The sequence below is a fragment of the Bufo bufo genome, chromosome 5 (assembly GCF_905171765.1).
Source record: "Bufo bufo chromosome 5, aBufBuf1.1, whole genome shotgun sequence".
Taxonomy (NCBI): domain Eukaryota; kingdom Metazoa; phylum Chordata; class Amphibia; order Anura; family Bufonidae; genus Bufo; species Bufo bufo.
This window is the reverse complement of record NC_053393.1, coordinates 325,945,075-326,089,253: the sequence shown is the minus strand read 5'-3', so window position 1 is coordinate 326,089,253 and position 144,179 is coordinate 325,945,075. Positions and strand designations below refer to the sequence as shown.

At 43.2% G+C, this 144,179-nt stretch overlaps 1 protein-coding gene across 1 annotated transcript; it reads right to left on the bottom strand.

Moving 5' to 3' along the window:
- Positions 1–89,481: 89,481 nt before the first annotated feature.
- LOC121000739 (centromere protein L-like) lies at positions 89,482–89,949 on the bottom strand (the record flags this gene model as incomplete). The annotated part of the gene is made up of 1 exon (XM_040431360.1): positions 89,482–89,949. A coding segment is annotated over exon 1 (468 nt), but the record flags the coding sequence as incomplete, so codon positions are not given.
- Between the last annotated feature and the right edge of the window lie 54,230 nt (positions 89,950–144,179).

Genomic DNA, 144,179 nt, shown 5'->3' with positions numbered 1-144,179 from the left:
ATTCCTGGGTTATATACTGCTGCCATATTGAGTTATTAAACAAACACCCATTTGGGCAAAAAAAGTTTATTTGGCAGCCTTTGCTGCATATGTCATTGTGAGATACCCCCTTAATACATTTGGTTTAGATTCAGAGATTTGAAATACCGCCATTTGGTGCACCAATATTTAATTCAGGCCTACAGTGGTTCAGGCCGTGTGAGATACACCCTTTACATACAGAGGTTTGAATCAGGCATTTGAAATACAGCCATTTTGGGCAAAGAAATCTTTAATTCAGGCCTACAGTGGTTCAGGCCGTGTGAGATACACCCTTTACATACAGGGGTTTGATTAAGGCATTTAAAATACAGCCATTTTGGGCAAATAAATCTTTAATTCAGGCCTACAGTGGGTCAGGCCGTGTTAGATACACCCTTTACATACAGGGGTTTAATTCAGGCATTTGAAATACTGCCATTTTGGGCAAATAAAACTATAATTGAGGCCTACAGTGGGTCAGGCCGTGTGAGATACAACCTTTACATACAGGGGTTTGATTCAGGCATTTGAAATACTCCATTTTGGGCAAAAAAAATCTTTAATTGAGGCCTACAGTGGGTCAGGCCATGTGAGATACACCCTTTACATACAGGGGTTTGATTCAGGTATTTGAAATACTGCCATTTTGGGCAAAAAAATCTTTAATTGAGGCCTAGTCTGGTTCAGGCCGTGTGAGATACACCCTTTACATACTGTCATCCTATTCTACAATTAATTAAACACCCATTTATGGCAAGATCCTAAATTCAAAAAATATGAGGAGAGCGTCAAATAAAGGACGTGGCCCAGATCGTGGTGCTGCTGGTGGAGCTCCTGTTGCAGGGAGAGGACGTGGTCGATCTGTGCCAGCTACACGCACAAGTGAAACCCCTTCCTCAGGTGCGAGTAGGCGACAGAACATGCAGCGGTATTTGGTCGGGCCTAATGCGGCTCCTTGAATGGTGAGGCCTGAACAAGTACAGGCGATAGTAGATTGGGTTGCTGACAGTGGATCTATTTACTTCACATTGTCTCCCACCCAGTCTCCTGTTGAAAGACCACAGTTGGCATCTGCAGCCGATGTCCATCAGTCTTTCACCTCACCCCCTTGCAAATCAGCCAAGCAGTCTGAGCCCCAAGTCATGCAGCAGTCTCTTCTGCTTTTTGATTACTCTGTTAGCAGGGTTTCCCAGGGCCATCCACCTAGCCCTGCCCCAGAAGTGGAAGAGATTAAGTGCACCGATGCCCAACCACTTATTTTTTAAGATGAGTACATGGGAGGACTATCGCAGCACGTCTCGGATGATGATGAAACACAGGTGCCAACTGCTGGAGCTTTCGAAAGTGTGCAGACCGACAAGGAAGGCAGGGGTGAAGACTGGTTGGAAGATGATATAGAGGATGATGAGGTCCTCGACCCCACATGGAATCAAGGTCAAGCGAGTGACCGATGTAGTTCGGAGGAAGAGGTGGTGGTCGCACAGAGCCACCAGCACAGCAGAAGAGGGAGCAGGGTGCAAAAGCGGAGCGGCCGTCCTCTAGACAGTACGCCTGCTACTGCCCACCGCAGCAAGGGGCCGAGCACACCAAACCCAGCTCCAAGGAGTTCCCTGGCGTGGCAGTTCTTCAGACAATGTGCTGATGACAAGACACGAGTGGTTTGCACGCTGTGCAATCAAAGCCTGAAGCGAGGCATAAATGTTCTCAACCTGAGCACAACCTGCATGACCAGGCATTTAAATGCTAAGCACGAGCTGCAGTGGAGTAGACACCTCAAAAACCAAGAAAGGTCTCTGGCTCCATCTGATTCCTCTTCTGCTGCAGTCTCGGCCTCTTCATCCACCTCTGGAGTGACAGTGCCACCTGCCACCCCGCAAACAGAGGATCTGCCAGCAACACCAACACCTGGGTCACCAAGCATCTCCCCAATGTCCGACGGAAGCGTTCAGCTCTCCATCTCCCAAATGCTAAAGAGGAAGAGGAAGTACCCCCCTACCCACCCGCGATCCCCTGCCCTGAATGCCAGCATTTCTAAATTACTGGCCTTTGAAATGCTGTCATTCCGTCTGGTGGAGACGGATAGTTTTAAAGGCCTTATGGCGGTGGCTGTCCCACAGTGCAACGTGCCCAGCCCCCACTACTTTTCCAGGCGAGCCATCCCTTCCCTGCACAACCAAGTAGGGGACAAAATCAGGTGTACACTGCGCAAAGCCATCTGTGGCAAGGTACACCTGACTACTGATACGTGAACCAGTAAGCACGGTCAGGGCCGTTATATCTCCTTAACAGCACACTGGGTAAATGCAGTGGTGGCTGGGCCTGAGGCGGATAGCAGTTTGGTGCATGTCCTTCCACCACCGAGGATTGCAGGGCGCTTCAGTTTGCCTGCTGTTGCTTTCTCATCCTACTCTGCTTCCTCATCCTCTACCAGCTCCTCATCCGGTCAGCGTAACACCTTCACCACTTTTTAGCACAGCCAGGGGTAAACGACAGCAGGCAGTTTTAAAACTTATCTGTTTGGGGGACAAACCCCACACCGCGCAGGAGCTGTGGACGGGCCTTGAACAACAGAGCGATGAGTGGTTTGTGCCAGTCAGCCTTAAGCCCGGCCTGGTGGTGTGCGATAATGGGCGAAATCTCGTAGCAGCTCTGGGACTAGCCGGTTTGACGCACATCCCTTGCCTGGCGCATGTGCTGAATTTGGTGGTGCAGAGATTCCTTAAAAATTACCCCGATATGTCACAGCTGCTGCATAAAGTGCGGGCCGTCTGTACTTGCTTTTGGCGTTCTCACCCTGCTGCTGCTCGCCTGTCAACGATGCAGCGTAACTTCGGCCTTCCCGCTCACCGCCTCATATGCGACTTGTCCACAAGGTGGAACTCCACCTTGCACATGCTGGCCAGACTGTGCGAGCAGCAGCAGGCGATAGTGGAGTTTCAGCTGCAGCACGCACGGGTGAGTCGCTCGGCAGAACAGCACCACTTCACCACCAATGACTGGGCCTCCATGCGAGACCTGTGTTCCTTGTTGCGCTGTTTCGAGTACTCCACCAACATGGCCAGTGCCGATAACGCCGTTCTCAGCGTTACTATCCCACTTCTATGACTCCTTGAAAAAATGCCCCTGGCGATGATGGAAGAGGATGTGGCACAGGAGGAGGAGGAGGAAGAGGGATCATTTCGTAGGGTTTCCAGCCAGTCATTCCCAAGTGGCTCCAAGGGTGGGTTCCTGCACCCACAAACCCAAGGTACACAATTGTCCAGCCAGGGCACAGTTCTGGAGGATGACGAGGTGGAGGATGTGGAGGAGGAGGAGATGGAGGAGGAGGAATCATGTTCACAGCAGGGTGGCACCCAGACCAGCTCATGGCCATCACTGGTGCGTGGATGGGGGGATACAGAGGACATAGACGATACACCTTCCACAGAGGACAGCTTTTCGTTGCCTCTGGGCAGCCTGGCACACATGAGCGATTACATGCTGCAGTGTCTCCGCAATGACCGCCGAGTTGCCCACATTCTAACTTGTGCTGATTATTGGGTGGCCACACTGCTGTATCCACGTTACAAGGACAACGTACCGTCCTTAATTCCGTCACTGGAGCGTGATCGTAAGATGCGGGAGTACAAGCGCACGCTGGTAGACGCGCTGCTGGTGGCATTCCCACCTGACAGCGGGGGCACAGTGGAAGCACAAGGCAAAGGCAGAGGATGAGGAAGAGGTCCCAACGCAGCTGGGGCACCGCCAGCACCTCAGAAAGCAGGGTTAGCATGGCCGAAATGTGGAAAAGCTTTGTCAGCACGCCACAACAACCAGCACCACCAGCTGATATGGAACGTCTTAGCAGGAGGCAGCATTTCACCAACATGGTGGAGCAGTATCTGTGCACACGCCTACACGTACTGAATGATGGGTCTGCCCCCTTCAACTTCTGGGTCTCCAAATTGGGCACATGGCCTGAGCTTGCCCTTCCTTTACGCTTTGGAGGTGCTGGCCTGCCCTGCAGCCAGTGTATTATCTGAACGAGTGTTTAGCACGGCAGGGGGCGTCATCACAAACAAGTGCAGCCGTCTGTCCACAGCCAATGTGGACAAGCTCACATTCATTAAAATGAACCAGGCATGGATCCCTCAGGAGTTGTCCGTACCTTGTGCAGAATAAACATGTATACCGGCACTAACCAATCATTGTTATACTGCAGCTCAATTGCTCATTCTTGTATTTTGGATATTTCACACTCTTTTAGAGTGTACCCTAATTTAAAAAAAAATAACATTAAAACCAAAAATCTGTGTTGGCTACCTTGTCCTCCTCCACCGCCGCTTCCACTTACACCGCTACGTCCATCGCCTCTTTAAACTCCTACTCCATATGGAACTCCACCTCCTAAATAAAAATCTTTTTTTTTTATTTGTACGTATTTTATGTCACTTCACTACTTTGTCATTTACATTTTCTGATGAAATTCACCAATTTTTGGGTGTATAGTACCACTGCTATACCTAGTAGACCGGTAAAAAAATAAAAATAAATATTCAGTTACATTTTCCGGTGAAATTCACCAATTTTTGGGTGTAAAGTACCACTGCTATACCTAGTAGACAGGTTTAAAAATAAATATAATTGTCAGTTACATTTTCTGGTGAAATTCACCGATTTTTGGGTGAGATGTACCACTGCTATACCTAGTAGACAGGTTTAAAAAAATATAATTTGTCAGTTACATTTTCTGATTAAATTCACTTATTTTTGGGTGTGATGTACAACTGCTATAACCAAGTAGACAGGTAAAAAAAAAAAAAATTGTCTGTTACATTTTTGGGTGAAATTCACAAATTTTTGGGTGTAATATACTCCTCCTGTACCTAGTTGACAGATTAATAAATTTCAATAATTTTTCTGTTACATTCTTAGGTTGACATTATACAATTTTACATATGAATAAACACCTGCTATGCATAGGTGACAGGGAATAAAATTTAAAAAATTATTCAGTAATTAATGCGCGCCACATCCTTTCATTCAATGCTTAAACTGAAAAGTTGTCACACTTTTATGCTTTAATAATTTCTCCCATATTTCAACTCTATAATTTTAAGGTGAACAGCTGGTCGGATCCGTCCTGCCGCTAGTTCACCTATGCCCCCAGACAGTGGCATAGCTAGAAATGACTGGGCCCCACAGCAAATTTTTGAATGAGGCCACCCTACCCCAGTAATTTTTTCACAACCGATTCCTTTCATGCCACCCCCATTCCTGTGGCTAGTAAAGATAGCTCTCTCAGATCAGGCCCAGCAGCTGTTTCATCCGTTTTCTACACTGTCTATACTGTGACTGTGTATAATTTTATTGTGTAATACTGTTGAGGGGGCCCTGACAAAATCTTTTAGTCCTCCTCCTCTTCGAAGGGCCCATTTTGGGTCAGGGCCCCAAAGCAGCCGCTTCCCGTGCATCCCCTGTAACTACGCCCCTGCCACCACAATGACGATCTGTCCATATTTACTATAATGGTGGCGGGGGCAAAGTTCCGGCAGCAGCAAGGCAGCACACGGTGAGAGGCAGTCTAACTAAAAGCTCTGCATGTTGTAGTTTAAGTCCGGGGAACCGCTCGCCGTGCGCTGCCTTGATGCCACCGTAACTAACCCATAGCCACCACTATGTCATCATCATCTCAACCACCAAACCAAAAATTATTATTGTTTGAAAGTGAAATATTAGATTTAAAGGTAGCGTTAACTTATAACATCTGATTGTATTGAAATTGTATGTGTGTGAGGTATAAGCTATTGGATATTGGCCATCTGAGGAGAGGTGTACCTGTCTAGTGACGAGACGGAATAGTATGGGGTGTAAAGCTGGCTCGCTTCCCCGTGGTGCACCATGGGTAACACTAAATGAACCAGCAAATACTGAATGTCAAAAATTACTTCTCCTGACCAACAGGACACTAATTAGAATCTTTAGACTAGGCATCCTCACACTGTGGCCCTCCAGCAAACTGCGGCCCTCTAGCTGTGGCAAAAATAAAATTCCCATCATTCCATGACAGCCTACAGCTATCATCCTATAGAAGGGCATCATGGGAGTTGTAGTTTGACAACAGCTGGAGGGCCGCAGTTTGAGGATGCCTCCTATAGACTGTGTGTGTGTGTGTGTGTGTGTGTGTGTGTTGGGGGTGGCGGGTGGTCGGAGGGGGTGTGGGTTTGACAGGGGGTTTGGTGGTATGCAGTGTGGGTATATTGTGTGAGGCAGGAAATTAGATGTGCAATGTGCATCTGATATATATTTGTCTGCTATCCATACATATTGACATGTCGGCCACATATATGTATGGATAGCATATAAATATATAGCAGATGCCAGTCAGATAGTGCTTTGATGACAGACCACCCGTTTATTGTCATATCGAAAATGCTTAACTATTTATTTTAGTAATACAAATAAAATCACATTTTATCTTGTATGAGTAGATGTTAATGATTATGTGAAATAAATATTGTTTTAGAATGTCAACAATACTTGTTTCAACAAATCATTTATATCTAATCATAGTATGTGCAATGCAAATTTAAATGTCATGCAAAAATAGTTTTCACATATAAGGATATTTCCGAAAACTTTAATTCCATAAACCTACATAAGAATATTAGGAAGATAACAGTAAACAAGCGTGTGAGTTGTAATGTTCATTTACTTACTGTGAGAATTTGCTTGCCACCATCTTTCGATTCGCATCCACAAGTCAACTCAATAATACACTTTTTTCAAGATGAAACCGGTTCCTTCCTACCAGGAGTGACTCACGACCATATGTGTGCATTCGCATATGAACATTTCATTGCTGTTTCTGCAATGTGTATGTTACGAATATTCTCTATATTGCTATAACTTCATTTTTTAGAATATTCGTAATATTCTAAAACAAGAATATATAGACTGCAATTTAGCTAATATAGTGCTATAGTTTTTTTTTTTTTTTATAATGTAAATTTTTTCCAAATCTGGAGTTCAGGAGAGACAAAAATTAGACTATAATTTTTTTTTTTTTTACCACTATATTACTTAAATTGCAGTCTATATGTGTATTTTACAAATATTTGCTATATTGCTATAACTTTGTTTTTTAGAATATTCGTCATATTCTAAAACAAGAATATATAGCAATATAGCGAATATTCGTAAAATACAAATACCATTAGCAAACCAATAGGAAAGTTGCCTTATACAGTTAAAAATCGCAATACGCGAATAATTAAATCGCATATTTTATGCTGATTTTTACCTTTGAATTGCTCATACTTTTATGGAATTTGTGAGTATAATAAATACTTGTTTTATACAGATTGGAGACGGTGCTTCACTATTATAGCAAACTCCTTATAGGACTACCATCGGGAAGGAGGACCTTGATGTACTCGCTTCTATAGTGCTTGTTTGAAGTGCCTGCATACTACTGTGCACCTGTGAGTATAATATCAGGTGTGCTTCACTATCAGTGTGATTTTGGTATTCCATAGGAATCAGTGGAGGAAGAAAGATTCCTGTGTAGACTAATATTCTAAATATACGTGCAGAAGTGGATACTCTGATACTCTGATACTCCTGCAAGTGGTTGACTCACATGTGCTGGGTGAGGGCAGTGGTACCCAGCCGAGCCACAGACCTCCCTCTCCTCACCCTGGCATGGCACAGCTTACAAATGCCAATTGTGAAATCATCTGCTGCCAGGGTGAAGTAAGCCCAAACAGGCGACTTACGCATCGACCTCCTGTCAGATGGGGTGGTGCTGTGTTCGGGCTCGGTGCGCACAGGTGAAGCTGGCTGCTGCTGCCTCCTCCTGCTGCCATTACCCGTGGAGCCCCTGACGTTGGGCTCCCTGGCAACCTGTCGCACCGTTTGCCTTGGGTGCCTACCTTCCTCCTCATCAGTGCTGCTGATGCCTGACAAGGGAAGTGGCACCCATTCTCGGTCACCCTCCTCTTCGTCCCCCGATATGTCAGACCCAGGGCCAATCAGTGGTGGACTGAGGAGAAGAGTAGACGTGGAGCCCCTGACCTGGCTCCTCTGTCCCCTCGCTGACGCCTGGGTCTGACTAGGTGTGGGGTTTCGCTGGCTGAAACCACCCGCACCTGTTGGAAGGGATGTCATTGGGGCACATACAGGCGGTACCCCCTCCACCTCCTCCTCCATCCCTTCCAAAAGGTCATGACCATGAGGACTGAACTGCAGTTCAGCCTACTGCATTACCTTCCCCAAGATGTCCCTCTCACTGTCGCTTTCAAACAGTAGCAGGGAAGATTTTTGGGGGCTGGGGGTTGGTCCTACAGGAGACTAACTGCTGCTGCTGCCAGGAGCCGGGGGAGAGGACTCCGTGGCACTGGCTTGTGCCACGAGAGACACTACTTCCTCGGTATCCTGAAAGGAAATGAGCCGGCTGCCACGGACAAAAAATCACGAATGAGGCGGACGCCCCTGACACCTGCATCCGCCCCTCGGTGGGTAGAGGAGCGGCCCCATGCTGGCAGCGGTCCAGCACAGGAACCAACTACTCCCCTACCCCTGCTGCTTGAACGCCCACGAGAAGACCATATATTTTGATATATAAAAAAAAATTATAATAAGGGAATTAGGGAAAAACTTTATTGGGATGGGGACTGTGGTGCAATAATTAAAACAAAAATTATATAGAAGCAATAACAGTAAAACCTTTTTTTTTTTCTTTTGTGTTTTTTGAAACTACCTAAAGATGCAGACACTGACGCGGACACTACACCAACTAAACAGTAAAAAACTAACACTAAAACTAATAAACTTTTTTTTTGCTTTTTGTTTTTTTATTTAGCTAACAGAAGATGCAGACAATAACGCAAATACTATATCAACTAAACAGTAAGAGACTAACACTAATAAAAATGTTTTTGTTTTTGTTTTGTTTTTTGAATAACAGAAGATGTAGACAATAACACAGACACTACACCAACTAAACAGTAAGAAACTAACACTAATAAACTTTTTTTAAAAAATTTTTATTAAGCAAGACATTAAACTAAAACACTAAAACACACCTAAAGCCTACACTATACTATACCTAACCTACAACCTGCACTTGAACCTATCTGCTACACTATTCACTATTAACCTATACTATCTCACACTAAATAAATGAATATATTTCAGCTAACTATACCTTACACAGCTACACTGTTCCCTAACCTATACTATTTCACACTAACTAAACGGATTATATCTTTCACCTAACTAACACTACACCCTAAACTAGAACCTATCTGCTACGCTTACCTACCCTGTCCAACACTATCAGTTCAGTATCAATTAGATTTTTGATTTGCTTTTAAAAAAGCACAGCACAGGACAGTATTCAGCTCCTCTCACAACCAACACCAAATGAAACTGCACTAAATGGCTGCTGTGAAGAAATCTTATATAGTAAGGGGTGGGCAACTTTCTTATTGGTTGCTAGGGATGTTGCTAAACTCTTTGACTCCTTCTCATTGGCCCACAAGCTAAAAGAAGGGAGGGATTAGTGTCCTCTAAAAGTGCCGATATTCGCATCGCAAATATATTCGCGTTACAAATATTCACGCTTCAATCACTTACTCGTCAAGGTAAGTAAGTTTGGAGCCTTAGGACTTTTGGGACACAATCAAGAAACGGAGGGATGATGACATTACTTTACACAGTTCAGATCATTGTAATGTGTACTGTGAAAAAAAAATTATAATTGAATATTTGTGAATACGATTATTTCGATATTCTACATATTCGCAAAAATGGTGCTATAAATGCTAAGCTCTTTGCCTCATTCTTCTGGTATAAGTGCCGATATTCGCATGGCAAATATATTCGCGTTATGAAGATTCGCGCTTCAATCACTTACTCGTCAATGTAAGTAAAATTGGAGCCTTATGACTTTTGGGACACAATGAAGAAACAGGGAGAGATGATGACATTACTTTACAAAGTACAGATCATTGTAATGTGTACTGTGGGAAAAAAAAATCGAATATTCGTAAATACGAATATTTCGATATTCTACATATTCACGAAAATGGTGCTATAAATGCTAAGCTCTTTGCTCTTTTTCTTCCGGTATGTGCCGATATTCGCATTGCAAATATATTTGCGTTTCGAAGATTCACGCTTCAATCACTTACTCGTCAATGTAAGTAAGATTGGAGCTTTAGGACTTTTGGAACACAATCAAGAATATGTAATAAATGTGTACTGTGAATTTGTGTATTAAAAAAAAAAACTAAGAAAAAACGAATATTAGTTTTTACAAATATATATCACAAATTTTCAAAATATTTGCGAAATTGCGAAGTGCCGATATTCACGATAAAAATTTGCTTTTCGAATATTCGTGCTTAACACTAGGTGTTATGTGCTCTGAGACAATTTGTCAGAGGTTTTAGGGCTCTTCTCTCAATCAGTGTGGATTGGGAAAGGTCCTTGAACACCAACATCTCGTATCCCTCCCATTTTATTACACGAGCTTCTCTTGCTTTGGTGAGGATGGCCTCTTTTACTGGGGAACTTAGAAATTTCCAGATAATGTCCCTTGGTGGGGTTGTGGGTGCAGGTTTGGGCCTAGGAGCTCTGTGGGCCCTCTCCAATAGCATCTCATGCGCTGAGTCTGGACCCAGTAAGGATGAGCAAATTTGAACCACTGTGTTTGGGATATCTCCCACGGCAACTGACTCTGGAATGCCGCAGAAGCACAGATTATTGCGTCTCCCCCGATTCTCCTGGTCTTCCAGGGCACAGTAAAGGAGGTTCATGTTGGTTTGGACCAAGTGTAAGCTTTATGAGACTGCCACTTGATGTAATATGGCGGTTTGAGAGTCCTCCAGGGTTTCTACTCTCCTTGCTATATGTCGGACGTCTTGCTTAATGGCCGATATATCTGAGCTTAGTGGCTCAAGAGCAGTGACTAAAAATGAGGACATGGCTTCTCTCAAGTATGAGCGAGATATGGGGGGACTATCCCGATCGTCCTCACCTTCGTGCACGGGATCTGGCAGCCCTGTCTGCTTGCTGCACGGTACTCGCGGGGAGGTTGGCGCCATCTTGGTTTCTCGGGTCACGTACGTGGAGGCAGATTTCTTAATGAATTTCTCCATTTCCTCTCCACTTACAGATAAATTTGGATTGACCAACTGATTCTCCGGTTTTGGATCCCCCGATTTTCACAATGATTTGGCGCGAATAATGAAACTGTCCGCAGCGGACACCATCTACAGAAAAGTGCACTGGATGTCACTGATATTTTAGGAATGTGCACACTTTAAACAGGAGATGTGGGGCGGATAATTTAAAAGTCCACAGAGGACACTGTCTACTGAAAAACTGCACTGGATGTCACTGATATTTTAGGGATGTGCACACTTTAAACAGGAGATGTGGTGCAGATAATTTAAATGTCCACAGCGGCCTATTACACGGAATTTAGTGCAGGATGCGCTAAAAATATATATTGCTGCTGTCACACACAATAGTCCTTAAAAGGATTCTCTCACTTCTTTTTACCCTGTAGTGATGTGGACATGCACGGCAAGATCGCCGCTAGCATGTCCGCAATATACCTGTCCCATAGCTCTGAGTGGTTTTATTGAGTGTAAAAAATGATTTTTTTATATATGTAAATCAGCCAGGTAAGGATCCCAAGGGGCTGCACTAATCATTCTGGAGCCCAGCCACGCCCCCCTGTGAAGGATCCCAGCACCGCCTGTAACCAGGAATCTCCTCCTTGCTCATGAAGTCAGATCGCGATATTATGGCGATCTAACTTAGTGAGCAAGGAGGAGATTCCTGGTTTCAGGCGGTGCTGGGATCCTTCACAGGGGGGCGTGGCTGGGCTCCAGAAAGGTTAGTGCAGCCCCTTGGGCTCCTTACCAGGGTCATTTAAATATATATAAAATCATTTTTTACACTCAATAAAACCATTTAGAGATATGGGATAGGTATATTGCGGTCATGCTAGCGGCGATCTAGCCGTGCATGCCTGCATCTCTATAGGGTAAAAAGTGTTTTTGTATAAAAATCTTCCTATTACACTACCTACACTGTCTGTCCCTTCCTATGCACAGCTCTCCCTAACACTGAGCAATTTAGCGCAGGTTGTGCTACAAACATATATTACTGCTGTCACACACAATAGTCCTTACAAGGACTTTTAGGTCTCTGAAACATTTTTGTACACTTACAGTAAAATATTCGATTACACTCCCTACACTCTGTCCTTTCCTATCCTCAGCTCTCCCTGACTTAGAATGAGCCAAACACGCATCATTGGGTGCTATATACCACCCGATGAAGTGTTCCAGCCAGCCAATCACTCTAATGGCAGTAGCCAACAGCAGCAAAACGTGCAGGGAGGAGACTCGAGCGTTGCTGGCATTCGGCCAAGCTGGCTCGCTCAGCATTAATGGTTATTTAGACTATGAGTTGGCTTCTGTATGTATCATTTCCCATTACTCCTGAGGAAGCCAGGTCTCTGGCGAAATATATCGGGGGGCTGTGTTGTTTCTTTTTAATCGCAACCATGTGCTGTTGCAGTATGTTATTCCAGTAGCGTGAGCTGCAAACAAACTGACAATACATATACAGTCTATCTCCAGCCAGAGCTGAATGTCCAGCCCATGTCTCAGATGTTGCTTTAGCAGTGACAACAGATGAGGATGTGTTGAAAGAATGGGTAACAAATGGTCTTACAGACAAAGTATCAGGACTCAATTAGAAAATCACACATTACACTAACTAATACAATGCTCCTCTCTGCATCTTTATCAAGGCCTATTTAGAGGACAATCGACCTGTTATACTCTGATCCCAATTCGACACCTACTATTATGAGGATTACCATGCAGATATTTTTCACTCCCAACAGCAGTAAACTGATAATGAATTTCCTATCTATATAGAAGTGTTATGTGTGCTAACTCATAAGGAAGACAATATTTTGCATTCCAGTTTCAGTGGTATAATGCTGCCAAACTAAAAAAAAAAAGGCCAAACATTTTAAAAAATATGTTTTTTTATAAATAATTTTAAAAATACCTCTTTCTTATGGGTGTCCCTTTAAAGCCAACAAATCTGAAATTTGGCTTGAATAGATTTTAATCAAACTACTGTACAGACCAAAAGTTTGGACACACCTTCTCATTCAAAGAGTTTTCTTTATTTTCATGACTATGAAGGCATCAAAACTATGAATTAACACATGTGGAATTATATACATAACAAACAAGTGTGAAACAACTGAAAATATGTCATATTCTAGGTTCTTCAAAGTAGCCACCTTTTGCTTTGATTACTGCTTTGCACACTCTTGGCATTCTCTTGATGAGCTTCAAGAGGTAGTCCCCTGAAATGGTCTTCCAACAGTCTTGAAGGAGATCCCAGAGATGCTTAGCACTTGTTGGCCCTTTTGCCTTCACTCTGCGGTCCAGCTCACCCCAAACCATCTCGATTGGGTTTAGGTCCGGTGACTGTGGAGGCCAGGTCACCTGGTGCAGCACCCCATCACTCTCCTTCATGGTCAAATAGCCCTTACTTTCAAAGTTTTCCCAATTTTTCGGCTGACTGACTGACCTTCATTTCTTAAAGTAATGATGGCCACTCGTTTATCTTTGCTTAGCTGCTTTTTTCTTGCCATAATACAAATTCTAACAGTCTATTCAGTAGGACTATCAGCTGTGTATCCACCTGACTTCTCCTCAACGCTACTGATGGTCCCAACCCCATTTATAAGGCAAGAAATCCCACTTATTAAGCCTGACAGGGCACACCTGTGAAGTGAAAACCATTTCAGGGGACTACCTCTTGAAGCTCATCAAGAAAATGTCAAGAGTGTGCAAAGCAGTAATCAAAGCAAAAGGTGGCTACTTTGAAGAACCTAGAATATGACATATTTTCAGTTGTTTCACACTTGTTTTTTATGTTTATAATTCCACATGTGTTAATTCATAGTTTTGATGCCTTCAATGTGAATCGACAATTTTCATAGTCATGAAAATAAAGAAAACTCTTTGAATGAGAAGGTGTGTCCAAACTTTTGGTCTGTACTGTATATAAATTTAAAAAGGCTAATGCTGGTTCTGCTGGCTCATGTAGTCCAAACTGTTTTGCTATTGTTAAAATATTGAAAAAGAAATACACATAATTTGTGAATTTATGTATTTTTCTCAGAAAAGAAATAATTTACTGCCCTGCATATTTAAGCATGTGCATATGTAAGGACAAAAACTGTTTATAACCACTGCTTGCCAAATTATAATTTTAAATAGACTGAAATGAGGTAGGCTGTTATAATTTTGTGTCAAGACTTATAGAAATTATGTAGACATCCATAATTTCTATTGCCCTTTCTTGTTAATTCTTGAGTTGTAATCTTATTCTTGGCATAATAAACTTGAAGCTGCAATAATATATTTTTAGAATTCTTTGTGTGAACTGAACTTCCTTCTGTAAAGTCAATTTATCTTTAGTTTTTTTAAGCTGTTCTTTTTTTCATCAAAGCTCTAGTGGGCAATAAAACGCCTTTGCAGCGGCTTTGCTGTCATTAATTATTAAATGTTTAGAAAAGTTGGGTGGATGCCCAGGTTCCCTTTTGTACTCTCTTAAATGTGAAATAATTTCTTACTATAGATTAGGTCTCTGTAGAGGCTTTTCTAGGCAAGTTACTAGAGTTTCAATGGCTAGAGGCTTTATATAATGCAACATGTGCTAGCTTACCACATGAATTTAACTCTTTGCATTGTAGGATTTAATTGAAGAATTTGCCTCAGTGTGTACAGTCGTGGCCAAAAGTTTTGAGAATTACATAAATATTGGAAATTGGAAAAGTTGCTGCTTAAGTTTTTATAATAGCAATTTGCATATACTCCAGAATGTTATGAAGAGTGATCAGATGAATTGCATAGTCCTTCTTTGCCATGAAAATTAACTTAATCCCCAAAAAAAACTTTCCACTGCATTTCATTGCTGTCATTAAAGGACCTGCTGAGATCATTTCAGTAATCGTCTTGTTAACTCAGGTGAGAATGTTGACGAGTACAAGGCCTGGGGATCATTATGTCAGGCTGATTGGGTTAAAATGGCAGACTTGACATGTTAAAAGGAGGGTGATGCTTGAAATTATTGTTCTTCCATTGTTAACCATAGTGACCTGCAAAGAAACGCGTGCAGCCATCATTGCGTTGCATAAAAATGGCTTCACAGGCAAGGATATTGTGGTTACTAAGATTGCACCTCAATCAACAATTTATAGGATCATTAAGAACTTCAAGGAAAGAGGTTTAATTCTTGTTAAGAAGGCTTCAGGGCATCCAAGAAAGTCCAGCAAGCGCCAGGATTGTCTCCTAAAGAGGATTCAGCTGCGGGATCGGAGTGCCACCAGTGCAGAGCTTGCTCAGGAATGGCAGCAGGCAGGTGTGAGCACATCTGCACGCACAGTGAGGCGAAGACTTTTGGAAGATGGCCTGGTGTCAAGAAGGCCAGCAAAGAAGCCACTTCTCTCCAGAAATAAACATCAGGGACAGATTGATCTTCTGCAGAAAGTATGGTGAATGGACTGATAAGGACTGGGGCAAAGTCATATTCTCCGATGAAGCCTCTTTCCAATTGTTTGGGGCATCTGGAAAAAGGCTTGTCCGGGGAAGAAAAGGTGAGCGCTACCATCAGTCCTGTGTCATGCCAACAGTAAAGCATCCTGAGACCATTCATGTGTGGGGTTGCTTCTCATCCAAGGGAGTGGGCTCACTCACAATTTTGCCCAAAAACACAGCCATGAATAAAGAATGGTACCAAAACACCCTCCAACAGCAACTTCTTCCAACAATCCAACAACAGTTTGGTGAAGAACAATGCATTTTCCAGCACGATGGAGTACCGTGCCATAAGGCAAAAGTGATAACTAAGTGGCTCGGGGACCAAAACGTTGAAATTTTGGGTCCATGGCCTGGAAACTCCCCAGATCTTAATCCCATTGAGAACTTGTGGTCAATCCTCAAGAGGCGGGTGGACAAACAAAAACCCACTAATTCTGACAAACTCCAAGAAGTGATTATGAAAGAATGGGTTGCTATCAGTCAGGAATTGGCCCAGAAGTTGATTGGGAGCACGCCCAGTCGAATTGCAGAGGTCCTGAAAAAGAAGGGCCAACACTGCAAATACTGATTCTTTGCATAAATGTCATGTAATTGTCGATAAAAGCCTTTGAAACGTATGAAGCGCGTGTAATTATATCTCAGTACATCACAGAAACAACTGAAACAAAGATCTAAAAGCAGTTTAGCAGCAAACTTTGTGAAAACTAATATTTGTGTCATTCTCAAAACTTTTGGCCACAACTGTACTATAAAGCAAAAATTCATGTTTTCAGAAATTTGTAAAATATATCAGAAGTAGAGTTGAGCAAACACCTGGATGTTCAGGTTCGAGAAGTTCGGCCGAACTTCCCAGAAATGTTCGGGTTCAAACTTTTCGGCACTAAAAAGGCTGTAAAACAGCCCAGGAAAGGGCTAGAGGGCTGCAAAAGGCAGCAAAATGTAGTTAAATCCCCTGCAAACAAATGTGGATAGGGAAATGAATTCAAATAAAAATAAAATAAATAAAAATTAACCAATATCAATTGGAGAGAGGTCCCATAGCAGAGAATCTGGCTTCATGTCAGCAGAGAATCAGTCTTCATGTCATAGCAGAGAATCATGCTTCACGTCACCCACCACTGGAACAGTCCATTGTCAGATATCTAGGCTCAGGCACCCAGGCAGAGGAGAGAGGTCCCATAGCAGAGAATCTGGCTTCATGTCAGCAGAGAATCAGTCTTCATGTTATAGCAGAGAATCAGGCTTCACGTCACCCACCACTGGAACAGTCCATTGTCAGATATTTAGGCCCCGGCACCCAGCCAGAGGAGAGAGGTCCCATAGCAGAGAATCTGGCTTCATGTCAGCAGAGAATCAATGTTCATGTCATAGCAGAGAATCAGGCTTCACGTCACCCACCACTGGAACAGTCCATTGTCAGATATTTAGGCCCAGGCACCCAGGCAGAGGAGAGAGGTCCCATAGCAGAGAATCTAGCTTCATGTCAGCAGAGAATCAGTCTTCATGTCATAGCAGAGAATCATGCTTCACGTCACCCAACATTGGAACAGTCCATTGTTATATCATTTAGGCCCCGGCACCCAGACAGAGGAGAGAGGTCCCATAACATAGAATCTGGATTCATGTCAGCGACTCAGCAGAGAATCAGGCTTCATGTCATAGCAGAGAATCAGGCTTCATGTCACCCACCACTGAAACAGGCCACTGTCAGATATTTTTAGGCCCCGGCACCCAGACAGAGGAGAGGTTCATTCAACTTTGGGTTGCCCCGCAATATAATGGTAAAATGAAAATAAAAATAGGATTGAATGAGGAAGTGCCCTGGAGTACAATAATATATGGTTAAAGGGAGGTAGTTAATGTCTAATCTGCACAAGGGATGGACAGGTCCTGTGGGATCCATGCCTGGTTCATTTTTATGAACGTCAGCTTGTCCACATTGGCTGTAGACAGGTGGCTGCGTTTGTCTGTAATGACGCCCCCTGCCGTGCTGAATACACGTTCAGACAAAACGCTGGCTGCCGGGCAGGCCAGCACCTCCAAGGCATAAAAGGCTAGCTCTGGCCACGTGGACAATTTGGAGACCCAGAAGTTGAATGGGGCCGAACCATCAGTCAGTACGTGGGGGGGTGTGCACAGGTACTGTTCCACCATGTTAGTGAAATGTTGCCTCCTGCTAACACGTTCCGTATCAGGTGGTGGTGCAGTTAGCTGTGGCGTGGTGACAAAACTTTTCCACATCTCTGCCATGCTAACCCTGCCCTCAGAGGAGCTGGTTGTGACACAGCTGCGTTGGCGACCTCTTGCTCCTCCTCTGCCTTCGCCTTGGGCTTTCACTTGTTCTCCTGTGACATTTGGGAATGCTCTCAGTAGCGCGTCTACCAACGTGCGCTTGTACTCGATCATCTTCCTATCACGCTCCAGTGTAGGAAGTAAGGTGGGCACATTGTCTTTGTACCGGGGATCCAGCAGGGTGGCAACCCAGTAGTCCGCACACTTTAAAATGTGGGCAACTCTGCTGTCGTTGCGCAGGCACTGCAGCATGTAGTCGCTCATGTGTGCCAGGCTGCCCAGAGGTAAGGACAAGCTGTCCTCTGTGGGAGGCGTATCGTCATCGTCCTGCGTTTCCCCCCAGCCACGCACCAGTGATGGGCCCGAGCTGCGTTGGGTGCCACCCCGCTGTGAACATGCTTCATCCTCATCCTCCTCCACCTCCTCCTCATCCTCGTCCTCCTCGTCCTCCAGTAGTGGGCCCTGTCTGGCCACATTTGTACCTGGCCTCTGCTGTTGCAAAAAACCTCCCTCTGAGTCACTTGGAAGAGACTGGCCTGAAAGTGCTAAAAATGACCCCTCTTCCTCCTCCTCCTCCTGGGCCACCTCCTCTTCCATCATCGCCCTAAGTGTTTTCTCAAGGAGACATAGAAGTGGTATTGTAACGCTGATAACGGCGTCATCGCCACTGGCCATGTTGGTGGAGTACTCTAAACAGCGCAACAGGGCACACAGGTCTCGCATGGAGGCCCAGTCATTGGTGGTGAAGTGGTGCTGTTCCGCAGTGCGACTGACCCGTGCGTGCTGCAGCTGAAACTCCACTATGGCCTGCTGCTGCTCGCACAGTCTGTCCAGCATGTGCAAGGTGGGGTTCCACCTGGTGGGCACGTCGCATATGAGGCGGTGAGCGGGACGGCCAAAGTTACGCTGTAGCGCAGGCAGGCGAGCAGCGGCAGGATGTGAACGCCGGAAGCGCGAACAGACGGCCCGCACTTTATGCAGCAGCTCTGACATGTCGGGGTAGTTGTGAATGAACTTCTGCACCACCAAATTCAGCACATGCGCCAGGCAAGGGATGTGCGTCAAACCGGCTAGTCCCAGAGCTGCAACGAGATTTCGCCCATTATCGCACACCACCAGCTTGAGGCTCACCGGCAGCAACCACTTGTCGGTCTGTTGTACTATACCCCGCCACAAATCCTGTGCGGTGTGGGGCCTGTCCTCCAAACATATGAGTTACAGAATAGCCTGCTGACGTTTACCCCGGGCTGTGCTGAAATTGGTGGTGAAGGTGTGTGGCTGACTGGATGAGCAGGTGGAAGAAGAGGAGGAGGAAGCTGAGTAGGAGGAGGAGGAGACAGGAGGCAAAGAATGTTGCCCTGCGATCCTTGGCGGCGGAAGGACGTGCGCCAAACAGCTCTCCGCCTGGGGCCCAGCCGCCACTACATTTACCCAGTGTGCAGTTAGGGAGATATAGCGTCCCTGGCCGTGCTTACTGGTCCACGTATCTGTGGTTAGGTGGACCTTGCCACAGATGGCGTTGCGCAGTGCACACTTGATTTTATCGGATACTTGGTTGTGCAGGGAAGGCACGGCTCTCTTGGAGAAGTAGTGCTGGCTGGGAACAACATACTGTGGGACAGCAAGCGACATGAGCTGTTTGAAGCTGTCTGTGTCCACCAGCCTAAATGACAGCATTTCATAGGCCAGTAGTTTAGAAATGCTGGCATTCAGGGCCAGGGATCGAGGGTGGCTAGGTGGGAATTTACGCTTTCTCTCAAATGTTTGTGAGATGGAGAGCTGAACGCTGCCGTGTGACATGGTTGAGATTCTTGGTGACGCAGGTGGTGGTGTTGGTGGTACATCCCATGTTTGCTGGGTGGCAGGTGCCAACGTTCTTCCAGAGGCGGAGGAAGAGGCCGAGGCGGCAGCAGCAGAAGAGGCCGAGGCGGCAGCAGCAGAAGAGGTAGCAGGGTGAGCCTGAATGACTTCCTTGTTTTTAAGGTGTTTACTCCACTGCAGTTCATGCTTTGCATGCAGGTGCCTGGTCATGCAGGTTGTGCTAAGGTTCAGAACGTTAATGCCTCGCTTCAGGCTCTGATGGCACAGCGTGCAAACCACTCGGGTCTTGTTGTCAGCACATTGTTTGAAGAAGTGCCATGCCAGGGAACTCCTTGAAGCTGCCTTTGGGTTGCTCGGTCCCAGATGGCGGCGGTCAGTAGCAGGCGGAGTCTCTTGGCAGCGGGTGTTCTGCTTTTGCCCACTGCTCCCTCTTTTGCTACGCTATTGGCTCGGTCTCACCACTGCCTTTTCCTCCAAACTGTGAAAGTCAGTGGCACGACCTTCATTCCATGTGGGGTCTAGGACCTCATCGTCCCCTGCATCGTCTTCATCCCTGACCTCCTGTTCAGTCTGCACACTGCAGAAAGACGCAGCAGTTGGCACCTGTGTTCCGTCATCATCAGAGACGTGCTGAGGTGGTATTCCCATGTCCTCATCATCAGGAAACATAAGTGGTTGTGCGTTAGTGCATTCTATGTCTTCCACCGCTGGGGAAGGGCTAGGTGAATGCCCTTGGGAAACCCTGCCAACAGAGTCTTCAAACAGCATAAGAGACTGCTGCATAACTTGAGGCTCAGACAGTTTCCCTGGTATGCATGGGGGTGATGTGACAGACTGATGGGCTTGGTTTTCAGGCGCCATCTGTGCGCTTTCTGCAGAAGACTGGGTGGGAGATAATGTGAACGTGCTGGATCCACTGTCGGCCATCCAATTGACTAACGCCTGTACCTGCTCAGGCCTTACCATCCTTAGAACGGCATTGGGCCCCACCAAATATCCTGTAAATTCTGGCGGCTACTGGGACCTGAGGTAGTTGGTACACTAGGACGTGTGGCTGTGGCAGAACGACCATGTCCACTCCCAGCACCAGAGGGTCCACTAACACCACCACGACCATGTCCGCGTCCGCGTCCTTTACTAGATGTTTTTCTTATTGTTACCGTTCACCACAATAAGAAAAATATTATTTGGCTCAATGTATTGAATTCAAATTCAGGCCTTTTTTTACAGACACCTAACTCTATCTGGCTATCTATTTAGGTACCATATTACACTAATACAGGCACAGCAGTAATGACAGATTTAGCTGAATATAAATTTTAGGCCTATTATTTAGGCGCTGGGTGACAGGTATACGTTTACGGACAGAATTAGACTTGGATATGCACAGTAGCGTGTGTGTGCAGTTATTGAGAATGACCCTATCAGCACCTTGAATCTAATATACCCTTTTAGGGATAGATTCAAAGTAGGCCTGATACAGCAGAAACCACTAATTTAGGAAATTGCTAGGTTGGGAATTGTATTTCAACCCAGAACAAAAACTGTGGTTTGACGGACACAAAATAACTTGACCAGCTACAGCAATAACCACAGATTTAGCTGAATATAAATTTGAGGCCTATTATTTAGGCGCTGGGTGACAGGTATATGTTTACGGACAGAATTAGACTTAGAAATGCACAGTAGCGTGTGTGTGAAGTTATTGACACAGGCAGCTCTGTAATAAGTAGCACCAAGTACCACACTGCACTACACCCCCTGTCACTTATTAACCCCTTATTAACCCCTGATCACCCCATATAGACTCCCTGATCACCCCCCTGTCATTGATCACCCCCCTGTCATTGATCACCCCCCTGTCATTGATCACCCCCCTGTAAGGCTCCATTCAGACGTCCGTATGTGTTTTACGGATCCACGGATCCATGATGTCCAAACCTTTAGATGAAGTTCAAACGATGCTTTACTTGAAATAAATTGCATCCAAACAGTATACAGCTTTGGTCTCTTGGTCCCAGCAGGTTTTGGCAATGATTGGCAGGAATGAGTACTTCTGCTTTAAATGTTACTTCTGCTTTAAATGTAACTTCTGCTGTGTGGGGACAGACTAACTGGGGAGGAATAGACTTCTCCTAGGACTCTGGACTTATCTCACAGATGGATTCTCAGGGGATGCTTTCTTCCTGGAACTCTGGAGTTTGTCTGTAGTTTCTGCTTTCTTCATCCAGCAGAGCTGAGGGTGCTTTAGCTGGAATAGATGGCCAAGTCTCAGCCGAGACTAGGTCCTTGCTGTCTTCCCTATGCAGGGGAACTCCACACACACCATACCCCTAGCAGGGGTTGGGCTACACTCTTCTCTAACTCCCTTCTCCACCCATGCTGCAGGATGTGGGACCAGCCCACCTCTCCCCAGAGGGGGCTAAGCTGGAATAATCCATTCCAGCTCAGATACACTAAACTGTAGCTTGTACCTGCCAATGAGTTGCTGCCACCTACTGGTAACCAGGCAAATTACATTAACAATTGCATTTAACATAGCTTTGTATGCACATTTGTGGAATACATGATCAAAATCATATCTGATGACAGTATAAAGGCTTCTAGGAAATAGTAGCGGGGTAGAGGCATGTAGTAACACAACTCTGGGGTGTTTCACTCTCACAAAGGCAGGATGTACACAGGACAGGAACAGAAGCAGTAAGGAAATGCCAGACAAGACATGGAACAGACTGGATCAGAAGCAGTTGAGCACTGCCAGGCTTTACTAGGTGACACCACACAGAAGGTCAGATGGCAAAACCCCCTGGGTCAGCAGCAAGGAGCTACCCCCAGCAAGGGACAAGACAGAACAGACCCCAAGCCCCACAGCTCACAGACTGAAATAGCTGCATAACGAGGGCACCTGATAAACCATATTTAGGCACAAACCAAGGAATGTTAACCACACCAGAACCAGGAGTAACAAGAAGCACAGAACAAACTATACAAGTGTCAGTTCACACCAGACAGAGAATGCTGCAGCAAGCATGCCCCAAGCAACAACCAGTATACACAGGATAAACCGTAGACAGTACGAGGTTACAGGCAGCCAGCCTTTATAACATCGAGTTAGGCCTCTTTCACACAGGCGTCACATTTTGACTCAGGATGCGTCCCGGGTGCATTGCGGCAAACCCGCGCTAGTAGGTACGCAATTGCAGTCAGTTTTGACTGCGATTGCATTCCATTGTTCAGTTTTTATCACGCAGGTGCAATGCGTTTTGCACGCACGTGATAAAAAACTGAATGTGGTACCCAGACCCGAACTTCTTCACTGAAGTTAAGGTTTGGGTTCAAGGTTGTGTAGATGTAATTATTTTCCCTTATAACATGGTTATAAGGGAAAATAATAGCATTCTTATTAACCCCTGATCACCCCATATAGACTCCCCGATCACCCCCCTGTCATTGATCACCCCCCTGTCATTGATCACCCCCCTGTAAGGCTCCATTCAGACGTCCGTATGTGTTTTACGGATCCACGGATCCATGATGTCCAGACCTTTAGATGAAGTTCAAACGATGCTTTACTTGAAATAAATTGCATCCAAACAGTATACAGCTTTGGTCTCTTGGTCCCAGCATGTTTTGGCAATGATTGGCAGGAATGAGTACTTCTGCTTTAAATGTTACTTCTGCTTTAAATTTAACTTCTGCTACGTGGGGACAGAGTAACTGGGGAGGTATAGACTTCTCCTAGGACTCTGAACTTATCTCACAGATGGATTCTAAGGGGATGCTTTCTTCCTGGAACTCTGGAGTTTGTCTGTAGTTTCTGCTTTCTTCATCCAGCAGAGCTGATGGTGCTTTAGCTGGGATAGATGGCCAAGTCTCAGCCGAGACTAGGTCCTTGCTGTCTTCCCTATGCAGGGGAACTCCACACACACCATACCCCTAGCAGGGGTTGGGCTACACTCTTCTCTAACTCTCTTCTCCACCCATGCTGCAGGATGTGGGACCAGCCCACCTCTCCACAGAGGGGGCTAAGCTGGAATAATCCATTCCAGCTCAGATACACTAAACTGTAGCTTGTACCTGCCTATGAGTTGCTGCCACCTACTGTTAACCAGGCAAATTACATTAACAATTGCATTTAACATGGCTTTGTATGCACATTTGTGGAATACATGAGCAAAATCATATCTGATGACAGTATAAAGGCTCCTAGGAGATAGTAGCGGGGTAGAGGCATGTAGTAACACAACTCTGGGGTGTTGCACTCTCACAAAAGCAGGAAGTACACAGGACAGGAACAGAAGCAGTAAGGAAATGCCAGACAAGACATGGAACAGACTGGATCAGAAGCAGTTGAGCACTGCCAGGCTTTACTAGGTGACACCACACAGAAGGTCAGATGGCAAAAAACCCTGGGTCAGCAGCAAGGAGCTACCCCCAGCAAGGGACAAGACAGAACTGACCCCAAGCCCCACAGCTCACAGACAGAAATAGCTGCATAACGAGGGCACCTGATAAACCATATTTAGGCACAAACCAAGGAATGTTAACCTCACCAGAACCAGGAGTAACAAGAAGCACAGAACAAACTATACAAGTGTCAGTTCACACCAGACAGAGAATGCTGCAGCAAGCATGCCCCAAGCAGCAACCAGTATACACAGGATAAACCGTAGCCAGTACGAGGTTACAGGCAGCCAGCCTTCCTAACATCGAGTTAGGCCTCTTTCACACGGGCGTCACATTTTCACTCAGGATGCGACCCGGGTGCATTGCGGCAAACCCGCGCTAATAGGTACGCAATTGCAGTCAGTTTTGACTGCGATTGCATTCCGTTGTTCAGTTTTTATCACGCAGGTGCAATGCGTTTTGCACGTGCGTGATAAAAAACTGAATGTGGTACCCAGACCCGAACTTCTTCACTGAAGTTAAGGTTTGGGTTCAAGGTTGTGTAGATGTAATTATTTTCCCTTATAACATGGTTATAAGGGAAAATAATAGCATTCTTAAAACAGAATGCGTAGTAAAATAGGGCTGGATGGGTTAAAAAATATTAAAAAAAACTTTAACTCACCTTAATCCACCTGTTTGTGCCGCCCGGCTTCTCTTCTGCCTTCATCTGTGAGGAAAAGGATCATGTGATGGACCATGTGATGAGCGCAGTGACATCACCACAGGTCCTTTTCCTCACAGATGAAGGCAGAAGAGAGGCCAGGCTGCGCGAACAAGTGGATTAAGGTGAGTTAAATTTTTTATTTTATTTTTTTAACCCCTCTAGCCCTATTTTACTAAGCATTTTGTTTTAAGAATGCTATTATTTTCCCTTATAACCATTTTATAAGGGAAAATAATAATGATCGGGTCCCCATCCCGATCGTCTCCTAGCAACCGTGTGTGAAAATCGCACCGCATCCGTACTTGCTTCGGATGCTTGTGATTTTCACGCAGCCCCATTCACTTCTATGGGGCCTGCGTTGAGTGAAAAACCCACAAAATAGAGCATGCTGCAATTTTCACGCAACGCACAAGTGATGTGTGAAAATCACCGCTCATGTGCACAGCCCCATAGAAATGAATGGGTCCTGATTCAGTGCGGGTGCAATGCGTTCACCTCATGCATTGCACCCGCGCAGAAATCTCACCCGTGTGAAAGAGGCCTAACAGAAGTGCACACTACATCCATATTCAGACCATGTTCACACTCAAGGCTGCAGCCAGCACACATCACAGAACCAGCATACATGGGAACACTTACAACAAGTACACAAAGTGCATGCAGACCGCCTGCATGGCACCTGTAACAAGAACCACAAATATATGGATGTGGGGAGACACACACAGGCAACAGTTAACACACAACACCACAGCCAGCATGCAGCCCCAAGCAACCAGCATCTACAAGAATCAGCCTGCAGCCAGTACACGAGAGAGCATGCAACCAGCTTAAACAGCCACAACTGTCAGAGTGAAAAGCACTATGACACGTATCATTGTATATGCAACCAAAAGTTCTAGCTAAGCCAAAAGAAAAGCATACAGCAGCCTTCAGTAAAGCAAAAACAAAAAATGCTGCTTGCCCCTGCAGAAGCTGTGTCCCAATGACTCTTTAATGGAACAAAATAAGGAAATGGAGGCAGCACCAATAAAGTAGTGGGATCATAGGATCTCAATAGCGGATGAAAACACTTCAGTTTTGTCCCCATTCATTGTCAATGGGTACAAAACTGAACTGAACGAAATGGAATGCACCAAAATGCATTCCGTTTGGTTGCGCTCCCATTGTGGACAGAATAATGCTGCAAGCTGTGTTTTTCTGTTCGCGATGTGGTGCAGAGCAAGACAGATCCATCCTAAAACAAAATGTAAGTCAATGGGGACTGATCCGTTTTCTCTAACACAATAAAAAACTGATCCGTCCCCCATTGACTTTCAATGGTGTTCCAGACAGATCCGTCTTGACTATATAAGACATAATACAATCGGATCCATTCATGACGGATGCATGCGGTTGTATTATTGTAACAGAAGCTTTTTGCAGATCCATGTCGGATCCGCAAAAAAACTCTAGTGTGAAAGTAGCCTTAGCTGTACAATGACTGTGTTGGACTCTTAGGCTTAGTTCACACTTCAGTTATTTGCTCAATTATTCTCATTAGTTATTTTTAGAGATGGCCTTGTGGTTCGCCTGGCGGTCGTTTTGTGGCGAACTTTGCATGTTCGTGATTCGCCAAACATGCGAACATATAGAGATATTCGCGCCCGCCTTATTCTTTTACATTGTGAAGAACTTTGACCCATGACACATCCATCAGGTGGTACAGGACAGCCAATTGAGATGTTTTAGCACATGGACATACCCCCTACCTTATAAATAAACCTGATCTGGCTTCCATTTTACATTCAGTGTTTTGCCAGTGTATAATTTCTACTGGTGTGATATACCAGTCGCCCCCCAAAAAAACTGATTGAAGCGGGGTGTTATATACCAATATACTTTCTTTATAGTGCATTTGGGTACTGTATAGTGCATTTGTGCATGCGCGTACGCAAAAATTATATTGCTGATATTTTGCATTGAAAAATTAATGAATGGAGATCGCAAATTTGAATAATACATCTGGTATGTCACTGTCCATGTTGTGGGACTATTTGTGCCCTTCTAGTAATTATTTATTGGCTGAAAATATGAGCTGAAGGTTTTTCATGTTCGACTGCCATTAAAATTAAAGGGACCCGCCGCAAACTTGCAGTTGGCAAACATTTGATTGCGTTCGCGAACCGTCCCGGCAGATGTTCGTCCATCACTAGTTACTATCAGCCCAAAGCAGGTGTGGGTCAAAACCATAGAACAGGTGCAGATCTATTCATGATACCTAATCTGAGAATAGGCTTGGCTTTTTAATTTGGTTCACAATAAGTGATGGAAATAACTGATGAAATAACTGAAGTGTGAACTCAGCCTTACATGTCAATTTTAGTGTCAGATCAAATTTATCAGCGTGGACTTAACCATGCAATGGCCCAAGATTCAAGTAGTGGCCCCATGACAAAAGGAAAGGGAAGGTGTCAGTAGTAAGGCTGTGTTCATATCACTGTTTATTTCTCCATTTTTCTGATCCATTGGATCCTGTATTTTGAGCATCTGCCTTCAAACTACTAGTATTTGGTAAGCATTTGATCAGTATTTGTAAGGCAAAAGCAGGAGAGGGTCCAAAACAGCCACTTGTGGCTGAAATTGGTTTTAATCACATGGAAAAGAAGTCCTGCATGCTGGACTTTAATGGCCTCTATCACACTGTCAGTGTTTGGTCAGTTTTTTGCATTAGTATTTGATCAATATTGGTAAGCATTGGTAACAGAGATAATATATGATGGAAATATTTGCATGTCTTTTGTGTTTTGGACCCACACATACTTTTGGCTTCCAAATCATGATGTAAAATACTTACTATGTGATATAGGCCTTATGGACGCTCAAACGACAGGACCTTTTTTTTGTTATTTTTCTGCTCTTCTAATAGATCAGAAGAATGGGAAAATAATCAGTGATGGCAACACAGCTAAACAGGGACACTAGTGTGTGTGTGTGTGGTGGGGGGGAGGGGGGGAGGGGGCAACAGCAGTGGTAGTAACATCACAAGATGGTGGCAGATCACAGTAGGAGCAGATGGCAGTAGAGGCAGCAGGCATGTGGCATCAGGCGGGTGACAGCAGGCCTGATTCATCTTTCTAAATGTTAGTTTATCAACATTTTGTGTTGAAAGGTGAGTTCTCTTTTTGGCAACTATGCCACCCACCGCCCTGAACACCTGCTCTAATACCACACTACTGGCCAGTCAGGAAAGCTTGCCCAGGGTTAACTCGGCGAGTTGAAGCCACAATTCAAGTTTGGTTGCCCAGTAGTCCAGGAGATCTTGGATCTGGGGTGACAGATTTCTGTCCAAAGTATGTCACCACCTGTTGGTTCAGTTTCTGCTCCATGTCTTGCTGCTGCTGGGTGGTTTCTTTAGTAAGCAGCTGAAGAAAACTGCTCATCAGAGACTCAAAGCTTAAGTTGCTGCATATGGAGCAGGAGCTGCTTCTATCCCCCCTCCAGCAGTCATGGTAGTCTATGTATAACAGAATAGATGAAGTATGAATGGTTCAGCAGGTGAACTAGATAAACACATCTATATACAGTATTAGACCGCCTGTTGACGCTGAGTCTAATTCACAGTAAGTCTATGTACAGTCGTGGCCAAAAGTTTTGAGAATTACATAAATATTGGAAATTGGAAAAGTTGCTGCTTAAGTTTTTATAACAGCAATTTGCATATACTCCAGAATGTTATGAAGAGTGATCAGATGAATTGCCTAGTCCTTCTTTGCCTAGAAAATTAACTTAATCCCCAAAAAAACTTTCCACTGCATTTCATTGCTGTCATTAAAGGACCTGCTGAGATCATTTCAGTAATCGTCTTGTTAACTCAGGTGAGAATGTTGACTAGCACAAGGCTGGAGATCATTATGTCAGGCTGATTGGGTTAAAATGGCAGACTTGACATGTTAAAAGGAGGGTGATGCTTAAAATCATTGTTCTTCCATTGTTAACCATGGTAACCTGCAAAGAAACGCGTGCAGCCATCATTGCGTTGCATAAAAATGGCTTCACAGGCAAGGATATTGTGGCTACTAAGATTGCACCTCAATCAACAATTTATAGGATCATCAAGAACTTCAAGGAAAGAGGTTCAATTCTTGTTAAGAAGGCTTCAGGGCGTCCGAAAAAGTCCAGCAAGCGCCAGGATCGTCTCCTAAAGAGGATTCAGCTGCGGGATCGGAGTGCCACCAGTGCAGAGCTTGCTCAGGAATGGCAGCAGGCAGGTGTGAGCGCATCTGCATGCACAGTGAGGCGAAGAGTTTTAGAAGATGGCCTGGTGTCAAGAAGGGCAGCAAAGAAGCCACTTCTCTCCAAAAAAAACATCAGGGACAGATTGATCTTCTGCAGAAAGTATGGTGAATGGACTGCTGAGGACTGGGGCAAAGTCATATTCTCTGATGAAGCCTCTTTCCGATTGTTTGGGGCATCTGGAAAAAGGCTTGTCCGGAGAAGAAAAGGTGAGCGCTACCATCAGTCCTGTGTCATGCCAACAGTAAAGCATCCTGAGACCATTCATGTGTGGGGTTGCTTCTCATCCAAGGGAGTGGGCTCACTCACAATTTTGCCCAAAAACACAGCCATGAATAAAGAATGGTACCAAAACACCCTCCAACAGCAACTTCTTCCAACAATCCAACAACAGTTTGGTGAAGAACAATGCATTTTCCAGCACGATGGAGCACCGTGCCATTAGGCAAAAGTGATAACTAAGTGGCTCGGGGACCAAAACGTTGACATTTTGGGTCCATGGCCTGGAAATTCCCCAGATCTTAATCCCATTGAGAAGTTGTGGTCAATCCTCAAGAGGCGGGTGGACAATCAAAAACCCACTAATTCTGACAAACTCCAAGAAGTGATTATGAAAGAATGGGTTGCTATCAGTCAGGAATTGGCCCAGAAGTTGATTGAGAGCATGCCCAGTCGAATTGCAGAGGTCCTGAAAAAGAAGGGCCAACACTGCAAATACTGACTCTTTGCATAAATGTCATGTAATTGTCGATAAAAGCCTTTGAAACGTATGAAGTGCGTGTAATTATATTTCACTACATCACAGAAACAACTGAAACAAAGATCTAAAAGCAGTTTAGCAGCAAACTTTGTGAAAACTAATATTTGTGTCATTCTCAAAACTTTTGGCCACGACTGTATAACAAGACATATTAACTTTGAATTGAACAGCAGAGAACTAGATAAACGGCCTATATATTAGACCATCTGTTGACACTAAGGTAGAGATTTATCAAACTGGTGTAAAGTAGAACTGGCTTAGTTGCCCACAGCAACCAATCAGATTCCTCATTTCATTTTCCAAAAGAAGCTGCGAAAAATAAAAGGTGGAATCTGATTGGTTGCTATGGACAACTAAGCCAGTTCTACTTTACACCATAAATCTCCCCCTATGTCTGATGCACAGTAAGTCTATGTATAACAAAACAGATTAAGTATTAATGGCGTCGCAAGTGTGCTAGATAAACACGCCGATATATTAGACCGCCTCTTGGCGCTGAGTCTGATGCACAGTAAGTCTATGTATAGCAGAACAGTTTAAGTATAAATGGCACAGTAGGTGAACTAAATAATTGTGCCAACATATTAAACTGCTTGTTGACAATGAGTCTGACACACAGTAAGTCTATGTATAACAGAACATATTAAGTATAAATGGCACGGCAGGTGGTCTAGACAAACATGCCTATATATTAGACAGAATGCTGATGCTGAGAATGATGCACAGTAAGTCTATGTAAAACAGAACAGATTAAGTGTGAATGGCACAGCAGGTGTACTAAATAAACGCGCCTATATTTTAGACCGCCTGTTGACTATGAGTCTGATGCACAGTAAGTTTAGGTATAACAGAACAGATTAAGTATTAATTGCAGAGAAAGAGTACTAGATAAATGCACCTTTATATTAGACTACTTGTTCACAATGAGTCTGATGCACAGTAAGTCTATGTATAACAGAACAGATTAAGTATGAATGACACAGAAGGTGAACTAGATAAACGCACCTATATATTAGTCCGCCTGTTGATGCTGAGTCTGATGCACTGTAAGTCTAGGGCAGTAATGGCTAACTTCCGGCACTCCAGCTGTGGTCAAACGACTGTACGACTCCCAGCATGCTCCATTAATTTCTATGGAGTTCTGAGAACAGCCAAGCAAGTGTACATCTTGGGAGTCACAGTTTTTCCACAGATGAAGTGCCGGAGGTAATCCACAACAGGTCTAGGGTATGTATAACAGAACAGATTAAGAATGAATGGTGCAGCAGTTGAACAAGATGCACAGGGCTATTACACTGGGCCTGAACCGTCCCTGAAGTCTTCCTATGCTCTCCCTATACTGTCAATATAATCTCTAAAAACTCTCCCTACTATCTCCCTACACTGTCCCTGCACTGTCCCTATCCAATATTCCTCAATTAAATGCTGTCTGAAACACTGTCCCTTAATTCACAGTGAAATAGCAGCGACCGCGCGGGATGAAGCTTTCATAGGGCAGTGTCATCACAGGGGATGGTTATCTGTGGATTGCACAGCATTGTGGGCCATATTGTGTTCCTGGACTTCTTAATTTCGCTTAGTAACATGTGTAGCCGCCACTTGAGGGAAAAAAACTATTTGTTCCTACAAAGCGTGAGGAAATTCGGATTCATGGAGAATCAAATTTTTCCTGAAATTAGGATCAAATTCTTTGTTAACTTCGAATCCGCTCAGCACTAATGTGAGCAAACTCTGTGACCTGTTGTTTATGATAGTCGAAAGGTGGACAAACTGAAGACCATGCAAACTATGAAGACTTTTTAATATGAATTTTTTAAAAACACAATATAGCAATAAAGGTGCACCATTCTTTCTTAAAAGACACAGTATATCAGAAGACTTACCCACTGCTCTTTATCCCGGCAGCTTCACTATTAACTGCAAACTCATAGTGACAAGTCATATTGAGTTGAAAAATGAAAACAAATGCTTTTCTGTGTTTTTCTCAGCATTTCTGTTCATTCAATAGGAAGCCTCGTTAGTTCTAATATATTGCAGCTTTGTCACAAATGGCTGTGCTAACTTCTCTATAATACAAAATGAGAGGAAATCAATGATTTATTATGCCAGCTCAGTGCATGAGTCTGCTGTCTTGTTTTGCACCTATTTCACATTATCATTCTATTGTTTCAAATGAAATCTTCAATTAGAAATTAAATGAAAATGATAGCATTTGATTTAAAAATATTATAGGAAGTGTCCTCATTGAAGGGCTTACTAAAAGGAAAAAACAACTATGCATACACTATATAGAGAGGCAATTGGGCCACACAAGTGTTTCAGAAAAATTAGAATTTACTAGATTTACCAAACACAGACAATCAGATAGTGTAAATTAATTATCATTGTTGATATAAACCTAATATGTATATACTGTATATATCACTGACAACTAAAGAGGTTGTAGGAAAAGATGTTCTCCTGTTTCTAAATTATATCACTGCAATATGGAAAGGAATTAAAACATATTTTTTATTGGTTGCTTTTAACACCTTGGTGACTTTCACAGTACATATATGGTGGAAGTCGTCAATTTAAGGATGGTGCCGGCTCACTCGTGCAGCAGGCGCCATAGCCGTCGGGTTTCTGGTGTTTCAAACCAGAAACTGATCGCATAAATTTAACCCCTCAGATGCCATGGTCAAATATAAACATGGCATCCAGACAGAGCTTTCCCTGACTGAGATGTTGGAACCTGTTATATACCAGTATTAGCTCAGAGCCTCAAGAAGGTTCCGATAGCAAATACTGGAAAAGACCAATACAGACTAGCAGGTGGCAGCACTGTATTGGTATATTGTAAATGAAGTGTTCTATGCTGGCAATATAGCCATCACAGAAAACAATGGGCAATCTAATGATTGCCAGTTACAGTCACCCTGGGTGACTTAAAAAAAGTTATTCTTAGTTTTTTTGAATATAAAAAATAAAAAAGTTCAAATCAGCACCTTTTCCCCCAAATCTAAATATGTAAGCAATAAAAAATGCACATTATGTGCATCACCACTGCTATTAAAAAAAATTTCCATTTCCGTTCCATTTTTTTGTGTTCCGTTTGCGGTTCGTATGCGGAACCAATCACTTCAATGGGTCCGCAAGAACAACGGAAGGTACTCCGTATGCATTCCATTTCCGTATTTACGTTCTGTTCAAAGATAGAACATGTCCTATTATTGCCCGCAAATCAAGTTCCGGGGTTCCATTCAAGTCAATGGTTCAGCAAAAACAAATAATAATAATGCATACGGAATACATCCGTATGTCTTCCGTATCCGTTCCGTTTTTGTCAAACCATCTATTGAAAATGTTGTGCCCAGCCCAATTTTTTCATGTACTTACTGTTTAAACATTATTGTATGCTTCCGTTTGCGATCCGCAAAAAACGGATCACAAACGGAAACCAAACAGAAAAAACGGAACGGCAAAATGGAACAGAAATGGAAACACTACTAAAACAAAAACCAGGAAAAGCTGATCCATTAAAAATGGACCGCAAAATACTGAAAAAGTCATACGGTCGTGTGCAAGAGGCCTAACATAAAAAAAATTCTAACTTGCCAATACGCCATTTTATGTCATTTCACCTCCCCTAAGAAAAGTAATAAAAAGTGATAAAAAAGTCACACTTCAAAATGTTATCACTGAAAAGTGCAGATTGCACAACAAAAGATGAGCCCTCATATAGCTCCATACACATGCTGTAACTACAAAAAAGTTATAGGGTTCAGAATATGTTAATGAAAAGAAATAATAATTTTTCTTTCAGTATTAAAACACAAGAAAAATTGTACAAGTGTGGTATAGTTGTAATTGTACTGACATAGAAAGTAAAAACCAAAAAAAAGAAACATAACTGTGGCAGAATTGCCCTTTTTTCTAATTTCACCCCATTTGGATTTTCCTTCCAGCTCCCCACTACATTATTTGCAAAATTAAACAGTGCTATTAGAAAGTATAACTTGTATCTCCAAAAATAAGCCCTAATTAGGCTATGTAAACGGAAAAAAACGCTATGGCTTTGGGAATAGAAGGGAGTAAAAAAATGAAAATGCAAATTGCAAGGTCCTCTCAGGCCTCCTGGACATGGCTTTTTCATTGTTTTGCGGTCCGTTTTTCATGGATCCGTTGTTCCGTTCTGTTTTTCCATATGGCATATACAGTATACAGTAATTACATAGAAAAAATTGGGCTGGGCATAACATTTCCAATAGATGGTTCCGCAAAAACGCAATGGCTACAGAAGACATAAGGAATACATTCCATATGTGTTCCGTATTTTTGCGGACCCATTCACTTAAATGGCGTCACGGAACGTGATTTGCGGGCAATACACTGCGTGCAGAATTATTAGGCAAATGAGTATTTTGACCACATCATCCTCTTTATGCATGTTGTCTTACTCCAAGCTGTATAGGCTCGAAAGCCTACTACCAATTAAGCATATTAGGTGGTGTGCATCTCTGTAATGAGAAGGGGTGTGGTCTAATGACATCAACACCCTATATTAGGTGTGCATAATTATTAGGCAGCTTTCTTTCCTTTGGCAAAATGGGTCAAAAGAAGGACTTGACAGGCTCAGAAAAGTCAAAAATAGTGAGATATCTTGCAGAGGGATGCAGCACTCTTAAAATTGCAAAGCTTCTGAAGCGTGATCATCGAACAATCAAGCGTTTCATTCAAAATAGTCAACAGGGTCGCAAGAAGCGTGTGGAAAAACCAAGGCGCAAAATAACTGCCCATGAACTGAGAAAAGTCAAGCGTGCAGCTGCCAAGATGCCACTTGCCACCAGTTTGGCCATATTTCAGAGCTGCAACATCACTGGAGTGCCCAAAAGCACAAGGTGTGCAATACTCAGAGACATGGCCAAGGTAAGAAAGGCTGAAAGACGACCACCACTGAACAAGACACACAAGCTGAAACGTCAAGACTGGGCCAAGAAATATCTCAAGACTGATTTTTCTAAGGTTTTATGGACTGATGAAATGAGAGTGAGTCTTGTTGGGCCAGATGGATGGGCCCGTGGCTGGATTGGTAAAGGGCAGAGAGCTCCAGTCCGACTCAGACGCCAGCAAGGTGGAGGTGGAGTACTGGTTTGGGCTGGCATCATCAAAGATGAGCTTGTGGGGCCTTTTCGGGTTGAGGATGGAGTCAAGCTCAACTCCCAGTCCTACTGCCAGTTTCTGGAAGACACCTTCTTCAAGCAGTGGTATAGGAAGAAGTCTGCATCCTTCAAGAAAAACATGATTTTCATGCAGGACAATGCTCCATCACACGCGTCCAAGTACTCCACAGCGTGGCTGGCAAGAAAGGGTATAAAAGAAGAAAATCTAATGACATGGCCTCCTTGTTCACCTGATCTGAACCCCATTGAGAACCTGTGGTCCATCATCAAATGTGAGATTTAGAAGGAGGGAAAACAGTACACCTCTCTGAACAGTGTCTGGGAGGCTGTGGTTGCTGCTGCACGCAATGTTGATGGTGAACAGATCAAAACACTGACAGAATCCATGGATGGCAGGCTTTTGAGTGTCCTTGCAAAGAAAGGTGGCTATATTGGTCACTGATTTGTTTTTGTTTTGTTTTTGAATGTCAGAAATGTATATTTGTGAATGTTGAGATGTTATATTGGTTTCACTGGTAAAAATAAATAATTGAAATGGGTATATATTTGTTTTTTGCTAATTTGCCTAATAATTATGCACAGTAATAGTCACCTGCACACACAGATATCCCCCTAAAATAGCTAAAACTAAAAACAAACTAAAAACTACTTCCAAAAATATTCAGCTTTGATATTAATGAGTTTTTTGGGTTCATTGAGAACATGGTTGTTGTTCAATAATAAAATTAATCCTCAAAAATACAACTTGCCTAATAATTCTGCACTCCCTGTTATAGGACATGTTCTATCTTTCAGCGGAACGGAAAAACAGAAATACGGAAATGGAATGCATACGGAGTACATTCCGTTTTTTTTGCGGAACCATTGAAATGAATGGTTCCGTATACGGACTGTATACAGAACGCAAACAACCGTAAACAAAAAAAAACGGTCGTGTTAAGGAGGCCTAAGGGTTAAAAGGGTGCACATGTGGTTGAAATATCTGATAAAGCCAGAATAATCAGTTTTATTTATTCTGTCTTATAAACTCTTATTGGCTGTGCATCCTATAACCATACAAAATTAGGGCTCATGCACACGACTGTATGAATTCTGTGGTCTGCAAAAAACGGATCTGCAAAAAATACGGATGACATCCATGTGCAATGTCTGTAATTTTTTGCGGAACAGAAATATGGACATACGGAAACGGAATGCACACTTTTTTTTGCAGACCCATTGAAGTGCATGGTTCCGCATACGGTCCTCAAAAAAAATGGAACGGACACGGAAAGAAAGTACGTTCGTGTGCATGAGCCCTTATTTATATTTCTCAGAGATACCGTTATTGTAGAAGTACGTAGCTATATTGATAATTGTTCAATAAGAATTGTATTGCTGGAGTAAATAACTACTGCTGTTAGAATTAAAGACGGTCTGTCACATCTCCTGATATGTCTGTTTTTGTAAAAATTTGTATTCCCCATATAAAAGTATTTCTGGAGCATATTTGCTTATCCTTCTATGTTGTACCATTCCTCTAGCATTCCTTCTAGAACTTTATAAATAAATTGCCAACTGGGTGTTACCAGTTGGGGGTATGGCCCTGCCCAGTCTGACTGGAAGCACTGATTGGACAGTGTCAGACTGTACAGGGACACAACGCCAACTAGTTACACTCAGTTGGCAATTCAGTCATAAACTTCTATATGTATAATAGAGAAATGGCTCAGCATACAGTAAAAAAAATTGATGTTCTAGGATTTTTATTCCACATGGAATACACTTATTTACTTAAAAAGACAAGCCAGGGGTGGTGGCAAGTCCTTTTTTAAGTTACAGTATGCAATAGAGTAATGCAATGCTGATTGAAAGATTGAAAGAGTAAGATAGCTGATAGTGTTGAGCGAATCAAAGCATCCGAAATGGAATTTGATCTGAAATTTAGGAACAATTTAATTCATAATGAATTTGAATTTCCTCGCTCTTCCATTTTTATATATACAGTCCTGATCAAAAGTTTAAGACCACTTGAAAAATGGCAAAAAATCATATTTAGCATGGCTGGATCTTAACAAGTTTCCAAGTAGAGCTTCAGCATGCAACAAGAAGAAATGGGAGTGAGACAAAACATTTTTTGAGCATTAAATTTAATGAAAAGTTTAGGACCACACCTCCGAAATCCAACTTCCAAACATGAACTCAGTAATGAGTAGCTCCGCCGTTATTGTTTATCACTTCAAAAATCAGTTTCGGCATGCTTGATGCAAGCGTTTCTATGAGGTGAGTGGGAACATTTCTCCAAGTGGTGAAGATGACCGCACGAAGGCCATCTACTGTCTGGAACTGTTGTCCATTTTTGTAAACTTCCCTTGCCATCCATCCCTAAAGGTTCTCAATTGGATTTAGATCAGGGGAACACGCAGGATGGGCCAAAAGAGTGATGTTATTCTCCTGGAAGAAGTCCCTTGTCCTGCGGGCATTGTGTACTGTAGCATTGTCCTGTTGAAAAACCCAGTCGTTACCACACAGACGAGGGCCCTCAGTAGAGAGGAATGCTCTCTGCAAAATCTGGACATAGCCAGCGGCCGTTTGACGCCCCTGCACTTCCTGAAGCTCCATTGTTCCACTGAAGGAAAAATCACCCTAAACCATTATGGCGCCCCCTCTACTGTGGTGCGTAGAAAACATCTCAGGTGGGATCTGATTGTCATGCCAATAACGTTGGAAACCATCAGGACCATCAAGGTAAAAAAAATTCTCATCAGAGAATAAAACTTTCTTCCACCTTTGAATGTCTCTTGCAAAGTCCAAACGAGCAGTTCTGTGGCGTTCAAGGAGACGAGGTCTTTGAAGACGTTTTTTGTTTTTGAAGCCCTTCAGTCTTAGATGCCGTCTGATGGTTATGGGGCTGCAGTCAGCACCAGTAAGGGCCTTAATTTGGGTTGAGGATCATCCAGTGTCTTGACGGACAGCCAATTGGATCCTCCAGCTCAGTGCTGATGAAATTTTTTTGGGTCTTCCACTTGACTTTTTTGTTCCATAACCCTCAGGATCATTTAAGAAATTCCAAATGACTGTCTTACTGCGTCCCACCTCAGCAGCGATGGTGCGCTGTGAGAGACCCTGCTTATGAAGTTCAACAACCCGATCATGTTCAAAAAGGGAGAATTTTTTTGCCTTTGCCATCACAACGTGTGACTACCTGACAGAAAATGACAATGAATCCACATCTTTGCACAGATTTGGCCTTTTAAAGGCATGTGGTCCTAAAATTTGGATCAGCTGAAAAACAGCCTATTTCAGTTTAATCGTTATTTTCAATTAATTGAATGCTCAAAAAACGTTTTGTCTCACTCTCATTTCTTCTTGTTGCATGTTGAAGCTCTACTTAGAACCTTGTTAACATCCAACAATGTAAAATATGATTTTTTGCCATTTTTCAAGTGGTCTTAAACTTTTGATCAGGACTGTGTGTATATATATATATATATATATATATAAAATGTCGGCTACACGTGTTACTAAGTGAACCTAAGAAGCCCGGGAACACAATATGACCCATACTGTTATGCAGCCAACCAATAAGGAGATGGCATCACCTATGATTTCACAACCCTTTAAAAGCCTCATACTGCGCAGTCTCCACCATTTTACTGTGATTTGAGCAAAGGCAAACATCTGGAAAGCGCTAGGGACAGTGTTCAAGAACCCTTTATTTGTGGAATATTGTATAGGGAGACTGCAGGGACAGTGCAGGGACAATGTAGGGAGAGTTTTTACACACTATAGAGTGAGCATAGGGAGAGCATAGGGAGACTACAGGGACTGTGCAGGGACACTACAGGCTCTGTAATCTGAACCTAAAAAAATTCCATAGGAGATAGCCCACTTTGAATCAATCCCTGTATAGGGCACAGAACTATCTAATTGAACAGTGTTTACTTTGTTTATTACATAAGGAATTCTATTAGGCTGTGATTCTCAAATTGATGTGAATAAGCTGTGTAATTAAACTGTTATTGGGGTGCCCACCATGCTTCATATATAAGCAATTCTATTACACCTTCATTCTCAAATTAGGGTGAATAAGCTGTCTATTTTTTATAATTATTGGCGTGCTCACATTGTTTAATAGGTAAGCAATTCCATTAGGCCTTGATTCTCAAATTGGGGTGAATATGCTTTCTCATTTAAAGTGTAACTTCCATTCTATTTTTATTTGTGTAATGTGTAGGGGCAATTTAATTCTGGAGATCATACATTTCTATTAGAAAAATTGCTCTAAAGTGTCTCATATTATTTTTTTTACTTATATGTTAATTTATTTTTGGCACATAATATGTCCTCCAGGAAGTCAATAAAATACCTTTGGAGGAAACTGCCTTTTTTTTCACTCTCTCCACTGTAACTAGGGTGTCCATAGGAGCCCCAGTTATAGGGGAAAACAGCCCCGCTACGGGGGCATTACACATAGGCAAAGCTGATCAGGGTCTACTTAGACCCTGCAGCTCTGCTCTTTCCCTGAGACACCCAGCGGTCCCGTGACCGCCAGGACTAACAGAGGAAGCAGCTTAGTTGCTTCCTGTTCTCCCGCCTGCATTCCTTTATGATCTCCTGCTGGCATAGGAGAAGGCAAGAGTGGTAATAAACCACTCCTGTTTTCTCTTCAGGGTCTCCGCTGTGTCTCATAGTCAGGACGGACCTGATCAGCACTGGTATTTAAGCGCTTCCTGACAATATATATACATGCTATCTGCACGGGGTGTGTGCAGATAGGACGTATATAGTCAGTGTGCAGTTGGGAAGGGGTTAATAGATAAGCAATTCCATTAGGCCTCGACTCTCAAAGCTATTTTTACTGCTATTGGGGTGCACACCTTGATTAATAGATAAGCATTTCTATTACGCCTTGATTCTTAAATTGGGATAAATAAGCTTTCTAATTTTAGTTGTTGGGGTGTCCACCTGCATGTCACAGTAACTTTTTTCACTACCAGAAAGGACTACTTATGCATGTTGCTGAAATCATATAGTGATATACATTCTCCCTGCAGTCTGGGATATAGCTGATTTAACGAGCTTCGTTACAAATTAATTTGGTTTAAAACAAATTTTTGGGGAAAAATTTGGAGGAGCATTCAAATCAAATTTCTAATAGCTAACTCTACAGCAACAGCATCTTGGTGAAATTTCATGAATTATTCAAGGATATAAGATGCAGAAGTAACATGGCTGTATCATGCACAACTGAATAGGGGCAAATAAGTAGGGCAGCTAGAAAAGAGGTTAAAGCATTTTGTGTTCTGTTGATAATAACAAATTTTTATAAGAATCCTGAGAAATTATTCTGATTAAAGAATTGGGGTAAGGGCAACATTTCATAGCATAGATTTGGATCAGCTAGTGTCACATAATAAGGGCTCATGCACATAAATGTATTTTCTTTCCGTGTCCATTCTGGGTTTTTTTGCGGACCGTATATGGAACCATTCATTTCAATGGGTCCACAAAAAAACGGAAGGTACTCTGTGTGCATTCTGTTTCCATATGTCCGTATTTCCGATCAGCAAAAAAATAGAACATGTCCTATTATTGTCCGCATTACGGACAAGGATAGTACTGTTCTATTAGGGGCCAGCTGTTTCATTCCTCAAAATACGGAATGCACACGGATGTCATCCGTATTTTTGGTGGATCCGTTTTTTGCAGACTGTAAAACACATACGGTCGTGTGCATGTAGCCTAATACTGAGGAAAAATTTGAGATCCTTAAATTCACATTGGGTAATTACTAGAGGTGGGACGAATCCAATTTTTTTCGAATCCGAATCCGAATCCGAAAAGGTTCTCGAATATATTGAATCTTTCGAATCTCGAATCCTACGAATCCTGTACATAATTGTGTGAACGCACGGTGTAAGAAACAAAGTCAGACCGCGTCAGTTTGTCTGAACCTCCACCTCCCAGTCACGGTCGCACCCTATATGACCGCGATGACCCCTGCTCCTATCACTACAGAACATACAGGGTAATACAGCCACATACCTCTTACATCCAGTGACGTCTCTTGTAGATGTTCTCTTTCCTCATCTTCTCCTTTCAGACCTTCAGACCAGACCACCAGTTTTCAGCCATTTTTCGTCTCTGCAGCTTGTCAAAAAAAATAATCTTAGTTTACTACTTTTCCATCATCCTCCCATCTTCTGGACAAATCATCCTAACACCCCCAATACTGTTCCGCTGTGCTCCCCAATGCTATACTGCAGAAACAGATAATACCCCTGATAATACTAGTACCACACAGAGCCCCCCATATAAAATACCCCTTCTTTGTGGCCTCAGTAGATGCCCCCATAGTGCCCCCCAATAATTTGTCAATAAGAAGTGGCCCCACAGTGCCACCCAATAATGTGCCAGTAAGTGTCCCCATAAATGCCCCCCTAATCATGTGCCAGTATCAAGTGCGGAGTGCCTCTCTCCTCCCCCCATGTGCCGGTATCATAGTGCCATCTCCCCCCCAATGTGCCCGTATCATAGTGCCACCTCCCCCCATAATGTGCCCGTATCATAGTGCCATCTCCCCCCATAATGTGCCCGTATCATAGTGCCTCCCCCCAATGTGCCAGTAGTATCATAGTGCCTCTCACCTCTCCCCCTGGCATTCACAGATCCCCCACCCCATAACAGTGCCATCCACAGACACCCCCACCCCATAACAGTGCCATCCACAGACCCCCCCCACCCCATAACAGTGCCATCCACAGACCCCCCCACCCCATAACAGTGCCATCCACAGACCCCCCCACCCCATAACAGTGCCATCCACAGACCCCCCATCCTATAACAGTGCCATCCACAGACCCCCCCCCATAACAGTGCCATCCACAGACCCCCCCACCCCATAACAGTGCCATCCACAGACCCCCCCATCCTATAACAGTGCCATCCACAGACCCCCCCGCCCCATAACAGTGCCATCCACAGACCCCCCAATCCTATAACAGTGCCATCCACAGAACCCCCCCCCACCCTATAACAGTGCCATCCACAGACCCCCCCCACCCCATAACAGTGCCATCCACAGACCCCCCCCACCCTATAACAGTGCCATCCACAGACCCACCCCCCACCCCTTAACAGTGTCATCCACAGACCCCCCCCATTGCCGCTCCAGTAGTTATAAAATGTGTAATTGTGATTAATATTCATGCTGCCCCCTCTGTCTGTAGTATTACATTCAATAAATATTACTTACAGGGCTACTGCTATCGTAACAGGCCGGCCGGGCAGACAAGCAGCAGCGTCACTGACTGACGTCACCTGCTTGCGCCTCCTGCTTTATGAATGAAGCAGGCGGCGCAAGCAGGTGACGTCAGTCAGTGACGCTGCCGCTCGTCTGCCCGGCCGGCCTGTTACGATAGCAGTAGCCCTGTAAGTAAGATTTATTGAATGTAATACTACAGACAGAGCGGGGCAGCATGACTACAGACAGAGGGGGCAGCATCATTATTAATCACAATTACACATTTTATAACTAATGGAGCGGAGGGGCCGGAGCACAGTCCCTCCCACCGGATTCGTCGGATTCGTTTCAGGCAAATTACGTCGGGATTCGAGTCCACGAATCCCACGAATCCAGCAAGATTCGAGGGATTCGTGGATTCGACGAATCCCCCGTCCCATCTCTAGTAATTACACTGCATAAGTTATTCCTGTGGGTAACAAGTATAAATGACTAAAATTAACCCCCCACATTGCTTATATCTACTGTAAAAGGGCAAATAATGGGGAATAAATGACATAAGGGGCATTTTAAAATGCAAATCTGAGGGGTCAGCTGTAATAGTTGAAATTTGCAAAGGGCTTAATAAAATCTGTAAAAAAAAAAAAAAGATAAAAAATCTGCAAAGATTTAAAATGAACAGCAGGTGGCAAAAGAGATTTAAAAAAATTCCCCGACAATTCTTTAAATATATAACTGCTAAAAATCCCTAAAGTCACCTAAATAATGGTAAAAGGGGGTGGTCAGTGAAGATAAAGAAAATACAGTTACTTTATAGGATTTGTAGCTCTGCATGTAGAAAATAAGAAGAAAGGAGATGACATTATAGGTGCCAGGGCTTTAAATACATATAGTAATATATTCAATTGGCTAACTGTAGATATAGTCCAAGCTAAGTTAAATAAGGTAAATGTGAACAAGGCTCCAGGTCCAGATGGACTACACCCAAGAATTATTAAAGAACTCAGTTCAGTTATTGCTGTGCCCCAGTTTAAGTTTTTTTGGAGATTCTCTAGGGACCGATACAGTGCCAACTGACTGAGACTGATGTAATGAGGTGCCCATATTCAAAAAGGGCTCTAGCTCTTCCACATGGATTTATAGACCAGTATACTTAACTTCTGTTGTGGGAAAAATGTTTGAAGGACTCCTAAGGGACTTTATACAGGAGTATTAATAACTATTAATAACATCATAAGTAATAACCAGAATAGGTTTACCTGGGACAGAAATTGTCAGAATAACCTGATTTGTTTTTATAAGGGGTGAGTAGAAGCCTAGACATTCTTGGATCTTGTAAAGGCATTTGATACTGTCCCTCATAGAAGTTTTTTAAAGGCCTAGAAAATATATTCTGTAATTGGATTGAAAACTGACTGAAGGACTGTGTCCAGAGAGTTTTGGCCCATGATTGCTATTCTAAATGGTCTGGGGTTATAAGTAGTGTACCCCAAGGTTCAGTGCTGGGTCCCCTAATATTTAACTTATTTATTAATGATATTGAGGATGGGGTTAATAGCACTGTTTCTATTTTTGCAGATGACACTAAGCTATGTAGTATGGTGCATTCAATGGAAGATGTCCATAGCCTACTGGCTGTACACACCGAGTGTTTGGGTATCAACTTGGCAAATGATGTTTAATGTGGATAAATGTAAAGTTATGTATCTGGGTAGTAATAATGTACATGCATCATATGTCCTGTCATCATGGTATCAGACAAAAACGAATTCTGTATATTGAAATAGACCGGCACTGAGACATATGGGTTTACGTAAGCGACTAGGCAGGTATGTTGAATAAAATATAGTGCATTTATTACAACTATGACATAAAAACATATATTGACATAAACAGGGATATGCAAATTCCTATGTGGGGTTGTGGATAGAATCCGCAATGATGCAGATTTGTATATGCGTTGCAGCTGGTGGAATGGTATCGAGTAATGTAGTAATAACGTCCCAGCTATATAGGTAATTCCTATTATGCTGGTGGGTCCGATTCGTAGCAATCAATCTCATAATTTAACTTGTTTAGTACTCACTGTTTGGTAGTGCGCATACTTGTGGCATCCCACGTGTCAAAGCGCTTACCTCAGTGCAGATGAAGTCAGATACAAACGGCAGGGATAGTTGCTTACTGATAGCATAGATCGGAGCTCTGATGGATCGCTCCAGTTCTCGCGAGATGAGCTGTTACCTTTCTTTCATATAATATGTAATCCAGACTCAAAGTCGCAGGCTGAAAGTCGCAATGAATCTTCGATCTCTTTATCACTGAAATCGAAGTTTGCTTTACTTTCGTAAATTTTAATGGATAGTTTGCCATTGGTAAATTTGATCACCAGTGAGTCTTTATTCGTGCTCTCGAAAATATATTTTCATCGGTATCTTTCAGCAGTGCATGGCCATGCTTGAAGTTTCAGACTCTTTATGAATAAACCATAGATCCCAGACGCGTTTCGAAATAGATCCCTATTTCTTCCTCAGTGGGTTTATTCATATTGAAGAGTCCAAGTCCTTATATACCTGTATGTTGATTGCTAGGGCGGATCCCATCAAATTAAGGAAGGGCGTAAAACATGGGTAAGGAGTGGAATGGTAGATCCTACATAGCTCTTTTCTCTATAATGCGGTATTGCGGCAATGATGCTTCTTTGCTGCGTTTTTTTGGGTACACATGCGTTTTTTGGTAAATAATTGCTAAATATAGTGGCAATGACAGCCTCTGTTTTCAAATCACTTTCCCACTTTTAAATAAAAAAATACAGTTATATATATGTAAAAAAAAAATACAATTATATATAGTACACATAAGATATGATAAAATATATGAATAAAATATATTAAATAAGTTGCTAATTGCACAATATAAAAAAAAAGCTGTAAACTATTAGATCTAAGATGAGATTCCAGATGAATTCCAAAATAAAATATCAGATAGAATATCAGATGGAATATCAGATGAGATATATGGGGGGTTTGCCCATCACCAAGGGGACATCCCAGTGCTGATAAACAGCCAAACATGGGATATCCCATCAGTAAGGGGCACTCCCCCCAATTAATACTTTTTTTTCCAGAAAGCCAAAAATCTCCAGTTCAGCATTTAACCCTGCAGGTGAAAGGCTGCCAAAGTCAAAAATTGGTCTTGACTCCCTCCTTGACATTTTTGCAATGTGATTGCCGCCCCTCCAGTGTCTATCCACCTTCTCCAGTGCCGCAAATGCCAAACCTCTATAATCCTGATTATGAAAATCTTTGAAGTGTTTAGATAGAGGATGATTTCTCATTCCTTTTTTTATATTGTTGATATGTTTGGCTAAGCGTACCCGAAAGAGTCGCTTTGTTCTGCTGATGTATTGTTTTCTGCATGGACACTGGATGATGTAGATGACACTGGAGGAGTTGCAAGTGAGGCATTCCTTGATATCAAAGACAAATTGATTCTGTGTAGACTCAAACCTCTCGATCTTCTTTGTGGGGGTAATATTCCTACAACCCACACACCTACCACATCTGTAGAAACCCTTCATTTGTACCCAATTTTGTAATGAAACAGTTTTTTTCTAATAATTTTTTACTGTAGGTGCTAGTTTTAGACCTAAATTGGGTGCTTTTGTAAATGTTATGAGGGGAGATGTGTTTAGTAGGGGTCCTATAGTCTTGTCTTTCAAAACAAAATGCCAATGTCGATTAATAATACGTCATATTTGTTTTGACTGTGTACTGTACGGCAAAATCATTCTTAATTCTACCTCTGTTGATTTCATTTCACTAGATGTGGGTGCTGGTGTGAAAACAGATTGCCTTTCCATATTTCTCACTCTCTCCAATGCACTAAAAATATTATCCGGGTAGCTTTTACATTTGATTTGGTCTTTCATCCTTATGGTTTCCTCTTCAAAGGTGGTGTTATCGGTACAATTACGATTAATCCGGCGGAATTGTCCAACAGGGATATTTAACAACCATCTTGGAAGATGACAGCCCTCCATTTTAATCTGTATGTCCAGGAATTCGGTATACTCTTTATTGGTATTTGACGTGAAAATTAATCCATCTGAGTTATCATTGATGTTGTTTAAAAAAGTTTTCAGCTGGGACTCTCCATTGTTCCAAATGAACAGGACGTCATCTATATAACATCTCCATAGGACCCTATGTCCTAGGGGAAGTATCACTGGGATAGTCACTTGTAGAGAAGGATTTGGGTGTCCTTGTAGATCATAGATTAAATAACAGTATACAATGTCAATCAGCTGCTTCTACGGCTAGCAGGATATTGTCATGTATTATTTTTTTCCACTTATACACAACACAAAAGGCTTTAGAACATATAACTGCATCGCTAAACGGCAAATATATTTTTCTTTTTTACACCTATACACTCCACAAAAGAGCTTTAGAGCATATAACTACACTCCTGAACAGAAAATATATTTTTCTTTTTTCCACTTATACACTCCACAAAAAGGCTTTAGAACATATAACTGCACTGCTGAACGGCATATAGGCCCTTATTTTTTTCTACTTATACACTCCACAAAAGGCTTTAGAACATATAACTGCACCGCTGAACGGCAAATATATTTTTCTTTTTCCACTAATACACGACAAAAAGGGCTTTAGAACATATAACTGCACCGCTGAACGGCAAATATATATTTTCTTTTGCCACTAATACACAACAAAAAGGGCTGTAATTTTCACACTTCACCACACAACGGCTAATAATCAATTTTTTCCACTAATACAAGCCAAAAAATGCTTTAAAACATAGAACTGCACTGCACAAGGAAAAATAAGACGTAGAAATATTTTGTTGTAATAAACCATGTTAATGGCTGTATCAAACAGCACTTGCACCCCAATAATAAGAACGGTTTGCTGAAATTACAGAGCTGTATAATGGCAATCTGTATCCCCAGTCAGTGCAGCAAGGTGTAATAGGATTGTTCATATTACCCAGGCTGTAACCTCCCCTACTGAACCCTGTTTTACATAAATGCTATGGAATGATTCCTCCCTATCCTTTCCCTACACCTTGAATAATCTTTCCTTTTTTAGCACAATGTAGTCTTTCCTAGCACTGCCCCTAGCGCCTGCTGACGTCTCTCCCTGCACTAAGTACACTGGAAAATGGCAGAATCCAAGATGGCTGAGGCTATTTATAGGGCCGTGACATCACAGGGCTGGCTGGCTGCTGATTGGCTGCATACATGACATTATGGGTGATCCCACGTTCCCAGAGTTCTTTGCTCCATGTCCTCACATGTGCAGCAGCCATTTTAGTTAAAAATGTGATTCGTTACCATGAAGTGTAAGGAAATTCGGATTTGGTGCGAATCAAATTTTTCCTGAAATTCTGAATTCCTGAATTCCACTTCTTCAACTTCTATTCGCTCATCTCTACTTACAAAGGATGCTTAGAAATGTCCTTGCAGTTACATGTGGACCCACTAGATATTTATAGTTATCCAGTTATCCACAAATGGTTTAGGAATCCTCAAAGTAGAGTAATGAATTCTTCCATTTTTAATATATTACTTGACAGTAATAAAATAAAACTAAGTTTATCTTAACCCTTTCATGACCAAGGGTCATTGATGCTCCAGTGTCCAGGTCAAAATTTACTAATCTGACATGCGTCACTTTATGTGGTAATTGCTTTGGAACACTTTTATTTATCCAAGCCATTCTGAGATTGTTTTCTCGTGACATATTGTACTTCATGATAGTCATAAATTTGAGTCAATATATTTCACCTTTATTTATAAAAAAAATACCAAATTTATAAAAAAAAAATTGAAAAATTCACAATTTTCAAAATTTCAATTTCTCTGCTTCTAAAACAGAAAGTCATACCTAATAAAATATTTATTACTTAACATTTCCCATATGTCTACTTTATGTTGGCATCATTTTGGAAATGTCATTTTATTTTTTTAGGAAGTTAGAAGGCTTAGAAGTTTAGAAGCAATTCTTTAAATTTTTAAGAAAATTTCCAAAACCCACTTTTTAAGGACCAGTTCAGGTTTGAAGTCACTTTGTGGGGCTTACATAGTGGAAACCCACCATAAATGGCCCCATTGTAGAAACTACACCCCTCAATTTACTCAAAACTGATTTTACAAACTTTGTTAACCCTTTAGGTGTTCCACAAGAATTAAAGGGAAATGGAGATGAAATTTCTAAATTTCACTTTTTTGGCAGATTTTCCATTTTATTACATTTTTTTCTTTAACACATTGAGGGTTAACAGCCAAACAAAACTCAACATTTATTACTCTGATTCTGCGGTTTACAGAAACACCCCACATGTGCTCGTAAACTTATGTAAGTGCGCACGGCAGGGCGCAGAAGGAAAGGAACGTGTATGGTTTTTGGAAGGCAGATTTTGCTAAACTGGTTTTAGATGCCATGTCCCATTTAAAGCCCCCCTGATGCACCCTTACAGTAGAAACTCCCAAAAATATGATTTTTAATTGCTCTATATTAAGTTTTTTGTGAGGCAAGGTAACTGAAAAATGGCACAGTGTTTTTTTTTTTTTTTACAAGATTCATCTGACAGGGTAGATCATATGCTATTTTTATAGAGCAGGTTGTTACGGACGCAATGATATCAAATATGTCTACTTTCTTTGTTTTTTTGTTTCAGTTTTACATAATAAAGCAATTTTGAAAAAGAAATTATGTTTTTGTGTGTCCATTTTCTGAACACCATATGTTTTTTATTTTTCTGCTGATCGTCTTGTGCAGGGGCTCATTTTTTGCAGAAAGAGTTGAGGTTTTTATTGGTACCATTTTTAGGTACATAGGATTTTTTATCATTTATTATTACACTTTATGGGACAAGGTGACTAAAAAATTAGCTGTTTTGGAACAGTTTTTATTTATTTATTTTTACAGCGTTTATCTGAGGGGTTAGGTCATGTGACAGTTTTATAGAGCAGATCATTACGGACGTGGCAATACCTAATATGTATACTTTTTCTTATTTATTTAAGTTTTACACAATAATAGCATTTCTGAAACCAAAAAAATGATGTTTTAGTGTCTCCATAGTCTGAGAACCATAGCTTTTTTATTTTTTGGGCGATTGTCTTAAATAGGGTATCATTTTTTGCAGGATGAGGTGACGGTGTGATTGGTACTATGGGGTCATAAACCTTTTTGATCGCTTGCTGTTGAACTTTTTGTGATGTAAGGTGACAAAAAATTTTTTTTTTACACAGTTTTTTTTATTTATTTTTTTATGGTATTTATCGGACGGGGTCTATCATGTGATATATTTATAGAGACGGTCGTTACGGACGCGTTGATACCTAATATGTGTAATTTTTTTTCCATTTTTTATAGGAAAAGGCAATTTATTTTTTTAATTTTATATTTTTATTTATTTATTTTTACTTTTATTATTTTCATTTATTTTTTTTATCAAGTCCCTCTTGGATCTTGAAGATCCAGTGGGGCTGATGGCTGTACTATACTTTGCAATGCTCTTGCATTACAAAGTATAATACTATCAGATGCCCTGTAGGTGGCAACAGCGGAACAGCAGCGTGGCAGCCCCGATGGTAGAGAGAGGGAGCCCCCTCCCTCTATTAACCCCATGGATGCCGCTGCCGCGGCATCTATGGGGTTACAGCAGAGTGTCAGCATAGAGCTGACACTCTCTGCTGATGGCTGCGGCTCAGGAATGGAGCCGCCGCCATCACACACAGCAGGGGGACCGCACGGCATGGGGGCAGCCTTGAAAAGGGGGCCAGGGGAGTTGGGGAGTATGGCCAGCATTGAGGGGCAGCGCAAATGGGGGCAGGAGGCAGACCGCATCACGGCACTGGGCAGGCTGCAGGAATGTGGATAGAAGCGGGGGGGACTTCATAAGGGGCAGGCGGGGACAAGGGGGGGCTTGGCGCACAGATCGGGGGACACAGATCGGGTGGGGGCACGAGGACACTATCTGATTTCAGGCTCTGATCTGCAGAGCGCAGATCAGAGCCTGAAACCGGCATTTTTTCACTGCCGCGATCCGATTGGTTAGTCTGCACAGACTAACCAATCTGATCAATTGCCAGCAAGGGGCCACTCTGATTGGTCCCTTGCCGGCATTACTGAACTGTATGCTGTCCACTTTGCAGCGCTTGGATTAAAGAGCTGCCATGACGTCTATACACGTGGTAGCTGCATGGGGTATGTGCAGCTATCACGTATATATACGGATTGCGGTCGTGAAGGGGTTAAGATAGGCAGATTAATTGGGGAGACATTTGTCAGTGGATGATTAGTACATCATTTGTGACAAATTAAAGTGTAGTAGCAGGCCTTAATCTCTGAAAATGTTTTAATTTACTAGTCCGAAGATTTGAAAAAGATGGATGGAGATAAGTGATGAAAGTGCTTCTGGGATGTGGGGAAGAGGGTAGTTTAGCTCATATTTGGTAGAATTGTCAGTTTGTGCCAATTTCAAGTAATCTTTAAAAACAACAATTGAATTCCATCTCTGTTGAATCTTTAGTAATAAATGTGTTGGGTTGCCAAAAGTTCAACAGGGTAAGCATCGGCAAGGTGGCTGGAAACAACCAAGAGGGTGGTATCAGGCTTTAGCAGAGTAAGTACATGCAGGAGAGCTTGCTCTGATGTGGTATGCAGGCTATTTGCAGAGCTGAGTGGAGCAAGCACAGGGGGGAGCTCACATAAGACATTGCTCTCCTTCTTGTGTCCACTTCTAAAGCGGAGCAGCGCTGGTACAAACAGAGCAGCGATACTCCAGCCTATACAGCGCTTAGTACAGCCACAGGGGAATCTATACTCCCAGACAAAGCAATGTATGGGATACAAATTCTAAAGTGCGCTAGGCACCCGAATTTCAGGTGCGCATTTAGCATGGAAAAGTAGAAAAAAAAATTATATATATATATATATATATATATTTATATATATATTGGTACCATAGGTCTTGAAAGCTGTTAAAAGTGTCATCATGGTATCAGACAAAAACTAATTCTGTTTGGTGTAATCTTGGAGTCTTGTGCTTTTTCTCCCTTGTCTCCTACTTTGTGCAAGCATACATTTGGTATTGTACGCTAGCCAAATTAGAGGACAAATAGAAGGGAATATAACTGCAAGTTCAAACAATAAAAAGTGTTCATAGATTTTTGCAGCTTCCTTTAAAGGAACAAATGAACCTGAGATGAGTCCTGTTTGTGACTCATATCAGGGACAGGACTCATCTCAGGTTAATTTGCATATGTATCAAATCGTTTTTTTTTACACAATAAAAGCACACAGAGCTATGGGGACTGGGTATTGCGGATGTGCTAGCGACCATATAGCAACCCATGTCCTCAGCTCTATACCTAAAATCCAGGTGACAGGTGCCCTTTAAGATCAATAGAAGCTGTGTAAATCCAGACCCACTGAACTCCCCTTAGTGGTAGGCTGTAATATTCATGCATTTTGTTATGAGAAGTGAGGATTTATGGTTGGGAGATATACCTAAATTTATATTTAGAAAGCACTTGGTCTATATTTTTTTTTTAGGACAGAAAAAATCCTTCCACTTTTCTACTTAGTATTAGATGTAACTAATGCACACTACGCAGGAAGGAGAAAATGGAACACTATTCACATTTTTTTAAATCACAGTTTTAATCAGGCTTCCCTTGAAACCCAGACCTATATTATTATCATTAATATTATTATCATCATCATTATTATTATTATTTTATTACATGTCTATTATAGCAATCATCAAGTTTGGATAGCAATTTTTCAGACTACTTGTCACCTTGTCAGCAGCTAATGATGACGATCAAGCAAGTAATTTAATGCTAGCTTCCCTTTAATTTTTGATATAAGATCTACAGTCCCCAATTTCTGGAAGCTGTACATGATATTGATTTTGGCTTCAGCTTATAAAGGGGAGTCCTGGAGAAGGAATCCCTTGCTATTACTATTACATCCCTTAATAAGAAATGTTCAATTAAAATTGCTTTTGTATTAAGTCATTGCTTTTAACAAAAAACAAACACATTTAACATTATATAACAGGGTTTCATTTACATTGCATAAATATGCATTTATGCAATAAATTGATTTCTTGAATGTTGTCATTTCAAAGGGAAAAAAGGTGTGTTACTGGCATACTTTCAGAGTTATTTAGAGATCACGACCTCTCTTGTAAAGCTCACCCCATGAGTTCGGTAGTTAGACACCTGCTAGCTGCTTGCAGTGACACTATCCAACTGTGATGTTAATGAGATGTACAAGAGCTCTGCTGAGAGAAGTGATAATTGCAGGGTGAAGAGCTGATTTCTTCCTGGACCTCCTCTTATGCCTCCCTTGTCCTTTAAGGCACAATGTTTTGAAATACTAATTACTAATTTTGATTAAACATTTCTTTGCAATATTGCCCTCCATTATCGGGTCAAACAAACTGAAAATATAAGAAAACATTTTCATTTAAGGTGAACAGTTTGACGAGCTTCATTTTTCATAAGATTATTATAATTACTATTATTGTATGCTATGTCAAATTCACAATACATGGTTTCCTTTACAGCCTTTCATAGGCCTAATGTTTTTATTATTTCTTTATCCATCCTCTGTAACAAACCTGTTTAAGAGTCTGAGACACTAGATTATGCTTACTCTAGATGTTCCCCAAGAGTCTTTTTAGACTACTCTGTGGAGTCCATAAAAAGTCCCATTCCTGCTCATACTAAGTAGGGGGCATGATTACATTTTCTAAACAATTTTATTGTTCTCCAACTGTAAAGGTTGATGAAAAGGACGCCTGGTAGGAAAGTACACTTATTGTATGCGTGACCAGATTTTAACCTACATCTCTTGAGAGAGATTTTCAAACAAAGATAGTAAGGAACACATTTTGCCAATGGCTAACATTGCAAATAACTACAAATGGTATATACTGGAATGTACAGTAAGCATTAATGAAGACATATAGCCCAAAGTGATAGAAACAGTGAACATTTTATTCAAATTCTTTACCACTATTTATCACTATAATGAAAGAATTATTGGAGACATATTTGATGTAATTATAAATGTTCTGGCAACTGGCAAAAACTTAGCATATGATGGAATGCTATACACAAATTCAATTATCCTGTCCTTTTATTCTATTGCACCTTTCTCTAACATTCTCTTCTGTTCTTTTTGTATATTTTCATTACTACTGACCCTTGCACCAAGGAAAATGTTACTATGGAAAAGTAAAGTCAATTTTATGCTGTAGAAATGTAAACTAAATCTACAGAACATGCTTTCATACTACATTGATGAGCAAAACAATGTTTTGAACTTTAGACTTTTAGGCTCCATATCCCACCATCCATAACAGCTTTGAACATGAGACCATCATCATTTTATAGACAATTAGCTTGGCTATCTTATACATAAATTGCACTAGCAACCATTTAGCATATGACTAGTTATGAAGATTCTTGTCATGTAACTGCATTGTTACTGTTTTGCTCCTGGTGGTGGAACAATCTTTTTCTTCTTGTATACTGCAAATGATCACCTGATCTCACATTCCCTAATAGCTCAGTGTGTTATTAGGTTGATTCCCAAGTGAAAGGTCACTGGTTCGAGTCCAGGATCAGCCATGTAGAAAGTTTCCCAAGAAAAGAGAAACAGCATCATCCAGCTTGTTGATAGCAGTATCTTGGCCAAGAAAAGTGCCAAACTAAATCATGTGAGTCCCATGACAGTTGGAATAATATGAAATGAAGTCTGTTTATCCATTCCAAAGCCAAAAAGTGGCTATCTAGGCAAAAAATTGGAGTCAATAAGGTTGCTCATCACAAGGTCTATCAGTTCTGGTGTGAAAAACACAGCTCTTTCCCAGAAAGCCAAAGGTATACAAATTAGCTTGCCTGACGAAAAAGAGGGGATATCCTATCTACTGCCAGAAGAGTTAAGATATGTAATTTGCATATACTCTTCCTAGAAATCAAGAGTAGTGTCGCCTGGCATAATATACTCATGCATATTGTTTTTGGTCAATCAAGTAAGGCAAATGTTCTCTTGTTTTCCTAGAAAGAGAATCACCATATTTTTCGCCCCATAAGATGCGCTTTTTCTGCCCAAAGTGGAGTGGCGGTGTCCAGGGCAGATTTTTTATTTTGAGGTCTGAGGCTGGTGGCTGCTGCAATAAGGCCTGGGGTGGCTGCAATGAGGCTGGGGGCGGCTGCAAGGAGGCCGGGGGCGACTGCAATGAGACATGGGGCTGATATGAGGTATGGGGGTTTCATCTGAGGTCTCAAAGGGGGTCATTCACATTGGGGTCTGATCTGAGGTCTTATTAACATTAAGGGTCTGATCTGAGGTCTGATCTGAGGTCTGATTGAGGGTCTGATTGGGGCTGTGAGCTGAGGTCTGATTAACTTTGGTGGTCTGATCTGAGATCTAATGAAAAACATTTTTTCTTATTGTCCTCTAATGGGCCAGTGCTTCTTATAGGGCGAAAAATATGGTAGCTTGCATGTTTTGTTGAGAGGTGTAAGCTTTGGGAGGTATTGTAATTATCTTGTCTCACTCTCAGTTGAATGATATTTTGGAGATTTCTCTTGTTCATTTGAAGTTAAATAGAGATGAGCGAATTTTAATTCAATTATAATTTTTTATTTTTATTTGGTTCAATCCGAATAAATTCACGATGAATTACGTTAAAAAACAGCTATTTCCTGGCTGCAGAACACTAGTGGTGCAGAACACTGTGCCTTGCAGTAACACGGATAGGGAGTCTGCTTTGGTAGTGAAATAATACTGTGAGTCCGTATGACATGCAGATGACAGGCGTAGCACTTAGAATCACTGCACACTTCACTTATTTGGGAAATCACGGGGCCAAAACTCACCAAATAACTCAAGTATGAACTCAGCCTTACAGGTCGATGTTAGCACCAAGAAGAATCACACTCCTTTTACACCGTCATCAGCTGATTCTACATAGTTGTCTACACACCCTGTTCTATTAAACACTTATACAAGTAGAGCCCCCTGACAGAGTGGTGAGGGTGTCAGCAGTAAGTTTGTGTAGATGTCACTGATTATTTTGTCCTTCCTCTGATCCGTCAGAACAATAACCCATAAAAAACGGATCCTGTCTGTGAAGCATCCTCCTTCACTCGGCCAGCATTTGGTCTGTAATCCATCAGTATTGCTAATGCCCCAAAAAAACAGGAGTGGATCCAAAATAGAGATGACACGTGAACGGAATAATTGCATGTCTTCTGTATTTTGTACCCACTCCTGCTTTTGGCTAACAAATCACAAACCAATTTATTTATTTTTGAACAGGGGAAAAAAAAATGTTTACTTAACAAACAGGATATTAACACACATAAAATACTACACAGAAGGGGCAAAACCAGAAGATTTAAAAGATAAACTGGAAAAACAAAGTGCTTCATCAACAAAAACGGATAGTGGATCAATGTTGGGGGGACCACGAGAGTAATTCATACAGAGCAAGAAATGTATGGGGTTATGGCTAATAACTGGACGGTTCGCGAACGGGCGAACCGGGCGAACCGACATAGACTTCAATAGACAGGCGAATTTTAAAACCCACAGGAACTCTTTCTGGCCACAATAGTGATGGAAAAGTTGTTTCAAGGGGACTAACACCTGGACTGTGGCATGCCGGAGGGGGGTCCATGGCAAAACTCCCATGGAAAATTACATAGTTGACGCAGAGTGTGGTAAGTTGAATTCGCAATGCGATTAATATAACCTGTATTAATCGCATTGCGATTACAACTTAGATCTGAGTTCCTAATGGTGGTATTGCTAGAATTGACGAATATAACGAATATAGCACTATATTCTCAATCTTCGTTATATTCTAGCAATACAACCAGTAGGAATCCAGCTCTAAGTTGAATTCACAATGTGATTAATATAACCTGTATTAATCGCATTGCGATTACAAATTAGTCAAATTTGTGACACTGCAGCTTCAGAATGAATCTAAGATGGATGCTGTCCTTGCTTTTTGATAGGAGGTGGGAGGGTCTGGGAGGGAGGGTATGCTGATTGGCTGGAATGTGTCTGCTGACTGTGAGGTACAGGGTCAAAGTTTGCTCAATGATGATGTATAGGGGGCGGACCGAACATCGCATATGTTTGCCCGCCGCGGCGAACGCGAACAAGCTATGTTCGCCGGGAACTGTTCGCCGGCGAATAGTTCGGGACATCTCTACTGGAGGACAGTCCAGCAAACAAGTCGACTGCAGCTCATTCCGTGATGAGCTGGGTTGCTGATAAGTGGATTCTAAAGTGTCTAAAGAAATGTGAGTAAAGACATTGGAATTTATTGTCCACTTACTCCAACGTGACTTCGTCCTTTGATTTATGAATATCTTTCCATAAAGTCTTGCAGTCCTCTGCATGGATGGCATCAGAAATGTCCATGCAAGGTTCGACGGGCACAGAGAAAACAAGCTCTGTGGCTGACACTGATCCAGACACGACATACCCGATCCACATAACTGCTAACCACATAAGGTCCTCAGAACTGATCACTAGATTACCGAAACAACAGTCAAAGTTTCTTTGGAACCACGTCACTACGATAGCCATAAGCGCCTCAGAGCCATTATACAGGAAGAGTGGGAGGCAAGTAAATATCTTTGGTAACACCTCCAATAGTGTTGAGCGTGAATATTCGAATAACAAATTTTTTTGCGAATTTCGCAACTTCGACAATTTGCGAATATTTCAAATATAGTGCTATATATTCGCTATATCGAATATTAGTAATTTTTTTGCATCTGAAAACATGATTCCTCACTGCTTATTGCTTGTGGGCCAATGAGTCATTGGCCCACAAGCAACTTAAGCAGGAAGGAATCATGTTTTCATATGGAAACATTTTTTACGAATATTCTAAAAAACAAACATATAGCGATATAGCGAATATATTCGTTAGTTAGAATATTCATATTTTTTTCCCCAATCTGTACAGTTGTTTGCATACTCCCCCCCGACAAGCGTCTCCGTCACCATGGGAATGCCTGTGGGTTAGAATATACCATGGGATCTGAGTTTTCACAATTGCAGGGAAAACTCAGATCCGATAGTATATTCTAACCCACAGAAGTTCCCATGGTGACGGGGACGCTTGTCGGGGAGGAGTATGCTAACAACTGTACAGATTGGGAAAAAAAAGGTGAATATTGTAAATAACTAATATATTCGCTATATTGCTATATATTAGTTTTTTAGAATATTCGTCATATATATAGCAGTATAGCGAATATTTGCTGAATGCAAATATAGAGCAATTTAGCTAATATAGTGCTATAACTTTTTTTTTTATAGTCTTATATTTTTTTTTCTCTTCTGAACTTCAGATTTGGAAAAAATTTACACTATAAAAAAAATATTATAGCACTATATTAGATTAGCTAAATTGCTCTGTTTGTATTTTCTCAAATATTCGCTATATTGCTATATATTCTTGTTTTAGAATATGACGAATATTCTTAAAACAAATATATAGATGTATATTTACTGCTATATATTCTTTTTTGATCAACTTCGTATTACGCGATTTTTACATTTTAGATTAATCGCAATAGCGAAAATAATCTCGAATACGAATATTTGCAAATATGAAACGATCCCTGCGATCATGAAAATTCAGATCCGATGGTATATTCTTACCCACAGGCATTCCCATGGTGACGGGGACTCTTGTTGGGGAGGAGTATGCTGAACAACTGTACAGGTTGAAAAAAAAAAAAGGCAAATATTCTAAATAACAAATATATTCGCTATATTGCTATATATTCATTTTTCAGAATATTCGTCATATTCTAAAACAAGAATATATAGTAATATAGCGAATATTCGCTAAATACAAACATAGAGCAATTTAGCTAATATAGTGCTATAATCTTTTTTTTAAGAGTCTTAATTTAAAAAAAAATCTGAAGTTCAGAAGAGAAAAAGTTACGACTATTAGACAAAGAACATTATAGCACTATATTTGCTAAATTGATCTATTCTACATTAGTTTTTTCGAATATTTGCTATATAGCAAGAAGCAGGGTGGAATCAATCTTTTTATTCGAATTCCCGATTTTTTGTCGAAAATCAGGAACGTTATGAATGATCGCGTGAGGACGCGATCTTATGAATTAATCGTGTCACGTGTCATGTGCCCTGGTTTCGGTTACGCTTTGGCTACTAGTGGAGTTTAGCAGTCTGCCTGAAATAAAATCGTAGATAGAAAATGGTGCAAAACTGCTTTCAAAAAGAAGAAGAAGAAGTTCTTCTCACTGTAAGTAATATTGTATTACAGCACTGTATTTTATTCATATTGCATGCATGGCAAAACAATATTTTGCAACACTCGATCTACTTATAAATTATTTATATTTAGATCGAGTGTTGCTAAAATTTGTGTATGCAAATTATTTTTTTCCTCCCCTGCCCGCCCCTCCCCCCCCCAAATAGTAGATACTACTGATTGGTGCACTGAGCATTCTTGTTACTTCACAGCACTATGTCAGTAGCATGTATGTATGTACCTACTGTGTCCTTCACCCATACCATATAGATTGTAAGCCCTCACGGGCAGGGCCCTCTCTCCTTCTGTACCAGTTTGTAACTTGTCTTGTTTATGATTAGTGCAATTGTCTGTATTATGTATGTGCACCGCTCATCATATGTACAGCGCTATGGAATGAATGGCGCTTTAATAATAAATAATAATAATAATAAAAAATATCTACCACATGCACATAGCACGTCCATTTTCCTGCCATGCAATATATACCACACACTATATACCATACATACAATATATATAGATTTAATTTTATGTCCATGAGCTTTTTTTGTCAGACCCATGGGAGGTGAACCAGCAGTACACCCCATACCGTACCGTCACTTCACTAGACAGGTACATCACAGCTTAGCTGGCCAATATCTGATTGCTCAGACCTCACACACATACAATAGCAATACAATCCGATCTTATAATGGTAACATTAAATCTAATATTTCCCCTTCAAGACGAAACTACTTTTTGCTTTTTTTTTTTCAAAAGCTTTATTAAAGATTTAAAATTACAGTACAGAAATTTCTCATCAATAGGTAATACCTAATCGTACATTGTGAAGTACTGTTTAGTCGTCAATAGAATAACTACAAAAGGTTAACACAGTTAACATAGTGGATGTCAGTTCACATACATTTCAAATTATTGAGCATTAGCATCATATCTATGATAATGTCTAAAGCCGCCAGTATAATCTTAAGTGTGGTTGTACATTTGTTTTTTTCATTTACATTTACTTTTAATAAGCCTCTTTGAAGTTTCTGAATTGCGCCCATGGTTTCCAGAGGGCTTCAAACTTATTATGGGAGTGATTCTCCCAGGCGGACATGTCTTCGAACCTGTAGATGGAGTCCACTTTGTTTATCCAGAAATCCAGTGGAGGAAGATCTGGCAATAGCCAGAATCTGGGGATTAGGAGGCGAGCTGCTGAAAGCAGTTTTTTAAACAGTGGAGTGAGGACGGTGGTAGTGTGGGGAAAGGGAAGGCCTAATAGGGCTAATTGAGGCGAGGGCGGAATTGCAGTTTTGCAAATTGAGTTGCATTGTTTGAAGATCATAGACCACCACTTTTGCAGTAGTGGGCAGGACCACCAAATATGGAAAAATTTCCCTACCCCCCCGCCACACCTCCAGCAAGCATCAGATCCAGTAGAGCTATACCTACAGGTGATATCAGGTGTTTTATACCACCTGGACAGAATTTTGTACCCATTTTCCTGAATCCTAACGCATCTAGAGGATTTATGGGGTTCTTTAAAAAGCTTCAGTTGATCATCAGTAGAGAGTGAGATATTCAGGTCTTTTTCCCAGGCTCCAATGAAAGACAATTTAGGGGGGCATATAGGGCTATTCAATCTTCTGTATAGCTGGGAGATCAACCGACTTGGGGGATGTTTAGAATCAATCAGACTTTCGAACCATGTAAGAGGTCTTAATAGTGCCTGATAGGGGACCCATTTTGTTAGGTTGGCAGATATATATGAATATAGAGAGGGAAAGGGTTTAGCTTCTGGGAAGAGTGAGTCAAAGTGGGTTTTGTGAATCACATTCCCATCTTCCTCAAAGAGGGAGAGCACAGGGGTTACCGATTTACGGATCTGTATGGGGAGACTTTGTTTCAATTCAGGTGTGGCTAAATCTATTAAGTCTCTAAATTGAGTTAAGGGAGAGGGCAAAGGGATCCCATGAGCCGAGTTTTGGAATTTATTCCAGGCTTCAAGAATAGCAGTAAAAGAAGGACTGGAGGTTTTAAACTTGGCTCGGTCCTGTTGGGGCAGGACGAGGAGGGTTCTGAAAGAGATTTTGGCCATTGCCGCCTCCATCCTGGGCCAAGACTTATAGATAGGATCTCTGAGCCAATCCACCACTCTGGTTAATAATATTGCTGAATTATAAAGTGAGGGGTTTGGGAGGTTGATACCCCCAGAGAATTTGGGGTTCTGTAGGGTAGCGAAACTGATGCGAGCTTTCTTACGGCTCCATATGAATGACCTGATTTCTTTGTTTAAGGCTTGAAAAAAGGATTTAGGTATTGGAAGAGGGAGGACTTGTTGTAAATAGTTAAGTTTAGGGAGGACTAGGGAGGTAAATATGTTCTTCCGGCCAAACCAGGATAAAGTTTGTGGGTGGAGGGTATTTAATTGCTCTTGCATGGATTTTAATAAAGGGAGGAAATTGAGATGAAATAATTTGGAAAGGTCAGTGCTAATTTTAATGCCTAAGTAAGTGATGTGGGGAGTATCCCAATTGAACGGGGAGTGAGCTGCTAAGTCAGCTTTATTACGGGAGTTTTGGCCTAAACTTAAAATGTGAGATTTTTTCATATTTATTTTAAGGTTCGAGAGGGGACTAATTTTTTCGAAGATATCATAAATAACGGGGAGGGATGTTTTAGGGTTGGATGTTAGGAGCAACAGGACGTCCGCAAATGCTGCGACTTTGTGTTCATGGTCTCCAAGCTTAATGCCTCTAATTTCGTCATTCTGACGGAAGACTTGAAGAAGTGGTTCCATAGAAAGTACGAAAACCAGAGGGGAAAGTGGACACCCTTGGCGCGTGCCGTTTCTAATGGAGAAAGGGGGGGAGGTTGTTATATTCACCAGCACCGACGCCGAGGCGTTGGAATACATAGAGAAGACTGCTTCTATAAAAGGTGTTGGAAAACCAAATTTGGACAGCGTAAGGCGTAGAAAATCCCAGCTAATCCTATCAAACGCTTTTTCGGCGTCGGTGCTGAGAAGGACTAATGGGTGAGATAGTTTGGTAGCGTGGTTAATGGCGTTGAGGACTCTGACAGAGTTGTCTTTGCCCTCCCTGCCAATCACGAATCCTGTTTGGTCCTTGTGTATTAACGACGGGAGAATAGGGGAAAGGCGATTTGCTAGTAATTTGGCCATGATTTTTAAGTCTAGGTTAAGTAAGGAAATGGGGCGATAATTTGCGCAGTGAGCTGGGTCCTTACCTTCTTTAGGGATGATGGTAATAAGTGCTCTTGTCATATCCACTGAAAGAGGGATACCCTTCAGTGATTGGTTACAAACATTTAATAGGAAAGGGGAAATGACTTCGCTAAAAGTATCATAGTAATGGGCAGTGAGGCCGTCAGGGCCGGGGGCTTTATTATTTGGGAGTAGTTTAATAGCTTTTTTCAGTTCGTCTAAAGAGAAAGGAGATTCTAGTATCTTTTTATCAGAGGAGTCAAGGTGTGGGAGGGAGACTGAGTCTAGAAATTTGTTTATAGCCTCTTTAACTGGGAGAGCGTTGTCTAATGTAGCTGGTTGAGGTAGATTATATAGGGATTGATAGAAGGGCTGAAATTGAGATGCTATTTCTTTGGAAGTCGTGACCACTTCTCCTTTATTATTGTGAATTTTGCATATGTAGTTGTGGTTCCTCCTCTTTTTTATCCTGTTCATGATAAATTTAGACGCTTTATTGCCATGGGCATAAAACTTAAACTGGGAGTTAAGAAGGTATTTAGCTGGAATAGAGTTGAGATTATTTTTTAGGTCCGAGCGGAGGGTATTAAGTTTAGAAAGGTGGGCTTCCGACAGGGATTTTTTATGGATTGCCTCCAATTTAGAAATTTCCGTTAATAGGTTATCAATTCGGGCCTTCTTTAGTTTTTTTTGGTAGGCCCCAAGGCTGATGAGTTGGCCCCTTATGAAGGCCTTATGAGTGTCCCAGAGAACGTGAGGAGAGGTGTCAGAAAGCGCGTTTAGGGAGAAGAAGTCTATGAGGGAGTTCAGTATTTTGGCTTTATTTTCTTTTGAGGAAATTAGTTGTTCGTTTAACCTCCAATTAATAGTTTTGGGTATTACTTGAGGGGTGGATATCGCAATAAAAATAGGGGAGTGATCTGATAGAAGAATGGGGTCTATACAGTTTTTGGAGCAGAGTACAGTTTTTGGAGCAGAGTTGGAGGTGAGATTTAGAAATAAATAAATAATCTAGTCTCTGGTATGAACCGTGGACGTTAGAGAAGAAAGTAAAATCTCTTTCAAAGGGGTTAAAGGTTCTCCATGTGTCCACCAGGCTCAGATCATAAATACACTGCTCAAAAAAATAAAGGGAACACTTTAACAACACAATGTAACTCCAAGTCAATCACACTTCTGTGAAATCAAACTGTCCACTTAGGAAGCAACACTGAGTGACAATCAATTTCTCATGCTGTTGTGAAAATGGGATAGACAACAAGTGGAAATTATAGGCAATTAGCAAGACACCCCCAATAAAGAAGTGGTTCTGCAGGTGGTGATCACAGACCACTTCTCAGTTCCTATGCTTCCTGGCTGATGTTTTGGTCACTTTTGAATGCTGGCGGTGCTTTCACTCTAGTGGTAGCATGACACAGAGTCTACAACCCACACAAGCTCAGGCTCAGGTAGTGCAGCTTATCCAGGATGGCACATCAATGCGAGCTGTGGCAAGAAGGTTTGCTGTGTCTGTCAGCGTAATGTCCAGAGCATGGAGGCGCTACCAGGAGACAGGCCAGTACATCAGGAGATGTGGAGGAGGCCATAGGAGGGCAACAACCCAGCAGCAGGACCGCTACCTCCGCCTTTGTGCAAGGAGGAACAGGAGGAGCACTGCCAGAGCCCTGCAAAATGACCTCCAGCAGGCCACAAATGTGCATGTGTCTGCTCAAACGGTCATAAACAGACTCCATGAGGGTGATACGAGGGCCCGACGTCCACAGGTGGGGGTTGTGCTTACAGCCCAACACCGTGCAGGACGTTTGGCATTTGCCAGAGAACACCAAGATTAGCAAATTCGCCACTGGCGCCCTGTGCTCTTCACAGATGAAAGCAGTTTCACACTGAGCACATGTGACAGACGTGACAGAGTCTGGAGACGCCGTGGATAACGTTTTGCTGCCTGCCTGCAACATCCTCCAGCATGACCGGTTTGGCATTGGGTCAGTAATGGTGTGGGGTGGCATTTCTTTGGAGGGCCGCACAGCCCTCCATGTGCTCCCCAGAGGTAGCCTGACTGCCATTAGGTACCGAGATGAGATCCTCAAACCCCTTGTGAGACCATATGCTGGTGCGGTTGGCACTGGGTTCCTCCTAATGCAAGACAATGCTAGACCTCATGTGGCTGAAGTGTGTCAGCAGTTCCTGAAAGACAAAGGCATTGATGCTATGGACTGGCCCGCCTTTTCCCCAAACCTGAATCCAATTGAGCACATCTGGGACATCATGTCTCGCTCTATCCACCAACGTCACGTTACACCACAGACTGTCCAGGAGTTGGCAGATGCTTTAGTCCAGGTCTGGGAGGAGATCCCTCAGGAGACCGTCCGCCACCTGATCAGGAGCATGCACAGGCGTTGTAGGGAGGTCATACAGGCAAGTGGAGGTGACACACACTACTGAGACTCATTTTGACTTGTTTTAAGGACATTACATCAAAGTTGGATCAGCCTGTAGTGTGTTTTTCCACTTTAATTTTGAGTGTGACTCCAAATCCAGACCTCCATGGGTTGAAAAATTTGATTTCCATTTTTAATTTTTGTGTGATTTTGTTGTCAGCACATTCAACTATGTAAAGAACAAAGTATTTCAGAAGAATATTTAATTAATTCAGATCTAGGATGTGTTATTTTTGTGTTCCCTTTATTTTTTTGAGCAGTGTAATTTTATTTATGGAGTTAAGTTTCTTTTGGGAGAGGGCAGACTTTTTAGATGAGGAGTCTAGGGATGGGTTCAAGGCCACGTTAAAGTCGCCTCCCATGACAACAATGCCTTCCTGGAAAGACTCTATGATAGGACAAATAGAGTCGAACCAAGATGCCTGGTCGACATTGGGGGCATAGATGTTGATTAGTGTGTAAATACGGTTAGCTATAGAGCCTTTTAACATTATATATCTTCCCTCAGCGTCTTGAATGTGTGAGGAGTATTGGAAAACAGTATTCTTGCTGAAACCAATACTGACTCCCTTGGAAGAGGAGGAGCCTGAGCCACAATGGAACCACGTTGGGAAGCTGGAGCGGGAAAGATCAGGGTATTGGTTAAATTTAAAATGGGTCTCTTGTAAAAATAGTATAGCGGTGTCTTTCTTTTTGAGTAATGAGAAGATTTGACACCTCTTGGAGGGGGCATTAAATCCTTTAACATTAAAGGATGCAATTGTTAGATCAGCCATTTCGCACCAGTTTGAACGTGGGGCCACTGAGGACCCTGGATCCATATATGGTATATAAACCAACAGGGCTCAGTAAGTTGTACTTCCGCTGTAAAACAATTTAGATGTGTATATGTAGCATTTTGGCAGGTAAATAAAAATAATAAATGTAAGGAGACATCCACGTAACGAGAAAATAAAACAAATCTCATAAAGTATGAGAAAAGGGAAAACCACATAATAATGTAGAACAGTAATAACACTTTAGATTCCAGTGTATAGGTGTAAGGGGGGGAAACCCTATGCCAGGATGTATGACCAGACCGGAAAATTTCACGTGTGAGTATAACAGAGATGGTCAGACCTAATAAGAGAAGTATGTGTAAGAGAGCACATGTATCAAAGGACAGCAGAGATATATATGGAGATAAATGGGTAAGGGGATGGGTAAGAAAGGAATGGAAAAAATTAACATGTGTCTTACATTTACCGTTAATCAGGTGGATGTTATATTACCACTATAAGTGCTAGGATAGGCAAGTGCTGTTCTCAGTCCTCCATGGTTAGCCTCCTCGGAGTGGAGAAAGAAGGATCTCTTCTGGCTCTGGCGTTCTTGGGGGTACGTTGTTTCTCCCACGGGATGGGGGCCGGCAGATCCGGGAGGAGTGCAAGGTCCTGGATAACGTCCCAGTTTTGGATTCCTAAGGGGGCTATGTTAAGCTGAACATAGGCTTGGTCCAAATCTGTGTATGAGGTGATATTCATCCTGCGACCTTCATGAAAAAAGGACAGACCGAAGGGGAAGGACCATCTATATTGAATATTGTGGGACCTGAGCCAGTCCGTCAAAGGCTTCAGGATTCTTCTCTTTCTCAGAGTGGACTGGGCCAGGTCCTGAAAGATAGCGATATCAAAACCATCCCAAACTAGATCTCTGGTGGCTCGCGCTTTGGAGAGGATGGGTTCCTTAACCTGGAAACTTAGAAATTTGCATATGATATCCCTGGGGGGGGGCCGTTGGTGCTGGCTTAGGGCGGAGGGCTCTATGTGCCCTTTCCAGGATTACCTCATGTGCAGAATCCGGGCCCAGTAAGGAAAGGCAAACTTGGACGATTGTCTGCGAGATATCGCTTGCGGTGACCGATTCTGGGATACCGCGGAAACGTAAGTTGTTGCGTCTTCCGCGATTTTCTTGATCCTCAACTGCACTGTATAAAGCATTGAGATTGCTTTGAACAGAGGATAGGCGGCTAACCACTTGGATCTGGTGATTCGTCAATACCGCATGCGACTCCTCTAGTACCTCCACTCTCCTTCCGATATGTCGGACATCCTGCTTTATGGCAGAGAGGTCTGTGCTCAGGGGTTCAAGCGCAGACGCCAGGGTCGCCGACAGTGCTTCTTTGAGGTAGGATCTGGAGATCGGGAGGTTGTCTGCTGGGTCTTCTACCTCCTGCAGTGATTCCTTGTCTCTCTGTGTGTAGCCGGCAGTGCGTGGTGATACCGGCGCCATTTTGTTGTCTCGGGCTACAAATGCGGCGGCGGCTTTCTTGACAAATTTATCCATGTCGCCCTTGTTTACCGCCTGTCTGCTCGAATCCGAGGATTCTCCAGCCTTAGAGCCACCAATTTTGACCATTTTTGTGCCTGGGGGCTAATTATAAGAGCTGTAAGGGTGATGTTTAGTACGGAGCTGCAGCCTCAGGCAACCATCAGCTTCAGGCGCTAGCTCCGCCCCCCCTACTTTTTGCTTTTTTGTAGAGAATATTTTTTTAAAATATTTGTATAATAAAAAAATTGGGATTATATGCTTTCATCTTTATCCTTCAGCGCTTTCTGGAGGAGGGCTATGCAAGGACCAGGAAAAGAGCTGAGAAAGATGCCATCATATGGTCTGTCCAGGCCGAATTATACATAAATGTGGGATCTGGCACGATAAGAAAGCAATACAAAAAAAGTGGTCCGACCTGAAGCGCCTACATTTAGATTGGGTCAAAGAGTATAGTCAGCGATTATGCCCAGGTACAATGCTTACATGAATTTTGTAGCTCTCTCTACAACACTCAGTAATGTATATATTCAGTTATGCTGCTAATCTGTACAGATGTAGTAGGGTTAACACACATCCTCGTAATCTTGAAACAAAAGCCATTTAAAAAAAATAGCTAAACACATTTAATTGCATTAAGTTTACATAACACGTCTCATAAATTTAATACAAATAAGTCACAGGGGCTTGATGGGATACACCCAAAGCTATTAAAAGAGCTAAGCGGTGAATTAGCAAAACCATTAACAGATATATTTAACCAATCACTGGTAACAGGAGTCGTCTCAAAAGATTGGAAATTAGCAAATGTTGTGCCCATTCACAAGAAAGGTAGTAGGGAGGAATCGGGCAGCTATAGGCCAGTAAGCCTGACATCAATAGTGGGGAAATTAATGGAAACCATACTTAAGGAGAGGATTGTGGAACATCTAAAATCCCATGGATTGAAAGATGAAAAACAGCATGGGTTTACTTCAGGGAGATCATGTCAAACTAATCTTATAGATTTTTTTGATTGGGTGACTAAAATAATAGATGGCGGAGGTGCAGTAGACAACGCTTATCTAGACTTTATTATTATTATTATTTATTATTAAAGCGCCATTCATTCCATAGTGCTGTACATATGATAAGCGGTGCACATACATAATACAGACAATTGCACTAATCATAAACAAAACGAGTTAAAGACTGGTACAGAAGGAGAGATTGCCCTGCCCGTGAGGGCTTACAATCTACATGGTATGGGAGAAGGACACAGTAGGTGAGGGTGAAGCTGGTCATGGTGGTATAGAGGCAGCAGGGTCACAGGTTGTAGGCTTGTCTGAAGAGGTGGGTTTTCAGGTTTCTTTTGAAGGATTCCACTGTAGGTGAGAGTCTGATATGTTGGGGTAGCGAGTTCCAGAGTATGGGGGATGCACGGGAGAAATCTTGGAGGCGATTGTGGGAAGAGTTGATAAGAGGAGAGGAGAGAAGGAGTTCTTGGGAGGATCGGAGAGTGCGTGTGGGGATGTATCGGGAAAGTAGCTCAGAGATGTAGGGAGGGGACAGGTTATGGACGGACTTGTATGTATTTGTTAGTACTTTGAAGTGAATTCGCTGGGCAATGGGAAGCCAGTGAAGGGATTGGCAGAGGGGAGAGGCAGAGGAGTAATAGGGTGAGAGGTGAATTAGTCGGGCAGCAGAGTTAAGGATAGATTGGAGGGGTGCGAGAGTGCTAGATGGAAGGCCACAGAGGAGAGTGTTGCAGTAGTCTAGACGGGAGATGATGAGGGCATGTACAAGCATTTTCGCAGATTCAAAGTTAAGGAAAGCGCGGATGCGGGAGATGTTTTTGAGTTTGGGGCAGCAGATGTGAAGTCGGAAGGAAAGGGCAGAATCCAAGGTCACTCCAAGGCAGCAGACTTAGTTGACCGGGGATAGTGTGCAGCCATTGATCGTGATAGATAGGTCTGTTGGGGGGTTGAGCAAGATGGTGGAAAGATGATGAATTCTGTTTAAACCATGTTAAGTTTTAGAAAGCGAAAGGCGAAGAAGGATGATATAGAAGATAGACATTGTGGGATTCTTGATAGTAAGGTGATGTCTGGACCAGAGAGGTAGATTTGTGTGTCGTCAGCATAGGAGTGATACTAAAAGTCATGGGACTCTATGAGCTGTCCCAGGCCAAAAGTGTAGATAGAGAAGATCAGGGGTCCTAGGACAGAGCCTTGCGGGACACCAACAGAGAGGGAATGAGACGAGGAGGTGGTGCAGGAGTGGGAGACACAAAATGTTCTGTGAGGTATGATGTGATCCAGGAGAGGGCCAGGTCAGTGATGCCAAGAGATGAGAGAGTTTGCAACAGAAGGGAGTGGTCAACAGTGTCGAAGGCAGAGGACAGGTCAAGGAGAAGGAGGACAAAGTATTGTTTCTTGGTTTTGGCTGTTAGTAGATCATTGGTGACTTTGATAAGGGCAGTTTCAGTTGACTGGTGGGGTTAGAAGCCAGATCGTAGACAGTCAAAGAGGGAGCAGGAGGAGAGGTGAGAGGACAGTTCTGAATGGACATGTTGTTCAAGTAGCTTTGAGGCATACGGAAGAAGTGATATGGGGCGATAACTGGACAAAGCAGATGGGTCAAGTGAAGGCTTTTTGAGGATGGGTGTAATGGTAGCATGTTTAAAAGCAGAGGGGAAGACACCAGAGGTTAGTAATAGGTTGAAGAGATGAGTTAGGGCTGGGATAAACACTGTGGTGAGGTTAGGGATGAGCTGGGATGGGATTGGGTCAAGTGCGCAGGTGGTCAGATGAGATCTGGAGAGTAGAGTGGAGAGTTTTTCTTCTGTAAATGGTGGAGAAGTGGGTTTTGGGAGAAGAGGACCGAACAGTTGTGTAGAGGGTCCGCGGGAAGCTTTCTCTGATGTTGACTATGTTTTGTTTGAAGTATTTGGCAAAGTCTTTAACTGAGATGAGAGGAGAGGGTGGGGGCGCTGGGGGACAGAAGTAAAGCTTTTGATACTGTCCCACATAGAAGGCTTATCAATAAATTACAGTCTTTGTGCTTGGACTCCCATATTGTTGAATGGTTTAGCCAGTGGCTGAGGGACAGACAACCGAGAGTTATAGTCAATGGAGTATATTCAGACCATGGTCTTGTTACCAGTGGGGTAACTCAGGGATCTGTTCTGGGACCCATATTGTTTAATATCTTTATCAGCGAAATTGCAGAAGGCCTCGATGGTAAGGTGTGTCTTTTTGCTGATGACACAAAGATTTGTAACAGGGTTGATGTTCCTGGAGGGATAAACCAAATGAAAAAGGATTTAGGAAAACTAGAGGAATGTTCAAAAATCTGGCAACTAAAATTTAATGTTGATAAGTGCAAGATAATGCACCTGGGGCATAAAAATCCAAGAGCAGAATATAAAATCTGTGATACAGTCCTAACCTCAGTATCTGAGGAAAGGGATTTAGGGGTCATTATTTCAGAAGACTTAAATGTAGGCAGACAATGTCATAGAGCAGCAGGAAATGCTAGCAGAATGCTTGGGTGTATAGGGAGAGGCATTACCAGTAGAAAGAGGGAGGTGTTCATGCCACTCTACAGAGCACTAGTGAGACCTCATTTAAAGTATTGTGCGCAGTACTGAAGACCATATCTCCAGAAGGATATTGATACTTTGGAGAGAGTTCAGAGAAGAGCTACTAAACTAGTACATGGATTGCAGGATAAACTTACCAGGAAAGGTTAAAGGACCTTAACATTTATAGCTTGGAAGAAAGACGAGACAGAGGGGATATGATAGAAACTTTCAAATATATAAAGGGAATCAACAAGGTAAAAGAGGAGAGAATATTTAAAAGAAGAAAAACTGCTACAAGAGGACATAGTTTTAAATTAGAGGGGCAAAGGTTTAAAAGTAATATCAGGAAGTATTACTTTACTGAGAGAGTAGTGGATCCATGGAATAGCCTTCCTGCAGAAGTGGTAGCTGCAAATATAGTGAAGAAGTTTAAGCATGCATGGGATAGGCATAAGGCCATCCTTCATGTAAGATAGGGCCAGGGGCTATTCATAGTATTCAGTATATTGGGCAGACTAGTTGGGCCAAATGGTCCTTATCTGCCGACACATTCTATGTTTCTATGTTTCTAGAAAGCATGTGTGTTAACTCTACTACATCCGTATTTCATCCCTTTTGAAATGATTACTTAATACCTGGTGTGACATGTACAAAATATTCCAGTTACATCATACATCTCTACCTCGCTGAGATTGTATATACACTCACCTAAAGAATTATTAGGAACACCTGTTCTATTTCTCATTAATGCAATTATCTAGTCAACCAATCACATGGCATATGCTTCAATGCATTTAGGGGGGTGGTCCTGGTCAAGACAATCTCCTGAACTCCAAACTGAATGTCAGAATGGGAAAGAAAGGTGATTTAAGCAATTTTGAGCGTGGCATGGTTGTTGGTGCCAGACGGGCCGGTCTGAGTATTTCACAATCTGCTCAGTTACTGGGATTTTCACGCACAACCATTTCTAGGGTTTACAAAGAATGGTATGAATAGGGAAAAACATCCAGTATGCGGCAGTCCTGTGGGCAAAAATGCCTTGTGGATGCTAGAGGTCAGAGGAGAATGGGCCGACTGATTCAAGCTGATAGAAGAGCAACGTTGACTGAAATAACCACTCGTTACAACCGAGGTATGCAGCAAAGCATTTGTGAAGCCACAACACACACAACCTTGAGGCGGATGGGCTACAACAGCAGAAGACCCCACCGGGTATTACTCATCTCCACTACAAATAGGAAAAAGAGGCTACAATTTGCACGAGCTCACCAAAATTGGACTGTTGAAGACTGGAAAAATGTTGCCTGGTCTGATGAGTCTCGATTTCTGTTCAGACATTAAAATGGTAGAGTCCAAATTTTGCGTAAACAGAATGAGAACATGTATCCATCATGCCTTGTTACCACTGTGCAGGCTGGTGGTGGTTGTGTAATGGTGTGGGGGATGTTTTCTGGGCACACTTTAGGCCCCTTAGTGCCAATTGGACATCGTTTAAATGCCACGGGCTACCTGAGCATTGTTTCTGACCATGTCCATCCCTTCATGACCACCATGTACCCATCCTCTGATGGCTACTTCCAGCAGGATAATGCACCATGTCACAAAGCTCGAATCATTTCAAATTGGTTTCTTGAACATGACAATGAGTTCACTGTACTAAAATGGCCCCCACAGTCACCAGATCTCAACCCAATAGAGCATCTTTGGGATGTGGTGGAATGGGAGCTTTGTGCCCTGGATGTGCATCCCTCAAATCTCCATCAACTGCAAGATGTTATCCTATCAATATGGGCCAACATTTCTAAAGAATGCTATCAGCACCTTGTGGAATCAATGCCACGTAGAATTAAGGCAGTTCTGAAGGCAAAAGGGGGTCCAACACCGTATTAGTATGGTGTTCCTAATAATTATTTAGGTGAGTGTATATATATACAGTACAGACCAAAAGTTTGGACACACCTTCTCATTCAAAGAGTTTTCTTTATTTTCATGACTATGAAAATTGTAGATTCACACTGAAGGCATCAAAACTATGAATTAACACATGTGGAATTATATACATAACAAACAAGTGTGAAACAACTGAAAATATGTCATATTCTAGGTTCTTCAAAGTTGCCACCTTTTGCTTTGATTACTGCTTTGCGCACTCTTGGCATTCTCTTGATGAGCTTGAAGAGGTAGTCCCCTGAAATGGTTTTCACTTCACAGGTGTGCCCTGTCAGGTTTAATAAGTGGGATTTCTTGCCTTATAAATGGGGTTGGGACCATGTTGCCTGGTCTGATGAGTCTCGATTTCTGTTGAGACATTCAAATGGTAGAGTCCGAATTTGGCGTAAACAGAATGAGAACATTTATCCATCATCTGATGGCTACTTCCAGCAGGATAATGCACCATGTCCCAAAGCTCGAATCATTTCAAATTGGTTTCTTGAACATGACAATGAGTTCACTGTACTAAAATGGCCCCCACAATCACCAGATCTCAACCCAATAGAGCATCTTTGGGATGTGGTGGAACGGGAGCTTCGTGCCCTGGATGTGCATCCCTCAAATCTCCATCAACTGCAAGATGCTATCCTATCAATATGGGCCAACATTTATAAAGAATGCTATCAGCACCTTGTTGAATCAATGCCACGTAGAATTAAGGCAGTTCTGAAGGCAATAGGGGGTCCAACACCGTATTAGTATGGTGTTCCTAATAATTCTTTAGGTGAGTGTATATACGGTGGGATGCGAAAGTTTGGGCAACCTTGTTAATCGCCATGATTTTCCTGTATAAATCGTTGGTTGTTACGATAAAAAATGTCAGTTAAATATATCATATAGGAGACACACACAGTGATATTTGAGAAGTGAAATTAAGTTTATTGGATTTACAGAAAGTGTGCTATATATGTGTAAACAAAATTAGGCAGGTGCATAAATTTGGGCACCACAAAAAAGAAATTAAATCAATATTTGGTAGATCCTCCTTTTGCAGAAATTACAGCCTCTAAACGCTTCCTGTAGGTTCCAATGAGAGTCTAGATTCTGGTTGAACGTATTTTGGACCATTCCTCTTTACAAAACATCTTTAGTTCATTCAGGTTTGATGGCTTCCGAGCATGGACAGCTCTCTTTAAGTCACACTACAGATTTTCAATTATATTCAGGTCTGGGGACTGAGTTGGCCATTCCAGAACGTTGTACTTGTTCCTCTGCATAAATGCCTTAGTGGATTTTGAGCAGTGTTTAGGGTCGTTGTCTTGTTGAAAGATCCAGCCCCGGCGCAGCTTCAGCTTTGTCACTGATTCCTGGACATTGGTCTCCAGAATCTGCTGATACTGAGTGGAATCCATGCGTCCCTCAACTTTGACAAGATTCCCAGTCCCTGCACTGGCCACACAGCCCCACAGCATGATGGAACCACCACCATATATTACTGTAGGTAGCAGGTGTTTTTCTTGGAATGCTGTGTTCTTTTTCCTCCATGCATAACGCCCCTTGTTATGGCCAAACAACTCAATTTTAGTTTCATCAGTCCACAGCACCTTATTCCAAAATGAAGCTGGCTTGTCCAAATGTGCTTTAGCCCACCTCAAGCGGCACTTTTTGTGCTGTGGGCGGAGAAAATGCTTCCTCTGCATCACTCTCGCATACAGCATCTCCTTGTGTAAAGTGCGCCGAATGGTTGAATGATGCACAGTGACTCCATCTGCAGCAAGATGATGTTGTAGGTCTTTGGTGCTGGTCTGTGGGTTGACTCTGACTGTTCTCACCATTCGTCGCTTCTGTCTATCCGAAATTTTTCTTGGTCTGCCACTTCGAGCCTTAACTTGAACTGAGCCTGTGGTCTTCCATTTCCTCAATATGTTCCTAACTGTGGAAACAGACAGCTGAAATCTCTAAGACAGCTTTCTGTATCCTTCCCCTAAACCATGATGGTGAACAATCTTTGTCTTCAGGTCATTTGAGAGTTGTTTTGAGACCCCCATGTTGCTACTCTTCATAGAAAATTAAAAGTGGAGGGAAACTTACAATTGACCTCCTTAAATACTCTTTCTCATAATTGGATTCACCTGTGTATGTAGGTCAGGGGTCACTGAGCTTACCAAGCCAATTTGAGTTCCAATAATTAGTTCTAAAGGTTTTGGAATCAATAAAATGACAACAGTGCCCAAATTTATGCACCTGCCTAATTTGGTTTAAACAATTATAGCACACTTTCTGTAAATCCAATAAACTTCATTTTACTTCTCAAATATCACTGTGTGTGTCTCCTACATATGATATATTTAACTGCCATTTTTTATCAGAGTGCACCTATCTTTGTTATTTTGTTATATTGTTATATTAATTATCACATCCGCACTTGTTATCTTGTGTAGGATGTGTATTGTGGTACTTGTGGTTCGCCACGGGCATCCTCCACCGTATGCATTTTGCTGGGGATTGCCATTAGCAACGGGCCACAAGTGCAGGATTTGCTCCCCTATATATATGCACAACTGCATGTGGGTTTGAGCACCTCCTGCGAATGCCAACCTGTCTTCTTAGTTTGTATATATAGAATCCTGGAGGTGTATAAACTCCAATTTAAATGTGCCTGTTTTCCATTTACAGGCCACATCTAGGTGCACCTGTAAAGCCTGGGACATATCAGCCAGTCTTGAGTGGGACTTGCAGACTCCTCCCTCCTCCCATTGCAAGCATGGTTTCATGCTGGAGGTAACTAGGTGAGCTGTTTGTGAGTCGGCCTGATGCTCCTGTAATTTGCCCACTGGCTCCTGGTATTGCCCAAACGGCTCAGGTAGGAGAGTATTAGGTCCCGGGCTACTTGAGAAACCTTGGCGTGGTGCCCGGGCTTAGACATGTTCTACACCGTAGGACATGTTGACTAATCTCTCAATTTTAAAATCAGTTTGAGGGTTTAGTGAGACTGCAGAGTGCACCTATCTTTGTTATTTTGTTATATTGTTATATTAATTATCACATCCGCACTTGTTATCTTGTGTAGGATGTCTATTGTGGTACTTGTGGTTCGCCGCGGGCATCCTCCACCATATGCATTTTGCTGGGGATTGCCATTAGCAATGGGCCACAAGTGCAGGATTTGCTCCCCTATATATATGCACAACTGCATGTGGGTTTGAGCACCTCCTGCGAATGCCAACCTGTCTTCTTAGTTTTTTTTTATCATAACAACCAACGATTTATACAGGAAAATCATGACGATTAACAAGGTTGCCCAAACTTTCGCATCCCACTGTAGTTATACACAGAGCGCAATACTGATGTATGATGTCACCGGATGATTTCATAAGTTTCACACACACAAATACATATATAGGTATTTTTGTTTATATCTACATAAGGCTACTTTCACACTTGTGTTCAGAGCGGGTCCGTCTGGTATCTGCACAGACGGATCCGCTCCTATAATGCAGACGTTTGGATCCGTTCAGAACGGATCCGTCTGCATTATAGTTTAGAAAAAATTCTAAGTATGAAAGTAGTTCAGACGGATCCGTCCAGACTTTACATTGAAAGTCAATGGGGGACGGATCAGTTTGAAAATTAAGCCATATTGTGTCAACTTCAAACGGATCCGTCCCCATTGACTTACATTGTAAGTCTGGACGGATCCGTTTGCCTCCGCACGGCCAGGCGGACACCCGAACGCTGCAAGCAGCGTTCGGGTGTCCGCTTGCTGAGCGGAGCGGAGGCTGAACGCTGCCAGACTGATGCATTCTGAGTGGATCCGCATCCACTCAGAATGCATTGGGGGCAGTACGGATGCGTTTGGGGCCGCTTGTGAGACCCTTCAAACGGAGCTCACAAGCGGAGCCCCGAACGCTAGTGTGAAAGTAGCCTAAACTGCAAACATCATTCAGTATCCCGGTCAAAGTCCCCGACCATTACATACATCCCCCACACAATTTGCATGGGATTCAAGATTTTAGATATATATATATATATATATATATATATATATATATATAGACGTATGTGTGTATGTATGTATTTGTGTATGTTCCGCAAAAATTAAAAAATGCAACCATAGATTTCAACGAAACTTGGTATACACATCCCTTGCTACCTGGAAAGAATTCTTGCGGGGGTCTTAGCTCTCTAGAGTGTACCGTTCCCGAGATATATATTAAAAAAAAAAATGACCTGCATTTGCCAATACAAGCCTGCCAACCTTTCACTTAAATCGTAACTGCCAACTGACGGACGCTGTGGAGTTCACAGTTAAAGGGCTGGTCACCGTGAAAGTCACTGTTAAGGGGGTCGTCACCGTAAAAGTCACTGTTAAAGGGGCGGTCACCGTCAAAGTCACAGTTAAAGTGGCGACTTTACCCCTCCTTCTAATAATAAAGTGACCGTGGCAACTAAATCAACAGGGTGGGAGGGCAGGCTGGCAGCAGATCTACAAAATGCGGCTTGGCGGACAGTATAAGGCTGACAGTCACAATAAATTATATGCACAACATAACACCATCCAATAACCCCTTATCTAATTTCCGAACTGTTGTTTGGTTTCCCTAAACGTCAATAACCCAGTCATAATACCCTATAGGGCACCTTCCTAACAAATCCCCTGTTACCTCATCCTACCTTGTAATTTAGACTGGTTCTACCAATCTATAACACTGGTTTTGGCATGCTATTTACCAACAAAATGAGGCAAATCCACCATTGGGGTAATTCATAATCCCATGCAGATTCCTCCATATAGGAATTTCTTGATCTTTACCTTTGTTATGATTTCTGAGTTGTTTGTCTAAATTCTTAACATTGTGTGATTATTACAGGTCAAACCGTTCCCTCTGTCTGCCACCACAAAAAAAAAAAAAAAAAAAAAACATTTAGAGGAGATAAAGGTTTCCATGGAGGAGGAGGAGGAGTGTGAGGAGCAGGCGGAGGGAGAACATGCCAGACCCTCAGATAATATTGAGGCCACTTCCCCACCTGATATGTGTGCTGCGGAGGAAGTCAAGGCGGAGGAGGCCGGAACTTCCTAGCCACCAGATTCCAAGCCCCCAGCTCCAGAAGAGGAGGAGGAAGAGGTGGTCTACACCCCCCACCAGGAGGGTAAATATGTGCACACATTACTATAATTCGGTATACATAACATATTCACAAGCATCCCATGATCCCCCCACCACCCTGCATCTCCGAAGCTGCAATGCACATGTGTAATGAATCTACCATAGCGTCGGAGCGTGGTTCCTGTGAGCTAGGGACCGCGCACCTATTATCTCTAGTTACATTTAAACACAGATGCAATCTTGGTTATAGTACAAGATCCTGAGGTGACATCGTCTCAGATGTTGAAACGCCTAGACCCGTACCAAGTAGAGCTGTACCAGTACTTAGATATGTAGCCCTAGATCAGATAGGGCCTCTGAACTAGCATCTCATTAGGTCTGAGCAATTTTGCAGCCTGTCAGCTGCCTTAACAGCAGCGTGTGTGACAGTCTGCTTCCTGTCCCTGCTGCTTAGATATTGTAGCGGAACATACTCTATGTACTAGTTACAGACAAGTTATTAATGAGATAGACCTTGCAGCAGTGATTGTCCAGATTGGCTGGGGCATAGGTTGGCCCAGGGTCTATGGTGTTTCTTACCCTGTGGCTAGGACTACAATACCTGCCCAGACTGCGTGAACAATGATGTTGTAGGGTAGTAACAAAGTGTAGTTTTATTTATTTGTTTACCCCCACTACCTAGTGACTAAATAAAGATTTTTGTTTTGGTCCCTTTTAACATCCCTCTTTTTTGTCAGTATTAGATTATTTAGGGGTGTATACCTGAGATACTATAGAATTTGTAAGCCCTACATATAGCTCAGCCTAACTCAGCAGGACAGGCAGCAGCAGGTTCGAAGTGTGCAGCAGGAATTTGTTCGCAGGAATGGGCCCCCTCCAGACCAGGGCAACACCAAAAATAAACTAAGACACCTCTGACAGAAGCATGTTCTAAGTGTGCAGCAGAAATGAGCTAACATGAAAAAGCAATACACTATTTGACATTGTTAAAAAAAAAAATATTTTTTTTAAAAACTTTTTTAAACCACAAGAAAAAAAGAAAAAAATTTAAACAATAACAGTCCTTTAGGGCTACTTTTTTAGTTGGTCATGGAAATCCACTATTTCCTTCATAACTTGATGGTTCCTCTGATCCATCTTCTGCACCTTCTTTGTAACCAGCAGCTTCTGGATATCCCTTACATCTTTTTGGTGCTCTTGCTGGAACTTGGCCATCCTTTTATGGCATTTATTGATTACTGTATGTTTAAAAGAAAAAAAAAATATTAATGCAATTTAGTTTAGCAGACAATTAGTGCATTGTGTGGAGTAGGTGTATAAACAATTGCGATTTACATCTAAATTCAGTAGTTATACACGTTTATGTTAATTATAGTGTTTTTTGGGTTAGTGATAGTTCGGATACAGTCAAATTTTATTTTTATGGCTAGTTAATATTTTTAGAATACAAAATTTCGGTAAAATTTAAATGGAAATAGCTCACCTCCTCACAATCATGGTCAGGTGCTCAGATCTAGATTGATTCACCCTTCAAAATAAAATAGCTAGCAATGGAAGACTGGCACACTTTACATATGGGACTCAAAGGGCAAGGTCCAAACCACAAAATGTTTATTACAAATACGATATGTTAAAATATAGAGATAAAAATATACAATATTACACACAATTAATAAAAGTATAGTGCCTCAAAATATACAATATTGCACACAATTTATAAAAGTATAGTGGCTCAAAATATGTAGCTAGCAATTTGCTAGATCAATTGATTAAGCATTCTGAGGCATGACAACAATAAAACTACTATTTGAATTGGATTGTGAGTCTGGAATCGTTGTTCAGTATCCTTTGTTGCAACAATGTGATCAACAATATTTCGCTGCAGTGGTAGAAAAATAAACGGTATATATAGCCAGTATGGAAATTGGTTGATATCAAGTTAGATATATTTGTATCCTTTTATAAAAAATTATAATTGCTGGTCGACAAGATCCTTTTATACCGGTAATGATAACCCACTTCGTGGGCTTACCTTTGTTTGTCCCGACTGCTCGTCAATTCCCGTGATGACTTCTAGGACCAACTACAGACCGGCGTCCCGGCTGTTCCTCCATCGGCGTTCCGCGTTTGTTTGGAGGTTAATTCACCATGTGGGTGGTACTCATGGAACTGACGTTGCAAGCAGACAGGACTGAATCTTCCGGTATGTCCTCGATCAAAGTCCTCGATTAAACCGTCGATTGTGTTAGGCAATGATCGTTTGTTTATAAGATTAACAGTGCACTGTTTTTCATCAGAATAAAGTTCGTTCTTTCGTGGGTGAAAATTATGTTTCAATCATAGTTTTTACCAGACGCGTTTCGGGGATGACTCTCCCCTTCCTTAGTGGCAGCACCCCTCTTGCATGGATTGTGAGTTTTTATACCTAAAAAAACTGTATGGATTATTCCAGATGTCATTTTTTCAATTTTACAGATTTTCTGTATATGTTTCCAGTTTATTTGCAGTGGGACATCTTTAATTTACTATTGTTACTAGTTATCATTTCCATTCATTTGATTTAATACTTGTTTTTCATGCTTGCGATTTTGTTGCGGTTGTTATGCGTTTTTCGCCATAATGATGCGTTTTTTTCTTATTGTTTGCAATTTCTTACACTATACATGCTACATAAAATATTATTTAAAATTTAAATTTTGTAATATAATTATAGACATAATAAGTTTAGGCTTTTTCTTGTCCATTGTGTCAATTGTTGTCCATCTGTTAAACTTGGGGATATATTTTCAAGTCGATTTTTCTTACATATTTGTTCCATCATAGCTTACATAGATATTGGGAAGATGGAAGGGGTACATGCGCTCATTACCAAGGGAAGATCACAGTGCTGATAATCAGCCAGACATGCGAATCGGTAGATGAGCAAATGTCCCAATAATTCACAGAAAACCAAATATCTCCAGATCAGCATTGAGTCCCATTGGTATGAGGCTACCGAAATCATAAATTCGCCTTGATTCTGCCCTGGACATCTTTTCAATGTGATCACCTCCTCTCCAGTGATGTTCTATCTGCTCCAATGCCATGAAAGACAGACCTCTGCAGTCTTTTTTGTGTACTTATTTAAAATGTTTAGATAATGCATTATTTTCACAACCTTTTGCTATATTATTTAGATGTTCTGATATTCTGTTTTTTTAGCTGCCTTTTAGTACTGCCAATATATTGTTTTGGACATGGACATTGGATTAGATAGACAACACTGGAGGAGTTACATGTAAGAAAATGTTTGATATTCATAGAGAAGGAATTCTGGGTTGAAGAGATCTCTACTGTCTTTTTTGGGAATTTGGTTTTCTTACAGCCCATACACCTTCCACATCTGAAAAAGCCATGAGGATTTAACCAATTTTGTGTAGTTGTTTTTTATGCTTATTTTTAACCGAAGGTGCTATTTGTATGCCCAAATTTGGCGCTTTAGTATATGTAATAAGTGGACTTGTAGGTAATATAGGGCCAATAAGTTTATCATGAAGAACATGGTGCCAGTGACGTTAAATAATTTTTGTTACTTGTCTAGATTGTGCATTGAAGGGAAGAATCATTCTGAATTCAGGATTTTTAGTGAAATCCTGTGTTGGTTTTTCTTCAAAAAATGATTTTCTATCTAGTTGCCTCACTTTTTCAAGTGCTTCCTCCAATATCCTATCTGGGTATTCCTTTTCTTTAAACTGCAAATTTATTATCTTCCGTACAGTTTTCCTAATGCGTAGAAAACTGTCCGAAAGGAATATTAGTAAGCCAATTGGGCAAATGACAGCTGGAGAAGAGGATAAATCCATTTTTAGTTGTGGGTTTATGGTAAGTGTTACATATATATTTATTTCCTTTTTTAGTGATCTGGATATCTAGGAAATCCACCCTCTCCTTATTTGTGCCCGATGTAAAACGTAAATGATATATATTGTTATTTAACTCCTCCATAAATTGTTGCAAGCTATTTTCACCATTTCACCAAATAAAAATTACATCATCTATATAGCGCCGCCACAGGACCAGTCTTCCATTGCTAGTTAATATTTTTAAGGTACTTTACACAGTTACACCCCTTGCACTCCGAGACATACGGTCCATGAGCATGCCATATGTCCCAAAGCATAGTAACCTATGATGCTGTGCGTTCCCGTGCCCACGATGTATGCAGCTCCGGAACATATGGCCTGCTCATGGACCATACGATCGTGTGCAAGGGGCCTTAGGCTACATGCACACGACCGTTATGTGTTTTGCATGGCGCAAAAATGGTGCATCTGCAAAACATGTAAGGAGTCCATTTGTGTTATGCAATTTGCGTAACTGCCCGGACAGCCATTGATATAACTGCATATTCTTGTCCGCAAAATGGACAAGAATATGACAGGTTATATTTTTTTTAGGCACATCAGAATGGAGCTACAGATGCGGACAGCACACGGATTGCAGACTGCATCTTTTTCGGCGCCATGGAATTGAATGGGTCCACATCCAAGCTGTAAAAACTGTGGCTCGGATGCGGACCTAAACAACGGTCGTGCGCCTGATGGAAGGGTGCATTTTTGTTCCTTTCTAGTAATGTACTTTTTATTGACCCCCTCATTGTTGCCACTTATAAACAATTACCAACCGGCCCATTTACTTGTACGCCGCAGCGGGAAGTGACTGGACGTTCAGGGACGTACTATTATGGAACAACAAACACCCGGGCCCCAGGCATAATCGCTTGGTACCCGGGGTGCAAAGGCTGTTCAGCTAAACAGGCAGCCATGTTAAAAAAGGTCTGCTATAGTTTGGATTTCTTACACATGTGCATTTTAGCTCCTGAGTTTAAGGTGGGTGGGAGGATCATGTGATGTATGTTATTATGTTATGTATACCGAATTATATTGATGTGTGCACATATTTACCCTCCTAGTGGGGGTGTAGACCACCTCTCCCTCCTCCTCCTCCTCCTCCTCTTCTGGAGCTGGGTGGGTGGATTCTAGTGGCTGTGAAGTTCCGGCCTCCTCCACCTCGACTTCCACCGAGCGCACACATCGGGGGGTGAAGTGCACACATCAGGGGGGGAAGTGCACACATCAGGGGGAGAAAGTGGCCAAGACATTTTCAGAGGGTCCGGCCTGCTCTCCCTCCGACTGCTCCTCCGACTCTTCATCTATTGAGACATCCACCACGTTCAGAGGAGCCCTTTTTGGTCTTCTGCGTTTTATGTAGTGATCTGCTTGGGATTATGATTATCCACATGGTCTATTTTCCCCAGTTTGCCTCGCCGGGGTGCTCCCTGTGTAACGCAAAATGAACCTGCAAAAATGTACGTTCAGACTAAGAATGCTCATTGACACAAAATCGAATCTATATATATTGTGTGTGTGTGTTATATAGTGTGTGGTATATATTTAGTGGCAGGAAAATTGATGTGCTATGTGCATGTGCATTTCATCCTCATCTCTCTCAAAAATGTTTCTAAACTTTTGAGGACTGGGAGTAGTCATTCTCGTCACTTGTTTGAAACTAGCTTATTCACAATAGTCACACTCACTAGGCAGTATGAAATACTGTAAATTACGTCAGACGCTTGTTCACGCACGTTTACGTTCCACGATTTAAAAAAATTTATAAATCGTGATAGCGAATATATGGAATATTATCCAAACAAAAAATTTCGAACTCACGATTTCGATTACTGCCCCTGCCGTTGCCGTACTGGTGCTTCTTCCTGCTTGACCTGCCTGTGACCGAGGTAATCGTATTGCTTAATATTCGTTTATATTGTATTAAACTAATATATAGCAATACAGCGGCTTTTCAAAATAATGAATATATATAGCAATATAGCGAATATATTCGTTATTTAGAATTATTATTTTTCAATCTGTACAGTTGTTCGGTATACTCCTCACCAACAAGCGTCCCCGTCACCATGGGAACGCCTGTGGGTTAGAATATACCATCGGATCTGAGTTTCCTTGATTGCAGGGAAAACTCAGATCCGATAGTATATTCTAACCCACAGGAGTTCCCATGGTGACGGGGACGCTTATCGGGGAGGAGTATGCTAACAACTGTACAGATTGGGAAAAAAAGGTGAATATTCTAAATAACAAATTGTAAGGCTGTTACCAGCCTGCATTTGTGGGAGGGGTGTCTGGCTATTTATTCACCTTCCCTCCGTTCAGCCAGGCGCCCGAGCCTCACGCATCACAGCGTATCGCGCTCCTTCTTCCGACCAGTATCTTACTTCCGGGATACTGTGATCACGTGCCGCCGACGTCCGCATCACTACACACCAGCCTGCCAGGTAATCGGGGCTCAGCTGGCTCCGTTCCAGCTGTGCCTCACGCCCGTCCTGGTCTCCAGCCCCTTGGGTGCGAGGTTGTGATGCCGCTCTCCCCCAGTTTGCTCCGCTCACAGAAGAGCGGGCGGCTGGGTTGGGGGAGCGGCATCCTAGCTTCAGTGATCTGCCGGTCACATGCCGGCTCAGGATGAGTTCCTTTGAATGTATAACATGCTCGTTCAGCATATACTGATTCCTGAATCTTACCTGGAAACCAGTTATGCTCCTAGGGATTCCAGCACAGGAGGTGTTCTCAATTGTGGTTTTATGATGCAGGCAGTATTCCTGTGTCTCAGGGGGGGGCGCAGCTTCATTAGTGCTCCCCAACCCACAGCAGTTTTTTTTTTTGCGGGCTAAAGCACCAGCCCTTAATGCACGTGCCCATTTAAACTCAGAGCAGCTATACTCAGGCTGTTCAAAAAAAAAAAAAAACAGAAGGCAGCATCATAATACCAGAATTTGCGGTTCAGGTGCAAGGGATGTTTTCACTTTTACTGTTTTGTGATAGCGGGTGTTGTTGTCTGTCTCGATCTGCTTCTGTCTCCTGGTCTTTTCGTTTCCAGGGTTCCTGGTACACCCATATTTTCAATGTTCCTGGATCGCCCAGGTTTTCAATGTTCCTGGATCGCCCAGGTTGTCAATGTTCCTGGATCGCCCAGGTTGTCAATGTTCCTGGATCGCCCAGGTTGTCAATGTTCCTGGATCGCCCAGGTTGTCAATGTTCCTGGATCGCCCAGGTTGTCAATGTTCCTGGATCGCCCAGGTTGTCAATGTTCCTGGATCGCCCAGGTTGTCAATGTTCCTGGATCGCCCAGGTTGTCAGTGTTCCTGGATCGCCCAGGTTGTCAGTGTTCCTGGATCGCCCAGGTTGTCAGTGTTCCTGGATCGCCCAGGTTGTCAGTGTTCCTGGATCGCCCAGGTTGTCAGTGTTCCTGGATCGCCCAGGTTGTCAGTGTTCCTGGATCGCCCAGGTTGTCAGTGTTCCTGGATCGCCCAGGTTGTCAGTGTTCCTGGATCGCCCAGGTTGTCAATGTTCCTGGATCGCCCAGGTTGTCAATGTTCCTGGATCGCCCAGGTTGTCAATGTTCCTGGATCGCCCAGGTTGTCAATGTTCCTGGATCGCCCAGGTTGTCAATGTTCCTGGATCGCCCAGGTTTTGTCTTCATTTTCTTAGGGTTTTACATCTATTCTGATGTCGGTTGTTCCTTCCTTTAGATTGGGCAGTTGTTATTTTTCCTTCCTCTCCTTTGTTTCGTCTAGGAATTTCGAGGCAATTCCAGGTAAGTCGGCTCACAGACGGTCACTGGGGCAGGGTTAACTGTCAGTTTGATACTCAAGTCCGTTCTTTTTTATTAGTTCCACTTAAACGATTGGGTTTTTTGGAAGTCGTCTTTCCAAATCCGTTCGCATTCCGTCAGGTAGGTTCTTCCGTTGGTCACTTTTACACGCTTCAGTCTCTCACTTTCTTCCGGCCGCTATCACCACTTCCGTCTGTGCTTCTTTTTCGTTTTTGCCGGTAGACATAAGTTACCCTTTTTTCCCAGGTCATCATGTCTCACATGTCCGATATGGAGGACAACCTCTCCATGCCAGGATCGTCCGTCTCGGGGCATTATAGCAACACATCATTAAGGAGTTGGACCGTGCCAAAGCTGATCGCCGAACTCAATCGCAGGGGGATTCGGCATCCCGCGACTGCCCGCAAGGCCGAATTATACCGGCTCCTGATGACCACTCCGGGTCCGACAGCTGAGCAGTCCAATAGCGACTCCATCCGGCTGGCTCTAGCTCAGATCCAGTCATCCATCGCCGGACTCGTTAACTCAGTCACGGACATTCAGAATAGGGTTTTAGAATCCAGGCCAGCAGCCTCACCGCAATATCCAGGTTCGGCAGTCATTCCTGCCATTCCTCCGGACGTTGCAGGTAGGCCTTCTGCCACCCCCCAAATTGCTCCTTCCCATTTTGTTCCGGAGCATATTAAGAAGGATATCCTGGCAGGCAAGGATGTAAATTTAGCATCCATTTTGATTGCCTCCCAGGATATTTCCGAAAACCGGGTGATTAATTGCGGAGAGGTTTCCGTGGTGTTGAAGGCCAAGGATGCTCGGTTAAATAGGAAGTTGTCGGTTTCCGAGTTCGTCCTGGCCTTCAGCCTCTACAGGGATGTAATATGCTCCGCCCACCCCAATCGCAGGGAAGAATTAGACACTTACTTGTACCGGATTACGGATTTGGGGCACAAGTACGGCGGCTCGTCATTTTACGACTATCATCGTTCGTTTTCTGCCAAAGCCGCCGCAGCCCTGAATCAATTTCAGTTCATGTCCAACTGGGCAGACTTGGACATGGAGTTATTCTGCCAGCACTTCGCAGGTCTGAAGGCTCCCCTGTGTGCCATCTGCCAATCCATCTTTCATTCCACGGAATGGTGCCCTAATCCGGTGCAAGATCCTCAGTCAGCACCCACTCCAGGTCCGTCCGGGTCCTCCAGGTCTTCCTCGTCATTAGATAAACTGGGTAGGCCCATTGTGTACCTCGGCAGTAGCCAGGTGTGCAATAATTTTAATGCCAAGGGCTGTGCTTTCAATGCGTGCCGAGCACTGCACATCTGCTCACTTTGTTTTCGGGCTCACCCTTGTCCTTCCTGTCCCAGGAAGTCAGCCAGGGACTCCTGACTAGCCGACCTCAACTTGGAGTTACTGGCTGCACTCCTGCAGGGCCACCCAGATCGTTCCTTTGTCACCTTCTTATTGGATGGGTGCAGAGAGGGGTTTCACACAGGCATTATCACGCGCCCTCAGGGCTGCTGGATGGGCCCCAATCTGCTATCCGCCGCCAGTGACCCTGAGGCGGTGACCACTCTCATTCAGGCAGAGGTCGGCAAAGGGTTCGTCATTGGTCCCTTCCTTAAGATCCCATTCCAGTCGTGGCGCATCAACCCTATCGGCCTTGTCACGAAGTCTTCATCAAATAAAAAACGTCTCATTTATGATCTCTCCGCGCCTCATATGTCCTCCATCCCCAGTCTTAATTCACTCATTCCGTCTGAGGAATATTCCATGCAATATTCCTCAGTTGACGAGGCCATCCAGTACATTCTTCAAGCAGGTGTCGGGGCTTGGTTGGCCAAGGTAGATATTGCCGATGCTTTCAAGCTGCTTCCAATACACCCGCAGCTTTGGAAGTACTACGGCATCCAGTGGGCAGATAAATTTTACTTTGCCAACCGGCTTACTTTTGGCTTCAAGAGCAGCCCTTGGCTTTTTGAACAACTTGCTAAAGCCCTGCACTGGATTCTCAACCATCACGATGGCTTATCCATGGTCGTTCACTACTTGGACGACTTTCTCCTCATTGAAAGGCCCAGTCAGGTCCCTTCCATTCCCCATTCACTTCTGGATATTTTTTCCCGACTCCAGGTCCCCGTGGCCACAGCCAAGACTGAGGGTCCGGCCACTACAGTCACCTTCCTGGGCATCATTCTAGATACCTTTAGAATGGAGGCTAGCCTCCCCAGCGAGAAGTTGCTCAGGATTCGCTCAGCCATCTCCCGGGCAGTCCAGTCTCACTCACTGACCAGGGCGGAGCTCCAATCCTTGATGGGGATGCTTAATTTCGCCGCCAGAATTATGCCTCAAGGCAGGGCTTTCCTTTCCAGGTTGGTATGTCTCCTGCCCTCGGCCCCGGAGCAGAATTCTGTCGTCCATTTGGACAGCCAGGCCATTGCAGATCTCGACATGTGGAGCGGTTTTCTCTCTGACTGGAATGGCATTTCTTTGTTCGTTCCGCAGTGGGATTCCTCTTCCCCCATGGTTTTCTCCGACGCCGCCGGTTCCTCCGGGTTCGCTGCCATTTTCAGGTCTCATTGGCTGGCTGCCGGATGGCCGCCAGAATTAGCCTCGGACTCTGCAGCTCTAAAATCTTCCCCCCTTTTGGAACTGTATCTGTATATAGCTGCTCAGGCCTGGGGTCACCTCTGGTCTAACACTTCCGTGACGTTCGATACAGATAGTCAGACCTTGGTGGACATTGTCAACAAGGGCAGGGCCCAGTCCCTTAGGATCATGGCGTTGTTGCGCAAGTTAGTGTGGTTATCCCTCCATCACAATTTTCACATGCGCTGCGTACACATCTCAGGCGAACAGAATAGGGCTGCGGACGCGCTTTCCCGTGCTAATTTTGCAATTTTCTTTCAGGAAATGCCCGACGCGGATCGGTCAGGCACGCCGGTGCCCCAATTCAGCGCCCTCGTTCTGGTTTAGATTCGCTCTTAGAGGAGGCCAAGGGCCTGGTCGCCAAATCGTTGTCACGCAATACGGCGAGGAATTATCAGGCTGGCCTAAGAGCGTTTGATAAATTCTCTAAGAATCATCCGAGGGGTCAACACTCCGAAATCTCCTACATCATGGCCTTCCTGGCCTATTGTCACTCGCATCTCTCTCTGTCGTATAGTACCATCAGACTCTATTTAGCCGGTCTTCAACATCACGCTATGCTGGCCACTCCTCATCACAGGTCCTTTTTTCCATCCAAGCTATTAAAGCCACTCTTCGGGGCATTCAAAAGGAAGGGAAGGGGTCGTGAGCCATAGGCAACCAGTATCCAGCAAATTGTTCAGGGATCTCTCCTCGACATTGGATGGTAATCCTTTTGGGCCCTCCACTAGCCTGATTCTGAAAGCGGCCATGTATCTCACCTTTTATGGGTTCCTCCGGCCCGGAGAGGTTCTGGCCGGTCTAAATCGTAAAAACCATCCTCTGAAGCAACATCTGTCATGGGGCCAGGGCCATTACACTCTCCTCCTACCCTCCACCAAAACCAATCAGACGGGTCCCCCCTCTGAAATCAAGTTCTACCCAACCTTGAACAATTGGTGCCCAATTCAAGTGCTGCATCAACTGACAGCACTCATCCGAGGTTCATTGACCGACAGTCCACTCTTGCCGCATGCAGGCAAGCCTCTCAGCACCTCGCAGTTTATCTCTTATATCCGTGTCCTCGCCCAGGGACTAGGCTATGACCCCAAGGTAATTTCAGGGCACTCATTTCGTATAGGGGCAGCCTCCGCTGCTTCTCGACATCAGGTGCCGGCCCACGTCATCCGGTCCATGGGGCGGTGGCGATCCTCCTGCTTTACCAGGTATATACCCAATCCTCAAGCCGAGATATCTCATGCCTTTCGTTCACTGGCTTTGTAATTTGTAAATAAAAGTGTTGTACCTACCTGTTGTTTTTTGCCCCCTTTTTCTCACTAGTGTACCCGCGCCCGTGGCTTCCGGCACAATTCAGCCACTATGTTCAGGGCAGGTTTCTCTGCGTACGCCGACGTTGTCCTAGCCCTGACCATAAATTGTAAGGCTATTACCAGCCTGCATTTGTGGGTGGGGCGTCTGGCTATTTATTCACCTTCCCTCCGTTCAGCCAGGTGCCCGAGCCTCACGCCCCTCCCTCCCGCCCTCCCGCCCTTTTCTCAGACTTCCATCAGGTATGCCCCCTTTTTCTCACTGGTGTACCCGCGCCCGTGGCTTCCGGCACAATTCAGCCACTATGTTCAGGGCAGGTTTCTCTGCGTACACCGACGTTGTCCTAGCCCTGACCATAAATATATTCGCTATATTGCTATGTATTCGTTTTTTAGAATATTCGTCATATTCTAAAACAAGAATATATAGCAGTGTAGCGAATATTTGCTAAATACAAATATAGAGCAATTTAGTTAATATAGTGCTATATATTCTTATTCGAATATTACGCAAATACGAATATTCGCAAATATTCTAATACGAATATTCGCAAATATGAAACGAATATTCTAGCGAATATTTGCGAAATATCGTGAATTCGAATATGGGACCTGCCGCTCATCACTAACCTCCAATAGATCGTCCTCTGTGCTTGCCTTGGTGAGTGGAGGCTTGGATGAAATCTGTATGAGCACAGCCAGTGAATCTCTGTCCTTTTCTTTGAGTCCAGGTAAACAGGAAAATTTGGCTTTTAGGTTCAGCTCTGAGCCCACTTCAATGACAAGACCCTTCTGCTTCTCGGCAGTTATGTGGGCAGACAGGTGCTTGGAATATTCCTTCAGTCTGGTGTATGAGAAATTATACATCAGTGTCACGCTGAACAGAGTCCATTGTTTTTGAAGAATCAAAGCAGCCTGTGCCGGATCCAGAGTTTCCTCCAAGGGGGTGCACTGTGGGATTTTTCTTTTAGACAAGCTTCGCAATGCAGACTGTCGAAGTGCAGAGGTCAAGCTTACGGGAGGATACCTCGAGCTGTGAAAATAACTGCTCCTTTGTGGCGATGACCTACTTCTGGCGGTTAACACCCCATCAGTTGGTGTTTGCATATCCTAGCAATAAATTATGTTCCCGTTCACTGACTGTAAACAGAGATATTGACAGACAAACGTATCAAACTCTGCCACCATCTTTCTAGGCGCCACATCTCCAGTCCCCTGACCAGCCAGATTTAGCAGCATCTGTTCCAGGACATGAGGTAGTGGAATGACATTGCTCATCCCTTAGTCCTGGCGACTGACAAATAACGTGGCCTCCTCAAAGGGCCTGAGCAAACGTCAGGTGTCACGCATGAGCTGCCACTGGCTGACATCAAAGTTACACAGGGGACTACTCCTGTTCGCTTGGATCATCAAGAAATTGTTTATGGCCTGTCTCTGTTCGTATAGTCGGTCCAACATATGGAGGGTAGAATTCCATTGGTTGTAAACATTGCATATCAGCCTATGTTGTGAGATGCTGTTCTGCTGTTGCAGCTCAAAGTGGGTGTGCTTTGTGGTGTCCGAGTGGCTGAAGTGCATGCAAAGTTTACTGGCCATTTTTAGGATGACTTGCAGATGGGTGGAATACTTCAGGAACCGCTTTACATCCAGATAGAACACGTGTGCCATGCAGGGCACATGGCTCAGCCATCCTTGATGTAGCGCTGACACCATGTTCTTCCCATTGTCGATCACCATGGTTCCGATTTTGAGTTGTCACGGAGAAAGCCAGGATTCGATTTATTGCTGAAGGGTATGGAGCAGTTCTTCCCCTGTGTGCCTCTGTTCTCCCAGGCAAACAGGTGCAGAACAGCGTGAGAGTGATGAGAGGGGTCGCACATGGCTTGCATACACTACATGCCTACAACATAATTCTTGGATCTCTACATGAAAATAATGTATTTGGTGTAAATTGCGAGAGGGGCATATTTTGAGACATTCAATTCACAAGAGATATAGAGCAGCGGAGTTTAATTCAACCGATATAGCAAAAGGAGGTGTCAATTTTCCCCAAAAAAGCCTGTTTCACATAACACATTTCACCACTACGTAATTTGGCCCATAATGCAAAAGGAGGTGTACAATCACCCATAAATAAAAAAAAAAAAACTTGTGTCACATAAAGAATTTTGCCACTAAGTAAGTCATTTCATACCCCAAAAGGAGGTATATATTCACCCATACATTTTAAGAAAAAGAGCCAGTGTCGCCAGTGTCGCAAAGAATTTCACTACTAGGTACTTCAGTCCATACCGCAAAAGGAGGCATACGGATGTAGCAGGGTTAACACACATGCTTTATGAGACATGTTATCTAAACTAAAAGCAACTTAATGTGCTAAGCAATTGCTTTTCAATGGCTTTTTTTTTCAAGATAACACGATGAGTTAAGAAATTTGAGTTAAGAGTGTGTGTGTGTGTTACCCCTGCTACATCTGTACATTCACCCATACATTTTCCGAAAAAAAAGCCAGTGTCACATAAATAATTTCACCAGTAAGTAAGTCGTTCCATACCGCAACAAGAGGTGTACATTTACCCATACACTTTCCGAAAAATAGCCAGTGTCACATAAAGAATTTCACCACTTAGTACTTCAGTCCATACAGCAAAAGGAAGTGTGCATTCACTTATACATTTTCCGAAAAAAAGCCAGTGTCACATAAACAATTTCACCACTAAGTAAGTCATTCCATACCGCAAAAGAATGTGTACATTCACCCATACATTTTCTGAAAAAAAGCCCAGTGTAACATAAAGAATTTCACCAGTAAGTAAGTCGTTCCATACCGCAACAAGAGGTGTACATTTACCCATACACTTTCCGAACAATAGCCAGTGTCACATAAAGAATTTCACCACTAAGTAAGTTGTTCCATACCGCAAAAGGAGGTGTACATTCACCCATACATTTTCGGAAAAAGAGCCAGTGTCACATAAAGAATTTCACCACTAAGTACTTCGGTCCATACCACAAAAGAAGGTGTACATTCACCCATACATTTTCTGGAAAAAAAACAACCCAGTGTCAGATAAAAAATTTCACCACTAAGTAAGTAGTTTCATAATGCAAAAGGAGGCGTACATTCACCCATACATTTTCCAAAAAAAGCCAGTGTCACATAAAGAAATTCACCACTAAGTAATTCGGTCCATGCCGCAACAGGAGGTGTACAATCACCCATCAATTTTCCCGAAAAAAAAATTGGTTGAAATAAAAATTTTCACCAAAGAAAGGATAATGGAATTTGGTTCATACAGAAGAAAGTCTACTATCACCCATCAGTTTTCCCCAAAAAAGCCTGTTTCACATAAAAAATGTCACCACTATGTAATTCGGTCCATACCGCAAAAGGAGTTGTACAATCACCCATCAATTTTCCCGAACAAAACATGGTTGAAATAAAAAATTTCACAAATGAAAGGATAATGGCATTCGGTTCAAACAGAAGAAAGTCTACTATCAACCATCAATTTTCCCCAAAAAGCCTGTTTCACATAAAAAAATTCACCACTACGTAATTTGTTCCATCCTGCAAAAAGTGCTTCACCACATATACAGTGAGCAAAAATCTAAAATATAAACGCAACACTTTCGGTTTTGCTCCCATTTTGCATTAGCTGAACTCAAAGATCTGAAACATCTTTTACATACACAAAAGATCCATTACTCAAATATTGTTCACAAATAAAACAATCTATCCCATATCAAGGGGTGCATGAATATTGCACAGGTGTGCCTTAGACTGCTCACAATAAAAGACTACTCTGAAATGTGCACAGTTTTCCCTTACTGGGGGGGGGGGGGGGGGGGGAGGGCAGAAAACCAGTCAGCATCCGGTGTGGCCACCATTTGCCTCACGCAGTGCAACACATCTCCGTCACAGAGTTGATCAGGTTGTTGATTGTGGCTTGTGGAATGTTGGTCCACTCCTCTTCAATAGCTGTGTGAAGTTGCAGAATATTGGCAGGAACTGGAACACGCTGACGTATACACCGATCCAGAGCATCCCAAACATGTTCAATAGGTGAGTATGCTGGACCTGAAAGAACTGGGATGTTTTCAGCTTCCAGAAATTGTGTACAGATCGTTGCAATATGGGGCCGTGCATTATCATGCTGCAACATGAGGTGATGGTCGTGGATGAATGGCACAACAATGGGCCTCAGGATCTCGTCCCTGTATATCTGTGCATTCAAAATGCCATCAATAAAATGCACCTGTGTTCGTTGTCCATAACATACTCTTGCCCATACCATAACCCCACCGCCACCATGGGCCACCCAATCCACAACGTTGACGTCAGCAAACTGCTCACCCACACGACGCCACACACGCTGTCTGCCATCTGCCCTGAACAGTGAAAACCGGGAGTCATCCGTGAACAGAATGCCTCTCCATCATGCCAGACACCATCGAATGTGAGCATTTGTCCTCTCGAGTCGGTTACAATGACGAACTTCAGTCAGGTCCAGACCCCAATGAGGACGACGAGCACGCAGATGAGCTTCCCTGAGACGGTTTCTGACAGTTTGCGCAGAAATTCTTTGGTTATGCAAACCGATTGTTGCTGCAGCTGGGTGCCGTGTGGCTGGTCTTAGATGATCATGGAGGTTAACATGCTGGATGTTGGGATCCTGGGCTGGTATTGTTAATATGGTCTTCGGTTGTGAGGATGGTTGGATGTACTGTGAAATTCTCTGAAACGCCTTTGGAGACAGCTTATGGTAGAGAAATGAACATTCATTGCATGGGCAACAGCTCTGGTAGACATTCCTGCAGTCAGCATGCCAATAGCACGCTGCCTCAAACTTTGCAACATCTGTGGCATTGTGCTATGTGATCAAACTGCACATTTCAGAGTGGTCTTTTATTGTGGGAAGTCTAAGGCACACCTGTGCAATATTCATGCTATCTAATCAGCACCTTGATATGCCACACCTGTGAGGTGGGATGGATTATCTCGGCAAAGGAAAAGTGGTCACTAACACAGATTTAGACAGATTTGTGAACAATATTTGAGAGTAATGGGTCTTTTTTGTATGTAGAAAATGTTTCAGATCTTTGAGTTCAGCTCATGCAAAATGGGAGAAAAACCGAAAGTGTTGCATTTATATTTTTGCTCAGTGTAACTGCACCACTGAACGGTAATTAGGCCCAATTTCTTTTACATTTTTACACAAAATGCTTTTCAACAGATAAATGCAACGATGAAAGGCGAATATATTTGTATTTCACCAGTAATACACGGTAAAGTGAGCTGTAAAATATCTCACTGCACCGCTGAACAGCAATTTGGCCCTAAATTTTTTTTCTATTATTACACAAAAGGCTTTTCAACAGATAAGTGCAACGATGAAAGGCGAATATATTTGTATTTTTCCAGTAATACACAGAAAACTGGGCTATAAAATATCTCACTGCACCGCTGAATGGCAATTAGGCCCAAATTTTTAAATATTTTTACACAAAAGGCATTTCAACAGATAAGTGCAATAATGAAAGGCGAATATATTAGTATTTCGCCAGTAATACATGGCAAACTGGGCTGTAAAATATATCACTGCACCGCTGAATGGCAAATTGGCCCTAATTTTTTAAAATTTTTACACAAAAGGCTTTTCAACAGATAAGTGCAATGATGCAACACAAAGATATTTGTATTTCACCAGTAATAAACAGCAAACTGGGCAGTAAAATATCTCACTGCACCACTGAACGGCAATTATACCCTATTTTTCTTTTATTTTTACACAAAAGGCTTTCCAACAGATAAGTGCAACGATGAACGGTGAATATATTTGTATTTCGCCACTAATACACTTCAAACTGGGCTGTAAAATATCGCAGTTGCACCCTAATAAGAACGGTTTGATGGAATTACAGAGCTATATAATGGTAATTTGGGTGCCCAGTCAGTGCAGCAAGGTCTAATAGGGAGGTTCCTATTACCTAGGCTGTTGCCTCCCCGAAACAACCCTGTTCAACAGAAATGCTATGGATTGATTCCTCCCTATTCTTTCCCTACACCTTAAAAAATCCTCCCCCAGATCTTTTTTTTAGCACAATGACTTTTTTTCTATCACTGTCCCTAGCGCCTGCAAGGAGGAATCAATCCATAGCACAGGGTTGTTTCGGGGAGGTAACAGCCTGGGTAATAGGAACATCCCTATTAGACCTTGCTGCACTGACTAGGCACCCAAATTGCCATTATATAGCTCTGTAATTCCATCAAATCGTTCTTATTAGGGTGCAACTGCAATATTTTACAGCCCAGTTTGAAGTGTATTAGTGGCGAAATACAAATATATTCGCCGTTCATTGTTGCACTTATCTGTTGGAAAGCCTTTTGTGCTAAAAAAAAGATCTCTCCCTGCACTAAGTACGCTGGTGAATGGCAAAATCTAAGATGGCTGCCGTATTTATAGGGCTGTGACATCACAGAGCTGGTGATTGGCTACATGCATGTCAGTATGGGGGATCCCACCTTCCCAGAGTTCCTTACTCCATGTCCTCACACGTGCAGCAGCCATTTTGGGAAAAATGCGATTCCTTACCATGAAGCCCAAGGAAACCTGCATTCGATGCAAATCTAATTTTTCCAGAAATTTGTAACGAATTCTACTTTGTCAGCTTTGAAAATGCTCATCTCTAAAGTTGATCCAAAATAGTGAATTAGAATTAATTTAAAAAGGTGTCTCTTTTTGCTATACTGATGATGTATTCTTAGGAAGGAAAAATTAGCTAAGCAAGTCTCACAACTAGCTCTTTCAGGGAAAAGCTCTTCAGAGTAAAGCAGGTAAGAAAAACCTGTCTAGCTGCAAGAACTTAAGGAGAACCTCTGGGTGGATACTATGCGGCCCATTTATGTACTGATATATTTTGTGGCATATATCAGTGGCAGATTTTGCAGCAAGCCATTTTGCAGCAAAATTGTCTACTTTTCCCCCCTCACGCGACTTTCCTGACAGGTCTAAAAAAAGGGGCAGGGTAGGGTGTGGTGTGGGCGGGGAAGAGGGCAGACTGACAGGTCTGTCTCATTCATCATTTTGTACACCAGTTTTTTAGACCTGCATCTAAATCGTTGGTCTTAATAAATGTGTCCCTAATTCTATTATGGAGACCAGTTGATCTATATAATGACTATTGTAGGCTAAACAATGCTCCTCTTGATTTCTGGTGAACATATATGCAAATGATCATGTCTAACATCTGCTGGTATGAGATAGGTTTAGGAAAGCTAATTGGAACATCTTTCCCAGAAACCAATAGGGGCATTGCCTGGCCTACAATACTGTGCACATATGCTTGATATACTAGGGGCTCTTCATGATGAGAAAGAGTAGCCTTTAGACAATTCATATATGTAGTTGACAAACACACATTTGTGTACTAGGTGCTCTCTCTCACTGTTTTATAATTGTTTCCAGAAAAAGATTTCACTTAAATTATGTTTATACTTACAGTAAATGTTTTGTGAACTAATATACTGTGTGATATATATGTATGCAAATAAATGATGCAACTGAAAAGTGGCAGCATCGACTAAAAAATATGAAATATTTACCGTTCAATAAGTGCAATCACACACTGGGCATTGAACATTGTCAGTAATGGAATCAGACAAATGGAATGTTACTTCTGTGTAACAAATATCGGTCTGATTTTGAAAATTTAGATCACGAGATCGCCAAATTAGTATGATTTAACTTACAGACACAACCTTTTTAGTATAAATACATCACAAATAATCATGAACTAATTTCTGAATATTCGATCCATGTCTGATTTATCCAAAACCGGCATCTGAATCGATCTGGACATGAATTGATTCTACCTAAATCTCTTTCATTTGCTCTCTTTCTCGCTCTCTCTCTAAAAATTCCCCTGAATCACATAAGGGTACTTTCACACTAGTGTTTTTGTTTTTCGGTATTGAGTTCCGTCCTAGGGGCTCAATACCAGAAAAAAACTGATCAGTTTTATCCTAAGGAATTCTGAATGAAGAGCATTCCATTCAGTATGCAGAGATCTTTCCCACACGGTCCTGAATGCTGGAGGTTCATTCAGGGTGGAAGGAAGACGGCGCGGCTCCAGTTAAGCTACGGCGGTTGTGGAGTCTGCGGTGGTTGTGGTGTCCAGTGCGGTGCTTGTGGTCCTCGGCGCAAGCTAGGAAGCGTCCACTAACGGAAGCAGATCCGTTACATTGGTGGCAAGCGGTGGGATGGCTTCCCTAGTGCGAGGAGCAGCATCCTGGGAACACCAAGCAGAGCTGGAGTATTGGTATAGTCACGTACGGTTTGACGCTATGCTGAAGAGGCGGTTGGCTATCTACGGGCCCCACCTAACAGAGGAACTTGTACCGGAATTGAGGAGAGAACTGGCGGAGTATCTGCAGCAGGAAGCAGAATATCGGGCAGAAATGGCGAAGTATTCCGTCCCTGCGCCCCAGCAAAAACGTGAGTTACAGGGGGCCGAAGGTGTCGTCCTCCCCCCCAGCGGCAGTGTGAACCCCAGGGAGCTGAAGGTGTCGTCCTTCCCCCCCAGCGGCAGTGTGTACCCCAGGGGGCCGAAGGTGTCGTCCTTCCCCCCCAGCGGCAGTGTGTACCCCAGGGGGCTGAAGGTGTCATCCTTCCCCCCCAGCGGCAGTGTGTACCCCAGGGGGCCGAAGGTGTCGTCCTTCCCCCCCAGCGGCATGTGTACCCCAGGGGGCCGAAGGTGTCGTCCTTGCCCCCCAGTGGCAGTGTGTACCCCAGGGGGCCGAAGGTGTCGTCCTTCCCCCCCAGCGGCAGTGTGTACCCCACGGGGCCGAAGGTGTCGTCCTTCCCCCCCAGCGGCAGTGTGAACCCCAGGGAGCTGAAGGTGACGTACTTCCCCACCAGCGGCAGTGTGTACCCCAGGGGGCCGAAGGTGTCGTCCTTCCCCCCCAGCGGCAGTGTGAACCCCAGGGAGCTGAAGGTGTCCTCATTCCCCCCCAGCGGCAGTGTGTACCCCAGGGAGCTGACGGTGTCGTCCTTCCTCCCCAGCAGCAGTGTGTACCCCAGGGGGCCGAAGGTGTTGTCCTTCCCCCCCAGCGGCAGTGTGAACCCCAGGGAGCTGAAAGTGTCCTTCTTCCCCCCCAGCGGCAGTGTGTACCCCAGGGAGCTGAAGGTGTCGTCCTTCCTCCCCAGCGGCAGCCTGTGTTTCAGGGAGAGGAGCAAAGCACCCTCTCTCCCCAGGGGCAGCTTACCATAACAAGGGGAGACACCAATCGCCTAGACGGCGCAGATGGGACCGTGGTCTCTGCGCCTGACCTACCGGGATGCTGGACAGCCTGTCCAGATCCCCCACTACCCTCACCAGGACAACAGGAGGAGGGGGTAAGTACAAATTCCCCTCCCCAGTTAACTCCTAACGTGGCCTCAGGGTTAACAGAGGCGATGTTAACCCCTGCTGACTCCCATGTACCTCTGGCTACTGAGCCGGACTATGGTCTCAGCACCCCAGTAGAAGAGCTGGCAGCTGGGCAGAGTGCAGTCGGCCTCTGCCCTCCCTCAAGTCCCCACAGCATGTTGCCCCATCACCACAGCAAAATACCCAGGTGCAGTAACTGTTTCTTGTGGGTGGGTCACCCTTGTACCTGTTTGTTGTGGGTGGGCTACTCGGGCATCTGGTTACTGTGGGTTGGTGGATCGACTAATGGAGGCACTGACCGACAGAAGGTCAGGTGCCTGGTTAGTCTTCCCCCCAAAGGGGAGATGTGTGACAAACTGCCATTTGCCACTGGGCATTGTAGAGGACTTATGGCTAGCCTCCTGCCCTACGACTATAGCCCCGGGACATATTACCTTCTTCCATACTGAACTTTCAGCTCCAGAGACTAAGTCCCGTTTGAAGATGGGACTTAGTCGTTTTTCTGCATGAAATTGACCGACCGCACAGCCCAAATCTATGGAACTGTTTTGGGCAGGAAATTGTGCTTGCGGTCGGTCATAAAGGACTTCCACTAAACTTTTGATCCGCTGGAGGGATTTGTGTGATTTTTGGAAGTGTTTATGTTTGATGTATGCTGAGTTTAAATATGTAATTTTTATGGAGATGGAATGTATGGTTTTAAAGTTACAGTGTATGTTTAAAAACTGTATTTTTACTGTCTGTGATAGTTATGTTAATCCATAATTATATCCCAGACAGAAGGGAGGATTTTGTGTATTCGGGTGGGGATTCCTCTCCTATTGTTCCCACATGTGTATTGGTGATCTCCCTTTGTCCTGGGAGATAATTATGGATTAACATAACTATCACAGACAGTAAAAATACAGTTTTTAAACATACACTGTAACTTTAAAACCATACATTCCATCTCCATAAAAATTACATATTTAAACTCAGCATACATCAAACATAAACACTTCCAAAAATCAAACAAATCCCTCCAGCGGATCAAAAGTTTAGTGGAAGTCCTTTATGACCGACCGCAAGCACAATTTCCTGCCCAAAACAGTTCCATAGATTTGGGCTGTGCGGTCGGTCAATTTCATGCAGAAAAATGACTAAGTCCCACCTTCAAACGGGACTTAGTCTCTGGAGCTGAAAGTTCAGTATAGAAGAAGGTAATATGTCCCGGGGCCATAGTCGTAGGGCAGGAGGCTAGCCATAAGTCCTCTACAATGCCCAGTGGCAAATAGGATGCATCAGTTCAGTCCCTCTTACATTTTTTTAGCCGGAGAAAATACCGCAGCATGCTGCAGTTTTCTCTCCAGCCAAAAATCCTGAACACTTGCCGGCATGCCGGATCCGGCATTAATTTCCATTGAATTGTATTAATGCCGGATCTAGCCCCAAGTGTTCCGGAAAAACGGATCCGTTCTTTCCGTCCGCGCATGCGCAGACCATTAAATCTGTGAAAAATAAAATACTGGAATCGGAAAGACGGATCCAGTATTGCAATAAATTTGTGAGACGGATCCGCATCTCACAAATGCATTCGCATTCGTTTGCGTCCAGATTGGCGGATCCAGCAGGCAATTCCAGCGACGGAACTGCCTGCTGGAATCCTCTCCCACAAGTGTGAAAGTTACCAAAAATTCTGATTCAATAGAATAGGCCCAAATTTGGATTCTATTGATTCAAGTCTCTTATGTCTAATCACAAATACTGCAGCTACAACTTGACATATACAAGAGTAGGAATAATGAAACTTGCAGATAGTAAGCTTATCTAGACTCCAGGATAGACTTCCTGTACTTAAAGGGAACCTGTCATGGGGATTTTGTGTATAGAGCTGAGGACATGGGTTGCTAGATGGCCGCTAGCACATCCGCAATACCCAGTCCCCATAGCTCTGTGTGCTTTTATTGTGTAAATAAAAAATGATTTGATACATATGCAAATTAACCTTAGATAAGTCCTGTCCCTGAGACGAGTCAGGGACAGGACTCATTTCAGGTTAATTTGCATATGTATCAAATCGTTTTTTTTTTTTACACAATAAAAGCACACAGAGCTATGGGGACTGGGTCTTGAGGATGTGCTAGCGGCTATCAAATAACCCATGTCCTCAGCTCTACACACAAAATCCCCGTGACAGGTTCCATTATGCTCCAAGGTTGGATTCCTCCCGCTGTTGCATGGAGGACCTTTATATGTGGTGTCCAGATACAGGACGTCTATATACTAGTATTGGCTTTGTTAGAAAGATGATATAAGGAAAACAGTGTAGAAGGCATGTCAAGGACTAAAAATAGGAGATTTACTGTATTAACATTTGTGTAAAAGATAAGTGCTTATAACACAATAAAAACATGGCATGCTAACAGCTCAACCTTGATTTTGCCTCTAAGGCTTCTTGTCGTGCCTCTACAGCTTATTTGGCTAACTCGTCAGATTCACTCAAATATATACCCAAATATCTACGTTCACTTAAAAGCATACCATTTTCAGTCTTTAAAAAAAAAAAAACATTTTTCATCTAGGTTATAATATTTTTTTTAAAATATTGCACATTTCCACATTATAAACAATAAAGTTTTTTTTCAGCTTTAATGGGTCTGGCCAATTTCTAATTGAACTTGTCAAATTGCTGTATACAATCATGTATGCACCATACGAACATATATGACTGTATACTGTGCCACCAGCTGACCTATTGGAGGTGCCTAGCTGACCTGGTGACAGTGAAGTAAACATACCTGTCACCCATGTCCATGGTCTGCAAGATGGTGACAATCCCTTCCTCAGACTGCTTCTGGGAACCTTCTAGTCTGAACCAGTGCTGAATTGTCAATTGATACGTCTGCCCCATGCACAGATACAGGCACAAAAATCCCTTGTATCTGCACATATGCCGATGAGTCCATTGACTTTCAGCCCCTGCGCAAAATGCTAAGTTCTCAGGAGTAGCCATACAATGCCATTTTGTAAGCCATGGATGTGCCATGTGATAGAGTTAATTCACTGAAACCAGGGCAGCTTCGGGCCTCCAATATTTCAGTTGGGGGGGGGGGGGGGGGGGTGGCAGTATAGTGATCTATGCTTGTATGGTGCATATAAGACTGTATATGGCATTTTGACAAATTAGATTAGGTCTTGCCACTACCACTCCTACATTCCTATTGCTAGCCTGTTTGCCACCAGTGTATTGGTTTGCACCACCAACTGTACTACCAGCAGCAAAGTGTAATTTTGTTATTTACAAAACTGTTATGTTCATGTAATGTGTATGGTTATCCCGAAGGTGGCAGTGTGTCTGGCAGAGATCCTTAGTCAGAATGGAACTTAACATTCCATCTCTCCCCCCCCCCCCTTTTTGGCAGAAGTGGGCTAATCCTGCTTCTCAACAAGGGAGGGGTTGCAGAGAGCTGTAGTTTGAGAGTTAGAAGGAGACCAGACAGCATGGCAAAGTGAGGGGACCTTCTCCCCTCATGATGCAGGAGTCTTCCAGGGGAAGCAGCTTTTAAAGCACCGTGACTACTTGTAGTTCATAGACTATTATGAGGGGGTCAAAAGCCAAATACATCAGACTCAACAGTACCAGAACCTCTAGAAAGTCCAGTAACCAGATTGAAGCCAGAGATTAGTACAGCAGAGAAAGAGAGAAAACAAATTATTCAACTTTACCTTACAAGAGAAAGATAAAATATTGGTTCGATGACACAACTTTTTTGCAAGTTTATTCAGGTAAAACCATTAAACTTCACCAAGTCTGGACTTATTCCCCCAACTACACCTTCTTTGTTGCTATGGAGCCTAATGAAGACAGTATCCAGCTAGGAGCACTGTGACACAAGCTATTTGGGCCACAACATACCACTTGGCATTCCGAAACACTGGGATTCAATCACCCCTGGGGGCCTGCCTATTGCACTCCTAACAAACCCATTTTTCCTCCAGGCACTGTTTAATTAGTGCAGTATATAGATGTAGCCTGCTCTCCCTAAAGTCATTTGAGACTAGTTGGCAAAAATAGAGGAGTATAGTACAGAGTAGGGTCCTATCTAAGCCTTGCTGTGGTAGACACAAATGATTTTGTACCTCATATTTATTTATATAGTGAATTTATTGTAGCATTAGTTTATATGTTCAATGTTTCCAGAGTTCAAGTTCCCACTTGTAGTCAGCTCACCTGGCTTCTTAATTGTAGTTCTCTGTGTGCACAGAAAATAGCTGGGTAGCTTCCAACATGGAGAAAGGAATATCCAGCAATCCTGAGAGTGGTTTAAAATGTTCTATACTTTATTTCAAAACATTAACATGCATACATCTTCAAGATTTTTGCTCATATGTTTTGATCATAAGATCTTGTGCTACATGTGTTACACTATTCAATGCCATCTTTAAATAATGTTTAGTTTGAGACTCCCAGCATGCACCACTCATTAATGGGTGAGCTCCTGCACCTGTGGTTACCAAACCTTAGTTAAAAGAGACATAACCTATGTATGGTTAGATAATATCACTCCTAAAGTATTTGTATTTATCTGTATAACCCAAGATTAGTGATAGTGGTATGTTAAATCATGTCTATAATTCAAAACCTCTGGATATCTACTTTTCAAAACAAAAAGGAGCATTGTGAGAAGATTTTTATTTTATTTTTTTCTCAAACAAATCCTTAGATGTTAAGAATTGTATATTACAATGTGAGAGGTATTAGAGATACAAATATTTGCTTTTATCAGTTAAAGAGTTATCTCCCTGCAATCATCTGCCTGAATCCACTTGGATAGAGATTTGTTGGGTTGGATAAGGAGAAATTGGGTTATAGAAGGCTATCATTCCGTTTATACATCTTATTCAAGGGGAGTATCTATACTAATATATAGTAAGATGATCAAGGTAGGTGACTTCTTTTAATCTTTATCATAGAGGGGGTTAGAATGGTAATTGCTAATATATATATATATATATATATATATATATATATCAGCTCTATACAGGTCAGATATATTATAAGTAGAAAATAGCGAATTTCTCAAAAGTTTGATTTGGTCGGTTCGTCTAATTTTCCAAAAACAATTGATTCAATCCGCATTTATTTGTGATGAATCGTATTAAAAAAACAGCTATTTTCTGGCTGAAGAGAGCCTGTATAGTGGTGTAAAACACTGTGCTTGCAGAAACACGCATAGGGAGTCTGCTTTGGTAGTGAAACAATACTGTGAGTCAGTATGCCACGCATATGGCAGGCGTCACTCTTATAATCGCTTCACACTTCACTTATTTGGGCAGTTATGGGGCCAAAACTGACCAAATAACTCAAGTGAGAACTAAGCCTTACAGGTCAATGTTAGTGGCAGGTATCAAAAACCGTGCAGTGGCCCAAGATTCTACTGTAAAGTGAAAGAAAGCACTCCTTTTACAACGTTGTCAGCTGATTCGAGCAAATATATGTGAGAATAGGACGCTAAAACAAAATAACAAATATTTTATTAACTTATTTTGTTAGAATAAGGGGGTATCTACTGAAACACTGCATAAAGCAGCAAAGTAAATCTACACTCATTTGTGGGGCCTCACCTAAAGCAGCCACAAAGACGGCAGGAAAGCCACCATGTGGCAAAAGATGGATCCCACAACTAGAACCCACCAACACTAAGGGGGCTAAGATACCACAGGTACAGGATGTTAAACCTGGGTAACTAGTACTATCAAGGTAGATACCTGGTACCAACAGGACACCAGGTATCTCTCCTGACAGTGAATGTCAGCGCGCAGACATTCACTGCACTAACATAGTACAGGTGCAGGATACAGATCGGGCAACACAGTTAGCTCCACTTGGTGTATCTGGAGCAATGATTGCCCTACCCTATCCTTTATGGTCTAAGCTCTACGCGTTTCCATGCATTAAAAAAGCATTTCATCAGGAGCAACATGCACCATAGGTAGTACAGGCCACCACCTCTCAGTTGTATATTTAACCGAGGCTGTAGGCGTATACTATCAATGATATAGCCCAAAACCTCTGACATGGGTGTATGACAGAGGCCGTGAACATAAACACCACAGGCAGTGCAGCCCAAAACTTCTAGGTTGTATATTTAACCGAGGCTGTGGGCGTCCACCACCAGTGATATAGCCAAAGTCTCTGACATGGGTATATTAACAGAGGCTAAGAACAGTAGGCAGCAGTTGAGTGACCTGACTAGCACCGAATTCCTCTAGTGTGAGGTATGATTTGGTCACTTATGATCCACTGAACTGCCTAGGCTGACAACCTCTAGATTGAGGCGCAGCGTGCTGGTGTGCAGACTAGTCGGCGTTGTAATGGCTAAGCCCTCCCTGGTGTAGTTTACAAACCTTTGTTGATTATAGTAAATATAGTTGATCCAGTCTACATTTTTGTTGATTGTTATGTGGGGAATTATGGATTCAAATCCTGCTGCCACCTGACCTCTCGCTTTGAATTCAACAGGGACCCCTCTTGGGACCCTGATTGTATCAATATACACGTGTGGGTCGAAGCTACCTTTTGGGAGGGCGCGACTGTTGCGTATATGTGTGTTGGTGTCTTTTTCATTTTCAGTGAAGATGTGTATGTTCATGATGGCTTTAGCAAGGGCACATTCACCTTTCCAGAAACCCTCTAGTCTAGATCTTATCTTTCCATCCCCACAGATCCAATATACATCTCCAATCGAGTATACTTGATTCTGTGTGAGGGAGGTATCTGTTTTACTGTAAGTTGCACAGTATCCTTCAGTGAAATTACCCAGGGATCTTCCTTGATCTCCCCCTCTGTGGCAGGTATAGTTACCAGGATAGATATGTATACCTGCACCAGGGCGGGGAGTTTTTATGAGGAGTGGGTATTTTTGCTTCCATTCTTCACATGCAGACTGGTTACTAGATGAATTTGAGAATAATTGCAAAAAACATTCCTCAACACTAGAGGGCAATGTTAAGGGCACAGTACCTAGGTGAGCCTTAGCGGTCCCACATATATAACAATTACTTTTATTTACTGAAGCTGCACTGTACTTCATCCATTCTAGCCATAGGTTGGCATCAGAGAACCCAGTTTCTGCTGCCAGGGTATCCTCATAGGTAGGGTCAGAAATAGCCAGTATGTTTCCTAGGGACTGTATATGGGTTTTTAGAGGGTATGATTGTTTCTGAGGGTATGTCCATTCTGATGATTGACACATATCTCTTTTCTTTCTTTTTATTTTTATTATTATTTGTGGTGGGATCTCAATTTCCATGAGGACAACTCTTCTAAACGGTATATCTGTTCAATTTTCTGGAACCATTGTTCCATGGACGGAACATCGGTAGATAACCATAATAGTGGAATCAATAATTTGGCAGCGTTCAATAGATGTTTAAAAAGTGCCAAATTAGAAGGAGGAGGGTCACGTGGGAAAAGATTCAGGAGGGCATCTTCTGGTGTTGGGGCGATATTGGATCCACAGATCCGATTACATGTTTTAAAGATTTTCACCCACCATCGCTGTAAGATCGGGCACGTCCACCATATGTGGAGGAAAGTACCTCTATGCTTTGAGCATCTCCAAAATGTGTCTGATGCCGAGGCAGAGTAGAGACATGTCTTATCAGGGGTTTTGTACCATCGTGTTATAATCTTGTAGTTATTCTCCTGAATCTTTACACACCTCGATGCCCTATGTGAGGAGTTAAAAATATGGAGGGTTTCTTCCGGGGAGAGACATCTATCTAGATCTTTTTCCCATAATCTAATGAAAGCTGGCGTAAGAGCGGTAGGAGGAGTCCTTAACCTGTTATACCATTGTGAGATCAATTTATGCGGGGTAGAACTTTGAGAAATGATGTTCTCAAACCAGGTTATAGGGCGTAAAAATGTGTGCAGGTGGGCGTTTTGAGATAGGTATGCCCTTAGAAAGTTAAGCCCAATAAAGCTGGAATGAGGTACTTTCATAAGGTCACACATTTCCTTTACAGAAATTAGCTGACTATTTTTATAAAGATCAACCAATCTCGTCCTAGAATGACTAATCTCGAAAGGAAGGCTGGTTTTCAGGGCCTGAGGAGCTAAGTGGAACACGTCTTCCACTCTAAGAATAGGTGACAGGAGAGGGGAGTTTAGGGTTGAATTTTGCAAGACGTTCCATGCATGTAAGGTAGCTTTCATAACCGGAGTGATATTTGGATGGGGAGGCAACGGGGACATGAGACCTAATAGAGCCGCTTTGAAAGGTAGTCCAAGTAAGGATTCTTCCATCGAGACCCATGATTTCTGTTTGGGGACAGTCAACCAGTCTACTACTCTAGTAAGTAAAACCGCTCTTCCATATATTTCGAGGTCTGGCAATGATATACCCCCCTCTCTCTCGGGTAAGACAGAAATTTATAAGACATTCTCGCCTTTTTCTTATTCCATATGAAGGATCGGAACATGGACCTAAGTTTAGAGTAGTATGTGGAGGGAACAGGAATCGGTAAAGTCTGTTGAAGATAAGTAAGTTTAGGAATAATGAGAGAGAGCAGGATATTTTTCCTCCCAAACCACGAGAGTGTAGGGACATCCAGGGAAGTTAAATCTTCAGCCAGTTTATTCTGAAGAGGGATGTAGTTCAAATTAAAGAGTTGGTTAGGGTCTGTGCTCATTTTCACACCTAGTTAGGTCAGAAAAGGGGAAGACCAATTAAAAGGTGAACTTGGTTCTAGTTGATTCCTCAAGGACTTTTTAAGGCCTGTGGAAATAATCAGTGATTTGTTGTGGTTCACCTTGAAATTGGAGAATAACTCATATGTTTCCAGGTGGCCATAAATCTTTGGAAGAGCTGTTTCGGGATTGCTCACAATTAAAGGCAAGTCATCCGCAAAAGCGGCAATTTTGTGCTGTTGGTCACCCAGAGTTATTCCCTGGATGTTCTTATCCATCCGAATGGTCTGCAGAAGAGGTTCTAGGGTGAGGATAAAAAGGAGGGGTGATAGGGGGCAACCCTGGCGAGTGCCATTACGTATCCTAAAGGGATCAGACAGGGTATAGTTTACCCGGACTGATGCTGAGGCATGAAAGTACATAGCTTCTATTGCTTGTATATAGGGAGAAGGGAAGTTGCGGGAATGCAATGCTGAATACATAAAGGACCAATTGACTCTATGGAAAGCTTTCTCCGCGTCTTTACTGAGAAGGACTAAAGGGAGGCCTTTTCTTTTGACATAATGAATAATATTGAGTATTCGGGCTGTGTTATCTTTCACCTCTCTTTGCTTAACAAAACCCACTTGATCCCTGTGGATTAATTAGGGAAGGAGCTTCGCCAATCTGTTGGCTAGCAACTTGGCCAAAAGTTTTAAATCTATATTAAGAAGGGAAATGGGTCTGTAGTTGGGGCATAGAGAGTGATCTTTACCCTCTTTGGGAATTAACGTAATGTGGGCTCTAGTCATATCGACAGATAATGGCACACCCTTCAGAGTATTATTATAAACTGGGAGAAGGTGTGAGATCAGTACTTCCTGAAAGGACACGTAGTAGGGAATAGGGAGCCCGTCAGGACCCGGGCATTTCCCCCTGGGGGAATTTTTAATGGCACCAAGAAGCTCTTCAGAGGAGAAGGGGGAAGATAAGTGGTTTTTGTCTTGTTCTGAAAGTGAAGGGAGGGCTAATTTATCCAAGTAATGAACCAAAAGGCAGTGTAGTTTCTGTGTTACCCGAGAGAGATTGCGGCGGGTTGAGGTTGTAGAGGGATTCATAGTATTCCCTAAATAGGGAAGCTATTTTACTTGATTCGAAGATTAATTCACACTCTGGAGTTTTTAATTTATGTACATAATTATTTAGCTTCTGACGTTTAAGCCTGGACATCATATAACGGGAAGCTTTATTTCCATGCGCAAATACTTTGTGTTGAGAGTGTAAAAAGAGCTTGGCAGATGCCACATTCATGAGGTTTTTAAGGGCGGCCCTGCATAAGGACAATTCCTGTAGATGTGATTCCAATAGAGATCTTTTATGAGCACTCTCCAGGAAATTGATTTTTTCGTGAAGGGAATCTATCTGTTTTTGTCTCTCCTTTTTAAGGTGAGCACCTAGGCTGATACAGTGACCCCTTATGAATGCTTTATGGGCATCCCAGATTGTTTGGGGTGTGACCTCAGGGGTGCAATTCATAGTAAAGTATTCTTCTAAAAGGCGTTTCAGCTTAGATTTAATATCTGGTGAGCTAGTGAGTTGTTCATTAAATCGCCAGTGGCTAGTAGGTCTATGATTAAGGGGAGATCTCATATGGAGATATATGGGGGCATGGTCGGATAGGAGAATGGATCCCATTTCAGCCCTGGAACACAACTGAAGATGTTCCTTTGAGACAAATAAATAGTCTAAGTGTTGGTATGACCTGTGCATTAAAGAGTAAAAGGTATAATCTCTAGAATCTGGGTGCATGGTACGCCAGACATCAATCAGGTGAGCCTTGGCTAAAGTTCGCATTAGGGAGCAAATACCCTTTTGGGATTGTGCAGATTTATGGGAAGAGGAATCGATGAGGGGGTTTAAGACAAGATTTAGGTCTCCTCCTAACACTGTAATGCCCTCTCTAAAAGATTCCAGTTTTAGTAAGACTGATTTTAGCCAGGGTATTTGGCAACAGTTTGGGGTGTATATATTCACAAATGTATACAGGTGTTGACCAATTTTTCCTTTGATCATTATAAAACGACCATCTAGGTCACATAATTGATCATCTAATATAAAGGGAACCTTGCTCTGAAAGCCAATGCTCACTCCTTTAGAGTTTGATGTGGGGGAGCCACAATTATACCATGTAGGGTAGAATGAAAAAGACAGGTTGGGGAAGTGGTGGATCTTAAAGTGTGTTTCCTGCAGGAAAACCACATTCACTTTGTCTTTCCTCAACATCCCAAAAATCTGGCTTCGCTTAGACGGTGAGTTGCAGCCCTTAACGTTATAAGAAGCAATTCTAATAGTCATCATAGGGATGAAGAGGAGAGGCAAAATACTGAATCATGTAAGCGTGAAAGCTAGTTACAACAGTGAACTGTACAGGGTACTTAACATTTAGATGGAATGATAGTGATGGAGGCCATAGTCTTGGTAATGAAATGACCCGTCTCGGATGGACACACCGCTGAATATTGAGAGACCTAGAGAAAAAACAATAAAACAAATACAAGATAAGTAAAAGATTAAAGTGAACAAACACAACGTAGGGGTCCTGAGGGGCCTGGAGAGAAGGGGGAAATGGCATTAGCCAATTATGGACCCGGCTCTCTATTGTGAGTATTATAAAAGCCATACGGCTGAAGCTAAATGGTATAGGTGTTAAATGGGTATGGGTGCATTGGACTATAACTTCTCTTAATAGGTTATCTAGTCTGAAGATATAAGGAGAGAAATAGGGCAGCAGATAAGCGGGAAAGAGGGGTACAGGAGGCGGTGGGGAGAGAGAAGGAAATAGGAGGGGAAATGAGGAAAAGAGCAAAAGCAACTCAAGGAAGGGAAAAAGAGCAATAATACATCCTCAGATCACTTAAACCAGGGGAGACATACATAGAGCAGAGGGTGTCCCTGACTAAGGGGGTATCTTAGGGTCACCTAGGCAACTAATCAAACCGTGAATGATCTGTATTTCAGATTAGCACACTGAAGGAGTATACAATCCAGGTAGTAGAAAATTAAGCCTGGGGCCGCTGAATACATAATATAGCCGTAAGGCGCTGAAAACACAGTATGGCAATAGATTGCTGGGCACGCAATAAATTTGTATAATAGGAGATAAACAGTAAGGCATTGTGTCACCGGGTATATTGCATAGAAGTGGTCAGGGAATGCTGAGTACATAATATAGTCGGAAGTCTCTGAGAACACAATAAGGCAATATATTACTGGGTACACTATGAGTAAGAATAATGGGAGAGAAACCCCAAGGTACAGTGTCGCTGGGTATATTGCATAAAAGTGGACAGGGAATGTTGTGTACCTAAAATAGCCGGAAGGCGCTGAAAACGCAATATAGCAATAGATTGCCGGATACACAATGAGTTAAAGTATCAGGAGTTAAACACTAAGGCATTGTGTCGCTGGGTACATTGCATAGTGGTAGTCATGGGATATTGAATATATCTCAAAATAAGAGAAGGGAGAGAAGGAATCGGGATTTATATCTATAAAAATAACAGAAAAGGGAAAACTTAGAGCCTTATACTCATCATACGAGACAAACATTGAGAAGATCTATCAATTCTTTGCTTCAGGAGATGTCTGTAGCTATGCGTCTTGGGGTGAGAGGATGGTTCTTCTTTTTCTTCTTCTGTCTTTGGGCCTTGGGGGTGCACTTTGTTTCAAAAGGCACGATCCTGGGAAGCTCTGGTAGTGATGTTAAGTCCTGGACTGTATCCCAGTCCTCGATTTCCAAGGGAGGAATGTCCAAAAGATCAAAAGTTGGGCCCAAGTCCAGGTGAGACTTAATGGTGATCCTCTTGCCTTGGTATGAGAAGGATAAACCGAATGGGAATTGCCATCTGTAGAGGATTTTATGGCTCCTAAGCCAATCTGTGAGAGGCTTGAGAATTCTTCTTTTTTGAAGGGTCATTGGGGCCAGATCTTGATAGACATTAATTGGCACCCCGTTATACTTCGCTCCTCCTGGCTGACTGGCCTTGATTATAACTGCTTCCTTGTCTTGGAAGTGGAGGAAACGGCAGATGATATCTCTGGGAGGCTCATTGCCCTTCGGTTTCGGACGCAGAGCCCGGTGAGCTCTCTCAATGATTACAGAAGCGGAGCGTTCTGGTCCTAAAAGTTCACTTGAAATAATAAAATTAATTATACCACCGCTATTGGTGTATGTGCAGTGGTATGTGATTACACCCAAATATAGCTGATAAATTTTGTAAACTGGGACTAATTAAAACGTACCCTTTACTAGGTCATTTAAAATATTGTTTCACACTTAGTGGGAGACGACAGTAACAGTAAATTACCTCCACTATATCACATTATATATGGTCATAGAAAAAATGCAAAAAGGGTAGATCTCACCTCGTCCGAGCTGGATCCACATCCGTGGAGGTAGGTCCTGGCAGTTAGTGGTGCCTATGACCGGTGTGACCAGGGTGCTTGGTCACACCGGTCATAGGCACCACTAACTGCCAGGACCTACCTCCACGTATGTGGATCCAGCTCGGACGAGGTGAGATCTACCCTTTTTGCATTTTTTCTATGACCATATATAATGTGATATAGTGGAGGTAATTTACTGTTACTGTCGTCTCCCACTAAGTGTGAAACAATATTTTAAATGACCTAGTAAAGGTTACGTTTTAATTAGTCCCAGTTTACAAAATTTATCAGCGGTCCTAAAAGTTCGTCACAGATCTCTTTGACAATATCCGGGGAGTCTTTGGGAGAGTTTGTCTCCGGGACACCTCTAAAACGTAGATTATTTTCCTGGTCTTCCAGGGCATTAAATGCGGCGTTTAGGTGGGATTGACACCTCTGCAGGCTAGTGGCTGCGGCCGCCTGGAAATCCAGGACCGCGGCCTGGTTGTTTTCTAGGGCTTCTACCCTGCCACCGACATGCCTGACATCTTGTCTTAGGGAGGAAAGTTCACTCACGAGCGGTTCCATCGCTCTTTGCAATGCCAAATCCAGATATTTTCTCGAGATCGGGAGATGTTTACGGAGTCTGTGATCTTCTGCGTCGCTGCCGTCAGCTTGCAGATCCAGCTCACTCTCCTCTGCTTCCCTGTATGTCTCCGGCGCCATCTTTGCTTCACACATTGCACAGATTGCAGCGGCTTTTTTAATAAACTTATCCATCTCTCCACAGTTGGTTGAATGTTTTTGGGAGAGGGACGAGTCCCCTGCTTTCTGCTGGCAGATTTTGCCCATTTATATGCCAGGCAGCTAACGTATGCTGATAAAAAGCCGAGTCTGAGCAGCAGAGCTCAAGCACACACGTCCATTCCGGTCTGGCGCTAGCTCCGCCCCGACACATATCTCTTATTTCAAAGTGTTTGGTGACCATTGGAATTTCTGCCCCCCCTATGTCGTGAAAGTACCATCCCAGCACGCAATCTCCTTCATCACCTTTGTTGGGGTTTTTTATGTTTATAATTATTTTCATCTCAGACACCATCTTAGGGCATGCCCACCCTGTAGGATATAGGCTAACATCTATGTGACAGTCCCCTCTGTTGATAATTGTCATTCTACTAATCAAGGATTTACCATTCTTATCCTTTCGATTAAGGGCATTCTGGGGTTTATACCCCCAGTCTTCTCCTGTATTCCATCCTACTGACCCCCAGTATGCACATCTATTACCCCAATAAGGGTCAGTAATACAGATATAAGCCTGTCCATTCTTATAGTGGTTGCCGCATCTCGTGGAAGGACTGCACTTCATTATGCTGCATAAACAGAAGGAGTAAGTTGCAACTTGAGTACTGGAGGAATTGTACCAGAAGGCAGTGATTCCACCTTTCTGAGTTATATCAACTTCAGCTTTGTTATCCTCCGACAGAGTCATAAGGATCGTCAGTAATCCCACAGTCCAAGTGGACCATCTGTGCCATCTTCCAGAATTGAGGGAGTGCATCCTGGTGGAGGTCAGAGCTGTCTGCTCCCGTTAGTACCTCACTTTGTCCTTTTTCGAGGTCAGGACTGTCTGTCCCCGTTATTACCTGCTTTTGGGGTGCCTCCTTTACCAGTTTCACTCTGGTGGCGTGGATCCAAGTAGGTGCTTCTTCCGTGAGTACTGATGTGCGGGTCGCGGCTACCACTGTAGTCGGTGGTCCGTGGGTGAAGTCTCCTGCGAACTTACCTTTCTTTAATTTCTTTATCAGCACGATATCTCCCACTTGGAATGGGTGAGTTGGTTCCTGTGGAAGACAAGGAGACTTACAATCAACTTTTTCCTCAATTTCACTTAGGGTTTTAATCAATCTGGTTACATATTCTTCTCTAATGAGGTCGAGGTCCCCTTCCTGTACTACCAGAGGGTTCTTTGCCCATGGTGTTGGAAAAGGTCTCCCCATAAGTATCTCAAATGGTGATATCCCTAGCTTTTTATTTGGGGTCATCCTGATCTCAGCTAAGACTATTGGCAGTATATCTTTCCATTTCTCAAATGTGCCCCCTGTTGCCTTTCTCAATTTATCTTTTAGGGTTCTGTACATGCATTCCACAATGCCGGAGCTTTGTGGGTGGGAAAGGAATATGAAATTTCCATTCAACCTTAAGGAGTCTTGTCAGCACCTTGTTTACCTTTGAGGTGAAAGCTGGCCCTTGGTCAGATTCAATTACCAATAGACAGCCCCACCTTGGAATTATGTCATGTGTCAGTATCCTTGCTACTGTTTTGGCATCTTCTGATCTTGTAGGGTAGACTTCTGGCCATCTTGAGAACATGTCAACTATGACCAAGGCGTATTCTTGTTTACCTTTCTGTCTAGGTATGTGTGTGAAGTCTACCTGCAGATGTGTAAAAGGAGTGGTGGGGTAATCAAGGTGTTTATGTGGGACTTTGACATTGGTGTTTGGGTTGTTTTTCAAACATGTGATACACCTTCCCACATAATCTGACACTAACTGTTTAATGCCTGTAATATAAAAATTCTGTGCTAGCAGCATGTGTGTTGTTTGAATGCTGTTGTGTCCTACTCCATGAAAATGTGCAATGAACAGAGGGCAGCTGTGCTGTGGTATGCATGGTTTCCCCTCTTTGCAGATTAATCCTATCCTAGGATTCTTCTGCAAGATTGGATAACACCAATCGGCCATTTCATTGTCAGTAGCTGAGGACTGGAGATCCACAAGCATCTGAGTTAACTCAAGTGAAGTAGGTACTAATTTCACCATTTGCAATGTGGCCGGGGCCATCAGTTCAGCCTTCTTGGCCTCCGCGTCTGCCAGGGCATTGCCTTGGGACACATGATCTTTACCACCAGTATGCGTCCTGCAGTGGACAATTGCAATCTGTGAGGGAAATCTTATGGCTTCTAAAAGTTGTATGACAACTTGTTAATGTGAGATGTGCTTACCATCAGCTGCAATGAATCGTCTCCTTTGCCAAATGACCCCGTGGTCCCAGACCACTTCATGTGCGTACCTGCTGTCAGTGTAAATGATGACTAGATTTACTTCATGTAGTATGCATGCTCTCGTGAGTGCAATAAATTCTGCAGCTTGTGCAGATTGGTATGAGATGGGTCTGGCTTCCAGGACAATATGTGTGTCATGTTGTATGGCGTGTATACAATCATGTGCCTCTGTCAAGTGATCCTCAGGTCCTTTAAGTCCTAATAGGGCATTCAAGATAGGTGCTGGACCTGAGGAGTGTGTTGTGTATTTGATTTGGAGGGAGGGATTGCTGAGGAGTAGAATCTCATATCCAGATAGTCTTTGTGCGGACTTGTGCTGTGTGTGTATGCCTTTGAGAAGTCCTACTACATCATGTGTGGTTTACAGGATAGTCTCATGTCCCATTGTGAGTGGCGTTGCAAGCTCAACCATCATAGCACAGGCTGCAAGAGATCTCAGACAGGCCGGCATTCGATGGACGGATGCCAGAACCACCTTTGAGAAAAAGGCACAAGGACGTAACTTGCCTCCGTGATATTGTGTCAGCACACCCGCCATGGTTTTACAATTTTGTCGAGCATATACGTGGAATGTGAGTCTGTAGTCAAGGAGGCCCAAACTCGGACTTGTCATTAAAGAACATTTCAAATAATCAAATGCATTAAACATTTCCTCAGACCACCTGATGAGATCTGGCATGTCTGCCAGAGTGGCTTGTCTCATTACATTGTCATAGTAGGAGCAATCAGGAATCCATTGTCTGCAGTAGTTTATCATACCAAGGAAAGATAACATTTCTTTCTTGGTGTGCGGGGTGACCAGGCCCGCAACAGACTGGACTCTTTCTGTGCTGATTCTCCTTTCTCCCTTTGTGAGAACCAAACTCAAGTATTCAACTTGCTTTTTACACCATTGCATTTTCTTGCGTGACACCTTGTGTCCACATTCAGACAACCATTTCAACAAAGATAAACCATCTGTTACATTGGCCTCCTCTGACACTGCACAAATAACAAATCATCCACGAACCCTGGGGGGGGTGCCAGTGTTTTAAACTGGCTTGAAGGACAATGCTGTACAGGTGAATCAGCATTTTCCTGGCGCATCCTGCACCAGGTGAGTTGACGACCCTCAAAGGAAAAAGCAAAAAAGAGTCTGGTCTACTTGTCAACCGGGATAGAGAAGAAAGCATTTTTCAAGTCTATCACGCTGAAACAGACAGCATCTGCAGTAAATGGCTGACAGCAACTGAGAAATGTCTCGGCTGTCTCTGTTTACTCACGTGTTGGCTCCTGAACTTTTATAACTATGTGTGGGGGTCTGTATCTTCCTGATCTCAAAGCATCCCGCTGCCTCCTTGTCAAATAAATGTTTCTCAAAGTCTTGTATTTTTTCTGGGGTCCATGAGAAAACACTTTGCTTTACAATCAACATGAGATTGGGAAGGAGAACTAGGCTGTCACTATTTGCAGCCTGCAGTCCTTAGTTGGGAGGGGGAAACTCACACTTAGATTTTCCTCCACCCACAGTAAGAAAATTCATCAAGTGACAGAGTGATAATATTACAGTGAGATATGTTCTTACACTTACCACCAGAACAATAGCTCTCACACAAACAGATGAATTTTAACACTCTATGTATCTTATACTCTAAATATAGGTATGCATCAAACCAAGGTAGGTCAGTCTCCCTGAGACTGTTCTATTACATGTACCCCTGGTACTAACAAAATCTCTGTCGACAGTTAGATAAAGTTAATAGATCTCCCGGAGATCCTATGGTGTGTCCCTGACACAAACCAACTTACGGAATAGATCTCCCTGAGATCCTATGGTGTGTCCCTGACACAAAACAAATCTCCCTGAGATTTTATTCCGTGTGTGGCACTCCAAGTCCTGGCCTTATTCATGAAAGTACTCCAAGTACTTATTATAAACTCCCAGAGTCTATTTTTGAGGCTTAACAATGTATCCCGGATACATAATAAAAACTCACTGGTAGTGATGTGGCCAGTGCCCTCAGACCGGGCAATGAACAAAAGGGATGTCTCTCTTAAGGATGGCCTTTTCTATCCCGGACGAGCCCCTAAACTGAAAAGATTTGGAACTTTCTGGACCTCTACGACAACCTTGGTTTGAGACACTGACATCAGGAGAGATGTTTCTCAGTTGGCAATAATAGACACACACAAGTATTACTGAGAAACACTCTAACTTTATTATGCTATAGCTTGGCCTTATATAGGCAGTAGAAAAGTTTGCATAACAACAGCGTTAAACCAATCATAAAGATAAACATTGGTGCTCACACAGATACTACCGAAACATCCTTTTATGGTATGTAATGCGTCACATATAAGAATGTACGCAGTTGTGCCGAATGACCCTGAATGAGATAAGGAAACCTAACTCACAGCGGGAGGGATGTGAAACAGTACGTGGGTGAGATATTATAAAAATTCTGTACATGTAAGAGAAGACAAGATGGAGTCACATTTCTCTTCACCTGCCAGTACCCTTTGGTGAGGTCCAAAGCAAAAAAATACAGAGCTTGTCCTAATCTCTCAAGCTGCACTTCCTTCGAGGTGGCTTGTCGCCGAGCCTCAGGTACCTGGTGTGGCTTCAACCGGATTTTTGCCTGAGGCTCAGTGACAATGTCATGCTGGATTATGGAAGTGCGTCAAGAGAAGGTCTAAGAACACGTCCGTGTTCCTGATGATGAACTCCCTGGCCTCCTGAGTCTGTTTAGAGGAGAGGCTGTCAGCAAACTTCACTGTGGCAACCGCTTCCCTTACATAAGACTGAGGGGCCGGAACATTTCCTCCTAGAAATCTCGGCCGTGGGCTATCGTCAGTACTGGTCTCCTTATCTTTCCATGGTTTGAGCAAATTCACCTGGTACACCTGCTCCGGCTTCCGCCACCCTGGCTGGTGTACCTTGTATTTTACTTCTCCAACCTTTTTAACCCTTTCAGGACCAAGCCATTTTTCACCTTAAGGACCAGGCTATTTTTTGCAAATCTGACCAGTGTCAGTTTATGTGTGAATAACTTTAAAACGCTTTTACTTATCCAGGCCGTTCTGAGATTGTTTTTTCGTCACATATTGTACTTCATGACACTGGTAAAATGGAGTACCAAAAATTTGGAAAAATTTGAAAATTTCCAAGTTTCAATTTCTCTACTTCTATAATACATAGTAATACCTCCAAAAATAGTTATTACTTTACATTCCCCATATGTCTACTTCATGTTTGGATAATTTTGGGAATGATATTTTATTTTTTGGGGACGTTACAAGGCTTAGAAGTTTAGAAGCATTTTTCAGAGAATTTCCAAAACCCATTTTTTAAGGACCAGTTCAGATCTGAAGTCACTTTGTGAGGCTTACATAATTGAAACCACCCAAAAAAGACCCCATTTTGGAAACTACACCCCTCAAGGTATTCAAAACTGATTTTACAAACTTTGTTAACCATTTGGTGTTATTTGCAAATGGAGATGAAATTTCAGAATTTCAATTTTTTTGCAAATTTACAATTTTAATCCATTTTTTCCAGTAACAAAGCAAGGGTTAACAGCCAAACAAAACTCATTATTTATGGCCCTGATTCTGTAGTTTACAGAAACAGCCCATATGTGGTCGTAAACCGCTGTTCGGGCACACGGCAGGGCGCAGAAGGAGAGGAATGCCATACGGTTTTTGGAAGGCAGATTTTGCAGGACTGTTTTTTTTTACACCATGTCCCATTTGAAGCCCCCCTGATGCACCTCTAGAGTAGAAACTCCATAAAAGTGACCCCATCTAAGAAACTACACCCCTCAAGGTATTCAAAACTGATTTTACAAACTTTGTTAACCCTTTAGGTGTTCCACAAGAATTAATGGAAAATAGAGATTCAATTTCAAAATTTCACTTTTTCGGCAGATTTTCCATTTTAATATTTTTTTTTCCAGTAACGAAGCAAGGGTTAACAGCCAAACAAAACTCTTTATTTATGGCCCTGATTCTGTAGTTTACAGAAACACCCCATATGTGGTCATAAACTGCTGTACGGGCACACGGCAGGGCGCAGAAGGAAAGGAACACCATATGGTTTCTGGAAGGCAGATTTTGCTGGTTTGTTTTTAGACACCATGTCCCATTTAAAGCCCCCTGATGCACCCCTAGGTTAGAAACTCCAAAAAGTGGCCCCATTTTGGAAACTACGGGATAAGGTGGCAGTTTTGTTGGTACTATTTTAGGGTACATATGATTTTTGGTTGCTCTATATTACACTTTTTGTGAGGCAAAGTAACAAAAAATAGAAATTCAGAAATTTCATCTCCATTTGCCATTAACTCTTGTGGAACACTCAAAGGGTTAACAAAGTTTGTAAAATCAGTTTTGAATACCTTGAGGGGTGTAGTTTCCAAAATGGGGTCATTTTTTGGAGTTTATACTCTAGGGGTGCATCGGGGGGGGCTTCAAATGGGACATGGTGTCAAAAAACCAGTCCAGCAAAAACTGCCTTCCAAAAACCATATGGCGCTCCTTTCCTTCTGCGCCCTGCCGTGTGGCCATACAGCAGTTTATGACCACATATGGGGCATTTCTATAAACTAAAGAATCAGGGCAATAAATATTGAATTTTGTTTGGCTGTTAACCCTTGCTTTGTTATGGGAAAAAATGAATTAAAATGGAAAATTTGCCAAAAAATAGCTGTTTTGGCGCTGTTTTTATTTTTTATTATTTACAACGTTCATCTGACAGGTTAGATCATGTGCTATTTTTATAGAGCAGGTTCTTATGGATGTGACGATACCTAATATGTATACTTTTTTATTTATTTAGGTTTTACACAATAATATCATTTTTGACACACAAAAAAAAACATGTTTTAGTATCTCCATAGTCTGAGAGCCATAGTTTTTTCAGTTTTTTGGCGATTGTCTCAGGTTGGGTATCATTTTTGCGGGATGAGATGACGGTTAGATTGGTACTATTTTGGGGTGCATATGACTTTTTGATCACTTGCTATTACACTTTTTGTTATGTAAGGTAACAAAAAAATAGCTTTTTTGACACCGTTTTTATTAATTTTTTTTTACAGTGTTCACCTGAGGGGTTAGGTCATGTGGTATTTTTATAGATCAGGTTCTTACGGACATGGCAATACCTAATATGTCTACCTTTTTATAATTTATCAGGGTTTTACACAATAATATCATTTTTGAAACAAAAAAAAATCATGTTTTAGTGTCTCCATAGTCTGAGACCAATAGTTTTTTTATTTTTTGGGCCATTGTCTCATGTAAGGGCTCATTTTTTGCGGGATGAGGTGACGGTTTAATTGGTACTTTTTTGGCGTACATGCGACTTTTTTGATCACTTTTATTACCTTTTTTGGGAAGTAAGGTGGGCAAAATTTCAATTTCCTCATAGTTTTTATTTTTTTATTTTTATGGCGTTCGCCGTGCGGGGAAAGTAACATGACCGTTTTATAGATCAGGTCGTTACGGACGCGGCGATACCTAATATGTGTAGTGTATTTTTTATTTTATTTTTTTATTCAGTGATAAATTTGTTTTTTTGAAACTTTACTTTTTTCACTTTTTTTTACTTTTTTTTTGACCCAGACCCACTTGGTTCTTGAAGATCCAGTGGGTCTGATGTCTGTATAATACAGTACAGTACAATATATATTGTACTGTACTGTATTTTACACTTGTCTGAACAGATCTATGCCTTTTAGCACAGATCTGTTCAGCACCATGGACAGCAGGACGCCTGAGAGGCGTCCTGTTGCCATGGGAACCTTCCCCGTCTGCTCAGTACTGGTCAGAACTGTGCAGACGGGGAAGGGTAAACACAGGGCTGAGGGGGGCTCTCTGGGGGCTATCTCCCTCTCCCATCGGGGGGCTGCAAAGGCACAGCAGCCCCCCGATGGGAGAGGGAGGGAGCTCCCTGCGCTGTTAACCTTTTCCATACAGCGGTCCGTACGGACCGTTGTATGGAAAGGGTTAAACGGCTGACATCGCATCGCAGATGTCAGCCGTTTATACCAGGGTGCCAGCAATGTGCTGGCACCATGGTAAACCCACTAGACGCCAACGATCATTCAAGGGGAGGCGGGCGGGGGATCGCGATCCCGCCTGCCGCACCGCCCGCCTCCCGCACCTTACCGCACCACCCGCACCGCCTGCGACACCCCCCCTGCACCACCCGCCCACATAATATCATTCAGGGGTGCAGGGGGGGGGTGAAAAATCTTTATTTTGGACATACTAAAGTTTCTGATCCCCGCGGTCAGGGACCGCGGGGATCAGAAACTGCAGAAAGCGCTACAAACCGCAGGTCTGAATTGACCTGCGGTTTGCAGCGATCGCCGATAGGGGGGGGTCACAGGACCCCCCTCGGCATTGACCCAAGGTGCCTGGCTGTGTGTAACAGCCGGGATCTCAGCGCTGTCACCATGTCTGCAGACATGGTGACAGTTAAATGCTATGACGTGTATACTCATCATGGCGCGCAAAGTAGCAGTGCTCCATGACGAGTATACTCGTCATAGGTCGGGAAGATTTTCACACTATCTCCTTCTCTGATCGCTTCCCTGACAGGAATTGGGGCGATCAGAGAAGGAGAAGCACATAGTCCCTCCCTAACCCCCCCTTACCTGCCCCGATGCGCTGCGATTGGTCCCTCTGCAGTAATGGACCAATCACAGCGATCGCGGGTGGGTCAGAGCTCCTATACAGTTCCTGCCGGCTTCTCTGGTTGCCTAGCAACCCCAGCACGCCGGCTTCACTGAAGCTTCAGCGCTTCGCTCCCTGCGCTGACACAGAAAGCCGATCACGTACATGCACGTGGGGGTGAGGTGAGGCACCACATTCCCCCACGTACATGTACGTGATGTTGCGTGAAGGGGTTAAGTACCTTGTAGGGTCCCTGCCACCTGGCCAGTAACCTACTGTCCACTGTGAGTACCAGAACCAAAACCCGATCTCCCGGGTTAAAGATCCAGACCCGAGCCTACCAATTACACCACGCAAAAAAAAAAAATTTGGGCTGATACTGGGCAAAAACCATTTGTCCTATACTAAATTGAGTGTACAGATTACAAATCCAAAGTCAGAATTGTTTTAACACGTCACAAAATTTTGCTATGCATAAGTATGCCTAAATGAATTAAGCACTTGAAAAGCATTGAATAATTTTGAACAGAACGAGTTTTAATCCAACAATTACCTGATCTACATCAAAGTTTGCGTAGTAAACAGTGAATGAAAATGTAATGGAATAACATAATTTCAAAAAGTCTAATTTTTCAGTTTAAAAGTCTTACTTGAGCAAGGCCCAGTACTGTTTAAAGTGCTTCAGGCATCTGCTTTTGCGTTTGTGAACGGTCATATTTTCCCGCTGCAAAAACCAGCAGTAATTTCCATCATGTTGGGATTCCAACGGCCTTAATACCTGTTCTTCATTGTAGAAATATCTTTATGGAACCGTTCTCCATGTTCGTCACTTACGTGTCCCAAATTGGCTGGGAAAAAGTCAAGATGGGAATGTAAGAAATATACTTTCAATGACATTCGGCAGCCAAGTTGTTCATATGCTGTAAGCATGTTGTCTACTGATTCAGCATAGTTTGCAGCTCGTCTGTTCCCAAGGAAGTTCTGCACTACTAGCACAAATGCATTCCAAGCTTCAAGACGCACTCACTTTGTCAGATTCTTGTTCTGATCATAAGTAGTGTATTTTCCACATACAGTCAGGTCCATAAATATTGGAACATCGACACAATTCTAAAAAAATTGGCTCTAAACACCACCACAATGGATTTGAAATGTAACAAACAAGATGTGCTTTAACTGCAGACTGTCCGCTTTGAGGGTATTTACATCCAAATCAGGTGAACGGTGTAGAAATTACAACAGTTTGCATATGTGCTTCCCACTTGATAAGGAACCAAAAGTAATGGGACACAATAATAATCATAAATTAAACTTTCACTTTTTAATACTTGGTTGCAAATCCTTTGCAGTCAATTACAGCCTGAAGTCTGGAACGCATAGACATCACCAGACACTGGGTTTCATCCCTGGTGATGCTCTGCCAGGCCTCTACTGCAACTGTCTTCAGTTCCTGCTTGTTCTTGGGGCATTTTGCCTTTAGTTTTGTCTTCAGCAAGTGAAATGCATCCTTAATCGGATTCAGGTCAGGTGATTGACTTGGCCATTGCATAAGATTCCACTTCTTTCCCTTAAAAAACTGATTGGTTGCTTTTGCAGTATGCTTTGGATCAATGTCCATCTGCACTGTAAAGCGCTGTCCAATGAGTTCTTAAGCATTTGGCTGAATATGAGCAGATAATATTGCCCGAAACACTTCAGAATTCATCCTGCTGCTTTTGTCAGCAGTCATATCATCAATAAATACAAGAGAACCAGTTCCATTGGCAGCCATACATGCCCACGCCATGAAACTACCACCACCATGCTTCACTGATGAGGTGGTATGCTAAGGATCATGAGCAGTTCATTTTCTTCTCCATACTCTTCTATTCCCATCAAGTTGATTTTGGTCTCATCTGTCCATAGGATGTTGTTCCAGAATTGTGAAGGCTTTTTTAGATGTCATTTGGCAAACTCTAATCTGGCCTTCCTGTTTTTGAGGCTCACCAATGGTTTACATCTTGTGGTGAACCTTCTGTATTCACTTTGGTGAAGTCTTCTCTTGAGTGTTGACTTTGACACACATACACCAACCTCCTGGAGAGTGTTCTTCATCTGGCCAACTGTTGTGAAGGGTGTTTTCTTCACCAGGGAAAGAATTCTTCGGTCATCCACCACAGTTGTTTTCCATGGTCTTCCGGGTCTTTTGGTGTTGCTGAGCTCACCAGTGCGTTCCTTCTTTTTAAGAATGTTCCAAACAGTTGTTTTGGCCATGTCTAATGTTTTTGCTATCTCTCTGATTTTTTTTATTTTTTTTTCAGCCTAATGATGGCTTGCTTCACTGATAGTGACAGCTGTTTGGATCTCATCTTGAGAGTTGACAACAACAGATTCCAAATGCAAATAGCACACTTCAAATGAACTCTTGATCTTTTATCTGCTTATTGTAATTGGAATGAGGGAATAAAACACACCTGGCCATGGAACAGCCGAGAAGCCAATTGTCCCATTACTTTTGGTCCCTTATCAAGTGGGAGGCACAGATGCAAACTGTTGTAATTCCTACACTGTTCACCTGATTTGGATGTAACTACCCTCAAATTAAAGCTGACAGTCTGCAGGTAAAGCACATCTTGTTTGTTATATTTCAAATCCATTGTGGTGGTGAATAGAGCCAAATATGTTAGAATTGTGTCGATGTCCCAATATTTATGGACCTGACTGTATGTAGCAGAAATTGTCTGGATCGTTAACACATTTGCGTTTATCCATCTTAAGTTTCAAAACTGATAGTACTATAACAGATCACTTTATCAAAATCTGTCCAGCTTGCCTTATATACTTACTGCTGATATAAACCTGAGTGCGTCTGAACAGGTCTGGACATGTCCATTGGAATATTTATAATACAATGCATTAATATTATAACTGAATAGGCTTTGCATGTATAACTTAAAATCTAGACGTGTCAGGCAAATTCCAAGTTCATATTTTAAATCAGAGCTGAGCTGCCTCCATATGTTTCTTTACCAGCGGCAAAATGGTTTCCATACGTTTCTGCATCTGGGTAACATATTCAATAACGCTTTTATATGGTGTGGGTTTTTGCTCCCACACCTCTCTGGCTATATCCAATAGACCACGTGGATGTCTGACATATAGAAATTCGAAGGGCGAGAACCCAGTCTGGGGCACTTCTCGCACTGCAAACATAAAATATAGCAAAAGGAGGTCCCAGTCCTTCCCTTCCTTAGACACTACTCGTTTTAACGTGGTTTTTAACGTTCTACTTAAACCTTTCTACTAGGCCATCAATTTGCAGGTGATAGATGGACGTCGTTATCTGCTTGATGTTCAGCAACTTACAGAGTTCCCGCATGACCTTGGATATAAAAGGGGTCCCCTGGCCAGTCAGAACCTCTTTAGGTAGCCCCACTCTGGAGAACATCTCCATTAACTCCTTTGCTATGAGTTTGTCCGATGTATGATGCAGTGGCATCGCCTCCGGGTACCAAGTCGCGTAGTCTAGGACTACAAAGATATGTTGGTGCCCTCTAGCGGACTTAGGTACTGGGCATACGAGATCCATAGCGATTCTTTCAAATGGAGTCTCGATAATGGGGAGAGGCACTAAGGGACTGCGGAACAGGTGCTGGGGGCTAGTTGTTTGGAAGCTCGGGCAAGACTTACAAAAGTCATCAACCTCTCTAAACACACCTGGCCAGTAAAACCGTTGTAGTATCAGGTCCTGTGTCTTTTGCAGTACCAGATGACCCCCGAGAACATGTTGATGGGCTAACTCTAACATGAGTTTTCGATAAGCCCGGGGCACCACCAACTGTTCAATGGGTTCACCCTGCAGCTGGTTTACCCGATATAGCATATTCTGGTAGACCACAAAATGGGGAAACATCAACTCAGCCCCAGGTTGTTGGGGTACCCCATTGACTATTACCACATTTTACCAAGCCCGGGATAGGGTTGGGTCTCGGCTTTGGGCTGTACCAAAATTCTCCCCAGAAACGTGGAGGTCTGCTAACTCAGGTCCCGGTGGCAATTACCACACGTCTCCCACCATTACCCTACGCAGAGTTGTCTCACCCCTACTGCTGGCCCTTCGGCCTCAGGTTCCCAGGGTTCTGGCTGTCCTCCTGAACAAGGCCAATCTCCTGGGCTCACTCCTGACTCAGGGGTACCAGTCACTCTCACAATCGGACATAGGGCCGAGAAACCCGGAAAGTCTATCCCTATTATGAGTTTTTAGTGCATATTTGCGTCGACTGCCACTTCGTGGGTCCACCTGCCGACTACCGTGGTTAAAGTCACCAGCGCTATGGGGTATTCTTTTAAGTCTCCGTGAATGCACATCACCTCAACTTTCCGGCCAGTATACTCAGCGGACCGCACCAGGGTCTCCCTTACTAGGGTCACTAAGCTCCCTGAGTCCAGCAGCGCCTCAGCTTGAGTGTCTCCCACTTCCACCTAGCAAAAGTGGTCTAGAGCCTCGAGGGTACCTGTGGCACACAGTTTCATAGCATACAGTGACTGACGGTAACCACAATTAGTGTCCATGGCTCAACCCGATGGGGACACTCAGCCTTTATATGGCCAGGTTCCTGACACTGCCAGAAGATTACCTAGGACCGGCCCAGAGTGTGAACCTCCCAAGTGGGTTTCACCGGCTCATACCGTTGGGCCTGGGGTGGGGAGTTCTGGGGTTTACCTGCCCCCCTCCCAAAAGAACGCCCCTTAAGATTCTTAGTGGCCTCATAGCGTTCCACCAGGTCCACCATTTCCAGGGCATTTACCCTGGTGGCCACTTTTTCGTACATTGCCAGGTAGGTTTCGATGTCGTCTGCGGGTGTCATCTTAGGGATCGCTGCACAGACTGCTTCGTGGATGCTTGGGGTTGCTCCTGCTGTCTGCAAAGCCATCAGGTGTTGTAGCAGCAACGGCGTTCACGCCAGCCTCACTGTGCTTGCCAGCATCCTCCACCAAATGTGGGGATTGGCTCTGGTAGTTAAGATTAGCGGGTGCAGCACAGAGGCAAAGTACAAGTTCTTGGTTCAAAACATCAGTGTTTATTTACATGTGAAAGCAAAAAAAAAACACAAGTTGCTTGGAAGTTGGAAGTTCTGCTTTGTCAAGTCCACAGGCAGGCATTAGGCGGCCTGTTCGCCCTTTATAGGGGTCTGAGCCCTCCAGCCCGGCTCAAGCCGTGGATCCCAACACAGCCCTCAGATCACAACACACAGACCTCCTGAGCTCCACTGTCAGACAGAGGTAATCCTCCCCACCTGGCAGTGCTGGCTGGTTTTTATGCCTGGCAAAACCCGGCCTGGAACATGGGGTGTAGTCACCCACCCAGCACTTTGACTACTCCTAATAAGAGCGGTCCCAGATCAGCTATTACAGCCATACTAAGTATCAAGGTGTCGAACAGCAACTGCTGCTGACACATAAAAACTGGCTCTTACTCCACCGAGGCCAGGAACCTCGTTGACACATACATATCATCCACAATGATTCCTTGTTCCTTCTTACACTATGAATGGCATAGCAGTGGTACAAGATGCACAGGGCAATTACAAAGAGCCTGCAGTGTCCCTGCACTGTCCCTGATTTCTCCCTATGCTCTCCTTACACTATGCCTGCACTGTCCCTATCCAGCACAGTCCATAGCACTTGCCACTTCTCTTCCTATGCTCAGTTCACAGTAAAATGGCAGAAACTGGGTGGGATTAGGCTTTTTATATTGTTTTGAGATTACAGGGGGTGGCTATCTGCCGACTGGCTGGCTGCATGGCATTTATGGGCCATATTCAGTTCCCAGGCTTCTTGATTTCACTTTGTAACACATTTAGCCGACATCTTAGGAAAAAACTATTCATTACCATGAAGCACAAAGAAAATTCGGATTTGTGGTGAATAGAAGTTTTCTTTAAATTTGAATCAAAGTAAATGTGTTTCACTTTGATTCGCTCAACACTAGTAGTGGAAATGAGTGGATCTTTAAAAATGTTATTTTTAATTAATTCTCCAAAATATGCATCATGTAGGCCATAAAAATAATCACTGTGTTACATATGGTAAATCACCAGGAAAAAATACAACATACTGTATGTGACTTGCATCCATTTCTACAAATTGCACTTTTCTCAGCTTTTTTTGGCTTCAGGTTTACTGACCCTTTAACCACATATGAGGTGCTGGATTCAGTATATATTATATTCAAAGAGAAATGAGACTTTTGAAGGCAACAGGGAAGCAGTGATATGTCATGCTAATTTACTCTGTTTGTTTGTTTTCCTACAGAGGTAGTTGCGAGGATATTGCATTTGACTATTTAATCACACAATTTATTTTTGCATGCCTATTCCAACTTTGTTGTATGATTGACAGTTAGGTAATAAAAGTGTCATAACAGCTTTACATGTGAAAAGTTGATTGAAATCTGAATATTGCAGTCAATTGTGGCTAAGAGTAAATGGATATTATAGTAAAATTTCACTTAAAATATAATAAACCAGCAGCTCATTTTCTGACCTACCATTCTATTTAAATGGAAAGACAAATATATAAAACAGTTAGAAACATTCATTTAAAGGGATTTTCCGAAATTTACAAAATATCTACTATTTTTCAAAAATTAACTAAAAGGAAATATTTCAAGGGTAGTACTCATAGTCTGAGAGAACAGTAGGCCACCCAAGGTAATTTTATTAATTGCTATTATATTAAATATACAGTAATGCACTCTTCAATTTAGATGATTTCAAAGAAAAAACTGTGTTCTATATAATAAATGGCTTTTACTGATGACCTATCCTCAGGATAGGTTCTCCTCAGTATCTGATCTGTGGGAGTCGGACACCCGGGACCCCCACTAATCAGCTGTAGACGAATGCCAGTGACGTCACGTTCATTATTCATGTGGTCTAGGAGCAGTCTAGCCCTATTCGAGTGAATGTACAGATCTGTGCTTGGCAAGCTGTGAGAAGGCCGTGGGGCTTACAGAAGCGCTGGTGCCTTCTCCTACAACTGATTAGCGGAGGTCCCGGGTGTTGGAATCCCACCGGTCTGATACTGATGACCTTTTCAAAGGATAGGTCACCAGTAAAAAAAATAAAAATATCTCACAAAACCCTTTTAAAGTATATAACAAATTTTTGGTCTTTGAAATCTTCTAAATTGAAGTGTGCATTACTGTGAATTTAATCTGTATATAATAGTAATTTATAAAATTGCTTAGGGTGGCCTACTGTTCTTTCAGCGGTGAGAACTAGCCCTGAATTATTTCCCTTTAGCAAATTTTTGAGAATTGGTAGATGTTCCTTTCAGTCATTGCTCGTACTCTATTGATGCTTAGGTTTTTGCATCAGCCATATTTGGTAGTGCAAATGTGTTTTTTTTCTTTGCAGTACTATTTTATAATTACCTGTGCATTATGTGTATACCTACTGCTGATCAAAACAATATCACAACCTGCACTATGTAAATCCTGTCTTAAAGGGTTTGTACAGGAGTGTAACTATAGGGGGTGCAGAGGTACCAGTCACTACTGGGCCCAGGAACCTTAGGAAACCCAAAGACCCTTGTGCCACATAAGAAGACACTGGTATTATAGAAAGTGCATTATGGTCAAGTTACACCTAGGGCCGGTTTTAGACAAAATGTAGCCCTGGGCAAAATCAAAAGTGGGGCCACAAATCATGTAATAATGTACTAACAACACAGTTACATTCTGTTGATTCCGGCCTACCCTCACAGATCTACACCTCATAAAGCTCCTCACACAGATCTGCACCCTGATAGCCCCATAATACGACACATGACTCCCCCCTCACAGAACTAAGTTCCCCTTCCTCACAAAATGCTACAGCAATGTAGCGAGTCGTCACACAGCATTTACCCCAGTACTGCACTGCACACCACTAGACCCTCCCTCACCCGGCCACTTGTAGGCATATACAACCCCTTTCTCCCAAAATACCTGAAGTGATTCCTGATGTTTATAGCACTGACTGAGGCTGGGCTTGCTGCAGTGAGCGGGCCTACAGAGGTCCTGAGCGGGGGTTCTGTTATGTTTGCCACCTTTCCCAATAAAAAATACTGGCCAAGTTTGCACAAGTTAAAACGGTTGGTGTGGATTAACACATGTGTTATTTCATCATATTTGATGTTTTGCTCCGACTTTATTTATAATAAAATCAAACTTTTAACTGTTGGGGACACCCTGTGTATTTAAGTTTCATTTAGCCTCTATTTTCGAAAGGTCTCTGCTGGGATTCAAACTCACAACCATCTCCATTAAAGGTAAGAACTAGAGATGAGCAAATTTTTTCAAAATTTCAATCGCCGGTTCGCCAAATTTTTCTGAAAAAATTTGGTTCGATCTGAATATGTTTGCAGTGAATTTTATAAAAAACAAATGCTATTTCCTGGCTGCAGAGAACCTTTATAGTGGTGTAAAACACTGTGCCTTGCAGTAACATTCATAGGGAGTCTGCTTTGGTAGTGAAATAATACTGTGAGTCCGTATGACATGCAGATGACAGGCGTCGCTCTTAGAATCACTTCACATTTCACTTATTTGTGCAGTCACGGGGCCAAAACTAACCAAATAACTCAAGTATTTACTAGCCTTAGAGGTCGATGTTAGCGCCAAGAAGAAGCGCACCCTTTTTACACCGTTGTCAGCTGATTCCACATAGATGTCTACAGAACCTGTTCTATTAAACGCATATACAAGTAGAGCCCCCCGACAGAGTGGAGAGGGTGTCAGCAGTAAGTTTGTGTTGACGTCACTGATTCATTTGCCCTTCCTCTGATCCGTCAGAACAATAACCCACAAAAAACTGATCCTGTCTGTATAGCATCTGCAATGAGCAGGACACTGGGTCAGTGGGGTTGCTTTGCAGTGGGTCAGATTTAGGTGTGTATAAGTTTGTGACGCCAGTTGCAGCTTGCGCAGGTACTGTAGCAGGGCCCTTTAAGATGGTATGAGCACACGTAGTAGGTGAGAAATGCCAGAGGGGGATATTGTCTCTGTATAGTGTCAACGGTGTCTCTTACCTGTAGTACGGCTGGACTCCTGTATCCTGGTTCACATGCAACAAAATTGAGTGCTGTTAATAGGAGTAATGGAGGACTGATAGAATTCCACACAGATAATAGGGTCCAACTTGTCTTTACTTGATGTTATGATATGCAGCTTTTGATCCATACAATGTACAGCAATAGTCTAGAGTCCTAGCAGGTATTGGCAATATGCGGCAGGAATTTACATATATTCTGCATTTGGTACATACTCCTATTAGAATCTGGCAGGTATCTATCTTCTGCTCTGTCTGAGGTCTGCTTGATATGGGCCTGACTAGCTGTGGAGGTACTTATCTTCTCCTTGTCTTGGAATCTGTACTTACAGGACTGCTCGCAGGGAATGGTGGTTTCGTCCTGGAGATCTGATAGTTCTGTAGATGGCTGCTTCCTTGGTCTACCAGCTGAGGTAAGGGACTCAGGCTAGGAAGGTTGATCTTGGGCCTCAGCAGAGGCTTGGATCCTTGGTTAGGGTCCCTGTTTCTGGGAGCTCCTATTCACACAGCCTACCACAACAGGGGGTGGCTGGTACACTGCCTAGAACTTTCTTTCCTCCCTCTGAAGTAGCATGTGGGAACATTCCACTCCTCCTCAGATAGGGGGAAGCTAGCCTGGAATGGTCTATTCCAGTCTAGATCTATTAACTAACTGTGGCCTACTTACATATTGCTGCCACCTGCTGGTGTACATTGGGAATTACAGCAAATACATATAATACAAATGCAATGTCAGATTACACAGGATATTACCACATTTACACCTTAACATCACATAGCAGGGTGAAAGAGTTTTAGTGACATACTCTGGGATGTTACATACCCGCTTACTTTAAGATAAGCCGTCCTCGGTGCATGGTAGACGGTGGAGGAATAAGCTCTGGGTACCCAATACAATACAAAGTGCTGCGTGAAATTACATATAATGACGTACAAAGACAAAACATTTAACGGTTTCCTTATCTTGGTATAACCAGGTAACCTATAACTGCACAAAGCATGCATAGCTGACTGACTTTGTATGTTCTGGCCATGAACATCAAAGAGAGCATGGGGGTGTCTTTACTCCGTAATCCCACCATTATGTAATGCAAAGCCCGCAAATAGAAGGGTGGCTTTATACTATATTCCCTTCCCTGCATCATAGCCTGAAGAAATTTGGCTTATAGCACAATCACTGTGATGTCTATGAGGAAGCTAGAATATATATGGCTGTAAGGTTTGAGGCGCCTTACCTTAGGCAAAAACTCAGAAGGGGAGGTATTTATCGTCTCCATGTCTTCTGGCAAGTCACAGGAGGAGGGCAGTACGTTCCCATGGATCTCCTGGAAAGGAGACACCTCCGGATGGGAACAATCCGGAACATTTAACGAGCGGGAAGGAGCAGCCTAGGGCTTATAACGATTCCCGAAGCAGCAGGGGTACCAATGTGACTACTAGAACTGTCAGGACTTACCACTTAGTCCTACCCTGGGTACTTATGAAACATAGAAACATAGAAACATAGAATGTGTCGGCAGATAAGAACCATTTGGCCCATCTAGTCTGCCCAATATACTGAATACTATGGATAGCCCCCGGCCCTATCTTATATGAAGGATGGCCTTATGCCTATCCCATGCATGCTTAAACCCCTTCACTGTATTTGCAGCTACCACTTCTGCAGGAAGGCTATTCCATGCATCCACTACTCTCTCAGTAAAGTAATACTTCCTTATATTACTTTTAAACCTTTGCCCCTCTAATTTAAAACTGTGTCCTCTTGTGGTAGTTTTTCTTCTTTTAAATATGCTCTCTTCCTTTACCGAGTTGATTCCCTTTATGTATTTAAAAGTTTCTATCATATCCCCTCTGTCTCTTCTTTCTTCCAAGCTATACATATTAAGGTCCTTTAACCTTTCCTGGTAAGTTTTATCCTGCAATCCATGTACTAGTTTAGTAGCTCTTCTCTGAACTCTCTCTAGAGTATCTATATCCTTCTGGAGATATGGCCTCCAGTACTGCGCACAATACTCCAAGTGAGGTCTCACCAGTGTTCTGTACAGCGGCATAAGCACTTCACTCTTTCTACTGCTTATACCTCTCCCTATACATCCAAGCATTCTGCTGGCATTTCGTGCTGCTCTATTACATTGTCTTCCCACCTTTAAGTCTTCTGAAATAATTACTCCTAAATCCCTTTCCTCAGATACTGAGGTCAGGACTGTGTCAAATATTCTATATTCTGCCCTTGGGTTTTTACGCCCCAGGTGCATTATCTTGCACTTATCCACATTAAATTTCAGTTTCCAGAGTTCTGACCATTCTTCTAGTTTTCCTAAATCCTTTTCCATTTGGCGTTTCCCTCCAGGAACATCAACCCTGTTACATATCTTTGTGTCATCAGCAAAAAGACAAACCTTACCAGCGAGGCCTTTTGCAATATCACTTATGAAGATATTAAACAAAATCGGTCCCAGTACAGATCCCTGTGGAACCCCACTGGTAACATTACCTTGTTTTGAATGTTCTCCATTGACTACAACCCTCTGTTGTCTGTCACTCAGCCACTGCCTAATCCACTCAACAATATGGGAGTCCATGCTCAATGACTGCAGTTTATTGATAAGTCTTCTATGTGGGACAGTGTCAAAAGCCTTACTAAAATCTAGATATGCGATGTCTACTGCACCTCCACCGTCTATTATTTTATTCACCCAGTCAAAAAAATCTATAAGATTTGTTTGACATGATCTCCCTGAAGTAAACCCATGTTGTTTTTCATCTTGCAATCCATGGGATTTTAGATGTTCCACAATCCTATCCTTTAATAGAGTTTCCATTAATTTGCCTACTATTGATGTCAGACTCACTGGTCTATAGTTGCTCGATTCCTCCCTACTACCTTTCTTGTGAATGGGCACGACATTAGCCAATTTCCAATCTTCCGGGACGACTCCTGTTACTAATGATTGGTTAAATAAATCTGTTAACGGTTTTGCCAGCTCACCACTAAGCTCTTTTAATAATTTTGGGTGTATCTCATCAGGCCCCTGTGACTTATCTGTCTTCACCTTAGACAGCAAACTTAGAACATCTTGCTCTGTAAAGATACATGCATCAAACGATTTAATAGTCATTCTTTCTAGTGGAGGTCCTTCTCCTTTTTCTTTTGTAAAAACTGAACAGAAGTATTCATTAAGGCAGTCGGCTAGCCCTTTATTCTCTTCTACATACCTTCCGTCCTTTGTTTTTAATTTAGTTATTCCTTGTTTTAATTTCCTTTTTTCATTTATATATCTGAAGAATGTCTTATCCCCTTTTTTCATAGACTGAGCTAGTTTTTCTTCTGCCTGCGCTTTAGAAGTTCTTATAACTTGCTTGGCCTCTCTCTGCCTAATCTTGTAGATTTCCTTATCTTCATTGCTCTGGGTTTTTTTATAATTACAAAATGCTAGCTTTTTATTTTTAATGATTTGGGCCACTTCTGCTGAGTACCACATTGGTCTCCTCCTTTTTTTGCTTTTACTGACGAGTCTAATGCAATTTTCTGTTGCCTTCAATAATGCACCTTTTAAGTAGTCCCATTTCTCCTGGACTCCATGTAATCCGTTCCAGTCTGATAAGGACTCATTTATGACTAATTTCATTTTTGAAAAGTCTGTTTTTCTAAAATCTAAAACTTTTGTTTTTGTGTGGTGGGACTCTTTCACAGTTCTTATATTAAACCCCACTGACTGGTGATCACTAGATCCCAAGGTTTCGCCTACAATGACATCATATACCGAATCCCCGTTTGTGAATACCAAATCCAAAATGGCCTCCCTCCGGGTTGGCTCCTCAACCACTTGTTGTAGAGATAACCCCAGTAGGGAATTTAGAATATCTGTATTCCTGGTAGAACTTGCTATTTTGGTTTTCCAGTTTATATCTGGAAGATTGAAATCTCCCATAATGATAACTTCTCCTTTCATTGTCATTTTAGCTATTTCTTCAACTAGTAGATCATCTAGTTCTTTAACTTGACCAGGTGGTCTATATATCACACCTACACGAGTTACTGCATGGTTAGCAAACTGCAACGTAACCCAAACTGACTCTATGTTGGCCTCACCAACTTGTATTAGGTTAGATTTAATGCTATCTTTCACATACAGGGCCACTCCTCCTCCTTTCTTGCCTTCTCTGTCTCTTCTGTATAAAGAGTACCCTGGTATGGTTATGTCCCAGTCATTTCTTTCATTAAACCATGTCTCCGTAACAGCCACTAAATCTACATTCTCAGATGCCATTATTGACCCAAGTTCATTGATTTTTTGACCTAAACTGCGAGCATTTGTAGACAGGACTCTGAGCTTATCATTTCTTAACCTCTGTGCTTCTGACCTGTTCTGGCATTGTTTCGGGGGGCAATTGGACTCTTTTATTTTCACTCTTTTGCCCCCCCTTCCTAGTTTAAATACTCTTTCGCAAATTCTTGGAGCTGTTCACTAAGTACATTTGTTCCTTTGAGAGAAAGATGCAAACCATCTTTTTTGTACAGTTCCTTTCTATTCCAAGTAGAGCTATCATGAGAAACAAAGCCAAATCCTTGCTCTTGACACCATTTACCAAGCCATATGTTGAACTCCTTTATGCGCCTCTGCCTATCATTCTGAACATTATGCACAGGCAGAACTTCAGAAAATGAAATGGTGGATGCAAAATCCTGTACGTCATTACCAAGTGTGATAAAAGATTTTTTCACCTCTGACACTTCATTGCAAGCCAGGTCATTTGTCCCTAGATGGACAAGAACATCCACGCCCCCTTCCTGCTTTGCTTGCTTAACAATATTAATAATACGTCTTCTATCTCTTCTAGCAGTAGCCCCAGGGAGACATCTCACAAAACCATTTTCTTTAAGCTCCACACTTCTTATGATTGAATCACCCAGCAACAGCTGCATCCTTTGAGACTTCACTTTATCTTTTTTGTTGCATACATTAGACATAGGAGTCGATGGTTTCTCACCCTCTGTGCTTGAGTCCATATCCATGTTGTCCTTACATTCTGAGAGTGCTGCAAATGAATTATGGAGAACCACCGACTGTGGGACATGTCTTCTATCCACCACTCTAAGACTTCCAGAACCTACATTAACCCATCTGCCATTTCTGGGGGTCCTCTGTGGCAGTGGCATTGCAGCAGTCCTAGCTGGAGTTTGTTTAACAGATAATTTAAATATTTCAGCTTTCAAAAATGCAATTTCCTGCTGCAGTAAGGAGAACTGTCTACAGATCTGACAGCATCCGAATCTCCAAAGAGTGGAACATGAAATAAATGCACAACAATTCCTGCACTGAACCAAGTCTGCCATTTTAAAGAGGAGAAAAAAAAAAAAAAAAAATTTGTAACTTTAAATCAAACAAATCTTACTTTTTTTTTTGTATTGTTTCCACCTTCCAGCCTACCTCCTGACTATCTCCTGCAATATCTCTTTACTAGTACTTAATGTAGTACTTGAAGCTAGTACTTTCAGCTAATGAATGGGTATATATCACTGGGTGTAGGCCATTGGTGTTCAATGTCCCTATGATGACAGTCCGTATGAAGGGGGGAAAGAACAAGAGCTGTGAAAAGGCACACTTTAGTAAGTTGCTACATTTTTGTTAAGTGCAATGGTTAAGTGCAATCATTCTGAACAGTGCATAAATTCACATTGTGGCACCTGGAAAGATAATACACACAATGGGCAGGATATCTTGAACATTGCATAACATTTGTTAACTGGTTACAATGACATAAATTATTAAATAGCATGACAATTATATGCAAGCTTTTATGTTGCAAATAGAGTTGAGCGAACACCTGGATGTTCGGGTTCGAGAAGTTCGGCCGAACTTCCCGGAAATGTTCGGGTTCGGGATCCGAACCCGACCCAAACTTCGTCCCGAACCCCATTAAAGTCAATGGGGACCCGAACTTTTCGGCACTAAAAAGGCTGTAAAACAGCCCAGGAAAGAGCTAGAGGGCTGCAAAAGGCAGCAACATGTAGGTAAATCCCCTGCAAACAAATGTGGATAGGGAAATGAATAAAAATAAAAATAAAATATATAAAAATAAACCAATATCAATTGGAGAGAGGTCCCATAGCAGAGAATCTGGCTTCACGTCAGCAGAGAATCAGTCTTCATGCCATAGCAGAGAATCTGGCTTCACGTCACCCACCACTGTAACAGTCCATTGTCATATATTTAGGCCCCGGCACCCAGGCAGAGGAGAGAGGTCCCGTAACAGAGAATCTGGCTTCATGTCAGCAGAGAATAAGGCTGCATGTCATAGCAGAGAATCAGGCTTTACGTCACCCAACACTGGAACAGTCCATTGTCACATATTTAGGCCCAGGCACCCAGACAGAGGAGAGAGGTCCCGTAACAGAGAATCTGGCTTCATGTCAGCACAGAATCAGTCTTCATGTCATAGCAAAGAATCAGGCTTCACGTCACCCACCACTGGAACAGGCCACTGTCACATATTTAGGCCCAGGCACCCAGGCAGAGGAGAGAGGTCCCATAACAGAGATTAAGGCTTCATGTCAGCAGAGAATCAGTCTTCATGTCATAGCAGAGAATCAGGCTTCACGTCACCCACCACTGGAACAGGCCACTGTCACATATTTAGGCCCAGGCACCCAGACAGAGGAGAGAGGTCCCGTAACAGAGAATCTGGCTTCATGTCAGCACAGAATCAGTCTTCATGTCATAGCAGAGAATCAGGCTTCACGTCACCCACCACTGGAACAGGCCACTGTCACATATTTAGGCCCCGGCACCCAGACAGAGGAGAGAGGTCCCATAACAGAGAATCTGGCTTCATGTCAGCACAGAATCAGTCTTCATGTCATAGCAGAGAATCAGGCTTCACGTCACCCACCACTGGAACAGGCCACTGTCACATATTTAGGCCCAGGCACCCAGACAGAGGAGAGAGGTCCCGTAACAGAGAATCTGGCTTCATGTCAGCACAGAATCAGTCTTCATGTCATAGCAGAGAATCAGGCTTCACGTCACCCACCACTGGAACAGGCCACTGTCACACATTTAGGCCCTGGCACCCAGACAGAGGAGAGAGGTCCCGTAACAGAGAATCTGGCTTCATGTCAGCACAGAATCAGTCTTCATGTCATAGCAGAGAATCAGGCTTCACGTCACCCACCACTGGAACAGGCCACTGTCACACATTTAGGCCCTGGCACCCAGACAGAGGAGAGAGGTCCCGTAACAGAGAATCTGGCTTCATGTCAGCACAAAATCAGTCTTCATGTCATAGCAGAGAATCAGGCTTCACGTCACCCACCACTGGAACAGGCCACTGTCACATATTTAGGCCCAGGCACCCAAACAGAGGAGAGAGGTCCCGTAACAGAGAATCTGGCTTCATGTCAGCACAGAATCAGTCTTCATGTCATAGCAGAGAATCAGGCTTCACGTCACCCACCACTGGAACAGGCCACTGTCACACATTTAGGCCCTGGCACCCAGACAGAGGAGAGAGGTCCCTTAACAGAGAATCTGGCTTCATGTCAGCACAGAATCAGTCTTCATGTCATAGCAGAGAATCAGGCTTCACGTCACCCACCACTGGAACAGGCCACTGTCACACATTTAGGCCCTGGCACCCAGACAGAGGAGAGAGGTCCCGTAACAGAGAATCTGGCTTCATGTCAGCACAGAATCAGTCTTCATGTCATAGCAGAGAATCAGGCTTCACGTCACCCACCACTGGAACAGGCCACTGTCACATATTTAGGCCCAGGCACCCAGGCAGAGAGGTCCTATAACAGAGATTCAGGCTTCATGTCAGCAGAGAATCAGTCTTCATGTCATAGCAGAGAATCAGGCTTCACGTTACCCACCACTGGAACAGGCCACTGTCACATATTTAGGCCCCGGCACCCAGACAGAGGAAAGAGGTCCCATAACAGAGAATCTGGCTTCATGTCAGCACAGAATCAGTCTTCATGTCATAGCAGAGAATCAGTGTTGAGTTTTGGAGTACCGCACTCCTGTTTGGTTCACTGGTGCGTGCAAGGACTTATTCAGTCGTACTATAGTAGTAAGAAGATTGCAGCACACAGTTTTTCTTGTTGCTATTAAGTTTTAATTTTCAATTTTTTTTTATCACATATGTGATAAAAAAATTTTTTTAAATTAAAACTTAATAGCAACAAGAAAAACTGTGTGCTGCAATCTTCTTACTACTATAGCAGAGAATCAGGCTTCACGTCACCCACCACTGGAACAGGCCACTGTCACATATTTAGGCCCAGGCACCTAGGCAGAGGAGAGAGGTCGCGTAACAGAGAATCTGGCTTCATGTCAGCACAGAATCAGTCTTCATGTCATAGCAGAGAATCAGGCTTCACGTCACCCACCACTGGAACAGGCCACTGTCACACATTTAGGCCCCGGCACCCAGACAGAGGAGAGGTTCATTCAACTTTGGGTTGCCCCGCAATATAATGGTAAAATGAAACTAAAAATAGGATTAAATGAGGAAGTGCCCTGGAGTACAATAATATATTGTTAAGGGGAGGTAGTTAATGTCTAATCTGCACAAAGGATGGACAGGTCCTGTGGGATCCATGCCTGGTTCATTTTTATGAACGTCAGCTTGTCCACATTGGCTGTAGACAGGCGGCTGCGTTTGTCTGTAATGACGCCCCCTGCCGTGCTGAATACACGTTCAGACAAAACGCTGGCCGCCGGGCAGGCCAGCACCTCCAAGGCATAAAAGGCTAGCTCTGGCCACGTGGACAATTTGGAGACCCAGAAGTTAAATGGGGCCGAACCATCAGTCAGTACGTGGAGGAGTGTGCACAGGTACTGTTCCACCATGTTAGTGAACTGTTGCCTCCTGCTAACACGTTCCGTATCAGGTGGTGGTGCAGTTAGCTGTGGCGTGGTGACAAAACTTTTCCACATCTCTGCCATGCTAACCCTGCCCTCAGAGGAGCTGGCCGTGACACAGCTGCGTTGGCGACCTCTTGCTCCTCCTCTGCCTTCACCTTGGGCTTCCACTGGTTCCCCTGTGACATTTGGGAATGCTCTCAGTAGCGCGTCTATCAACGTGCGCTTGTACTCGCGCATCTTCCTATCACGCTCCAGTATAGGAAGTAAGGTGGGCACATTGTCTTTGTACCGGGGATCCAGCAGGGTGGCAACCCAGTAGTCCGCACACGTTAAAATGTGGGCAACTCTGCTGTCGTTGCGCAGGCACTGCAGCATGTAGTCGCTCATGTGTGCCAGGCTGCCCAGAGGTAAGGACAAGCTGTCCTCTGTGGGAGGCGTATCGTCATCGTCCTGTGTTTCCCACTAGCCACCCACCAGTGATGGGCCCGAGCTGCTTTGGGTGCCACCCCGCTGTGAACATGCTTCATCCTCATCCTCCTCCACATCCTCGTCCTCCTCGTCCTCCAGTAGTGGGCCCTGTCTGGCCACATTTGTACCTGTCCTCTGGTGTTGCAAAAAACCTCCCTCTGAGTCACTTCGAAGAGACTGGCCTGAAAGTGCTAAAAGTGACCCCTCTTCCTCCTCTTCCTCCTGGGCCACCTCCTCTTCCATCATCGCCCTAAGTGTTTTCTCAAGGAGACATAGAAGTGGTATTGTAACGCTGATAACGGCGTCATCGCCACTGGCCATGTTGGTGGAGTACTCGAAACAGCGCAACAGGGCACACAGGTCTCGCATGGAGGCCCAGTCATTGGTGGTGAAGTGGTGTTGTTCCGCAGTGCGACTGACCCGTGCGTGCTGCAGCTGAAACTCCACTATGGCCTGCTGCTGCTCGCACAGTCTGTCCAGCATGTGCAAGGTGGAGTTCCACCTGGTGGGCACATCGCATATGAGGCGGTAAGCGGGAAGGCCGAAGTTACGCTGTAGCGCAGACAGGCGTGCAGCAGCAGGGTGAGAACGCCGGAAGCGCGAACAGACGGCCCGCACTTTATGCAGCAGCTCTGTTATGTTGGGGTAGTTGCGAATGAACTTCTTCACCACCAAATTCAGCACATGCGCCAGGCAAGGGATGTGCGTCAAACCGGCTAGTCCCAGAGCTGCAACGAGATTTCGCCCATTATCGCACACCACCAGGCCGGGCTTGAGGCTCACCGGCAACAACCACTCGTCGGTCTGTTGTTCTATACACCGCCACAACTCCTGTGCGGTGTGGGGCCTGTCCCCCAAACATATGAGTTTCAGAACGGCCTGCTGACGTTTACCCCGGGCTGTGCTGAAGTTGGTGGTGAAGGTGTGTGGCTGACTGGATGAGCAGGTGACAGAAGAGGAGGAGGAAGCTGAGTAGGAGGAGGAGGAGACAGGAGGCAAAGAATGTTGCCCTGCGATCCTTGGCGGCGGAAGGTCGTGCGCCAAACAGCTCTCCGCCTGGGGCCCAGCCGCCACTACATTTACCCAGTGTGCAGTTAGGGAGATATAGCGTCCCTGGCCGTGCTTACTGGTCCACGTATCTGTGGTTAGGTGGACCTTGCCACAGATGGCGTTGCACAGTGCACACTTGATTTTATCGGACACTTGGTTGTGCAGGGAAGGCACAGCTCTCTTGGAGAAGTAGTGCCGGCTGGGAACAATATACTGTGGGACAGCAAGCGACATGAGCTGTTTGAAGCTGTCTGTGTCCACCAGCCTAAATGACAGCATTTCATAGGCCAGTAGTTTAGAAATGCTGGCATTCAGGGCCAGGGATCGAGGGTGGCTAGGTGGGAATTTACGCTTTCTCTCAAATGTTTGTGAGATGGAGAGCTGAACGCTGCCGTGTGACATGGTTGAGATGCTTGGTGACGCAGGTGGTGGTGTTGGTGGTGCATCCCATGTTTGCTGGGCGGCAGGTGCCAACGTTCCTCCAGAGGCAGAGGAAGAGGCCGAGGCGGCGGCAGCAGCAGAAGAGGCTGAGGCGGCAGCAGCAGAAGAGGTAGCAGGGGGAGCCTGAGTGACTTCTTTGTTTTTAAGGTGTTTACTCCACTGCAGTTCATGCTTTGCATGCAGGTGCCTGGTCATGCAGGTTGTGCTAAGGTTCAGAACGTTAATGCCTCGCTTCAGGCTCTGATGGCACAGCGTGCAAACCACTCGGGTCTTGTCGTCAGCACATTGTTAAAAGAAGTGCCATGCCAGGGAACTCCTTGAAGCTGCCTTTGGGGTGCTCGGTCCCAGATGGCGGCGGTCAGTAGCAGGCGGAGTCTCTTGGCGGCGGGTGTTCTGATTTTGCCCACTGCTCCCTCTTTTGCTACGCTGTTGGCTCGGTCTCACCACTGCCTCTTCCTCCGAACTGTGAAAGTCAGTGGCACGACCTTCATTCCATGTGGGGTCTAGGACCTCATCGTCCCCTGCATCGTCTTCCACCCAGTCTTGATCCCTGACCTCCTGTTCAGTCTGCACACTGCAGAAAGACGCAGCAGTTGGCACCTGTGTTTCGTCATCATCAGAGATGTGCTGAGGTGGTATTCCCATGTCCTCATCATCAGGAAACATAAGTGGTTGTGCGTTAGTGCATTCTATCTCTTCCACCCCTGGGGAAGGGCTAGGTGGATGCCCTTGGGAAACCCTGGCAGCAGAGTCTTCAAACAGCATAAGAGACTGCTGCATAACTTGAGGCTCAGACAGTTTCCCTGATATGCATGGGGGTGATGTGACAGACTGATGGGCTTGGTTTTCATGCGCCATCTCTGCGCTTTCTGCAGAAGACTGGGTGGGAGATAATGTGAACGTGCTGGATGCACTGTCGGCCACCCAATTGACTAATGCCTGTACCTGCTCAGGCCTTACCATCCTTAGAACGGCATTGGGCCCTACCAAATATCCCAGTAAATTCTGGCGGCTACTGGGACCTGAGGTAATTGGTACACTAGGACATGTGGCTGTAGCAGAACAGCCACAACCTCTCTGAGCACCAGAGGGTCCACTAACACCACCACGACCATGTCCACGTCCGCGTCCGCGTCCCTTACTAGATGTTTTCCTCATTGTTACCGTTCACCACAATAAGAAAAATATTATTCGGGCCAATGTATTGAATTTAAATTCAGGCCTTTTTTTACAGACACCTAACACTGTCTGGCTATCTATTTAGGTACCGTATTACACTAATACAGGCACACCAGTAATGACAGATTTAGCTGAATATAAATGTGAGGCCTATTTTTTAGGCGCTGTGTGACAGGTATACCTTTAATCACAGAATTAGACTTGTGTCTGCACTGTAGCGTGTGTGTTAAGTTTTTCAGAATGACACTATCAGCACCTTGAATCTAATATACCCTTTTTGGGATAGATTTAAAGTAGGCCTGATATAGCAGAAACTACTAATTTTGAGAATGGCAAATTTGGGAATAGTTTTTCAACCCAGAACAAAAACTGTGCTTTTACGGTCACTACAAATAATTTGACCAGCTAAAACAGTACTGATTTGGAGGAATATAAATGTCAGGCCTATTTTTTACGCGGTGTGTGACAGATATACCTTTAATCACAGAATTAGACTTGTAGCTGCACTGTAGCGTGTGTGTTAAGTTTTTCAGAATGACACTATCAGCACCTTCAATCTAAGATATCCTTTTTGGGATAGATTTAAAGTAGGCCTGATATAGCAGAAACTACTCATTTTGAGAATGGCAAATTTGGGAATAGTTTTTTAACCCAGAAGAAAAACTGTGCTTTTACGGTCACTAAATATAACTTGACCAGCTAACACTGTACTGATTTGGAGGAATAGAAATGTCAGGCCTATTTTTTAGGCGCTGGGTGACAGGCTCAACTTGCCCCTGATGTAGTATATGGCCAAAAAATAACCACACTATTGATGGTTAAATGCACTTGGGTGACACAGGCTCAGCCTGCACCTGATGTAGTATATGGCCAAAAAATAACCACACTATTGATGGTTAAATGCAATTGATAAAAGCTTGACCCTGATGTAGGATATAGCAAAAAATAACCACACTATTGATGGTTAAATGCACTTGGGTGACACAGGCTCAGCCTGCACCTGATGTAGTATATGGCCAAAAAATAACCACACTATTTATGGTTAAATGCACTTGGGTGACACAGGCTCAGCCTGCACCTGATGTAGGATATAGCAAAAAATAACCACACTATTGATGGTTAAATGCACTTGGTGGTAGCTTGTGCTGGCGCACCACAAGCCACAAAATGGCCGCAGATCACCCCAGAAAAAGTGATATAAAAACGCTCTGGGCAGCCTAAAAAAAGTGAGCAATTCAATATCAGCACTTCAATGATCCACAGCTGGAGATCGATCACTGAATTAAGTCTTTTGGAGGAGTTAATCTGCCTAATCTCGCCCTAATGTCGCAGCAGCAACCTCTCCCTACGCTTGTATCAGCAGAGTGACGTGCAGCGCTACGTGACCCAAGCTTATATAGAGGCTGGGTCACATGCTGCACTGGCCAATCACAGCCATGCCAATAGTAGGCAAGGCTGTGATAGCCTCTTGGGGCAAGTAGTATGACGCTTGTTGATTGGCTGCTTTGCAGCCTTTCAAAAAGCGCCAAGAAAGCGCCGAACACCTAACCCGAACCCAGACTTTTACGAAAATGTTCGGGTTCGGGTCCATGTCACGGACACCCCAAAATTCGGTACGAACCCGAACTATACAGTTCGGGTTCGCTCATACCTAGTTGCAAACATTCTATAAAATAGTGCAAATTTTATAAGTGCAAGGGATAGGCTCAACAATAACTTGAGTCCCTATTCCTGGAAGTGCTTGTAGTTGCAGAATCCTCTGGAAACTGATAAAAAGTCCTTTGCAATCCACAGGGCAAAAGTTAATTGTAATCTAAAGGGTTAAAAGATAATAGCAACAACAGGCTATCAAGTAACCTGAGAAAGGGGTGTAGGGGTTTAGCTCTTCTCCGGGGGTCATTCACACAAATATCTTTGCCAGACACCAAGTTTAAGGTCCAAACTTCGCTTTTATTTGGCACCTTAGCAAAACAAACATAATACAAAACAAATACCTGCCCGGCTGGGCTCTAACTAAACATCG